The sequence below is a fragment of the Desmodus rotundus genome, chromosome 10, assembly GCF_022682495.2.
Source record: "Desmodus rotundus isolate HL8 chromosome 10, HLdesRot8A.1, whole genome shotgun sequence".
In the NCBI taxonomy this organism is placed as follows: domain Eukaryota; kingdom Metazoa; phylum Chordata; class Mammalia; order Chiroptera; family Phyllostomidae; genus Desmodus; species Desmodus rotundus.
Window position 1 is genome coordinate 9323395 of NC_071396.1, and position 144179 is coordinate 9467573.

The 144179-nt window shown below is 45.0% G+C and overlaps 1 long non-coding RNA gene across 1 annotated transcript; it reads left to right on the forward strand.

The window, feature by feature from the left end:
• The first annotated feature begins 56736 nt into the window (after positions 1 to 56736).
• Positions 56737 to 111676, forward strand: LOC123478260 (uncharacterized). Its single transcript, XR_006653425.2, has 3 exons — positions 56737 to 56851; positions 111207 to 111334; positions 111599 to 111676. It is a non-coding gene; the product is annotated as an uncharacterized lncRNA (long non-coding RNA).
• Positions 111677 to 144179: the final 32503 nt, after the last annotated feature.

A 144179-nucleotide genomic window follows, 5' to 3' on the forward strand; every position in this document is an offset into this window, starting at 1 on the left:
CCCCTAACCCCCGGTACCTCAGAAAGTGACTGTGTTTGGATATTCGCTCTTTAAAGAGGTGAAATGAGGTCTGGGAGGGGACAGAGGGTGAATGAAGGAGCAGTTTAGATTTCTTTATCTGACTGTCAAAGAATGGCTGTTCCCAGATGTCAGATCTCTCCACAAAGAGAAACATCAGCTCCTTCTCTAACTTCATAAAATGACAGTGGGGTGTGGTACCCAAATGACCATCTTTAGTTTTGTCATTGTGCTTTTTCATTAAAAAAAAAAAAAACCACAAACCCAGCCCTCACTCATTTCCAGAACTTTGTTCTGCCTGGTCAGATTTTTCTCTCCTCTTCCAACTCACTGTGGCTGTTTCTGTATGAAGCCAACATAGCAGGTCAGTTCTGTCAAAGTCTCTTGGGAAAATCAATCGAATACAATGACATTGATTGGTGGCATCCAGGTACAATGGTAGACGCTGTCCCAAAAAGAATCATTTTTTTCTTATTCTCCTTTTTTGGTGGAGTTAAAGGCTTTCGTTCCCCCTGGAATATTATCTTTTAAATATTGTCAAAGCATTATTTATAGGAGCTCTGCAAAATAGCTTTGGATGGTCTTGGTAGGGGAAATGTGGTAGGGAATCAAATTAGATTGGGTCACAAGGGAAAGTGTCTGTAAGAAATATGAATGGGACCCAGGGGAAATGAAAATTGAAGAGAAACCAGACTTGAGCTGCAAATTCTTTCTTTTGCCAAGTTGGACTTGGATTATGTCATCATATGTAATTTCAAGGAATGGGCAAACCAATTTGGGTAAAAGTAAAAGTGATCTGAGTCGTTTTCTAAAACATGAATTGGATGAGAGAGAGAGTTGGATGCAAAATAATTATTCCTGATGTCTTTCCCCCCGTTATTCATTCTCAGACGATTCATTGATTTTCATTCTGAATGAGATGCAGAATGCTGGAATTACATAAAGATAATCATTTCCAGGCATATAACTTCCTCACACCTTCAAATTAATGTTATCATATTGCATTCAACTAAAGGTGAAAATGTCCTTATTAATAGCTGCAAAATACATACCATACGTCTGTGTCTTGTCTTTCCACGTATAATTAAGTGTATGCCACCTTCCTTCTCTGTTTTCTAACTAGCACAATACAGTCCTGGCTACTCTGTGGATGTATCAGTTTGCTGTTGCTGTGTAACAAACCAACTCGAAACTTACTGTCTTAAAACAGTGAGAAGTAATTTAGCTCATGATGCTGTGGACCAGCAGTTTAGGCTGGGCTGCCTTGATAGTACCACTTACCTATGCCAGGCTTGGCTGATCTCAGCCTGGGGGGCGGAGGGGGTCATTCATGCTTCTGCCGTCAACCGTCAAAATGGCCAAGGGCTGCCTGATTGTTAGCAGAGGGTCTCTGATCGCCTTCAGGGGGTCTCTTCACTGCAGGACGACATGGGCTTCTTCCCGTGGCAGATAGGCTCCCAAAGTAACCAGCAGACATGCTTCAACGTGCAAGTGCTTCTTACGACTCTATTTGCATCTCATCGGCTCCGTGTCCCACAGGCCGAAAGAGAAAGCTGTCACATGGCTCAGCCCTGAGCCAGTGTCCGAGGGCACCGCCCAAGGGCACAGACAGAGGAGGAGGGAAAACTGGGGCTGTTTCAGCAGTCAGTCCACAACAGTAGTTGTTTTTACAGTTTCTTTTTGGTCCTGAGAAACTAAGGCCACCTAATTCTTCCTACTTTCATAATTTATTGTGCAGATAAATACAGTAACTCTTGCACTGCCAAGAGGCATATCTGCCATTACTCAAAGGGCATTTCCCTTTCTTCTGAGAGCAAGAAATGACAGCAGACTGGCTGTGGGTTGGATGTGTGGGACCCAACAAAGTCATTTATTGAAGTCTTAACTCCCAGTGAGGCCGGAGGTGGGAAGTGACTAAGATTAGCTAAGGGTGGGGCCTATTTTGCTATGATTAGTGTCCTTATAACAGGGGAAACCAATGTGCTCCTATGCTTCCCTCTCTCTCTGTCTCTCTCTGTCTGCGTGCACTGAGCAAAGTCCACATGAGGACGTAGCAAAAGACAGCCGTCTTTATTCCAGGAGGAGGGCTTTCTCCAGGAACCAGGTTTGCTGGCTCCTTGGTCTCGAAGTCCTAGCCTTCAGCACTGTGAGACAGTAAAAATGGAAGTCTGTTGTTGATGCCGCCAGGCTGAGCAGCTCGAGCTAAGGCAAAGTGATAGAAGAACAAACTTCCTCTCTTTAGACTTTGAACTAAGTAGAACCATTTGAGAGCATTTTAATGTTTTTTGTGATACAGCCAGTCAATCAACCAACCAACCAACCAACGACACTGAAGCCACCTGTACTCTGTTCTATAAAAGTGACAGTTACGTCAAAGTTACACAACGTTATTGTTGTATGTTATGTGTAAAGGTTGTATGTCAAGAAAACCTCAGTGGGGGGGAGTAATATTTAACGTATATCACACACACAACCATTTACCCGTCACCTTACACATATTACAACAGGCCTGAGATAATTATTACTCTTACTGTTTCACCGATGAGGAAACTTAGGTTTAGAAAAGTTAACTATTTGTTCCGAATAACACAGCCAGCACGTGGCAGAGTGGGTGCTGAGACCGTGGCCCGTCTGTCCGTAGCGCCACTCAGAGCTCACCAGTCACTGCTATGCACATTGTCCCCCCGAGAGCTTCCAGCCTGTGCAGGAAATGCCATTTCTACCCGAGGGCTTCCTGCTTCTCTCACCCGAACACCTTCTTTCTCCTTCTCATTGCTGCTTCTGGAGGTGCCCAAATCCTTAACATTGTTTTGTTTTGCCTTCAAGCCCTGTGCCTGTTCTAGCTGACCAAGGGTTTAACAGCGCTGGGTGTCTTTGGCGACGTAGGAAGTTAAGCATTGTTTTTCTGCAGAGGTAAAGTCGATCCTTGTCAACCAATCTAGCAGAAAACGACAGTGAGGCAATGCTGGAGTTTTTCATCAAGCAGGGCCTTTCAAATACGGCATTTCAAGAGCCAGGGCAGTGGGAGGAAGCTTGAATCAGGGTACCTCCGGTAAGCCACGGAGCATTTCTGAGAGGGGTGGGTAGTTATTTGGGGCATCTAAGGTGTAAAGGCGGGGGTGCTATTATCAGTCCCCCAAGATGTTTCAGTGAGGTCCTTCACAGTCTTCTGTAACTGGAACCAGGGTGAGTTCTCTGCTTCCTGGAGTAAAGGGCGAGTGAGAGGAGGAAAATGTGATGATTAAAACAGACACCGAAAACACTTGACACCGTGTGGAGAAGAACCCACAATTATGCAGATGCTCAGGGTCTTTGTCTCCTGGGCACAGGCTTGTTTGAGGAGAGTCTGGACTGAGAGGATGTGGGGAATCTGAAAGGACACATCACTGTTTACTCTTTGGTGGAGGGAGTCCAGAGCAATTACTGAAGCCACCAGGGCAATTAGAGACCCCAAGGGAACTCTGGTAACATTTCTGGCTTTAGTGTACAGTGACTGGAAAGAATGAGTCCACCACTGCGAGTCCAGGAAGTCTCAGGTCCCTTCGCCTTCGGGCACCTCACATCCATCTGTCCACCAAAGGACGGCGTCTCACAGTCCGTGTGTGGCAGTAAGTCTGTGTCACGGTGTGCCCCATCTTCTCACGGGCCCCGGGGCCTGTGTTACGTAGGGAGGACCATTCCTGGGATGGAATACCAACCTGAAAGATAAGGGACAGGAAAAAAAAGAAGAGGTCAACCTGACTTTTGGTGTTGTCAGTCCTTAGTTGTCATGACGGCCTGTGGAAGGGGCAGTCACCGGGTGTCCGGCTTGGTGAGCCCCAGGCCAATGCAGTCAACGGCACTGGGTACAGTCCTGCTACGTCCATTTTCCCTCTCACGGGGCTCAGGGCAGCCGTCCTGTGGGTGTGTGTCCACGTCCCTTTCATCTCTTCCTTCCCAGTCTGTGTCACTCCTATTTCACTGTCTTCTTGCAGGAACCAGAGCTTTCACCACGGTGCTGAGTGGGAGCGGTGAGAGAAGCCTCCCTGGCCTTGGTCCCAGTCTAGTATAGGGTTTTTCGTACGTGCTCTTTCTCAAGTCTAGGGGTCCCTATTACTATTCTGCTAAGATTTCTCAAAAATTACGAAGAGGTGTTAAATTTTGTCAAACACTTTTTCTGGGGCAACCGATATGGTCGTATAATTTTTCTTCTTTAGCCTGTCCCTGCCACCCTTGACCTGTAGTGCAGGTACCTTGTCACGGTGTAGTTTCCTTTTCTCTCTCCTGCCTCGGGCCCTTTCAACACCAGTTTAAATCACTTAATTAATATGCCACAATTGCTTGAGATGTTGTCACTAGTGTTATTTTTTAACGAAGTTACCTTTTAAGTCAGTTAACCATAAGAAATATTAAAGGTTTCATTTTACTTCTTTATTTTTATTTTCTCCTTTTTTAATGCTCTTTCTTTATGTAGATATAAGCTTCTGACTCATAAGTTTCTGACTTATAAGCTTCCATTTATATCATTTTCTTAACCCTACAGAACTTCTTTTAACATTTCTTTGCAGGGTCCATTGGTGGCCTTGAAGTCCCTCAGTTTTTGTTTGTCTAAGAAAGTTGTAATTTTTGCTTCACTTTTGAATGGTCATTTGACTGAATAGAATTCTAGGTTGGCGGTGCCTCCCCCAGCACTTGAATTTTGCGCTCCATTCCCTCTCTCCTTGCATGGCCTCTGATGAGAAGTCCTCTGTAACTCTCATTGCTGTTCCTTTTGCTGTAGGTAAGGTGTTCTTTTCTCTGGCTTATTTAGAGACTTTCTCTTTGTCTCTGGAATCCTGCCCTGCAGTATGATATGCGCGTGTGTAGATTTTCGAGGTATTTTTCTCCTGCTTGTAGTTCTCCGAGACTCCTGGATTGGTGGTTTGGTGGCCTCACTAATTTTGGAAAATTCTCAACCATTATTACCTCAAATATTTTTCTCCTCTGTTTTTTCTTTCTGCCTCTGGTATTCCAATTACACATGGCTAGATCTTTTGAACTCGTCCCACAAATTTTTGATGTTCTGTTCTTTTTTTATTGTCATTCTTTTTCCCTTTCCATGTCAGTTTGGGACATTTCTGTTGCCATATCTTCAACTCACTGATTCTTTTCTCAGCTGTGTTCCGTCTTCTGAAGAGCCTACAAAGGCATTATTTATTTCCATTTCAGTTTCAGTCTTTGGTGTGAAAAAAAATAAAAAACAACAGCCAAATAACCTGGGCTAACATCTCAGGAGTGACCTCCCCCCACCCATAATGAGGTCCAGAATTTCTAACATCGCCTTTGATTCTTAGAATTTCCGTCTCTGCCATGTTTCCCATTTATTTTTGTACATTGTCATTTTCCCCATTAGAATCCTTAGCATAATGTAATCGCAGTTACTTTGACGTCTCTGTCTGGTAATTCCAGAATCTGTGTCTTGTCTGGGTCTGCTCCTCGATACTTGTTTGTCTCTTTGGCCCTGCCTGCTTGGCCATGGCATTGGTTCTCAAAATGAGAGGAGACCAGGCGAACCAAAGGGGAGCGAGGAAGGAAACAGAAGAATTAGGGAGGAAAGGCCTGTAAGATGTTTCTGTGCCTTTTGTTTGTTTTTGTTTTATTCTGCCCACAAAGAAGAGAAAAAAGTAGCTTTGGGAAGCAGTTCTCTCCTCTTTTGAGTCTGTTTAGATGATGTTTCAGGGTTCCCTTGCCAAGAAAATGTGCTGTCTAAACGGTCAAGTCCTTCAGTTGGATATGGATGCCGTCCCTGACCCCCACAGTCACTACAGTACGGTCATCATTGGTGTCAGACTGGGTTTTCCTGGCCTTCCCCCGCCCTGCTTGGGCATTGGGACATTGGGCAAATAACTTGAACTTTCTATGCCTCGATGCTCTCGTTGATAAAACGACCCCCCAAATGGTCTTACACAGATTAGATGAACATGTGTCTATAAAAATAAGACTTATGGACTAAGCACTCCATAAATGTTAACTATGACTGTAACCAGCCCTTCTCTACACACACGAGCCCCGTCTTCATCGGACGAGCACGGTGGCTTTCTCTCTTGGACTCCTGTTCGGCTTTCTGGAACGTAGATATGTAACCGCAGGCTAGGGGCAAGGGGTGGTTTTTGGCCAGCTTCATAACCCACTTTGAACTGCTGGCATCTTAGCTTAAATCCAGCCTCAGACTTTTAAGGGATTTGCTAATTTACTGAGTCCAGCAAATAGCTCCTTGTGCTTGGTGCCTGCAGGGTGTGGTACAAGATGTACCTTTTGGGTTTGGCTCCCCCAAGAAGCCCCTTCCGCTCCCGACTCACCCACCCTCCTCTTACATGAAGTTATAGGCTTTGGCCGTGGCATTTCATGTAATTGTAGCATTTCGTTTTGAACCGCTGCCCAGAGACCTGTGGGCAGTAGGCATGTTTCAGAAATCTAATAAATGAAGGGGAAATAAATGTACAGAGTGAAAAGTCAATGGGCCAGTACTATTCAGAGAAAAGGCCCCAAGTGCCTGCCTGCTCAGTAGTTTTAGACAAGTCAGTAATGTAAACAAGGTGAGTGAAAACATTTTTCTCAGTAAATACGCTAGATTTGTGCTTTCTACCTTCCTCCTGGGTCTTGGCTTCATAAGAGGAGTTTTATAAGCCTCTTCTGGTGAGTAAAGTGCCTTGACCCAAGGCCAAGGTGGGTCAGCTTTTTGTTCCATTCAGCTCTCTGGTGACCAAGGCTACGTGGAGGCTGTGAACTAATTTAATTTTCTTTACTAGCTCCATGGAGAAAAGTAATGTGCAGACCCAGTCCATGCAGATGGGTGGAGGGGCTCTCCATCTGCTTGTTAGCCCCTCTTTCACCTGGTTGACTTTGTCCCTGGATGTGCCTTGGCGGGCTTGGCTTGTGTCCTGCCCCTCCTCCATGTAATTAACTAAGTGGCTCTCAGAGCAGCTAATTACATCGCTACAGTTTCACTCAATTGGCCACTCAAGGGTTACAAAATACCCATGCTTGCGTCCTTCATGCATGTTGCTAATTGATTAAAATAAAACCTTATCTATCTATCTACCTACCTACCTATCTAGTTGTTAAATAGGGAGAATTTCTTCTTAGGAGTTTGGGTTTTTTTGGTGTAACTCTCCTTGAGGAATAACCATGCCTTGTATTCTTAGCATACTCTGCATTTGACAAAGAATATTCACACATACAGTGGTGGAAAGAGCCCGGAATCCACAGTTATAAACCTGGTTCAAATCCCACCTTTGCTAGTTGCTACTTCTGTAATGTGAGGCCAGTCATTTCTCTTTTCTGAGTCTGAGATTTTCCTGCAATGAGCTGAGACCATCATTGTGCAGCATCCTTGCAGGAATGTGTGAGGAATGTTACAAAGTGCCTGTGAAATTACTTGGTGAACACAAAGTGGTGCATACATCTTAGTTGTGGTTAATCTTTTCAGCCGTCTCATGAGGTCGCTGAGGCAAATATTTTTATTTCCATTAAAAAAGGAGAAAACTGAGCATAGCAAGCACTGGCTGGGCCCTGCCTGTGTGCCTTTTTTTCATGTGGAAAGTTGCCTGTAGATGGTTTTCCTCCTCTTGGTCGGCTTCATGGGCCTTCCTGTGTGAGGCCGTCCTTTGAACTTGGGGCCGGCCAGAAGTGCTGGAGAGCTGACACTTCAGGAGTGACCCCCCCAATGAATGAGGGACAGGAGTAGGTGGCTAAATACCCCAGCTTCCTCCCCTCTCGGTCAGACATTCTGAGTTGAGTTTTACTTAGTGTTTCAGAAGGTTCTGGGAGTGGGGTGGGTGGGAAGGTGGACCAAGTTCCAGTTGCCCAGAGCACTGGACAGCTCACTAACAACCCCTGCCCTGTTTGTCCCTGTTTGTCACTTGTAGTGCTTCCTGAGACCACCCTACTGCCACCACCCCCTCCAGTAAGCCACCTGCATCACTGTCTCAGGTCTGATTTTGGGAGAATCCAAATAGGAGAATGAGACTCTTGGGGGGGGGTGGTTAGAGATTTATGTGTGGTCACATAGCCCTTGAGGGCCAGAGGGGCTTACAAGCCCTCTCTCCAAAATAAACTCCTGCTGCGTTATGGGGTTACACATGAAGGACCCCCCCCCACAATGCTACAATACTTTATTCAATTTTTATGGACAACATAGTGATTAATGAGAAAAAGAACCTCAACCATTTTCTCTTTTATCCTTACATTTATTAAGGATATTTTGAAAAGACGGGCAGAAGTACAAATATTTGGGTGCATAGATGAATGTTGAACGGCCCATAAAAATGAGTTCTAAGAGGCAGGACTGGAGAATGTATTAAATTTTTTAAAGAAACCTGAAACCATAAATTTAAAAACAATCATTTATAGTGAGAACAATAATAAAAGAATGGCATTTCTGCTTTGGGAAGATGGCCTGAAGTTAATCAAAGAAGGGAAGGGAAAACCATTTGAATTTTTGTTTCTGTTTTTGTTTTATTTTTCAAGGAGAACAGTCTTCAAATGATGAAATTTGGCGCTTGCTTGCTTAAGATGAAATTGACACTTATATTTGGGGAAGAGCAACTAAGAGCTCATGTAGCCACTCACAATGCAGTCCTATCTCAGGCCTAGGTGCCGTTCAAGTTCAAGTGCTGCAAACCTAGAAGATATGGTACCAGAATCATTTCCGTAATTGTCATTTTACTGTGAAGACTCAGAGAAGTGCCAGCAGTTCTGACACATGAATCTATAATACAGACACTATGAACCAATACACCTGAATTTTGTTCTGGATGAAAACATTCTAAAAGGGCTCATTAGGAGACAGTAATTGAATATGTAGAAAAAGGAACTGGTCATTGCTAGTCACCAGGACAGGTGTGCCAAGACGGGTTATTATGATTAACCTTATTTTCAATCTGAGACCGCAGTCTCCGGTGTGGGTCCGGGAGTGCTGTGGACTGAGTATTGTTGCACGCGAGAGCGTACGTGGACTTGCAGCTTTGCGTTGACCTAAATGAAGAGATATTCCCTCACTGGCATCCTCACTTGTGGACTTGACTCTCATCATACATGGTGTCAGGCTTCTTCTTCAAAGCAGGTCTGCTCGTTTTGCTGCCCTTTGGTTGTGGAATTGTGAAGTTAGGGTGTCGGGCCGGGTTCATGTACTGCCTCCAAGACTTTCTGAGTCAGTTATGAACTGAAACTCTTAATTTCTTCAGCTACAAAATGAGGAAAGAAAAGTAATTTCCTGGTATTCTTTTGATGGCCACATGAAACGAGTTATGCCAAAGAGTTTTTATTGATCGTGAAGCCTTAAGGCAATGATGGTGATTACTGCACCTCAGCAAAGCGGTGCCTCATTTTCAATCATTAGGAGAAAATCTAAGTCCAGAATACGTCTCTGCTTCCTTGTCTGTGTCAGACTGAAAATTCAAATAAATAAAAACTCAACCCATTTTTAGATTCGGTCCAAAATTGTTTGACCCGGTGGTTTTACGGAAAGGCCGCCTGTACGAGGAAGCTGATCATCGCCCACGGTCAGCTTTTATTGGCGGTCAGCCACGCCCACCTGGTGTTGTATTGTCTGCAGCTACATTGTCGGAGTCAAGGACTCGTGACAGAGACCCTACGGCCTACGAAGCCAAGAATATTTACTATCTGGCCCTTCATAAAAAAAGTTAGCCGATTCCTGGCCTACACTAAAAAATGTGCGATATGGCCCTATAGGGCCCTACTTAGGGAGGGTGTGTCTAAGCAAGGATGGGGAAATGCTGGAGTTTACAAATCGCAGTAATCACAACGGGAGCCCTGATATTATAGACAGCACACACATTTCGTCTGATAAAGTCACAGGAGGGTTATGGATTTTTGTAAGCTTGTAGGCAGAGAGCTTAACGCAAAGAATCACGACTCTGGAGTGTGGGCTTGGAAACGTCCTTAAGGGTCGGAATTCAAGGTGTTGGTCTGAAGAACCATTTGGGGAGAGAGACTCCAAAGAGAAACTGTGCTTTGGGGGCTGCCTGGCTAAGATTTCCCTTTTCAACTTTGATGGAAGTTCTGGACCAGTGTTCTCCCCAATCTAATCATTTGTGAGAGCTTCAGAAATTCTCCCTGCAGCTTCCAGAAACCATAAGCCTTGTGCTGCTTAAAACAACTGCAATAATCGTTGCTTTGTACCAACAGCCTGGCGTACTGAACTTTGTGTAGCCGTTTGGCTTAGCCACATTTGAGACAGGCAGCTGCCTTTACTAAAATAGGGACCGAGCTGATCCTTTGCCCCCAATGCACACTGAACCCAAACCCTTTTTAAGAAGTTAAAGAAGAATTCAGTGCATTTCCAAGTGCATTGTCAAGCAAGCAGAATAGTCTTGATTTCTGCTTCATTGGTCAAGGCTGAATGAAAACATTAAGAAATGTATTTCCTTAAATTTTCGAACTGGCTAAAGATGGCGGTGGTCTGGGTAATGCTGGGAGCTAAGGCTGTATTACATTTTTAGTGGTGGGTTCTGCTTATAAGTGAGAGGCAGTAGAGTGCTAAATTATGATAACAAAGGCTCTAACTTTGAATTGACTACAGATTTTGGGGGGTAGGTAAGTCTTTGATTATTTTTTTTGTGCAGTTTTGTGCTGGTGAAAATAAATTATGCGTAGGGTTGTCCATCCACACCAGTTCTGTGAGTGGAGAAGGCACTGACTAGTAATGGGGGGGAAAAGGCAGCTTTTGGAGTTTCTAGAAAGTAACATTGACCTAGATCTAGAGAAATAGGTGCTAACTTAAGTTTGGATAATATGAAACTAAACCACAGAATTTGAGAGTTTGAAGCATTTGAAATGGTTTATGCCAACCATTTCCAATGTGAACCCCATTCTGTAGGTGAAAAAACTGAGGATGATGAGGTGGCTTTGCCGTAGTCCTGCCTCTGGTCTCTGGGAGAGCACAGATTGGAACCTGACCCTGAAATTGAGTGCCGTTTCCTCTGCACAGAATTCCTGAGCTAACTAGAGGAGGTGTGCCTGGGAAGGAGTTCGGTCCAAGCTGAGAGAACCGGCTTGCATTCACGGTGCAGGGCCAGGGCTGAGGAAGACTGCAGCTGAGCACTCGGGCTAAGGGCAGTCTGATACACATCAGAGAGGGAAATGATTGCTGTGTCAGCAACAGTGTGGACAACTTTATGCCAGTGACTGATTGGGAATAGAATTTGTCACTTCAATTAGCAAATTCTTAACAGGCTAAGGGTGAAAACGAATGCTAATAAACATGTCTGACATCCTAGAACCTGTCAAAACCCTGTCAGGAACGCGGCCAGTGGAGCTCCTGAGAGGGAGGGGGGATGGCCGGGGGAGGTTGTTAAAGGACATGGATTTTTTAGGGGTTGATTTTTAAATAGTTCAAACATACATCATATATTTGGAAGCTGAATGTTTCAAAACAATCTGTATGTTAAAAGGAAAAACATTGTATGTCAAAATTTGTGGTTGCAGTTAAGCAAAAAAATAATAACTTAAAAAATAACATGAAACTATAATGATTAAAAGGAAATGAGCTAAGTTTTCAGTTGATGAAGTTGGAAAAGTGGCAGTGAGAAAACGTAAAGAAACAAGAAAGAGGGAAATGATAAAGACAAAAGTAGGAATCAAGAACAGAGGCACAGGAGTGAAGAAGAACATTGTTTTGATATCATGTTTACAAAGTTTTTATGTAACATAGGTCACAGAAATTTTCTCGCATGTTTTCTTCTAGCAGTTTTATAGTTTAAGTTCTTACATCTAGGACTATGTGTGATCCACGTGAGTTAATGTTCCTGTATGGTGTGAAGTGAGGGCTAAGTTATTTTTCTTACATGTGAATATTCAGTTATACCAGTTATGATATCCTTACCCCAGTGAATTACCTTGGTACCTTTATTGAAAATCAATTGACTAAAAATTAAAAGTTTGTTTCTGTGTCGTCTTTTTATGACATACTGTCTGGATTACTGTGGCTTTATTGTCTTCTGAGTTATGATTGATATAGCAAAAGACAGGGGTGGTGGGTAAAGGAAGTCAGAAGTAAGGGAATGGAAGGGGTGGCTGGGTCTTGCCTTCTCTCTTTCTCTCCCTGAATCCAAATAATCCAGTGACAAAAGGCCAGGTCTTGGATTGGCTCAGGATCTGTTCTGGATTCCAGATAAACTGCTGTGGTCTTAGCTTTGGTGGCGTAAGTGAAGACGAGAGATGAGGGCGGGGCTTCAGGTATGGGAGCAGGTCGCTTTCCCACGTTGGAAAGGATCAGAGGATCCTATCCCCATGGAAACACCCCAGGGGAGTGATGGAGAGCACTGGCTGTGATAGATGTAGTATTTACCATCGCATTTCACCAAGTAACAAGTAGCACCACGCCAGTAAGACCCGAGTATCGAAGCTTATCTCTGACATGGTCCACAAAACTGGAGGAAGCAGTCTCTTCCACTGACACAGGCTGTGCCATGTCACTGATCACCGGGGGAGCAGCTATGAAGGTTTGAACGGGGGCCCTGTAATTCTGGTCCCAATATTCAGAGAGTCAGGAGAGGCGGTCCTTTGTCTCTTCTTTGCGTGTACTTTATTCTCTCGGTGGTTACAGAAGGCCACCGGTGAGTGACACTGACCTGCGTACACAGGGTTCCTCTGGACAAGGTCCTCTCTGCCAGGACTTTGTCTCTCCAAGGACAGTGCTGCTTTATCTGCCACAAGAAGGCAGCTCTACGTGTCTCTCCTTTTAGGTTTCCCTCAATTTTCAAATGAGTATAATTTTTAAACCTGCATTCCAAAAAAAAGGCTTTTTTCAGGAATGCTTTTGCACTTAACACCTCTCTGAACCCTGTGGCTACGTACCCTCCTCTGGAAGGTCTGTTCGGAGGTGGCTGAGCAGGCTGCCAGATTCAGCCCCACGAACCCTATCATTTCTGCATCTTAATGCGTTTTTTACCCCTGGGAGCTGAAATTAAATGTTCAGAGGCATTGGGACTAGACTTGAGGGCTTAGTCAAATCTTAGTCACCTCTCCACACACAGACATAATCTCTAACTCGGGGGTGGGGGCGGTGTGGGGGTGGTATTTGTTAGGACCCAGGGAATCAACTGAAGGTGGGGGGCGTGGGGGGACTCTAATCACAGCTTTCCAAGTTAGAGTTAGATTCACTTCACTGTTTTGAGAACACGAGGTTGCTGTCGTGTTGGCTAGCAAAGGCTGTTGTTTGGAGGGGTCCCCACAGGCACTTTCCCATAGGGAAGGCTCTTCTTGCAGAACTGTCTCAAAGCCTTTTTGAGGTTAATCGTCAAGTTCAAACATACGATGATATTCAGTTTCCATCATGATCACAGCCTGTGCATATGTGGGTCCACTCTCTTAAAGCATTGATTTAAGATTTGAAAATGTATGTAGTTTAATTGACATCTGCTTAGTACCTCCATTCCACTCTGGGAAGTACTTCTCTCCACTTGTACCTGGATCTGGTGGTCAGGAGCAGTGTTTATTACAGCCATCGCCACCCAGCACCCCTGGACCCAGCCACAGCAGTGAGTAACGATCCAGACTGAGCCCATTATGGATGAGACTGTGACTCGAGCAGAGAGCTAGGTTACTTCCATTGGGGAAAAAAGTATGCTGCATTTTGATGGGTTCTTAGGATATGGCCATATACTGATCTTTTTGGTGACAAGGGACATGTGCTTTGCTAGAACAAGCAAGAGCTGTGAATGACAAGATCCCAGTGGTAGTCCTGCCCCAGCGTCACCCTGCTACTCACCACAAGACTTCCTGTGATTCTGTTTCCTTAGCCATTCAAAAAAGGATGATGGCACCTGTCCTGGATGTCCCCAGCCTCTCAGGACAGTAAACAGCCAACAAACACGAAGTGACTTTAAAAGTCATCAGGTACTAGATTGGGAAGTGGGCTGCTTGCTGTTGAGGAAAGACAATGGCCTTTGGCTTAGGTAGATCTGGGTTCCAGTCCCACCTGGAAGGAGCGGGGTCAAATTGCTTACCCTCTTTGAGTTTTAGTTTCCTCATTTCCACGTGGACAGAAGAGCATCTGTCTCAGGGCTGTAGGTGGCGTCAACAAGTGTAAATGGAGTTTGACCTCTGTGAGTCCTCTCTTCCTTCGTGGGACAGGGGCAGTTAGGAACACTGCTCTTCTGCTACTGGCCTAGGAATCCAGCTTTGCTCCCGTAGGGAGGAGGAAGAAAGGGGTGAGGGACTGGCAGCCTGTCCTCCTCCATGTTCCCGTGTACCCTCAATTTTAGGGTCTCCTGTCTGCTTCGGCCCTCTTGCTGCTGACACTGTGGTTTCTCCATGTCGTTGGACTTCAGAGTTGCTTACGTGAAATTTTCATGGATCATTTTAGGAGTCTTCCACCTGACTATTTTTATATCTCCCTGCGTCCATTTAGCTCTTCATTTCACCTGTTTCGTTCTCATGTCTACATCATTTATCTTCTTAGCAGGCGTCTCGTTTGGGTAGAGATTTTGACAAATGTCTTATCTGTTGCATCCATCTTGGATTTCCCAGCTTCACCTTCTGAAGACTCTTCAGGTTCTAGACATGGTTTTGTTTGGTTTTGCTTTGCTTTGCTTTCTATTTCCTTTACTCCATCACTCCCTTTTTCCCTCTGGCCTTGCACCAAAGTTTTCCCTCACCTCTGGGTTAAACACTGTCACTGTCAGTTGTCCCATGCGGTTTCCAGAATGCACTCTGGCGTCTTCCCAGGAAGTCTTTGCTCTCATTGGCTCCCCAGCACCAACAGCCCACGAGCCCAGTGCCCTTCTCATTCCTGCAAGGCACCTCCGTCTCACAACCATTGCAGGGGCACTTCTTTCTCTCCTGGGACCACGGGTTGAGAGCACCAGGAAGGTGTCTTAGGGAGCAGTGCCGAAGGGAGAGAACTGCCTGCCACAAAAAGAGCAGGACGTCACAGTCCTATGGGATAACATGTATGAAGCACCTTAAAGTGGCTGCCACATGGTACGTGTTTAATAATTAGTGCCATTCGGTACGGGCTGCTTGTGGAATGGTATTCGGGGAGGTTGGGTTGGGAATATCTCGCAGCATTTGGAGACTGTGAAACTTAACACTATGCTGATCTAGTCACGTGACAGTTCAAGCTCAAATGTAGGAACAGAGAAAGAAATTGGACTTTGCTGTTGGAAGTAGAAAAAGGAATGTTTGGCCCAGTATGATTATTGATCACTTGGGGGCAGAACCACCACCTCACCTTTTGGAAGGCTCGGTAAAAGTTTCATGCCTGTTTGTAATCCCTCCTTTTTCCTTATTACTTCTAACTGAAAGTATGTACAAATGTTCTATTTTTTGAAAAAAGTTTACCGATCAGCCTGAACTTGATCTAAAAGTGTTAGAAATAAAAGTAATTTCCTCTGCTGTATTTACATGGTATTTATTTGTTTCCTGTTTCCCTGTTTAAATTTATGCTGTTGTTATTGAGCTTTGTATGGTCAGATTTGCATTCCTAATGTCTGTGCCTTCTCAGAGACTATGGGTTTCTGGAAATCAGGGGCCGTGTGTGGATCTTTGCATTCCCCCCAGAGCTAATATAGCATCTCTTACACTGCAGGCACTCTTTAATGTCGAATAAATTAAAAATAAATTTTCCGTGCCAAGATTAAGGACCGAATGCCAACTAATGTTCAATGTAAGGGAATAGTTCAGAATTTTACAGAAACGTTTTTCACAAAAGCTCCTGCCGAAGTGCTAGCGCCAGTTTTATGGATTTGAGAGAGCAGATTAATAAATAGTCAGGAATGTTATGAGCCAGTCGTTAACCATTTGGAAATTGACATTGGCTTTGCTGGGACTCTTCACACCATGGAAATCAGCAGAGGCTACCTACCAATCAGGGTTGTTTGTTTCTTTGGAGAGTCAGTGTTCCAGCCCTCCACCGACAATAACGGCAGAAGTGAGCCTGGGCCCCGGGTAAAAATGACAGACCTTGAGGAAATGGCTGAGTATTGGCTGTAGCCAAGCTATTCCCAAACAGCCAAGCTTTGCAATGGAAAGCCTAACAGAAGTGCAATTCATGAATTGTCGGTGGGGCAGTTAGATGCTGTTCTAAGTACTGGGGGCGATGGCATGGGGGGCAGTGTGTGCACAGCGCCTGCATGAAGAAAGGTGCAGATCCTGCTCAAAACCAAAACCAAAACCAAAACCAGGCCCCCGCTGAAGAAAGCAAGACAGACGGCTTCGCACAGGCCGTTTCGCCAAATGGCAAGGCTAGTGCACGGTATTTGTGGGCATTAAGATCTGCATTGTGATCTATTCTATTGGCTCCAAATACTTAAAACGATTTTCTTTCCCTGGCATGGACATTATGAAGTCTATGGCAGTATTAAGGAGCATTAAAAGATACGATGTTAGAAGAAAGGGTTAGAAGGTATATTCGAAGTTATGCAAAGCATGCTCAGTGCACATCAGAATAAAATGGGGAAATTCGAGACCACTTCTCACTTTCTAATTTCTAGCACAGTTAATGATGCAACATGCAAATGCTTCCTCAGTGGCCCCTATCTGCAGAGCCCGTTTAAACATCTTTCTAGTTATTGTCCCTGCTCACTCATGAACATTTCCACAGACCTTTGTGTTCATAACATCCCCCGAACGACGGAGAAGGAGATACCAGTCAGGTCCATATAGATGGTGAGGCAGTTCTAAAAGAACGGTTAGAAAGCGAGTTCAAGATGGTTTTGAAAAGGAGTCAAAGTATCTTTCACAAGGTATCAGAGTTGCATATAATCTGAATATAGCAGTATAGTGTTGGGCTTAATTTTATTTAAAACCATCTTTAAGATGTTGAGACTATGAAATAAGTCACAGAAGAGAGCTTAAAGCTATTTTATTATGTATAAATATGGTATTTTTGGCTAAAAGGCTTCTGGCACCCCACAGCTGGTTTGGGAGGTCCACTGAAGAATTCTGGGAAGGCTGGAGTGGCCCAGTCGATGCAAAGGTTTCAGGAATATGCAGCTTGGAGCTCGTGTATGAAACTTGTCTTGGCTGTTGAGAAGCACCAGGCCAGGACGCTCAGTCACTCAGTGGGGTGCTCTTGAGAGATCTCTTTCCGGCTCCCCACAAGTGCTCCCTGCTTTTCAGCAGTCTACCACGTGCATAAAATTAACAACATGCTACAGTGGCTTCTTATCTCACAAATGGAATCCCTTAGAGAGATATTCCTCCCCACACTTCCACAGCCTTCTGGTGAGAATTGCTACTGGTCTGCACTTACTTGAACCGAAGGTGTGACTTTAAGGCACGAACAAACACGCCAGCACTGTATTAGCTGTCTTTACTCACGTATGGACAGTGCTTGAGTTTCTTGTGGGCTGCATCTGGCCTCAGAAACTGATCTCATGCAATGCTAAATCTCCCCCAAAGCATCTTTGGGAAGGTGGAACATGTTCTGAACAGCTATCTCCGCTGAAGTTTTCAGCTGAGCTTTTGGTTTTCGCCTGGTTGTTTTAGTGAAGTATAGTTCCCTCCGCAATCACCTCCTTGGGAGGCTATTTGGAGCAAACTTCTGCCAATGGAGCATCAGCTCTTTCTTACCAATTTGATGTTTTCAGTAAGGAGACATAGAGACACTCAAAGGAAAAGCTGAGGCTGCTTGAAGACTAACTTGTCTGTAGAAGTAAGAATGACGATGGTAGTGATGGAGGTGGCGGTGATGATAAACATTTATTAAATGCTAATGACACTATAGCAAATCATTTAATCCTCACAAAATCCTAAGAGATAGGTACTATTTTTATGTCCATTTTGCAAAATGAAAGCAGCATGTCCAAGGTCATAGAGCTAGTAATGGGGGTGTGCTGGATTTTAATCCTAGCAGTCTGAGTCCAGAACCTTCCTCTTACCATTTTACTTAAATACCCCAAATGGTCCTGTGCTGTGATGCACCAGGAATGACAGGCACAGCCTCTGGGGCAACGTATCTGTGTTCTCCAAAACACAGACCTCACCCCAACGCTAATTTCCTCTTTTTCCTTGGTTTCTGATCTTACCCAGTTTCATACAGGCGAGTTCAGTCACACAAAGATCTTTTATTTGCTTGACTTTTGCAATAAGCTTAGGGCTTCCACACTCAGCATATAAAAATACAGGGTGGCCACCTAAATTTGAATTTCAGATAAATGACTCATATTTTCCTAAAGTGCATTCCAAATATTGCATGGTACATACGTACATGAAAAATTATTTGTTGTTCATCTGAAACTGCAGTTCAGGTGGACCTCCTGTATTTTATCTGGCAACCCTAAGGTAGCTGAGCTTCAAACCTGAATGCCAACACCATAAAAATCGTTCAATCCTTTCATAGAGATGGTAGGAAAAAAAAACCCCAACACCTCACCTTAGGTTGGTCAGGTTGGGGATGAAATGCTGCTGAAGTTTGTCTTGGGACCGAGTTAAACAGATCAGGGTAGGGTGGGGTTTGGGTGTTTCTGTCAAACACAGCCCTACTCGCTGGTGCTCTCCAGGTTGTGTGGAGAGTTTGGGGCACAGCGTATTGTACTTTGATAGCTGCACAGCCCGAGGAACCTGTCACTTAGATTAAAATGAAGTCCCTAAATGTTGTTTTAATGATGTGAGCCCTGCATTGCAAATGGCCCTCTTTGCCGTGGCCTCTAAAATCAAGTAATGGACCCTGACGCCGTTCAGCTGGGGACACATAACTCACGTCATGGGCCATTATCTCTTGGTGGACTTGAGCACAGTGGGAGCCATTGTCCACATGCTTACTGGGGGGGGGGGGGGCTGGACCTGCAAGGGGGCCTCACCTGTGACTGAAGGGCCCAGCCCCACTTCTCCTTGCATGCCCTGCCCTTAGCCCCGTGCCCGGTACTTTTCTGTCGACTCTGCGCTGCATGCGGGGCCCCAGGGGGCAGTGACTTAGGGCCTGTGCCTGTTCTCATGGAGTCACAGTCGGGAGAAAGTGTTCAGTGTAGAAGTAAAAGCACACTCAGTACAGAGATCCAAGGGTTTCTCGGCTATAGTGCAACAGATGAAGAAACTGAGGCCCAAGAATGGAACCACATTGGCAAACAGAAGACGGGGACTTGGAGACCAGCGTTCCCATTTTTAGTCCCTGAGCAAGTCACTGAACTTCCCTTCGCCTCAGTTTGCTCATCTGTAAAATGGAGATAATATTGAGGCCTAGGCTTTGAGGTGGAAATGAGGTAATTGTCTAGAGGCTGGAGAGCGCTTTGGGACTGAGAGGGATAATGTTCAAAAACACAGATAATGCTCAGCTGAGTGCCTGAGGCTATAGAGATAGCTTTGTGCAGTGGTTAAGGGCAGGGCCTGCTGGAGCCAGCTGCCTGGGCTCCTGTTCAGGTTCTTCTGTTTACTGACCCTGTGACCTTTTGCCAAGATTTAACCTTCCTGTGCCCTGGTTTCCTCATCTGTAAGACCATCAGGGTCCCTACCTCAGATGATTACTGTGAGCACTAATCATGTTAAAACATGCAAACATCAAAAGCAGTCAGTAGTGTTATTTGTAACCAGCATCTGTTGCAACATCTGGGTGTGGAGGGGTAAAAATGGCCCATCTCATAGGCATCCTTGCATTTCAACACAGAGAGACTCATTTTAAGAATAGAGCAAAAAGATGTAAATCCCGCTGTCTGTTTCTTAAGTAATTATCAGGTCAAGCGATGTTTCTATGATCATGAACTTCGATCAGAGACTTCAGGGGAGCCCGCAAATAAAAATATCAGCAATGGCGAATGGAGAGAAATGGAAAACTGATTTATGCATTCCTAGTCAATAAAGTAAGCAGGCAGTAGCCGGATCGTAAATACCCCTGCGAAGGGAGATTTACAAGGCATAATACTGGAAGACAGATTTATCCCAGTTGAAAGTGCATTGCCGCTGAAGCAAGTTCAGTGGAATTTATAAGATGAGGCCCTTGACTAAGAAGAGCTCGGAGGCCTTGGGGAGTCGGACTCATGAGTTTGGCTCAGCACAAGCTGGATTTGCATCTTCAGGAAGGCCAGGCAAAGCATTTTCTGAGAATATTGCAGGGAAAGGAAAAAAAACAACCTGAGGCGGGGGCATCAGCTTTGTTTGAAACTTCCTCTCACTCAGGACTGTTGGGTTTATAAATCAAAGTTATGTGTCCAGTGAGGAAATGGGAAGTAAAACTGTTTCCAAAAGAAAAAAAAGAAAAGAAAAGAAAGCAAGTGATTCGTTTTGGCCTAAATAATTGAAAACGCAGAAAGTCCAAGCATTCCTGGCTGCTTGGCTGTGAGCGTACCTGTTGTTTTGCTGTCGTGAAGCAGGTCCCAGGATGGGGACCAGGGAGATGAGCCATTTGTCTCCGTAAATCTCTAAACTATTTGGTGAAATCAGTTGGAGCCCAATCCTTGGCTTCTTACAGGATTTCAGACTTCCTCTTCATACAGGGCAGGATCCAAATAAAGCATCATGGTTGTGTTTATTTTGTGCCAAAGAAAGAAAAAGAAAGAAGGGAAGGAAGGAAGGGAAGGTGGGAAAGGAGGAAGTGAACAGAGGGAGGGAGGAAGGGAAGAAAGAAACAACTAAGAAGAAAACGGGGCCAAGAGGTAACTTTTCCAGAGATACAAAGTCCGACTTCGAAGTCTCACACCAGGAATGCCTGTTGGGCATGTGGTTGACTTCGAGTCACTTCTGGGCACAGAACCCTACGTGACTGAGACTTAACAAAATGCAGAGCCTGCACTTGTTTATGGCCTTCCGTGGTGCCACCGACCAGGTTAAGTCTTGCACGTTTCCTTGATGTCTAAGGAGAACATCAGCAAGGGCCCAGGGAGTGGGGCTTTATAATTCCGCAGGCTTTTCCTTCTAGGAAGGCCAAGAACACTTAAAAAGATCCATTCGTGCTATAAAACACAGTAGCGAGAGTCCAATGACATAAGAGAAGGCAGCACAGTGGGTGAAGGAGGCAAAGGAGGGGGACTTTATTTCCATTTTCTTGTTATTTGGCTGGGGGAATAGAGGGAGGCTTCTTGGGGGAAGTGGCTTTGAACTGAGCCCTAAAATATGCTACAGAGACAACAGAATCCGTCAGCAGAGGGGCTTATGGGATGACGAGGGGTGGAGAGGGGTGACCTGGGACTCTTTAGTCATGAAGAGTATTTACAAAAAGAAGGATGGTAGTTCTGATAAGTTAGACAAGGGTGGAGTTCTAAATATTTGTTCACTTCTAATATGGAGATGAAAAGTCCTTTGTCCCTCTCACAGCACTTGATGTACTATTACTCTAGAGAGTGGAGCATCCATTCTCTGCCCCAAAGATGTAATTGTTTCCAAATTTATACACATTAGGCTCAGGATGGAAAGGAAATAGAGACATTGTGCGGTGTCACCCATTATTCCATGGACAAAATGACTGAGTCACAGAGAGATGAAGTGGCCCATTAAAAGGTCACAAAGCTAGTTACCATCAGGATTGGAGCTAGAACCTTAGTCTTCCAATTCCAAAGTCACAGGCATTTGGAGGGTAGAACTTTCCTACCAGGACACTACCCTCCAGTGGAAGGTAGTGGTCACTTGGTCAGTGAGTGGAAGGAGCTCTTCGTACGCTTATGGAGCAAATAAGGAAACTGCAAAGTAGCTACAAGACCAAGGCCCAGCCACGCCTCTGCAGAGCTCAGCAAAAACTGAGAAGGGAATTAAAATATTCAGACTTCCACATACGTGGTTAATCTTTGCAAAAATGGTCTTACTAATGAGTGAAAGAGAAATGTTATTTTCTATAAGTAGAAAGAGAAAAGCTTTTTGTTGTTGTTGTTAAGTGTTAACACCAGGGGAACATCATGGGAACAGGGTGGTGATAAAGTGTAGTTAGTTGATAAGTTTTGTTTCTTATCAACCAAACCTAGCCGATACACAGAATCTTCTTTTCCAGTCAACCAAGAGGCCATGAGACGCAGTCTTGCTTAAGAACTGATTTCTGATTGGATAAATTTAGATGTGTGCCTGCAGTCTGGGAGAGGATGGGTACCCAGACTGGGAGCTCCCAGGGGTCAAGGCTTATTCTTCTCCGTGTCCCAACAGCGAGTAGTATGTCCCACTGGGGCAGGCAATGGCAGCTCTTCAATGGGCGGACATACTCCTGGAGGGTCTGTGTCAGGCTGCAGATGCGTGTTCTTTCACAGCTCGCCCGAGGACATGAGGGCGGCAACCGAATCCCAACCCGAGGGTTGCTAAGGTATGTGATGTGATGTCCCGAAACAGGCCTTGGGGTGGACCAGTCCCCCAGCTGGTTCGAGGACCCCACTGCCGTATAGGTTAGATGGCATTCCTTTTTTAAGAACCGGTTTAATCAAATGCAACTTCCCCTTTCCCAGTCAGGGAAGAAACAAGTTGGAGCTTTGGCTTTCTACTTTGTCAGCCAGTAAATTACAGCAGCAAAGGTCTCGTGTAGGCCAGGGGTTTTCCACATGGAGAGAGGGGGATCCTGGGGGGGCCAGGCCTAGCAGATTAGATATGTGACTCATGGTGTGGGTAGAATTACATGCGAACTTGAAAAGGTCAAGCAGAGAAAAGCTCTTTTCCATGAAAATAAGTTGAAATTTTAAAAGCTCTTCTCCATGCAACTGGAAATTCAAATGCTGCTCCAGAATTATTAATCAGCAGACATTTAATTTGTAGAAGTGAGACATAAGGGATGACTAAAGAAACCGGAAATGGGGCCTGTTTTAAAAGCGCAGACAATTAGAGAATGAAGCGGAAGCGGCCTAAGAGATCTGATTTTCACGTAGCTCAGGGGTTTTTGTTCAAGGAACTATTATTTCTCTCTCTAGACTAATATTCTATGTAGTTTATGTTGGCAGAATGCAATAATTAGCATATATATTTTGTGTTTCTAACTACACTTCCGTTCTGAACTTGAAACATTGGTTTGTGTAATTACATGATGGCTAAAGGCATGAGATAATCATCCGACTTGACTGTGAGGTGTGAATTAGAAGAAGTATGAAATTCAGGCATACTTGAAAATGTTGTGAATTTGCATAAAAACATACAAAGACGAACCTGTGTTAAAGGAGAATTCTTAGTTAAAATAAAAGAGATGGCTCAGTGGCCTGAGGCCCCTCCCAGTGCAGTGAGTCCAATCACTTGGAATACAGTTCACACCTTCTCTAGTGGCTCTTTGCTTTTCTTAGTCAGCGTGTTGGATGCGCGTTTCACTGGGACAGAGGGCACCTTTCCTCTGCTCTGTTCCCTCCACCTGCAGGGCTACCTCCTCACGAGAGCACGCTCCAAGCCTTCTGGTGCGGCAGGTAAGGTTCTGCACACAGTGGGTGGGAGTGAGGATGAACGCAGCAAAGGCGACGGACTCTCGACTTGGACCCGAAGACATGCTAAACACGCTGGAACTTACCTAGGAGGTCTGGAATGCTCTCCACCAGGTCTCGAATTTGACCCCTGTCCATGAGGGAATGGAACACAGCCCGTGTCTAAGAAATCTGGAACGAGAGGATGAAAGAATAAATAAAGGGGCTACCGACTGTCTTCAGCTTAGAACTGGAGGGCGGGGGCTCTGGGCCCTTCTGGACAGATACGGGTTTGAAATGTTTCATGTTTTTCCAAAGAAGCCCAAGTAGGTTCTGAAGCTGTATGAGATGGGAGGGTGGCAGGCAGGATGCAAGCAATGGTCGCATTGCTGGGAAGCTATTCATTGTAGAATCTGCTTTTGTCTTATTTCCTTCCCTCGCCTTAGAGGAAAGAGATGATGAAGACGTCTGGGGGCGTGGTACAGTGATCTCTTCATTTGAGTCGCAGGGTATTAGTACTGGAAGGCGGCGGGGCTGCGGAAACGAGACCAGAGAGACTGCACTCAGAAAGTCGGAACGAGGGCACCGAAACTTGGATTTCCTCAGGCCGGAGTTGTTCGCGTACATTTATTTATTATTTATTTGTCACATTGTTCTGAGGACTCTTTGCTTGCCCTCAATCTTTATTCTGGTTTCATTCAATCTAAGCGTTCTTGGTTTTTTCCCTCCTAAACCACAGGGTGTTTGAGTACTCACTGTTTTTTGTTTGTTTGTTTGTTTGTTTGCTTTGGTGATTTTGTTTTGTCCTGCCCTAGCTCTTCTGGGAGATAAACTCACTCAATTAATCTTCCATTTAGATCCTGAACAGCCAGCACTCTTAGCTTAGATGTGGCTCATCAGGGGTCACTCTGTCCCACGTTTTCCCAGAGCGAAGAGGCACTCTGTGAGGTGGCCCAGCGGTAGTGGGGAAGAGGTGCGCAGGGGACTCCCAGGGCTGTGATGTATGATGATATTTCTGAAGAAGTCAAAACCATTAGGAGACCGGGTTTTGATGAATTGCAGGAAATGGTGGATTTGCAACCACTCCAGATTCCCAGAGACTGATTGTCATCGGTGATGACAAGAATTTTAACTAGCATGTTTTGGAAGGCCAAGGCCAGGACTCAGCCAGAAGCCTTGTGCTTCGGTCTCCTGTTGTACAGCCTTGCCCCCGGGGAGAGCGCTTGAAGTAGTTTTTAACTTACCTGAGACTTGTTTCTAAATTGTCTGCTGAGGCCAAAGGTTAATAGGAAAGAAAAAAAAAGCCCACTGAGAAATACTCTGCCATGAAGATGGAAAATACTCACACCACCCATCTTCTCAGGGGGCACTTTCTCCGAGGAAACAAACCCTCGTTATAGAATCATGAACTTGGACACAAGGCTGCCCGTGGAAGGACCAGCATTTCTTCCTGTCTGTCCATGGGCCTCTGCCCTTCCATCACCACTACTGCCGGTCAAGAAACAGCAGGGACACAACCGGCCACTTTTAATCTCTTGGTGGGAACCCAGCCAATGCCAAGGTGACCTTTACACAAGATGATATTCACAACTGAGCTGGCGGAGAACATAATCCCACTGTAGTTGGTGAAGACTTCACTCCATAAGGACGGCCAAGGGTAGAGCTACCCACTCAAAGGAACAATGGTGAACAGAAAGTCAGGGAGGAGTCTGGCACCCAGTGGTTTCTCCTTCTTCTGACCCTTTGAAAGTGACCCAATCCCTGAAACTCTCATTATATCATTTGGAGGGTGTTCGTGATCTCTGCCGTCTCCTTGGTGAGTTCTTCACCATCTGCCTCTCTGTCAAGCGTGGTCTTGGGGACATAGTCTATACGCCACACACATGTTGTAAGTTGATCTTCTTTTGGGTGGTAAACCCAACGATGGGATTTTGTAGGACAAAAACAGGTCTTCCCCTTTGAACACAGTTATTAAATGATTCAAAGCCCGAGATATTTTTATAAAAGCCTGTAGAGTTTTAATAAGGCCAGCTATTTAGGAAGTGGTGACAATGTGCAATCTGCAAAAAGGGGAAGCTTCAGAGGTGCTGTGGTAATAATGCAGTTACTTAAAGAACATTTAAACTACAAATATCTCTGTGGTTTTTTATTTGGTTCCACGCTACAGTCACTCTGAGAAATTTCTCAAACCTTGGCTAATCACTTTAAAATGTAAGGTTTAGCAAATGATTACACTTCCCCAAACGCTCTGGTCCTTTCAACCCCTCCCCGCCACCCCCCTTTTTTGTATTTGATAAAAGTAATTTGATGCCAAGAACAACTATGGAAGAAAATTGAATTTTAGCCAACAGATGGGAAAATAATAATTGTAGCTCTGAAGCTGCAGTGAATTCCATCTGCTGATACAGAAAATAACTAACACATAGTGAAGGGGGTGTCACTCCTTTTGAAGGCTGGACATGGCATCCATTGGAGTTGTGAGATGTGCTTAGTTGATGTGGCTGGAAAACAGAACTCACTTAGAGAGACTAAGACCCTCGTGTTCCAGGGTGTGCTGAGTCACGTTAGAAGAAAAAGCTGGCAGTGTGTGTCCGTTTGTACGCTTTAAGCTGATTTGGAATGACGTTCACCTTCCTCAGCACCTCTTCATTTGGACGATCGTTGACCTAAAGTGGAAACCTTTGGTGCAACCCGGTGACTGGTGGTGTAGTGACAGCATAGGGATCCTGCTGACTTTCTCAGGGCACCCGAGTTTGGCCCATGACCAGGAGAGACAGTGATGTCAACGACAAGGGCAGCATGACTATGACTTTCTAAAGAGGAGTGACCCAATGGTTTGCTTGGTCTCATCTTGGCCAAGGTCAGCAGAAGGCTGTTAGTTAGCTGTTTCATGAGTGTTGATCTTGTTTGACCAACTGGATTATGAGTTTCTGGAAGGTAGGGGCCTTTTACTTTAAAAATTTATGGTACTTCTTAAAAAAAAATATTTCTCTGTACCTGAAAGGTAATTAAGATATACTTGATGAATTAATGAAAGACATCTTCAGCTTAGAGACTCTCTTAACTGGTATATTGGCACAAGCTCACTTTCCAAGGTGTCCAGGTTTAGGTTCATTCATTATATCCTTGGATCTTCTTTCCATAATATTGTCTTCTCAAACGTACCCCACGGTAAGTGTCTACCACCCGCTGTAGGAGATTGACACTCCCGTGTTTAGTGTAGTGGGCCAGTGGCCACTAAATGAGACTATCAAAACCAAAATCTTCACCCTTCACATTGTCCAGAACCCTGAGTTGAATAGTCTATGGTACTACTTGTGCTGGCGCGTGGCTATATACAGAGTGAATACAGCTCTTTTAAACTCACTTGGACAATCATTATAGTTGACATACTTAAAGTACCTGCTCTGTGCAGTGGTCCAAACCTGGCATACAACATCATTTTTCTTTCTTGTAACACTCTTTAGGGAAGGTGTTCATGTCTGTGTTTTACAATGGAGGAAATTGAGTCTCAGAAAGACTAGGTTAGTAATCAAAGGGGATTGTAGCTAGAAAGTAGATACATCAGGATTTGAACTCAGGTTTCTCTGGTTCCAAAACCTATGTTCCTGCCCCTAAACAGACTGCTTTCCTAAAATAAACAACACTCAGTTTATTATAGGCATATTAGTGTATATCTATTGCTTAAAGAGGTGGGAGTTTTAAAGAATTATTCTGGTTGTTGGTATATGCAACTATTATAATTCTTTTAGTGGACTTAGGGTTTTCAATTTTATAAACAACTATGTCTTTTTCCATCTCATTTTATCTTCTTCTATACCCAATAGCCTATGGGTATATAAGGCTTAAGTAACTTGGATTCCAGACATATATGGTAAAAATGAGGTCATGGAAGGGCAAGTAACTTGCCCAAAGTCATCCTGCGGGAAAGTGGCAGACTTAGTAATGTCTTTCGGGTCTTCTTCCCCTTCACCATTTCATAAACAGCTCCCTGTGTAAGACCCTTGGCCCGTGGGCCTGAAGACTGATACGGGCCCACTGTGAGCCCTCAGCAGCCAGCACATAAAAAAGTCATGGGGAAGCCGTGGAGGTGATCCCAGGCCCCTACCTCCCCTTCCTACACTCTGTTTATGACTTTAATGCAGCTCTCAGGGTTTTCCCTCCTCGGTGAGACAATTCATAGCATCGTTCTGCAGGGATATGAAAACACTGTTGTTTGTGGGGGTGTAGTTCAAACGGCCTCAGCATCTCTCTGTGCACTGTTGTTGGGATGACATCTTGGAGGCAGGGGGAGGCTTCTAGGCACCTTGGAGTGGAAACAGGTTCCCTGACTGTTTTCCCAGTTGTGTCTTAGCTGATGATTTGCCTCCCTAGCTGCCAGGGTGAACGAGCTATGCCCTCCCCACCCACATTTCCACTACAGCTTTGAGTGGCGTCTGGAGAGGCCGAGCGGACTGCTGATGTCTCCTTAGCAGTGGGTGGCAGGAACTCCGGAGTTTAATCCCAGACCTGTTCCTAATTTCCTGGATGGCTTTTGGTCCATCCATTAATCTCTCTCTATCATCGTTTCCTTCTCTGGAGGAGATAGCAAGAATAATGGGATGGTTTGTACATTAACACATTTACGACCCTGGTGCGCTCTGTAAAAGAATGGTTTTCTGGAAATGCTCAGTGGTAGCAACTAAATCAAGAGAAAACCAGTTGCTTTTGCTCTAATACAACAGGTTGACAGGACGGATCTTTTTTGTGGCTGCCATATTTAGAGACGGGTAAAGAGCTGAGGGTTTACTCTCTGAAAAGCACTGTATTTTCAAATGCTCAGTCCTGGGTCACCTAATGATAATCGCAAAGGTACCTTCAAGTGAGGATGCGTGCATGAAGGGATGTTACTCAGATCAGGACCAATAAAATTAAAATCTCATATTTTTCTCAAGAGGAGCATTTTCATTATTCATAGGGAATGTGAGGCTGGGACTGGTCTCATTAGGACTTTGGCTGGAAGTACTTAATTTTTTTTATCTCTATAACAGAACACTTCGGTTATGATTTTACAAATATTTTACTGCCTCAGCATGACTTACGTGAGAGCAGGGAGGACAAAACACCCTCCAAGATGTCATTCCGGATAGACTGCGGTGCATATTCTCTAAGAAATATCCTTGCCTATTTTGTTTCTCTAAGTGCTGCAGCCTGCTAGGAAGAGATGGGAAGGCTCCAAGGAGAACTCAGGTCACGTGCACAATGACCTCGTGCAAGACAGAATTAAAATGCGGCTGAGTTATAAAACCGCAGTCCAGTCCGGCCTCGTTTTTAAGACGTAATTCTACAGTGTGCATGCACTGGCTTGTTCTCACTCCGGCATTTTCTTTATTCAGGGATGATTGTTTTTGACATTAGCACGGGGAAAAAAAAACAAATAATCAAAAATAGTTCATTTTTTAAAGGAACCAGACAAGTCCAGCGGTTTGTCCTTGTAAGGTAAAGTAGAGTGTCTGCCTTTTAAATGAATTACTAGTCAGCTGGATCTACTGGGTCCTGTGATTATGAGAGAAAATATGATCTAGGATAAAGCTAGGGAAAGTCTTGAGCAGATAGGTTGCCTTTAAAAGGGCATTTTGCAGAGCGCCCCCAGCATGCTTTCAAAAATCTCCCATAATGGAAAGTGATAGGGAGAGTTTTGATGAAAAAACCTAGACATCGCATGACGGGTGATACATGGTGTGTGAAATGTAGCAAATGCAAGAGCCCTTTGGGGGTTTATTTTTGTTTAGTTTTCTTTTTCTATTGACTTAAAAAATGTATTAAAAGCAACTTCAGTTTGCATTGTGGAGTGAAAATGATAAACACCATTCAGACAACTGAACAAGATATATAAAGATCTGTTTTAAAATTTAAACTTGTGAATTTTAACTTGTGAATACTGTATTTTTCGGACTATATCATGCACCGGACCATAAGACACACCCAGGTTTTAAAGGAGGAAAATAGGAAAAAAATGTTGAAGCAAAAAATGTGGTCCTGCTCCTGCCTCCTGTGACCCTGCTCTACCGCCCAGGTAAGATACATTCGGGCTATAAGATGCACCCCCCTTTTCCTCCCAGATTGGGGGGGGGCGTCTTATAGTCCGAAAAATACAGCATATCATTTCTACAAAGACATCAACATGCCATTTACCTGGGCTTGTGCACAATTAAAAGACGCATGCTGGTAACAGTGATTGAAAGCATATTATTAGCATACCCAGTGACTTATGGCTTAGGTACTTCACATCTGTTTTCAAAGGTAAATGACCCAGAATGCCTATTTCAGTTTTAATATTCAGTAAATATATGGAAGTTGGATTTTACATTTATTTCCCAACTTGAATAGTTAATTCTTTTACACTGTTTATTAAAACGCGCATTTGAAAAACACAAAATACATGATAAACACTTCATTTAATAAATATTAAATTGTTTCATCATTTGTTTGAAATAAGTCAGTTCAAGTTACTGTTTTCTAAGCCGTTTATCTATACATCATTCGCAATCAGTACAGCCGAGAGCCCCAGGTATAGCACCAACGTGAGCTTCTGTGCGGCGCACCACGAAGCTCTCTGCCGAGACTCCGCATGCTGCGGGAGACATGCAGTGTAGGACCATTTAAATAGATTTTCCGTGTAACTTCCAAATAGAAAATGCCCTCTTATAAACTATTTCTGGTTATTGTGGTCTAGGTTGTTCAGATCTATCTTCTTGTCAAAAACAGTAAAAAGTGATGGCTAAAATATTTTCATTGAAAAGTCAACTTAAAATCTTTGAAGTACTTGAAAAAAAAAAAGAGAGAGAAAATTCCAGGTTAATTTAGAGATGAAAGCCAGTATCTAGAACAGTAGGTAGAATATTGGCACACTCAGGCTGCGTAGGCCCTTAAAGTATTGGCCAACACAGCACACTTGGATTTTGGGTCAGTGGCCAACTGGAGTGAGAGAGACAGAAGTAAAGGCCCAAGGTGTGCTGAGCACTCGGAGGTTTATAAGGTACCCTCACTGATTAAGTGGGAATGCCAAGAGCTCCGTATTATACTTAGAGTTGAAGCAGAACTAAGCCCACACTCTTCCCTTTAATGTTAGGGAGTGTAGAAAAGCCTTCCTTGGTGCAGAGCATAGCAGAAGAAGAGAAGGAAAAGGAAGAAAATAATTAAAGCTGATCTCCGAGATGAGTGTAGGTTGGTACAGATTTATACCCCGGACACATATAACCTGGGTGAACCCTAGAACCTCAAGCCTTGGTCCAAGGTGGTCCTTGTCTGGAGGTGTTCCAGATGTCTCACAGAAGTAAATACGAAGCCTCTGTGGTGGAAGGAACTACTCATCCAGGGTGGCAGGTTATTTTTTCAAGGGCAATGATCAGCATGCACTCAAAGATAAGTAGGCACCCAAGGGAACAAGGCAACGAGTAAAGAGCTTGTTGCACAAATGCAGGCACTAGAGATATCAGCCAGCACAGATATCAGATTTTGGAATTACCAGACATAGATTCTAAAACAACTATGTTTAAAAAGCTTAAATGCTAAACAAGAAGCTAGAAACTATCTACAGGAAATAGGAAACCATAAAAAGTGACAGAGAAAGATTTAGGGGTTCAGGGTATCACAATGTAACTGAAACCCGCTAAAAGGTCAAAATGACATTGCTGCTTGTGCCTGGAGCCTCTTCCCTGATGTTGACCAGCAGTGTGGTTCTCAGCGTGGTCAGTGTCCTTGTAAACCACGAGGGATCGTGCCATAGAGTACCATGGCCTTGATCTGGTCTGCAACACAGTCGTCTCAGCTGGTCAGTGAGAATAATGGTTCTCCACCCTTCCTCACATGATACAGACCTCCCAACAACCGAAACCAAACTGAGCGCAGTTCAGTGGTTTCTGGCTCATAGTAAGTGGTTATACAAATAACTACTGTTTTATGTTTCACCCCAAAGGGTATTGTGTTTTATATTTATAGACAGAAGAGTCTCTTGAACAGATGAGACAGTCTTATAAAGTAGTCTTTTTACAAATGTTCCCTAAAATCACAAAGAAAACTAAGTTCTGCATTTGTCATTGAACAGTTCATCTTCTTTGAGTACTGTCTTTAGATTTTTTTGAACATTGACATCAGAGTGTGTTTTCTGAGTATGTGTGTGTGTATAGATGCATGTAGGTGGCATACCTTGTGTGTCTCTGTGTGTGGGGGGGGGTTACATAGGAGCAGCATATGACTGTGTGTATGTATATGAGCATGCATGTGAGTGGGTTGTGTGTGTGCATGGCATGTGTGTACGTGTGTGCCTATGATCTCTGCATTTCTGAAATGACACTCAGCACTTTGGGTCATAAATCAGGAGTTCCTTTTTTCTTAGTTTTAGACTTACTGCTGACAGCCACTTGGAACCAAGTTCCCCCTAACACCCACACACAATGGAAAAATGGAGACTTGGACAGTTGAGAGCAGTTCCTTCAGGCTTGTGAGACATTTGCTCCAACGTGGTGAAAAATTTGCTTGATGCAGAGAGGCGCCAAAGGCTGGGGCAGTGAAAGTGCTGTTTACATGGCTCCTTGATACTGTGATCTCTTGACCCCAGGAATTACTGCAGCCTGAATAGTACACAGAGCTCAACAACAGACCTTGGTGCTTCTGGAAGAGCTTAAGGCATCAAACCATGTGTGGACAAGTGAGGTGTGTAGGGGGAGGTGTGCACGTGTGTACATGTGTATGCACTGTGGTGTTTTGTGTGTGACGTGTGTGTGTGGATGGGGATGGGATAGCATATATTCTTCGGGCTGCACTAGGAAGCAATATCTTTAAAGTCTCTGAAATGCCCAGATCCCTCATCCTGCCATCATTTCCTTCACTGTTAAATGCACTTCTGTCCACATGACCAATAAAGCAGAAGTTGCTATCCTTCCTTCCACTGTAAAATTGTTATTGAAAAAATAATCTTGTGAGGGAAACAGGAAGCGCTGGGAAAAGAGTCAGTGATTTTTTAACAGCTAGAATTGTTTTAATTATTTTTAAAAACGCAGTTCAGACACCCTTCCACAAGGGGCACAAAAAGCAGCTTTGGGGCAGTGCGTGTATCTTCTCTGCGCAGCTCTGCAGGGGGGGTTGAGCCAGTCGTCAGCACACCTCGGCGGCCCAGTAGCTATTGTTTGAGTGAAGGAGTGAAGACTTCGGAGCAAAGTGATAACGAGCATGGAGCTGATCTCAGATGAGTTACTAGAACTCCCTGTGCCAGATTCTCACCTGCGACATGGGACTAAGACAACATCTACCTATTGGTGTCGTGAAGATTAAGAGTTGGGACAGTTAAAATCCTTAGCACAGCCTCTGGCACATAGCTCATGCGAAGTAAATCTAAATCTTACTATGGTCACAGTAACTGCTTCTGTTCTATCTAAGGAGGAGACTGAAGTCTCAGGAATATTTGGATGTTCAGGCTGCACCTCTCATCATGCCTCTAAGACGCGACCATGTTGACTGGGGCCTCATCCACTCTCCTTGTGCCAGTTCGTTCTGGGGACAACGGCTGCTGATAGGAGCGTGGAAATTGTGCCCGAGACTGTGACGGCTTGCCTGTCGTCAGACCCCACCGTCTGCAGAGAGGGTTCCCTGGGAAGCCCACCTCTGGTTGTCTTCCCAATGGCCCTCAATTGCAGGAAACGCTGTGATGAGCCCCCTACAATCTGGGAGGAAAATGGTTTTCATCTGGAAGGAGTGTGTGGGAACCAGAGCAAATGAATCCTGTGGCGTCAGGTCCTCTGATGGAGGAATGACTGTTCATCTCTCTCCCTAGCTGGGCTTTGTGGGGCTGAGACTCGCAGGCACTGGGCAAATGGGACAGAGGGGCTGTCAGCCCAGAGCTCTGGGGGAAGGGCGGGCAGCTCAGGGCCGAGGAACCCTGCCCTGCCCTCGCGTTGCATGGGCCTCCAGTGGCCCGCAAGCAGCGGACAGACGGCTCAATCATTTCCTCAGGGCCAGCGGACTCCCACACCAGCTGGCTTTGACATTAGTGCTCGGGCCCTGACTGACAGGGGACTTGTCCTTGGCTGCCCCCGGAGGCCCGTGAGAGTCTATTCTAAGTCCTCCTTGAATCTGTTGATTTACTGCCCCTGTCGGCTGGTTGTTGATCCATCTCTCCTCCCCGCGTGCTCACAGGGCACCCCAGAAACCATCGCCTAGTAATATATTTGGTTTATGATTTCCCCGGGAGCTCAGGAAGGAAAACAACCTCGGCAGTGCACCTGTCGGACATTCAAGTGCAAGGCCTTTCAGCCGGCACAGCGGCGGCAGGGAAAGACAGACGGTGCAGGTCCCAGGCCCACACGGAGCTCGCATTCCTCCGTCAGGATCCCAGCAGCAGCAGAATTAGGTCCCTTGGAAATGTATTTATTTTATTTATAACTCCATTTGGGCCCTTGGTGCCTATCAGTCTGATTTTGGCCAATGCACCGCTGCAGAGTCTCATTCCAAATGACAACTCTCATGGGGGCAGGGATGGCCTAGAAGCAGCCCGTGGGCACTGCAGCCGGGCAGGGCCTGTTCCACCACTATGGAGGGGGAAGGCCCAGGACAACCTGTTCATCACCGACTTGGGCCACAGGTGCAGAACATTTGGGCTATGTGGTCGGGCAGCTCAGAATGAATCTGCTCATGGAATTTTTTATCTTCTATCTGTCGTGGACTGTTTAGTGAGTGCACAATAGTCACACAGAGGACACAAAGCTGACTGATGTCTGACTCCCTGGTTCCCTGCACTTTAAGTATTCCAAAATCTCTCTCTCATTCTCTCTCTCTCTCCCCCCACCAAACTTAAAGGGACAATGAAAAAATTAGGGGCACAGAGAAAGGGAGCTGTAATAAACGTGCACGATGTTCAGGTACAGGTGCACACAGGATGCAGGGGAGTGAGTATAGAGGGTGGGTTCCGGACTTAACTCACACACCAGTGGTTCGCAAAGTGTGGTCCCTGGGCCGACAACATTAGCATCACCTTGAAGGAAACACATTAGAGATTCAAATTCCTGCCTCCCCCATGGATCTACTGGAACAAAAGCTCCGGAGGGGAGGCCTGGTGATGTATTTTGTCAAGCCCCCCAGGTGATGCTGACATGCATCCAAGCTGAAGGACCCCTGCCCCGCACCAATGTTTTCATAGCTATCTGTGGATTTTGACTGTGATGGTGGACCTTAGCCAGGGAGACGCGTCATGCTTAGGGCAGAGGGCACTTTCAGCACAGGAATGGCAGTGGTGCCACAGTGCCACGTATCTTCAAACGGATTAAAATAACCGAGACACAAACTTCGTAAAATTACTGCGGCTGCTTCGATGTGGGCAAACGAAGGGTGTTGTTTTCTCCACTGATGGAAACCAACATCAGCCACACAGCTCTCATTCTACAACTCAGGGAGCTCCGAGAGGCTCTTTTTGAGGTCTAGCCCATCGGAGGTGCCCCTCAAATGAATCAATAAAGTCCAGTGACAGTCTGGTAACAAGGCATTCTTCTAACGAGGCTGCTCCCCCTTGCCCCTGCGCAGGGATGCAGAAGGCAGCGTGGGACAGGGCGTTTTAGCCCAAGTCCGCGTGTGGTCATGACCGCTGCCGGCTACGTTCCAAGCCGCTGTTGCAGTTTTATACCCCCATGTAAAGGTGGCTGTGGGAGCTTCTCCGAACAAAATAAAACTGCTGTGGTCTCCTGACAGGCCTTTTCACAGCAGAGAGGCTGCGGAGGTGGGCACAAAGGGATTCTAACCACGTTTGTCTGTAGAAGATCTTACTGCATAGGGGAAGTTCCCTGGCCTTAGGACTCCGCCATCGACTGGCTTTGTTATTTTGGGTGATTTTATCCGCTGGGTCTGTGTTTCCTCCTCTGTGAAATGGGGGGGGGGCGGGGTTAGACCGGAGAGTCTGTATGATTCTTTGACAGTCTGTGGTTACCTGATTCATCCTCAGAAGACTGCCAGCAACTACAAGCATGTTCTTGGGAGGCTCTGGTCACCTTTGCCAGAATTTAATGTTGGTTCCACAACGTTTCGTGCTCGAAATCCAGGCTTAGTCCTTTAATTCTCCATCTGCAGGTCACCCACCCATGCCTCACAGACATCTTGTAAAAGTCAGCTAGAAAAACCAGAGGCCCTATTAAGGACATCAGCCCGAACACCGAAAAAGGAAAGATCTATGGGAGAGAAGAAGAAAAGAAGAAAAAGAGGAAGGACGGAAAGAAAATAAAACAAAAGAGAGTTATTGAGAGAGGGAAGGAAGGAGGGAAGGGAAGAAAGAGAGAAAGAAAGAAAAATAGAAACAAGCCCTGCATTTCAGGATTAGTAGGATGTGCAGCTGGACACTTTTTTGATCTTTTATTGGGCTCAGAAGAAACCTCATTAAATATTGTTTCATTTTGAGCTGGCCTGTGATTACTGCCTCCAGAGAAGTGGGTGGATATTAGGGTATATATGTCAGATCTGTTGATCTAATGTTGTTACATTGTGTTAGGGTTTTTTTGGGGGGGGGTTGCCATAACAAAGTACCACAAACTGAGTGCCTTATACAACAGAAATCCATCATCTCAGAGTTCTGGAGGCCAAGTGTGAGATCAAGGAGCCAGCAGGCTTATTTCCTTCCGAGGGCTGTGAATCTGTTAAATTCCGCTCTCCGAGCTTCTGGTGTTTGCTAACACTCTTTGGTGTCCCTTTGCTTGTAGATGCGTCGCTCCAAACCCTAAAATCACATTCCTGCAGCATTTCCTCGTGTGTGTATCTGTCTCTGCGTCTAAATTTTCCCTTGTTCCAGGGATACCAGTCATATTGGATTAGGGCCCAACCTAACAGCCTAATTTTAACTTGATCATCTCTGTAAAGACGTCTCCAAATAAGGTCACATTCTGAGGTACTGAGGGTTAGGACATTAACACAGTTTACCCCCGAACACGACCTTTCCATGGCATCCTGGGTAAAATGTAGGGGACGAGTGGTTTGCCTCAGATCCATCTTGAGTTGTTATTGAGAAGCAGTTTTATGTCATTCGGGTTTAAGATGGGCTGAACTGATGAAGTGGGTTGTATTTTTCCAAGATGGCTGTTAAAACATCTCCCTTCCCAGATGTTCTTCTGCAATATGGCTCTGCCATTCTCCATGCAGAGGTGGAATCCAGTTCCTTTTCTCATCAATCATGACTGTCCTTAGTGGCTCAGCAGAATGCAGCGTAAATACTGTTCTGGAGCTTCTGGTGTGAGATCCCACAAGAAGTCTTGACGCTTCTGTGCAGATCTCTCGGTGGCTTGATTTCCTCTTCCTGTGAAGAAACCCAGGGATCCCGTGGGGAGGCTCATGGGGGGTGGGGTAGGTAACCAAAACCCCTTAGCCGAGTCCCAGGTGACAACGAGTATCAGCTGCCACTCATTTGGGGGAGCCCTTTTGTTTGCTCAGCCCGGTTGAGCGTTCAGGCTGCAGCTCCAGCTGATGCCTGATTCAGCCAACTCCCAGGAAGGGTGCGGAGGGACCATGGGGCAGAGCCCCAGTCCAACCACAGAACCTCTGGGGGACAGCATTCCATTTTTGCTTTGAGCCATGAAGTTTTGGGGTGGTTGGTTACACAGCAATCAACATACAGTTGGCCACGTCCTTGAAGAAATAGGGGTTTCTGTGTGTTCCTAAACTCTCTCCTGGACACTTCATCACTCACCTTGTGCCTCCGTTTTACAAAGCATTTCAACATTCCTGCATCTTCGAAGACAAATTAGGAGACAGTCATTTGCATTTCCATAAACTTCTTCATTTTACCAAGTGATTCACTACCGGCTTTCAAAGCAGGCATTCTCCGTGTATATATAGCGTGAATGAATGAAAGCTGACTTAGTAAAAATGCACATAGCTCACTAAATGGCCGTGTGTGTTTTGATAGGATTAACAGGTTACTATTTTATGTGAAAGTTTACTGATTCATTGATAATGGGTGATAGTAGAATTCCTGAGAGCCTTGGATTCAAGATTTGAAATTCAGCCCAGGAAGTACCTCCAAACTTCTTAAAACCAAGAATCTAAAGTTTCTCCTTATATTTTAGAAAATTTTAGCACCTGGTTTATAAAAAAAAATAATAGAGTCAAGTACTTTAAAAATACCAATATTTAACTATTTTTACAAAGATAGATGAATTAATACACACATGCGCCTATAAAATATTTTTGTGTGTTCTCAAGAAGTAAACAAGGAGAGAGAGAATAAAGGGAAAGTGGGGAGGAAGGGGTTCTGATGTACCTTTGAGACGCATCACGGCTGAGGCATTTGGGATGGAGCGCGTCATACTGAACACTCTAAAAGCCACTTTGAAGGCTGGGCTTCGGCCATTGCATGCATTTACAGGGGGCATCCTGATGTGGTATATTTCCAAGTTCCTGCGCTGCATGGTGGGAGGAATATTAGGTAATTTATACTTTAGATATAGGACATCAATCTTGGCTTAACAGCAAGTTTAGAGAAATAGCCACTTAAAAAAAATAAAGAGCAGTTTAATTTATAATTTTCTTTGCAGGAGCATTAAGAAAGTGATATGCAATCATCAAATTAGGTGTCTAGAAAGGGTCATTAATATAACATGGTCCATCTCCTGGACAGAGTTATTCAGTGGGTTATCACGTAGTCTCTTTAGCCTGAGGAGTTATTAATAAAACTCATCATGGGATGTCTTCATAGTCTTGTGAGAGAAGAGGAGAAAGAATGAGGGGAGGAGGGAGGATGAAGAGAAAAAAAAGCATAGAGAGAGGGGTGGACAGAGGTCTGCTATCCCAATGGCCAGCAATTTTATAAACAGGAAAACCCAGAACTGACATAAAAAGCTGAGCTGAGTCTGGCAAGGGACATGGACCTAGAACAAGGCCTGGGAATGCTGAATCAAGGCTCAGACTCTGCTTTAACTGAAGCCAGTTTTCTACCCCTCAGTCATGCCCAGTACTCAGCAGTGACCCTCCAAGTGTGAAAGATTATGTGGGCTGTGCCCGTGCTGCTTTCAAATCTTGTGTGAAATATCCCCATGGCCCAGAGTCATTCAGGCCAAATAGAGAAGAGGACTTTTGGAAAAGTAGTTCTGGCTTAAGGATGGCACAGTGCAAACGCACAGTGCACAGCTTGTCTGCGGGAGCAGCTTTCTGTGGGAGCTCTCTCAGAACTGAGTTGCTCAGTCCCAGAGTGTGTGTGGACGCAGTGTGGCTACATAGCGTCATATTGCCCACCAGAAAGTCTGTACCGGGCTGTGTTCCCAGCTGTGGGCGTGAGAGTTCCTATCTCTTAGCACTCAACTTGTCAATCTAAAATACTGCTGCTCGCCCGGGTGCTTTAACATCACTGCCTATTTCTGCTGACCATTAGAATTTCACCTGCCCTTTGCCGTGTTCCTGCTGAAACGTCTACCCTCGCGTCCTGATTTTCAGAAGTCTTTTTGGTATTAACCACACATTGCTTTAGGTGTTGAAAATGTATTTTCCAAATGCCATCGTCTGTTAAATTTGTCAGTGGTATCTTTTGTTAAGCGGAAATTCTGGATTTTGTTTAATCAAATACACCAGCTTTCCACATTATAATTTCTGCTTTCAGGTTACTCGCATTTCCTTTGGCATCCAAATCTATGTCTTAGTCTTCCTTTTGGTACTGTTAATTTGGAGGGATTTCAGGGAAAATTCCCAGAAAAGATTAGATGAACATGAAAGATAAACACCATTTATCTATAAAATTTTTAAAAATTAATAAAATATTTAGGACTATGAGAAAAACAAGTGGAGTTCCCATTATCTATGGGAACAAAGTCAAAGTAATTCTTAGGGGAAAATGTACACTGTGAAATGTACTTACAAAGGAAAAAATAGTACACGAATAGGCTTTTTAGCTTATTAAGTTAGAAAAAGCAAACAAGCAAACAACAAAATAAACACAAACACAAAGTGATTCCGAATAAGGAAATAGTGAAGCCAAGAGCAGAAATTAAAGAAAAGAGTCAAAATAGAGTTGATCATAACCCTGAAGTTAGATCTCTGCGAACACAGCCTGTGGCAAGTATGATAAAGGGAAAAAGAAAAGTTATGAACTACATCAAGAAGTAAATTTATACATATACATAAATATAAATAAATATATATTTTTATATATGCCTGTATTCCAAAGAAATAACAATTTAAGGGTTTATTAAGAATAAAATAAATGGCCCCAGTAAATATAATACCTAGATTCATTGGTCAGACTTTTAGGAAAATACTCATCATTGTAATTGTCCCAAGGAGAATTAAAAAAAAAAAGTAACAATAATGACCTTAAAAAGAATTGAAACAGTAAAGACCTACTCACCAATTTTTAAATACCACTGGGCCAAGATAATTGTATGTTTTACTAAGAATCTAAAGGCCAGCTAAATCTCATCGTGCAACTAAATCTTTCTAGAGAATAAAAAAGGAAGTTACCCAATTATTTCAAAGAAACCAATATGACCGTGATCCAAAGGTAGCAAAAGGGAAAACAGAAGTGTGGATCAGTCTCCGTTGTAAGTGCAGTTGTAAAAATCCTGAGTGAGGTTATTAGGAAGATAGAATCTAACAGTGTTTCAGTAGCATATTACAACCATGTTAGGTTTATCCCAGGAATGCTGGGATTGTTTCATATTTTCTGTGTGTGTCCATGCAATTCATTCACTATGAATCACTATGCAAACACTATGCATTTACACCACTACATGTAACAAAGCACTTGATACATGAATATTCATGATAAAAAATGTTATCATTATATTTTGGAACAAAAGACAACTTTCTTAGTCCAGAAAGGGTTTCTACTAGAAGCTTACAGCAAACATCATGTATCGGGGAGCCATTAGAAGTCCAATAAAGCCCAGCGGAGACATGAGGGTCCCTGCCCTTAGAATTCAGCGTGGGACTGGAGGGCCTAGCCACATTCTAGAAGGCAACGAAATGGAATGAGATGTAAATATTTGAGAAAAAGGACAACACTTTCTTTTTATACCAAAGTGGATGCTGTGGCAGGCCACCCAGACCTTCCCTTTTCACGGCTCTCGCAGCTGCTATGAGGGTTGATGGACAACACCGAGCCCCTGTGGTGGGACCCTTTGGCTGAAGAGAGTGACCTTTCTCAAGGTCACGCTCTGTCTCTGGGTGTGGCGCCTGTGCAGAGGTGGAGCAGGTGAGGATGGAAAGGCTTCCTCCTCTCGCCTCTGCTCGGCCACTCCTCGGAACCATTCGTCCTCTGCCCAGTCTTACTACCTTCCCGCCCCAACAGGGGTTCATCTGAAAAGGTCTTCCCAGTAAACTTCCCTAGGGAGCTCGACGTGAAACCCATACCAAGGATGTCAGGGCCCAATAATATAACCCCTCCCAAATCAACCACCAAAATATTAAGAATAATGAAAAGGTCTATCAAAATGACCAGTAGACCAATACAAGATCAATGTCAAAACTCGGTAGCTTTCCTTCCATCAGCAAAAACAATGAGAAAATAACCAATGAAAATTTTCACAGCAGCAGCAAAACTATAAAGCAATTACAGATAAAATTAACAAAATCACACAGGCTTTTTAAAAAATGGTATAAATATTTCCAAGACACTGGAGGTTACCAGGAGAAGTAGAGAGAAAGGTTGTAGAAGCCCCCTGTTCTGTTATGATTAAGACTGAGAATGAGTCAGTCGAAGATAAAAAAAACTTCTTTTTAAAAATATATTAAGTATATCTATACACACTATATGTTTGATTCTTTGACATTTATTTAAATATTTTGGTACCCATGTTTTTTTAGAGTATTTTTTGTACCTAATTTTTGGTAGGTTTTTTTTTTCCCCTTATAATGTGGTTGTATAATTTTACTACCAGTATAATGCTAGCTTCACAAAATGTGTTGGCCAATGTTCTCTGCTATACTGCTTTTTCAAGGATTTTGAGTAGAGTTGGGATTGTTTTGTTCTCAAGTATTTGGTGATAAAAAGTTTCTTAAGGCCTGGAATAATTAAAAGAAAAAAAGATAAATGTAAGCTAAAATATTTTTGTGAACTTTCAACCTATACATTTACATTTATTCCCCAATGTTTTTCTGTAGAGCGCAGCTTTCTGTCTTATCTTTTGCGAGGTCTCTGATTGGAGATCCTCACTGACTGTTTTGCATAAGCCATCCCGTAAATGTAGCATTTCAGACATCCAGTTTCATTTCCTTTGAAGGGAAAGTACTAGTGAAAAGTATTGATGAAGCAATGTTTAACCAATTCCTCGCTTCCATGTAATTTTAGCATCCCCCCTTCACAGAGTCTCTCCAAAGCATCCGTTTAGGATTGGTGGGAACAACAGTACTATCTTTTCGCATGCCTTTCGTTTCTGTAACATTTAATTAAATTGCACATTAATATCAACCAGTGCAGATGTCATGAAAGGGTGTGTGAGCTTTCAACTCAGCTGATGAGAACAGGAATATGTGGGTGTTCTGGAAATGTTCTTGCTGGGTGAATTCAGCATGAGGGAGTGTCAATGAGCATATTTCCAGTAATTTGGTTATGGGGAGTTTGACTCAATATTGTAAAGATGTCAATTCTTCCAAAATTAGCTTATAATTCATGTGATTGCCCGAGTTTTCATGGACCATCATAAACGGATTCTCAAATTCATAGGTAGGCATTTTTCTAAAGATGAGATTGATAGCAAAGGAAGAGAATGGGCCCTACCGGTTATCAAAACATACTATGAGTTTATAGCATTGTTATGGGTCAGTATAAGAGAAATAGAGCAGAATAAAATGTAAAGAAACTGGAATAAAGGAACAAATTCATGCATGTGTAGGGATTAGGAATAAAAAGCGGCATTTGAAAGCCAGGGGAATGGTATTGAGACAGTGGACTCTCCACACAGGAAAAAAATTTCCAACCTCCTCATATTTTATGCAAAAGAAAAACAAAAAAAATCCCATCTAAAAGAATTAAAGACCTACATCTTTACATATATGTTATAAAACCTCAGGAAAGAAAGAAAAAAAAAGGAAATATTGAAAAAATTGATCATATTAAAAAAAGAGAAAGAAAACTTCTATATAACAAAGATATATAAACAAAGACAAAATATAAACACCAGACTGGAGGAAATTTTTGCAATACATTTCGCAGACAAAATATTTGCCACTTAATTAGATAAAGAATATCCATAAACCGATACAAAAAGAATAGATATTTCAACATAAAAATGGGCAAAATAAATAAACAGGCAATAAATACACAAAAGAGGAAATACAAATGGCCGATAAAGTATGAAAAGATGCTCATTTTGAGAACTGATTAGAAAAATGTGAAATAAAGCAATGAATGAGATGCCATTCTCATTCTTCAAATAGGCAAAAAAAAAAATGAGCAAAGGTGTAAGTAGAATGTGAAGAATGACAGGCGGTGGGAAGATTGTGGAGAACAGGTGCTCTGATTTGCTGCTGATGGGAGCTGAGTGGGCACGGTGGAGGGCAACTTCGAAGCAGCGTTCCCTACAGTTTAAAATAGACTTCATAAGGTGTATGCAGATCAAAGCACTGCATCGTACACCCGAAACTAACATAATGTACATTTACTATACTTTAATAAGTAAAGAAAAAGAACCTCTGCAAATTAAAGAAATACACACACCCGCTAATTCCCCTTGTTTACCTCTAGCACTTGCACATGTGTGTAATGAGACAGGCATGAGAACGTTCTTTGAAATAAGTGCATTACACAACCCATAAGGAGTGGAATCTCAACCTTCTTTGCCTTCCTAAAACATAACGTTCTGTAACAGGTAAAAGGAATAGGCTAGGTCAGTATGTACCCAAGTATGAACAGTATAAAGAGGCGCGCGCCACTCCGAAAGGACTGCGGAATTTTCTGCTGGGTGCAGGCAGAAGTCTGGTAAATCCATGCTGAATGGGTATGAAGGGAGAGCCACATCCAATAGGACTGGTGCCGTATAAGAAGGCATCCAAGGTTGCCCTCTCTCCACCCCCGACCCACACACAGGGGAAAGGCAATTCACTGTTATTCCGGTGGATTTCAGTTCTGGCTTCAAATCAGAACCAAGGGGAGGGAGGCTGTAAACAGTCCCGTCCCATTTGAGGGATCTGACTTCATTAGTTTGGAGTGGGGCCTGGGCCGGGGTGGGGTTTTGAGCTTGAGTGTGCCCCTTAGATTGAGAACCACGGTTGAGTCTGGAACCCCAGACTCAACAGAATTAGGGGTTCTCCTGGGTTTTCCCGGGCTCATCCCAGGGCCTGGTGTTCCGGAGCCACTTAATATAAGTTGATCGTGTAAATTAACTCCTTTATTTTGGCTCGGGTTCTGTGTTTCTAAGATACGTCTACATAGTCAGGGTGGGCAGCACATTTTCTTAAAAAGGAAGGCGGTGCTAGAAGTGACACATTTATGAGGTGACAGAGTCAAGGGTGAGAGTGTCAGGGGACCCTGAATTAGGAAGTAAGCCGACTCTAGCAATAGCTTACAGCTCAGAGTGGGTGGTAGAGGGGCCTCATTTGGCGTGTCAGGCCTTTTAAAGTTACTGCAAGAAAGAAGCTTTGCCCGGATTATGTTCCAAGCAACCCCCTTCCAGCAGTGAGCAGATCGGAGTGAAACAGTTTATTGTTTAGTCCATTTATGAATTTTAAAATGCTGGATGTAGCTGTAAGTCGGATGCCAAACTGACGGAAATCCAGGCATCTTAGCAAAGAGGATGATTGGGCAACCTCTGCTGATGTCAGAAGAATTTTGTTTTAAATAATAAAATTTCCAATGCTGAGAAGATGAGGACAGCCTCTGAGAAAGGCCTTAATAATGAAGAAAGAAAGAAAGACCGGCCCAGCGAGTCCCATGGAACCAGGAGGGGCATGCCGTTACGTGAAAAGTAGGCTGTAGTCGAGGCCGCCCTGAGCCGAACGACTTCTGGAAAGATCCAGGAAGGCAGGCCCAGCCGAGTGCCCCGTGGCCGGAGGCAGTCGTGCGCTCAAGCGGGAGCAAGGCGGCTCGTGAGGGCCTGTGGTTCCCTTTGAGGAGCTCTGTGAAGCAGTTGTTCAACACAGCCCTTTTTGACATTTAAATTGTAAAAGCGTGCACTGGAATAAATTACATGTAGAACAAACTAATAAGTACTCAAAACTCTTTACTTCCTAATTACTTTACCACAGTTCGCCACTAGGTTACGTGCTGCAGGTCAGGTCTGTCTGTTACACCTTTATGGCGAAAATCCTGGAAAGCGGTGTGCTACGGGGTATTCCTCCTTCCACGTCCGGGGGCACCCTCGTGGCAGCTGGACCATTTACACCACGGAAATAGATGAAAGATGCAAAGGAGGGTTTGAGTCATTGTCTTCTTGACCAAGCCTCAGGAAAGTGATGGAGGAAATGCTAATGATTCATATCAAGTCAATCTTAATTACCTTCACTTGAAAAGTGGATGGTGTCTTTAGCTGTCACATTATGAATAGCACAAAAACTGATGCAATAATAATTTCAGGATTCAAAAATTACAACCCAAATTATTATCCCAAGAAGTCACTGAAATAATTGACAAATGAGTTTCTGATATGTCCTAATTGGTTCACCTTCCTTTTATTCTCATTAGTAACTTGTTAATGATATAAAGAAAACCATCAACCAACATTTATGTGAAAAGTACGCTGTTTGGTCAAATGAAGCCATTTATCTTTCTGGGAATAAATTTTTCACAGGAATAAATTTGTCTCATTTGAACACAAACATTTTTTGAAGTTAATGTATGTTCTAAAATTATAAAACAATGTGGGATGAATAAGAAGATTAAGAAAAAATAGAATGAGGTTAATAAAACAGAAATGTGTGAGAAAATGTGTGTGAAATAATGCTATATTTTTACAGTTATTAGAAAAATATATAATTCTCTTTGGTTGATTCTTTTATTATACAATTAATTACCATCTAATGTATTTACTGTGTATGTTGTGATATTTGTATATCAGATCTTATTAAAGGAGGCAGAGTTTTAAGAAGGAGCTTTCTACTTAAAGGAATTTATAGTTCACAAGTTATTTAAAATAGCACATACGTGTCCAAACAACAACAAAACCACCTCTAAGCAAGGGAGACCGGTGAGTCTTGGATAATTATTTTCAATACTGGGCTGTTCGGGATAACAGTGGAATAAAGAAATTAATAATATCGAATTAGATGTAGACTCTTGTGATATATTTGAAAGCTGAAAAAAGTATAGGAAATAAAGAAATGCTTATTTAAAAAAGAACCCAATATTTTAAAAGGAATTTAAGTGCCTGAGAAAAAAAGAGTTGCTTTCCGACTGTCGGTAATCTTTTCGGCAGACGTGGGAAGGGGAAGCCTTTATCCCTTTGTATTTTTAGTTCCGAACAAAGGCCGACTGTGCAGGCATGGGGAGAACATTAACCCGCATTTGCCCTCGAACGTAATCTGCGATCACGTCGTGCCAGCGATACCGGTGAATACCAACAACAATTAATTATCGGAGGTTTCTCAAACATCTGGACGCTTGGCACCCAGAGCCAAAACATCTGGACGCTGGCCTGAATCCTCCACTTGTTTTCCAAGTTTGACGTTGGGTCAGCATAATAATAACTAGGGTGCTTGAGCCAGGCTAAATATTTTACCTGCACTGGCTTGTTGAATCCTCCCGGCAATTGAATGAGTCCTGAATTAAGGATACATTTGTCTTCCAGATGAGGGTTCGGAGCCTCCGACGGGGAACCCCGCCTGCCTGAGGATAAACTCGGGGCTGTTAACTCTATTCTGTTTCGCCAAAACAACTACACAGGGTCAGAGCCACAAACGGTATATATCCAATTTGTGGCTCTGCTATTTAAGGAAAGGGAGCCGGTGTGATATCTACGTTAAAACTATTACTCAGAAATATCACCGCTGTTAGCCAATTTGGGACTTTTGAGGAGAATTGTCCGTCTCTTGAATTACTCTGATTGGCAACGCAGACATGTTCAAATCCACCTGGTAATTATATATTCCATGTCGTAAACTTCGGGGAAGAACAAAAAAACTAAAAATACTTGCATCTCCTTTGTCAGGTTAAAGTATTCAGAAAGTGGGGGGAAAAGGACACAAAAACTCGTCGAATAAGAATCAGAATTAATGCCTGGGCTAGAGATGAATATTCCAGGCCCTTTTCCTAGTTTGTTACAGTTTTAACCTTGAGCAAGTTACTTAATCTCTTCAGCCTCAGTTTCCTCATTTTAACAACACAAGTAAGTAACAAACCCCACTTCATCTTACTTTGCCTGGCGAAGGGATACAGTAACGCCTGTGCAGTGCTTAAGCGCGTGGCTCAGAGCGTGGTCTCCATCCATTAGTGACTGTTATTATCATAAATATATAACTGTAGCTAGTACGGGACAAAACTGAATTCAGGGCTACACCTGACACTTGCCCTTGCCAATAGGAAACCCCTGGAAAGTAGAGAAACCTCATTCAACTCTCACTCTCCTTGTTTAGTATCTTCCCATTCAAAGAAAGCAAGCTTCACTTCCCCTGTTACTACTGCCCCCTGCTGGCTGGGGAGAGAAAGAGACAATGTTGGAGATGAAACTGAATTTGCCTTCCTGCCTGTTCCTTTCACTTCTCTCTACCAGGTCTTCAAATTTCTTTAAATACTAACACTGGATAACTCTAGCCTCCTATAAAAGTGAGAGCATGAATAGAATCATGGCCTCCTTAGTACTGTAAAAGTTTATGTTTGGGTAGACTTGATGTTTAAAACAACAACAAGAACCTCTTTGATGAAATTGCTCTGGTTAAATAATGTGGTGGCCCGTGACACAGTGGAGGGCGGGGGAAGGGAGGGCAGTGTGTTTTTCGATTCTTCGGCACAGACAGCTGGTCTCCGCATCTTCAGCACTCAGAGCTTTCTGAGGAGCATTATATAATCTCCGTGCAGTTACCAAATGAAATAAGAAATTCCTCATTTGGCAGATGGAGCTCGCAGATCGAGTTCATAAACTTTAGTACTTCTCCCAAGTCCAAAATCAGAGACGACCTGCTCCAAGTCAGTTTCCCATTTGCACTTAATTAGAGAGTGTGTTTTGGAGGTCAGCGAAAACCAGTGGAGTACGTTTTCATAATAACTTTCCTCACAATAAAATTATTTGGGAGGCAGCTATCCAACTTCTTCTGGAATGAGGGCAAGAAGAATGGGGACACGGAGTGAGGTTATTGGATCCCTTATCTGGAACTGCCCAAAAACTTGTCCGAGGTCCAAAGAACACACAGTACCTTCTGGATCAGGGGAGAGAGGCCAATGTTTCTTATATTCCCAACAATGTCCAGAACTGCACAGCTTCACACAATTTTAAGGATTCCAAATACTGGAGAACAAAAGCTTTCTCTGAGCTGGCATCGTTCCACGCTTATAGAAGCAGAGAGAATAGTTCTTCTGGTTACGGAAAAGGTGACGTGTGGATTAGAGAAAGTGGCTGGTAGTTAGGACAGGCAGCCAGATTGACACTTAGCAGCTGAACGGTCTTGTGCACTTGGGTTTCTCAAGGATAACACCATGAGCCCCTCAAATATTATCCTTTGCTTTATCAATGCATGGTACCATTGTAGCTACAGGAGGCTGTGCTATGCTTGCGTGAGCCTGGCCCTGAGCCATTCTAGGGAATGAGAGGGTGGATTCTAAGTCACAAACTCGGAGTAGAAAATCAAATCAGAGAGGGTAAATTTCCTTACGAGATTAGGAAACCAACTTGTGAGAGGCTAGTACATTCTTTGTAGTTGTTTATTTTTCGTTCTTTATAAAGAGCAGTATATTGGCTACTTCCAAATTCTATTTGGGCTTTATAATCCCCATTAACCAAGGAGGAGGGTGCCAAGACCCACAGTCTCTGAACTGTGGTTGATAAGCTTTTATTGTAATATGGAGCCTTTGGCTGCGAAACATTGAAAAGATCTTCAACCTCCTAAATGGAACCTGGCTAACATTTTCATTTTATTCTTACACACACACACACACACACACACACACACACGTGTGCACACGTGACTTGGGGTAGGATTACTTACAGTTACACTATATAGGTCCAGTGATAAATTGTTCTGAGTTGAAGTCTTGAGGCTTGAAAACCAAATTTCCCTCAAAGGCAGTTCATATGTCAAGTTGCTCCAATCACCAAATGACTGAAGTATAACCATGACCAATGTAGCATGACCAGTGCCTCAGGATGAATGCGCTATGTCTCTTTGGTCTCTTAATTTGATAGTGATGATGACAGGGCATTTGTCATACTTTGTTTCTAATATTTGGCAGATCATCCAGATTATGACCGTCACAAGTTACCTGTCTATAAATCACTCTACATTCAGTCCAGCTGGTGTTTGTTTTTCTGTGTTAATAGAAGTGACTTGATTTTACATATTAATTCTACGAAGTGTTGGTTTTCAGGCTGAGTCATATTCGGGGTGGTAGGCAGCCTCTAAGATGACCACCAATGATCTCCTCCTTCTAGTATGGACGCCTTGGCACAACTCTCTCCCAGTTCAGAATGGGTTGAACTTACTGACTCACTTCTAGTGAACAGAATGGGGCAGAAGCTTTAGGATGACCCTACCAAGATTAGGTTATAAAAAGACTGCGGCTTGCATTTTGGGTGCCCTCTCTTGTGCTCTCTTCATTGGAACCCTCACGTTGGGGGAACTGTGCTGCCATTTTGTGTTCAGCCCTATGGAGAGACCCATGTGGTGAAGGACTGAAGGATCTGGTCAACCGCCAGTGAGCACCTGTACCTGCCAACCTTTCAGGTGACAGCAGCCCTGGCTGATGCCTTCGGGGCAGTTTTGTGAGAGACCCCGAACCAGAATGCACCCAGCTAAGCCATGCCCAGATTCCCGCCCCACAGAAATGGTGAGATGGTAAACACTTATTATTCAAAAACTGCTAAGTGGGGGTGATTTGTTACATGGCAATTGATAACTAATACATATTTCTACCTCTACTCATGGTTAAATACCACAGAATAACTATTGTGAAGCATAGTCAGTGTTCAACTACTGACCACAATAATCAATATTCTTTGGCAGGTGTTATAAGCCAGGCCTCTGTTCAACAGAGGAGAGGCGAGGGCCCCTCTGGTTCTAGAGGTGTGAGGACAGTGCCCTGTTGTACACAAGAAGGGGTCATCCTCAAAATCACGCAGAGAGAGGGAAGCTGACTGACTAATAAATGTCGGGAAAACTGTATCTGAAGTGTTTTTTAAAATTGAGGTATGATGACAGTTTCAGAATTATATTTTTCTGAGAACTTAAAAAATGGTGTTTCGATAAATTTAAGTCAGATTGTCTTTCTGCAGTCACTTTACTGTATACAGACTCGGTGGGAAGGGAAGTGAGACTTGTGATTTTATCTGTCCGTTCCTCCAAGTGACACGAAAGCATCAAAGTACTAATAGCTTAGCCTCAGATAGTTTCTTGTAAAATAAGACAACGCAGGGAGTTCTGTCCAGGGCAGTATTTTTTTTTTCTTTAGAAAATTTAACAATAAAAGTCTCAGGGTCAGAAGGACGCAGTGGATCGGAGCTGGGAGCCCACAGAGATTGTCGCAGACGCTTTAAAACAATATTGTTTGTCCTCCCCTTCATTTCCTCGGAGGTGCACAATACTTTTTCCTCCCCGCCCTGCAGATCTCTTTCTAAATTTGTTCTGGACTTTTGGGGGCCTTCTATATTAAGACTGGAGGAAACTGGAATGGTTACTTGTTCTTTCTTCTGAGCACTGTTCCTGGACGTGATAAACAGTGAATGAGGGGTCACAGGGGCCTCCCAGGGGGCTCTGGACCTGTGTCTCCCAGACCCCTTTCCCTCATGTTCACTGCCTTCTTTCCTGCTTTCTCTTCTCCCTCCATCTTCACATTCTCTTTGATGTCCTCAACACTCGTTGACTCCCCGTCCCCCTATCCACAATTTGCCAAAAAGCAAACTGGGGTGAAAAGAAGGAAGGGAAAACAGCCCAAACCAACCAACCAACCAAACAAAAACAGCAGAAGACCTTGCAGAAGTTTCTCACCTGCTCTGCAAGACCGAGGCTACTTAGTCAAGCAAGCGCAGCGTGGCGAATTCTTCTAGGTAATTAGTTTCTTGGAAATTTGCTGGGTTGTAGAATCTTTTCCCCTTGAATACTCGGAATGTCTGAAATACCAGACAAGCATTCTTCCCACAAAGTTATGTTAAGAGGCTTAATTAACAGAAAATACTGCGTGTCACACACAGCAAAATTTAAATGAGATCCATATACCTATCTGGCCAGCCAGGTTTCTGAGACCACTCGGGGTGGGTGCCGCAGCCTGTGCCTCTGTGCTGAGCGAGAAAACGAAAGGCATGTCTGGCGCTCCCGTTTCCGTTGAGAGCCCGTTGCTCCTGGCATCCTTCCCTGTGGTTACTTTTGGTGAATCTATAGGACAAGCCACCATTGTGGATTGCTTCTTTGGCTTTTCTGCCATCTGCGGCACTTTCATATTCTTTTCTGGATTTTTCCAAGGGTTGAGGAGAATAAAGCCACTTTATTTGCCGGGGGCTGTGATTTTTTCTTCTTCGTATCTTCTTGCCTTCTCCCATGTCCGAGTCACTTCCGGTGCCCAGTGTGTTCCCCAGAGGCCTTTGCTCTTGAACGGAGGGTTCTGGTTGTCTGCAGTGCAGCCGGGAACTAGGGTTTTGCTGTCAGCTGAAATGAAAGCGTCCCCAGTGTAACTAGGACTTCATCTCTCCTAATACCATGCCCTATTACTGTGCCAGTGTAACACAGAACCTTGCCTTTTTCCAAGATTTTGCAAAATTTAAGATCACAGTTTCTGGGTGTAGGAGGGTAGAGTGTGCACCCTGACAAGAAAATGGGTGGATGGAGCGGTTCATTATTGTCATTTTCCCGAGCCAAGATCTCCCTTCCTGCCTCCCAGGACATGCCTTTGCCACACGCATGTGCAGTCCTTCAAGATCTCTCTGTGGACACGGTAGCAGGATGGCTCCTGGCTGCGGAGTATTTGCATGCTTGAATCATCAGAAATATGTCACTCCATTACCTTCTGGAATACAGACGCATGCCACCTCCTAGCACGCTTTCTGATTGCCTGATGGATAGCGTGCTCCTAAACGAAATATTATTAACAGATGGCTTATAAAAATCATCTTTGCCATTCTGGGATGGAAAACAACTGTTATTTTAAAAACAGGGCCAAAGTTGAAACTTCTATTGAATATATATAAAAGATATCGAATATATGTACAACAAGCATATATACATATATACTCAAGACAATCTATGTGAGTTATCAAATATGAAATGATTTGGGTGCAGCTTTATTCTAATGAGTTCTGTGATGTTGGCTAAGTCCCTTATACTCCCTAGGCATCAATGTCTACATCTGTAAAATGTGAGGAACTGGGAAATAATTCTGCTGCATCTGTAGAACTCCTCATTCATTGTTTCTGTGACTCTCATTTTGGTTGGGACAGGGATGGAATGGGCGATCAAAATCCACAGATGACCCCCAAATCTCAAGCCAGCTGACAGACTCCACCTTAATGCACTTTAACTAGAATGACTCAGAGTGAACCAAACAGACTACATGAACTCATTTGTTTCACTTACTGCTCTAACTGACCTCATAGAGTTTTTATGAGCAATGAAATGACAGGAAGGGAGGAGAAAGAAGGAAGAGGAGGAGGAGGAGAGTCAGAGACTGTCGGCCATTCACAAGCTAGATGAATAAGCTGCCCTGCATCCCCAGAGACTGTGTCCAGCTTCATCTCCAGCATCCTCACTGGCCATGCTGGACTTCCTCTGCAGAGTGGTGTTTGACCTGCGGGCTGGGAAAGCCCAGCGCACTGATGTGCTGTGCTCTGTATGGATACAGTGGCTCAGATCACCTGTAGGGTCAGCCCCTTTCGTAGTACGTCTGGCCATGGCCATGACTTGAATGAAGCCAGCTTCCTCTGGTAGGAATTCACGTGAGCATTTGTGCAAAGCCTGGGTGACAGCGTGCCAGGGGGAAGTGTCACATCGGAGGCCACAGAGCAGGGTTCATTTACTTGCATGTTATTTGACAAATTATTCTAATATCAGCACCTTCAAACAGAAAATGTTTCCAGAGGGCTTGTCATCATGTGCGCGCTTTCACGTTCCCCTTCACGTGGCTCATTGACTGAGAGATGATGGAGTGTCATCACTGCCGTTAGTGGAAACAGTCCTGAGATCATAGGCCTCGTGTGGTCTGTCACCTGGGGAGGTGAGGCGGGCTTGCAGAGCTTGGTGACAGCTCAGAGTCACACCGCCAAATCTGCCATGTTCACCTTCTGACCCATGAGGGCCTTGAAGCCAAAGAAAAGTCTCTTTAAAGCCCCAACTTGTTTTTTTTTTCGGGTTCCCTTGGTTTGCAGGTCATCACTTCTTGCCCACATGATCTTTAAAAAGTCACCGTGCCCCCATGACATCAGCTCCTAGTCTGCAAAATTGAACAGTAATTCTGGCCCTGCCTGATTCACAAGTTCATGAAAAAGGTCAAAAAGGATGATTCAACATGTGATGGGCTTTGGAAAAAGTAAAACTCGTCGTCCAAACACAAAGCAGTGGGTTGTGGTGATGCCAGCATTTTGATAGGAAACCCTCTGGTTCAATGACTTGCAGAGGATGAAATGCATGTTTTTCTGCTTGGGAGCTTTTAAGTTTCCTTCCCCGCAAACTGTAAAAACTCATATATGTTGTCCAGCATCTCTATGTCCCAGCATTTCAATAAGCTGGCATCCCAGCAGTGGTTAAAATAAGGCAAACAGACAGTGGCCTAGGGGTGTGTGTGTGTGTGTGTGTGTGTGTATTTAAGAAAGTGCATGTACCTTTGACCTCCTACATATGTTCATACAATTAAAAAAGGAATAATGACTCATTAGCCAAACAAGGCCTAGAAAAAAAATCCTCATTTAATACAATCACAGTGACTTCCTCACTGTTTCCACTTCATTGCTGCTTATGTGAGTAAAAACAACATGCTAAATGGAGACTTCCAGAACCCCGTGGGACCAATTACTGCCACGTGACTTCCTCCCTGCCTTCCATGAACATAACTATATTATAATGGCCTGTGATATTAATATCAGCTTTGGAAAAGCCAGGCAGCGGCTCCAGAGAGAAGGAGGCGGCCTGAGCAGGAACTGTGGAATGCACAGCATTTGACTCACTGGAGGCGGCATCATTTTATAAGCTACATCTCGTAGTTAAATAGTGTGGGGCACTAAATGGGCTTGCGGGTTAATTAAGGTTAAAAGGCCACCAGAGTAGTCTATCTCTGATCTCAGACTCCCAGAACATGTGGTTATTGGCGGAAATGTTGGAAATTAAAGTTCTCAGAAATAAAACCATTTCCAAAGCATGCTCCCCCTCCCCACCCCCGAGTTTCCCCAGACTTCTGCCCACCACAGAGGCAGGATGTATTAGGACAGCTCTGTTTGTGTTGGAGTGCCGACCTGGGATGAGGTCGGCTGGGTACACCTCCCAAGTGTGTAGAGTAGTTCAGTGGGGATTTTTAGTGATACCAGAAGGCTGGGCAGAGCCAAAGGGAGCATGAACCACGACATCAGTGGCCTTGCTCTTAGCCTCCTTTGAATGCAGTTGTAGGGCTCCCAGGTCCATGCCCCACCCAGGTCCCATCCCAGACCCCTGCAGGGTCTTGGGGAGATTCAGTGTTCTCTCTGTGGCTAGTCAAATTCTCCTCTGTAGCATATGGCAATGGGCCAGTAGCTTTTCTTGGTTGAAAATTGCTAGAGTGCATTAATCCACTCAAGGGTGGTCCCAAAGCACAATGGAGAATAAAAATTCTCCAGGGATCAGATGTTTCGTGGTGCCTCTAATTATCCAGGAGAGATGGCCTAAGGAAACAATCTAGGTCCAATTCCTGGACAGTAGCTAATGGTTTGGTCAGATAATCATCAGAGGCCTAGAAGGAAAAATATTGGAGAATTGGTGATGGGGAAGTTAAGGGAAAAGCTGGATAAAACTTCTTAGAATGAACCCCAAATGTTAAACTATTTGTGTCCAAGCTGCGTGCTTGCCCAAAGACCCCCACCGCAGAGAGATTTTCAATAATTAGGAGAACAAAGTGACTTTCACTGAAGGTGTCCCTGACAGTCTTGCTCAGCTCCTTGATCAATGGGCTCATACACAGGACAGCCGTGCTGGCAGGGATACTTAATGGCATGAACCTAATCGCAAGGACCCCTCCCCTTAGGGGGACCTGGCTCTTCCTCTGCTGAGTCCTCCCCTGGCCAGGAGTAGCAACCAGACCTGAGCTCCATGATGCCTCTGGACCCAGGAGGGCCAGTCACCCACCTGGTAGAAACTGATTTTATTGGATCCGCCCTCCATGGAAGGGGTGGAAATTACCCACTGAAATAGTAACTTATTTTATGTTGAGGTTTGTTTTCACTGTCCCACTCTGCTAACACGTTCGTCAGTGGAACTTACTTGAATTCTTAAGTATCACAATTCTTTTTAAAATCATCATTGTGATTTTCTTGATGGTTATTTTCCAAATCTCTTTAAGGACTCCTAATATATGGTAATGCCATTCAAATAAACTTTTAAAATAATTCAAACTGACCTATAGTAAAAATTAAAATTATAAATAGATTGCTTATGACTAAGAAAGTGGATTTACGAAGAAAGAAATAGTGGGCCGATGATGGCAGAATTCATTGATCTGACTGTGTGGCCCATTATGCATAATCAAGTGACCTTACAGAAAGATGAAGGGATCTATTGAAAACTCAGACACAGTACTAACTGGCTACCCCTTGGTAGACAATATCTTGCAAATTTGGAATGCTCTCCCTCAGGATGAAGCACTCACTTTGAGTTAATGGTGAATAAATGACACTCTTCCTGTTCTAGAACACACAGATTTAGGGGCATTGAGGAAGAAATATGAGGAACTACTCACAATTTCATCTAATGACCCACTTTCAAAATGTTGCATTCTGTCCCTGGGCTCCGCTGGTTTACTACCCAACGGAGGCTGGCTTCTACCAAGGGATATTACACTAATTCTATGAAGTTGCGGGTGAAACAGCCACTTAGCCATTGAGGGATTCTCATGCCACTGGAGAATTATGAAAAGAGGAAGTTGAATTTTTCTGGGTTGATTGATTCTGACTTTTAAAAAGAAGGAGAAGGAGGACCACAGAGGCAACTCAAGAACACTTCTTGCACTATTATTTTGAGTGGTAAAGATGAGTAGAAGACTATGGGAAGCTTACACAAGCAGAAACAAGGGCTCAGTTTTCTGAAGAGTGAAGATTTAGGTATAGGTTGCCCTACTGTGTGCGAGCCAAGGCAGAGAGAACATGAAATGGCAGTGAGGGGAAATCTGTAAGTACTAGCTACCATCTGTGTACAGAAATGCCTATTAGAATGTGTTGTTGGTAGTTACAATTCCTGTTTAATCTTCCGTTTTCAAAATTCAGGATGGGATTGGATTGTAACAAGAAGAATGGGCAATGGTCAGAGAACTGGAACTGAAACTGGAAGGAGTAAATAATAAAACTGTATTTTCTCTGTTTGGGGCGAGGGCGGGTGTGTTTTTGGTTGCATGAGATGGGCTACGTACGTACATTATATAGAAATGTCTTTGGAAGCATACGTTTGGGAGGAAGTGTTTATGAGGATGTAAGGCAGTCAAAGGAATAGATTGTAATAGGCTTGACTATCCAGAATCTCAACATTCTCTTTATTAGGGAGAGACCCCCCAAATGCTAGGACACCAGCACCCCACTTTCCACTAGGAAAACAAAGGAGGCAGACTTCCCTCATGTTTAGGTTCGCACCCAGAACTTTGAAACCTGAGGGACTGGTGCACAGACCAAGCGCAGATAAGAAGCTTTTTATAATGGCAGGGCCATCAGAGCTGACGGCCCTGCGGTGGGGTCAGCTAGTGTCTGGGGTGGTAATGAAAGCGGTGGTAATGAAAGCATCCACACGTCATGAGCTGGTGACATTTCAGCCCGATTATTTCAGCACTGTGATCTCAGCCATGCGTTTGGCTGCCCAGCCTTCCCTTGATTTCCATCCATTTTCTGAGTCAGGTTCCCCAGCCTTCATGTTGATTTGGGAGCACTCCAAGAGCCTTCCCACGAACTTCCTGCTCAGAATGGCCAGGAGTAATTCCCATTATTCATGCATTGGTGTGTCATGGCTCGAGGTGCCATTCATTCTACCTGGACAACCTCACTGCGGCCCTTTCCTGTGAAATTGGCAAGCTTTGGGATTGGTCCCTGTCTTAGTACAAGACTCTTTTCACCAAAGGCCTGTCTCCTCTGGCTTTCTGGGTAGCGGCTGTCTACTGCGCTTCATCTTTCAGTATGAAAGAGCCTTTCCCTCTGAGAGCATGGCTTTTGTTTTTTTTAAGGAATGGTGTAGAAGACAATATGAGGAAATCATCCCTATGAAGCAAGCAAAACTGTCCTTGAAGTTAATTCCAGCTCTTCTGTGGGGATTGATTAGATGAACTCCGACCACCTCCAATCAAGGTGAGTTTCTTTTCCACCTGGCTAAAGGTATGCTAATTTGCTTTCCCTTTGATAATGTCAAGTCACTTTCTGAATATAGCAATAACTCCAATATGTTCTAACCTTCTTCCCGGATGACCCCTTAGGACACTAAACATTATTTCATTCCTTAGTCTGATACATTAAACTCTCCCTCCATAAAAACAAATCTGGGGACCTGAGCCATAGATACATAATTTTAGATGGACAGAGACTCACTCGGTAGTATAATTTAGCTTAGATCTCTTGACTTGAAAGGGCCTATTAAGAATATAGTAAACACAAAATGTTTTTAATGACAAGAAAATGACAGTTCATCATTTAAAGTTTCCCTTTGGCAAATATTTGTGGAGCAGGTCTAGGAATTACCCTAGTCACTGGAGATTTATATGTGAACAAAATAAAGTGTCTCACACTTATTTGGGGGGGTTACAGATGGTAAACATACGATAAAGGAATCTATTTCAAAGGCAAGTACTATCGAGAGACACGGCGCAGGGTGCGCCGGGAGTAAGCTTACCCATTCAGGGCCTGTGCAAAGGCCCGTGTGCCTACAGAGTGGGTAACGGGACACACTAGGTGTCATGGGGAACCAGCACATGGAGGACCTTAAGGTCATTGTAAGGATCCAGGCTTGGGGACGAAAGACATTTGAAGGTTTGCACCAAGGAATGACATTATCTGACTTACATCCTTTCACAAGGCCAAGTACGGTTTTTAAAAATGTAGGTAAAATTTACATGCAGCAAAATCACACATGTTCAGTGTTCTCTCAGTTGAGTCTGTCAAATGCATACCTTCTATGTAAATAGTTACATTTGTCCCATAATTTCATTGAAATAGAATCATATGGTGTTCCTCCCACGTGTCTGGCTTCTTCCAGACAGCACAGTGTTTGGGGAAGTCGTTCATGTTGTTGCACGAATCAGTTGCTTGTTCTTCTTATTGTTGATGAGCAGTATCCCATTATATGACTGTGCCACAGTTATTTGCCCATTGTCCTGTTGGTAGCTGTGCGGATGATTTTCTTCGTTTTGTTTCTTCGTTCATTTTCACCACTACTAGCAAAGCTGCTATGGACCTTCTTGCCATGTCGTTTTTTGGACATACGCTTTAATTTTTTTTTTTTTTTTGTAAATACTTCAAGTGTAGTTTGACGTGATAAATGTACTTTAACCTTATAAGAAGTTATCTAATAGTTTTTCAAAGGGACTGTGTGATTGTATGCTCCAATCAGCAATGTAAGAGAGCCTGATTGTTCTACACGCTCTGGAAAATTTGGTGGTGTCGGCTTTTTAACTTCTCCCTTATATTTTACTTCTATTCATGGTGTAAACTTCACCTTACAAAGCTATTCATTTACCTTTAAATGGCCAATTTCTTTTAAGGATGTTATTTCAAACATGGTGTTTTATAATAAACCACTTATTTATTATTTCTGGTGCTCTCTATTTCTTCATGTGTATACTAGTTTCTATTTGATATCATTTGTCTTCAGCCTTTGGGTTTTGTTACAATAGATTCTCTCAAGTTTTGCTTATGTGAGGATGCCATTGTTTTTCCTTCCTTTTGAAGGATATTTTCATTGGTTATAGAATTCTGTGTTGATAGTGGTTTTTTCCTGTTTATTTTAAAGGTGGCATCCCATCATTTTCTGGCTGCCGTGGTTTCTAATGGGAAATCAGCTGTCATTTGTATCATTGTTCCTCTCTATATAACATGTTTTCCCTTTGTCTGTTTCAGTGTTTTTCCCTTTGTCTTTGATTTCAAGCAGTTAGACTCCCATGTGCCGAGATGTGGTTTTCTTTGAACTTAGTTTTGGGGTTTGCTAAGCTTCTTAATCAGTAAGTTGATATTTTTTAACAAATATGAAAATTTTTCATTTGTTTTCACTCTGGTCTCCAAATACATGCATCTTAGATAGTTTTAAATGTCTCATAAGTACTTCAGACTCTTTATTTTTCTTTGTTACTTCTCTATTCTTGTGTTATTTCCAGTCTGCTATTTTCCTGCCATTTCTTGCATCCATTGAATTTTTATTTAAATTTTTATTCCAGTTTAATTATTTTTATTTGATTCTTCATTTTATAGTTACATTTATTTGTAGATATTCCCTATATTTTCACTCATTAAGGGCATATTTTCCTTTAATACTTTGAACATATTTTTCTTTATTTCCTCAACAACATTTATGATCATAGTTTTTAACGTCTTTGTTTGGATATCCAATATCTGAGCCATTACAGGGTGGGTATCTGTTCTTTGCTTTTTTGTTGTTGTTGTTGATTGCAGGTCACATTTTCCCTTTTTATTTACACATCTTTGCATTTCTGATTGGGTGCTCACCTTACTGAAGGCTATGTTGCAGAGTTTCTGAAGGGCGTTGAGTTTTGTTCTAGTAGGCAGTTCAGTGAAACCTGCTTACATTGAACTTGTAAAGGCTTGGATTATGCTTCATTATTGCAGGTCCATGGAGAGCCCAAAGTGTCTCCCAACTCCCCCTAATGTGGGACTGGGGTGGGAGAAGCAATTTTTAAACTCTGTCTCCCTCGAGGCTTTTTTCAGGGATTAGTTTAAAGCACTTTTAGGGCAGCTACAGGGTAGGGATTTTTTCTAGAGTGTCGTTTTTACTCCTACACCTGGCCTTTCCGACATCTCGGCCAGCTGCCTGGAGACTTAGGGAGGCATTAACAAAGTTTCTCTACTCTGGCCATGGCAGAACTACAGCATCCCCCAGGTACTGCTCATTCCTCTACTACTTTCGTTTTCCTCTCTCTGAAACCCATAGCAGGCACGCTCCTGACAGCCTCAAGCAGTCTCGCACTTCAGCCCAGCCTGCAACCAAGGACTCGCAGGTTCCCTTGCTTGGGCTTTTGGACATTTCCTTCCTCTCTAATTACTCATCCTACAGATTGTAGCAAGATCTAGAGCTTGGGGGCTGCTCAGGTGGGCAGGAAATAGAAGGAGTTCTAAGTACCTGAAGATGGCCAGGGAGCGCTATTGGGCTGGGCCCTGTCCCATTCCTTCTGGCAACTGGACAGTAGATGCATGAGTGTCTCCTAATTTAAGGTGACAGAGCTATCCTGAGTCAGCCCCTTGTGCCTCTAAGTTTTCACACATAATCTCTGTTGATACCCATCTCCCTGGCCCTCTGCGCAGGAGGCTATTTATTTCCAGACTAGAGCCCTTGGCGGTGCTGGCAGAAAAATGAAACGCACACTGAAAATCAGACATGCCTGGGCTGGGGACCCTCTGGAGGGTCTCCCCCGCACTCCTCTCAGGGTCCCATTAGGTAAGTTGCTGGAGGGAGGAGGCTGCTTCTTGTCTGTGCTTCCTCCTTTCTTCCCCCGAAGTACTCAGTGCCCACTCCTGAGAAACAGAATGCACCCAAGCAGTCCTAAGGGGTGGGGAGCTGCCAGCCCTTCCTGCCCTCTGCTCCCACATGCCCCCCACTACCCCAACACAGTGTAGCTGGGTTGCAGCCGCATTTGGAGCAACCTATGGGGAACTCCTCGGCGGGGCAGCTTTGATGATTTCTTCAGACACATGGAGCAGACTGACAAATTGACTTTCAAGTGAAAGGTCAGTGTCGAGACCAAGGGGTACAGCATCTGGATTCACAATTAAAACGCCTGCGGAGCACAGTGTGCAGCTCCGGCGTCTCCCGGTGTAGGAGGCGCTGTCAGAGGGACTCATTTGGCAGCTGTGTCGTCTGACTCCGGATTGGGATTGGAGAAAATAAAAATTCCTTGTGGTCGTCTGTGCATGGATATGTGCGCACCGCACCGCGATGGTGTGTGGGTGTTTCGAGAGCAATCCTGCTCCTTGGCAAAAGCAAGCACAGCTTTTTGCTAACTCAGGTCTGCCCTCAATTTGACCTCCACGGTCTGTCCAGGGTGAGCGGATCCTCAGGAGGGCTGGCTGGCTCATCCCTGCGCCCGCCTTATTAAGCTATGAATGAAAGAATGGGGAGGACGGCGTTGGAAACCAAGTATAGTCACTGATGTCCTCTCTGACCTTGGGCCCGTTGCCTTTCACAGTGCATAACGGCTGGGCCCAGACACCTGCAGAACATGGAACTGCCCCTCCAGTTTAAAAGAAAGCCAGGCCCCATCCATGCCTTTGCTCTACGTTCCTGGTAGTAGGAATAGTTCTGTTTCCAGAGTCCAAAGTGGTTCCATACCCGAAGACAGGGTGAAAGGAAACAGGATATTCCTGAAGTGCCTGCAGGCCCAGGACCTCAGAAAGTGCTATGTGTTGGGGCCCAGGGCGCCCAGCGCTTAGCTTTCTCAGGATGCTTTCTCTGCCTGGCACTTGCTTTTGAGAGCCTACTGACATAACGAAGCAGGTAGATGATAAACCCCTGTAATAACACCATTCATTACGGCCTGTTTACTTTCCTCCCCTTTGCAGCCGCCAGCCCTGCAGGAGGTCCCTAAAACCCTCTGTTGAGTGATGGGATGCAAACCTCCCTCCATAGCCAGGCTCTGCTGCTCTGCCTACCCCCAGCGAGCGGCCCAGCAGGCAGTTCCACTTTGGGGAGCACTTGGGAAGGGATATTTATAGCTCACCCGGTCCCCTTCCTCCTCCTCCCAGGAAGCAGTCAAGATAATGGAACTAAGCTAGCTGTAGAAAGTGTCAGAGAAGGTTTCTACATGAGAGAGAGAGAGACAGACAGACAGACAGAAGCTGAGCATGGAGTTTGGAGGGTCTTGATTTGAAAGGGCCTGTGTTTTCCATTTGAGGAAACTGAAGAGAGTTTGAGCCCCTGGCTGAACCCTGTCCGAGAGACAAAGCGCCCTTTGCTTAACGATGCAGGCTCTGGAGCTCTCCCGCCAGCAGGCCAGTCCTGCTTCTGTGACTTACCAGCTGTGTGATGTTGGGGGTATGATTTCACTTCTCTGTGTCTCAGTTTCCTTTTCTGCAAAATGAGGGTAATAATCAGACCTTCCTCATGGAGTCGTTCCAGAGATCAGGTTCGTTATGGCAGAAGAAGCACGAGGACAGCCTCTAGGGCGTAGTGAGCGCTGCACGAGTCTGGGCAAATACCATTGATTGTCCGTGGGTTAATCGTGGTCCGCATGTCCCCTGTTCACTGCCCCCTCCCTGCGCTGCCTCAGGAGGCGAACACGTTCTTGTTTCGGCCTTACCTCCCCTGACAGATGAGAAACTGTAGAAACAGTCTCCTTTTATTAGCCTTTGAGGTCCGCGTTACCTAGAATTTTCTATTTCTCCTATGCACCCTTCACACTCACGCTGAGATGAAAGAGTCATTGTATTTATAGACAGCAAAGACGTACTGGGCACCTGCTACACACCAGAAGCTAAGTGCTGGGAACAGAAGGGTGAACAGGACTCAGTTCTTGCTGGCGTGGAGTTTATAACGTCGTTTCATCTCTTTCGTTAGGGTCTAAGCTTTTGGTAGACAGAGTGTGTGTCTGATTTATCTTACATCCACAGAAGTATTTGGCACAAAATTTCAGTTAGTACTCAAATGCTTGTTGCTGGAAGAGTTGGAGCACATATTCAAGTAATGTCAGACACCGTGTAGACTGTTTCACATTCATTATCCCACTGATCCTGTAATAAGAGTTCTATGACTTCGGTATTTTACGGAGGCGGAAACCAATTTTAGGGACTTGCCTAAGTTCACTCAGGTAGTTAATGAGCACAAGGACTCAGCCCAGGCTGTCTTGAGTCTAAATTTATGCTTTTTGACTTTGGAAATGAAGTTGAAATAAATGAGCTTTATTAAATTATGATAAAGGGTGAGTAGATGGAATCTCAAAGTTAATAAACTACTGACAGTTATATACATCTTCACTACTCTCTAGCTTTTTTGTTTGACCCTTTTTGTACTCTCCCCCGTCCCCCCCAAAAATGAAAGCCTGCACTAGGACAAGGGCATTGCCTGCAAGGTAGTCCCGCTTCTCTGGCACCCATGTTTGGAGGTAAATTTATGCTCCCTTGCATCCTGCTGGGGAGGAAGCAGCAATCCAAATGCTGGGCGGTTGCCACAGCGCTGGGAAAGAAACATCGGTCATTCCACTTGCCACCCTGCTTGAAACATGGGGGCCTATTTTTAGACCGAGGCAGAGCAAGGAAATTATTAAACAGTAGCTTGCTCAGTGACTAAGTTATAGGTCTCCATTCTGTGAAGACAACTGGATCTTAAAATATTTATTTTACGTGTTTGACTATCAATGGATTTATTTTGGCCCCAGCCGATAGGGTTTCGAGTATACAGAACTTGTCTTAATGTCTTCAGTTTACTGAGAAATTTTTATTTCTGACTCTAAGTCAGTTGGTGTTCTTTGTAAGACAGTTGGTGTTCAGGACACATGTAAGAATTATTTAAAATATAAAAAACGGAAAGTATGGCCTCTGTGTCTCTACCTCCGGGTCGCAGCAAAGGGGTGTGGCTCAGTGAGCCATTAGGGAGTCTTTGTTGTAGGAGTGACTGTTGGCAAATTACTAACATTAGTTTTTATTCCTGGTTTGTGGAATTCACCTTATTACCTTAGATTCACTCACTTCCATATATAAAAGTAAAAATAATAATAAAATATCCTTGCCATAACAAAGAAGCAAAGGGTACTCATAATTGACAACAGGTTTATCAGTAGAAGAATTTTAATTAATTCTGTCAATAAGTATTTATTCAGCACCTATCTGGCTTATAATTGAATTGAAATAGAGACATTGCCTCTACCTATAGGAAGGCCACGCATTAATTCTCAATTGTGAATACTCTGTGTTAAAATTCATATATATGTGTATGCCAGTCTGCATAGGTGGTATTTTGAGCTGACCATATCAAGAATATGATGGAGAAGTTCAGTTTCTGGACATATTTTAGATTAAGTTACATTAAAATCCTCTTCTAGAAACACTTAGAAATATAGATTAAAATATAATAAACATTGTATTCAACGTATAGTCAAGTTTGCAAGAAGGAAAGAAAATTTTCCGGGAAGAAAATGGTAACAATGAACAAAGGGATGGCAAACACATGAGCCTTTGCCCAGCTGCCTTGGCTGCGGGGAGGAGTTCGAGCTCTAAGACCGGAGGGCCTGGGTTTCAAAGCTCATGAAGGAATAGACACATAGCAACAGAAACAACAGCCCCCAAATGTCTCCCTCGAAAAACATAGAGACTTGTGCGCATGTGGGGTTGTGGTTCGATGTTTCGATCACCCTTGTAGTTCGGGGACTGCAGATGATGACATCAATGGAAAACAGGCCCTGGGCTGATGACGTATCCAGAGTGACTGGCAGATGGTGAAATGCCCCTTTGGGGGGACATGCCCTCAATCTAGGCTACGGAAGAGTCCACAGTAATTCCTTGAAGATCAGCTCATAATCCCGAATTACAAAGGACAAGTCCACCAGAAGCAAAAGTCCCATCAAAAACAATAAAGGGATTTAGTCTACCAAAATACTCAAATAACAAAACTATCTTTTAGAGATAATGAAATAAGTATGTCTTAGCTGATGGAAGACATTAAAAAGCCAGGATTAAAAATATGAACATATAAAGCATTATCAAAATGGACAGACTCTGAAGAGAACCAAATAGAACCTCTAGAAATTAGAACAACAGTCGTTTAAAGAATGCCCAGGAGCAAGATGAAAGAGCAGATTAGTTACAAGTGATGAGAGAATGAGCATGCTGAAAGACAGATGTGAAGAAATTACCCAGAGGCAGCACAGTGAGATTCAAAAACGGAAATGGGAAAAGAAAACCAATGTGGATAAATACAGAGGAAGCGACTTGGAGGGTGAGATGAAAAATTTCAACATCACGTAAGAGAGGCAATGCTTTTAAGGCGAGATTGTCCCATAGTTAGCAAAAGACATACATATTCCTAACAAGATATATAAAAGTAAATCTCACTTAAATATGTCATGGTTCAACTTCAGAAAAGATCTAAAAGTGAGCTGCAAAAAAAGAGAGAGTTTATCAAAAGTGGGACAATTATACTAACAGATAACTTTTCACCAGCATCAATAGATGCCACAGAGAGATAGGATCACATCTTCCAAAAATCAGGGTAAAAGCCTATGAATTTAGAATTGTACATCCTTCTAATTTTTATTCAGTTGCAGTGAGAGTAAAATAAAGGCATTTTAGATGTTGGTGTTGGTGGCACACGAAGAATGTGTGTGTAGAAGAGATTATTTTCATAATGTTAGAGATGACAGTGGGATTAGAGATTTTATAAATGGAATCATATCCCAGATTGCCGTGGATCCCAGACAACATGTCTCTAGTAAAATCTGTACCCAGATCGCTGATAAATAAGAGCATCATGCCGTGTTTTATTAGTAGCTGAAACTTAGTGCTAAACTCCACAGCAGAATTCTAATCAGAAAATTAGACCATGGGGGGAGTCTCTTTTTTTATTTTGTGCTAGATAGTCCAAAATAATCTCTAACCAAAGAAGTTTAACCTGTTCAATTTATCTTACGTTCCTTTTAATGCCCACCCCTGAATCTCTTATCTTGAGTGTGTGTGCATACACGTGCAAAAGGCGAGCTATAATAAACACAAGCAGATCCATATAGACAGACGTGGAGACGGCATTCCTGTGCCATTGCCTGGTTCGGAGCCCACCTCAGTTACTCATACAATATAAGAGAGTGGAGCGCCCCCTCCATTATGTTCTGCAAAACTGCCCTGAGGAGGAAGGATCTTGTGGAGTCGTGAGATCGATGGCTGGATGACTTTTTTTTTTTTTTTTTTTTTTGATTTGAGAAGTTTTCCTAGGCTTTAAACTACAACATGGATTTTACCAACTGTGCCTATCACCATGTCTAACACAGAGAAAGTGCTCAGTAAACACTTGTTGAGTTAACGAGTGAAAGAAAATGAATGGAAGAGAGAAGCAGTTGAGAGTTAGATCATTACAGTTACTTGGGGGAAACTTCTTACATCTTGGGAGGGCTTTGTAAAGAATCTCCATGTTTCCTACTCTGGGGCAGACAGCTTACTGCTGAGGGTTTTTTTTTTTTTTTTTCTTTTTTTTTTTGCTAAGCTGTATTTTTCCACAGCTGGGCTTTGAGTGAGACATCTAAAAATGTGTACTGTTGCTCAGAGACACAGGCTGAGTAAATATAAGGGGCTGTTGCTATGCGATGGTGGAGTATGCAGAGGCCACAGAAGCTGCAGAGGCAAATAGATTATTGAAAGGCTTCAGGCCTCACCACGGAGGCCTTGAACTCTGTGTGAGCGTTGTAGCCAAAGTAGTTTCCAAAGGGTGGGGTTCAGTGACTCTTTCACCTCGGTATTAAAGAGCATCAACTCCTACAGTTTACAGCTGCCGCCGCCACTGGGTACACTTCAAGGAAGAGTGACTCATTTTAGAATTCCTGCTGGCGGAGACTCATGTTAATGGAAGCCGTAGTTGGATGGAATTTAGCTGATTTTTAAATATCACCAAGCCCTTTGATAGGCATAAAAGGCAACTATCAGAAGGACCAATGTTAATAAGCCAGCTAAATTTCCATTATCCACACTAATGTTGTACATTTCCCCAAAGTACTGTATGCTTGACATTGGAAGACATGGCGTGATGTTGTCTTTGTTCTGCGGCAACAAATTTATCTACCCGATCATGTTAGGCTGAACTCTGTTATTGAAATAATTTTTGCATTGTCTCAATATGCGAAGGAAAGGCAAGGAGGCCCCGCAGACATGTATTGGCAATGATAAAATCAACAGAGAATAATCATTTGTACATAGCTTTAAAATTTTTGAAGTACTTTAAAATGTATCTCATTTCATTATTGTAAGTCACACTGAGCAGGCATGAAATGTCTAATCATGTAGCTGGAGAGGTTTTACTTTACCTAATCCCTATTAGCCTCCTAGCAACTCCTAAATAAGTAGCTTTTCTAAGAGAAGACAACATGTTTGCTGTGCAGTCACAACTTCAGGACAAAAGCCCCTAGCCTTTGCCTTCCAACTAGAGGAACCCTGTATCCACGTGCTAACTAATAGCATTCAAGGTCCCAATTCTTCACCTCCTCCCACCCACACCCATTGTCACGTGACTTTGCAGCGCCCCTCATCAGGAGGTAAGGTCCCTGTTCCCACTCCTTGATCCAGAGTGTGTCCACATGACTTGCTTCGGTAGTTCTGAGGCAAGCAGGACTTGAACCATGCCTGCAGGTTGCTGATCATGCTTTTGCTTGTTTGGTGTCCTAAGAAAACATCTAGACTAACCTGCTGTAGGGGGAGGCACAAAGACCAGAGCCAGGTCCCCTGGCCCTAGGAAGGAATGTCAAGATGTCAGGAATGCGAAAAGGAAGGAGGAAGGAAGAGAGGAAAGGCGGGAGGGAGGGAGGAAGCAGGGGAGGAAGAACGAAAAGCTTCTGTTACTGAGAACTAAGCACTTTAGGAGAAAATATCCTTCCCAACATCTTTTGTCTGTATAGGCATGTTTGTATGTAAAATGTAAATCAGAAGTTCTGGTTTGTTTATTTGGAAGTATGACATAAGTATCTTTCCTAACCGTGAAGTATAGATCAACTCATATTTTTAATAGCTGCAAAATAGTCTAATGTAATCGTGACCATAATTTATTCAGCCAGTTCCTTATTGTGCTAAGTTGCGAAATGGCCACAATTTCCTACTTCTCCCTATATCCCTGCTCCTTTGCAATAGGATTTCGCTGCTCCTGCCCTGCAGAAGTGGAGTTTATCTCTCCACCCTTTAATCTGGGCTGGCCTGTGACTTTCTCTGGCTGAGAGGATGGTATAGAAATAATATTGTGCAAGGTCTGGTGCAAGGCCTCAAGAGACGTGAATGCTTCTGTTTGTTTTCTGGGAACCCTGCCGCACTGCCATGTGAACCAGCCCAGAGGACAGCCAACGGCAGACACACGAGTGAGGTCAGCTGACGCCAGAAGAGCCGCCTCGCTGAGCCCTGCCCAAACTGCCAACCCATAACTCATTAGCTTAATAATACCGTTGTTTGGGGTGTTTTTATAGCAAATTGAAAATTGATGTGTACCTATTGATGAACTTTTCGATTATTTCTAATTTTTCTTCATTATACACAGAGCTTTGATGAACATTTATGTAGATCTTCACATATCTGTCCAAATATTTCCTTAGTATAATTGCCTAGGGGTGAGACCAGACCAGTGGATCAGGGAGAATGTTCATCCTCAGTTAGAACCTATGTAGCTAAATTGCTCCCCGGACAGCAGAATTAATTTATATTTTAGTTAATCAGGGGTACCCATCCTGGTTGGGTTGGAGGCAGGGACTATTTTAGCTAGGGTGGTCAGGGAAGGCTTTTCTGCAGAGGGGACACTTGAGCCAGAGACCTGAGGAATAAGGCAATGATCCACAAGGGACAAAAAAAGTGGTCCAGGCAAGAAAAAGAGCAAATACAAAGAGACTAAGACTGGAGGCTACGTGAGGTGTTGGCTCTTGGGGCTGCAGCTGAGAAAACAGGCCCACAGGTTAGGTGGCCGATAGGTGGGGGCCAGGTCATGTAGAGCCCAGGAGGCTGCGACCAAGTTTGACGGTGCCTCTGGAAGGTTCTGAGCGGGGGAGTGGTGCTGTGACCGTTCACTTTGGCGGCGGCAGCATCTTCCTCGTTAATACGTATTTCATGTTTGCAGATGTTGTTGTAAGCATGTTCTTTGTGTTAATGCACTTAGTCCTTTGGGGCAAGAATTGGATAAGTATTGCTATGATCGCAGCTTTACAGATGACATAACTGAAGCCCAGCAGGACTAGGTGAGTTGCTCAAGTTCACACAGTGTGTTGGAGGCAGAGCTAGAATTCAAACCCAAGCAGTCAGGCTCCAGCTCCTAGAATTCTGTGATACATGATTTTAAATGATGCCTCTTGTAAGAAGCATCGGCTGTAGAGAGCAGGCGGGGAAGCCGGCCCTTCGGAGTCTATATTAGAGGAGCCTCAAGGGCAGAAGGGCTGGACCTGTTGGCAGCTGTGGAAGGGCCGTGAGAAGTGGCACTCAAGAGGATTTGCTGGAGATTCTTAAAGATCCTTTAGTTATTTTAAAGAATCCTAGATGATCTGATTGCAAAAGACAGGGATGTCTCTCTGGTGTTTCATGTACATTTATTTAATACTGCAGTTTAATCTTTTTCTTTAATTATACTGGCTATTAGTATTTCTTCTATTATTTGCTTGTACATAGTCTTCTTTGAGGGTACATATTCTTCATGCACTTTTTTATTGGGGGTTGTCCTTTATTGATTTCTGAGAATTCTCTGTATATTAAATACATGGATTTATTTATATACATATAAACGCTAATTTATATGTATATTATAAATTATATACACATTTATAATTATATGCATGTTATATACACATTATATACATGTTATATACATAATATACATAAATTATATACATATAGTTGCTAATATAAATAATAGAACTATAATATTATGTATTTTCTACTTTGTTGTCTCTAATATTTCAACTTCATTGATTTTTTTCTGTACCATGATATTTGATACTATTTTTGTGCAGAAGAAGTACGGTATATTTTATGGTTTCTGAATTTTCTGTTACGCCTGAAATACTTCTCGCCATCACAAAATTATAAAAGTTTCGCCCATATTTTCCTGGTGCTTATATGTTTGTTCTCATTTTTAACTTTAATACTTGATTCATTAAAATTTTATATTAGAATCAGAAGCGAGTTGGGATGCAGCTGAGTTTATTTAATAAATTACTGACAGATTTTTCCGACATTATTTGAAGTACACACAATATGTTCTGCACTAATTTGAAATCCCACCTTTGATATACAGTAAAACTACAGGTATTTTTGGTACTATTTTTATACTCAGTTCCATTCCCACCATAAATGAGACTGTTTTAGTGATAGTCATTTTATAGTTAGTTTTCATCTCTGTTAGGGTAAGTACTCCCTCCCCCAATTATTCTTCCTTTTCAGAATTTTCCTAATTATTTCTGCTTGTTCATTCCTTCAGCTAAGTTTTAGAATCATTTTTTTTCAAGTTTAAAGGATTTTGTTGAGATTTTGACTGGGATTGCAGAAGTTTATAAATTTTTTGTAGATCAATTTAGGGAGAATTGACATCTTTAAAAATTGAAGTTGTAACTGAAAGTTACGGTTATCTACTACTAATACATTATTGATTATTATTATAACTACTAATATGTTGCATTTGGGGGAAATTCCTTACTAACATCTTCTCTCCTCTTCACCCCTCTCTGCTCCACCCCCCACACGCGAGGAAATTGCAGAGCACTTTAAAAGGGGATTTTCACTATTTACTCTTGAACTTGAGCTTCCTTCTTTTATTTGCCCTGCCTTACCTGCTCCCAGAGCTGGGGAGCTATTATTAATTAGCTCTAAATCTTAATTCCCAGAAGGGGACTGTGGGTGAAACACCAGATTGGCCTCGACGCCTGGAACTTTCCAAGCCTCGGTGTGACTCGTCTGTGAGCCAGCCACTGGACTTTCTTTTTTCCCCTCCCTGATCTGAAACTCGCTTCGTGTTAGCACACATTTGTTTTACAACGCCATGTTCAAGTTTATGGCTTTCTTGCTTGAGCCGCTTGTTCCAATTGCATCTACCATTTCATCAAACACGGTAAAGAAACCACGAGGAGGAGTAGATGCTCCTTGTGAGCTGCTGAAGCAGACACCGCCGGAGTGCTGCAAACTGGTTTTCCTTTTTAGCCCTTTGGAGTCGTAATATGTTTCTGAGGCCAAATTCTTCGGGGAAACATTAGGACTATTTAAGGTCTCCAGATTTTATGCCTCGGTACAAAAGGCCTACGGGTGAGGATTTTAAATGGATGAAGTGGAGAAATTTGCACTTCCTTAAGCAAACATATAGCATTTCCTTCCATGTGTCAGAAATGAAAACAAAAAATACAAACTAATTTGTCATGAAATTTTCCCTTTTAGAATTCCCTCTTTGGTGCTTTTTCAACCTAACAAGTCATATTTTCTCTTCTTCCGTGTCAGGTTTATAGCTTTGCTGGTCACAGTTTCAATAACCATGATGGACGATCTTCTGTTCTATATATCATGTACAAGTATTCCGCTTAAAAGTATCTTTGTGTTCACAGCTTGCTCTCTGTCACCTCCCCGACTCCTCCTCCCACCGCATACGCACATGGCGTTATATTATACGCGCGGAGAGCTTTGGGGAAAGCTCATATTTAGGAACATTAAGTGAGCAGAGGATGGCTGCTTATTTGGGCTGAGCCTGACCTCACTGTGAAATGAGGCACATTGTCATATTTACGACTCAGGGTAAGTCAATAATATATTGGCGTTCACATGTGGGAACACGTTTACTCCCCGACATGTGCAGTAAGCTTGGCCTCTACTTTGTTTCTCTCACAAGTGGTGGTTTTCACCTAAGTATGTTTTTTTCTTTTCTTTTATTCTTCCTTCTTTCTTTACTCTTGCTTCCTTCCTCCCTCCCTTCTTTTTCCTTCCTCTTTTCATGCTTTCTCCCCCTCCTTTTTCCCCCCTTTTTGAGCCTCCAATAAACTTGGCGGTTTTATCGAAATGGAGGATAGCATAAAAAAGTCTTCTCTTCAGTTACTAAAAAATCATTATTCTCCTCACCGTCTTATTTCACCCTCTGTTTGCTCGATCCAAGCTCTCTCTCTCTCTCTCTCTCTCTCTCTCTCTCTCTCACACACACACACACACACACACACACACACACACACAGAAAGAAAAAGTGACGTGGCTGGGTAAATGCTCTTCAGGACTCTTGCCTGGAAATCTGATCCTACTGGGTCCCTTGGAATCTGAGACACTATCTTTTGTTTTTCTTGCTGCACTGCACGTCTGTAAATTACAGCAGGAGAAGGGAAGGTGATGTGGTTTCTGATTTACGGTAGAAAATATTGAGGAGGAAAAAAAAATATCAGAGTGGTCATTGATAATCAAAAGCCATAGAAAAACCTCACTGTGAAAGTCTTTACTATTTCTGAGTTTGGTCAGCTGTACCTTCCTATCCCCCCAAATGCAAGGCCCCTGTTATTCCGAAGTCTATTTTTGTAACAACTCCATTTTGCAAGTAGGATTTCGGTTGGGAGGGCATGTTAGAAAGGCTCCATTCCTTTCCCTTTCCCCAGTGTATCCTGAAAATCAGGTTCCTCTCCCTCGTTTTTCTGGTCTGTGCAGATTCGTGGGAGTGATGGGCAATGCCCGTCCCGTCTTCCTCTTCCTCCTTTCGTTTGGGTTGCAGTTTAGACTCCACAGGCTGCCTTGTGGCTCCCCACCCCTGTCTCCCAGCAACCATGACGTGCAGATGGTCAGTGGACTCGGATCGAGAGAAAGAGTCCTGCTCTGGGAAAGGCCTCAGAGATGCTGGGCTGGTCCTCGCCAGCCGCTGTCATTCTTGATTGTCCTCACCAAGCCGATAGCCGTTGGAAGGCGCTGGAACAGCCAGCCATCCAGACTCGGAGCAGATGCAGTGTTAGAGCTAAACGTCACTGGTGCAGTCAGCCACCACATGAAACCCGCAGTTCCTTAGAAGAGAACAGCATGTCTCTGTTCTCTTCTAAGTAACTGGTCGGGACGAATGTGCCACTTTTTACCCCTTTGATCGGGAGGATGGATTTATTGAAGCACAGAATTGGGCACTGGGAGACTGGTTGGAAAAATCACTTGCGTTGTTGCCTTTCTGGTGCCTTGATGATGCCATTTACTTCTCCCAGACTCGGTTTCCCACTCTGTGACTTAGAGGAGTTGGTTCTGTCCGAGGTCCCTTTCTGTAGTAACACGTGATGATGCTCCGTTTGTTTTCATTGCTGTCATTGTCTGTTAAGAAGGGAATTGGGTAGGGTTTTCTTACTGCTGTGCCTTCAGTGTTTCCTCTGACTGGGGCGAAGCGCAGGACTGTTTTCTCTCCGTCTACACGGGGAGCATAACACTCAGGAGCGACCTGCTTCCCCCGAATGTTGACAAGACCAGGGACTGGGGGCGGAGGCTGTCTCCACACAGCATAAAGCAAAGCCGGATTTGGCAGCTCGCCAGCTCATTTGATTCCAGTTAAACAGGGGCGTTTTTTTTCTATTTTATTTTTGGCTTGATGCTAGTCATAGAGGTTTTAGGAAAGTGGATATTGGTGCAGTTACTGCTCCTTCTACAGACAACTTGTACCGTAGTTGAAGAAGCAGGCGTTATTCTCAAGAATTCCAGTTGTGTGACTAATTTCTCCTCTAAAAAATGTTGCATGTGGGTAAAGCTGTCAGAGCATGAAGTATATATTTATGAGGGCTTCTGTTAACTTGCTGGAAATGAGTAATCAGGCTGCGAAAGTTGGGCTCAAGCTTAGTTCAGGGGCTTAATTACTCTGATGCTCCCACATTACAATTCACACTCCCTGGCTGCAGCATCTGGATCTCTACTTTGGTCAGTCAGCAGAAGGGAGAGCCAGCCAGAACTCTCAACTCCAGCCACTTCTCCAAACAGACACATTTTTGAAAGAACGAATCTGGAAGCTGAGGGTCAGAAAATGTATTCACTTCAAATTACTCATGTGAGCTGCCCTTTGGAAAGCATGCTTCCCCAGGGGTACCCACACTCTAGCTTGATAACCACTGTCTTACGCTCCCCTGCGCCCTCGCCACTTCGTTTAATACACACGGGTATTTACGGTGACACAGTTGGAAATTCCTTACTTTCATTCCTCCCTATTGCTTATGAACTGGTTAGTTCCGCGGGTTACTGATCGCATAGCTCTGTGTGCCAGACACCTGATTCATTCATTATTTTCATTCATTAATACAGGATAAGCACCTACCATTTGCCAGTCGCCGAGGCTGAGCTGAAGATAAAAACCACAGAAAATAGGGAGCTGATGTTTTGTAGGAATAAGAAGGCCCATACACAGATAACTACAGTACCAGTGCGACAGTACGAGGTTATGAATGTGGGGAGGTCAGAGGAGAGAACAGCTCACTGTGGCCGAAAGAATCGGGTCCGAGAACGCAGACAGAAGGAAAGTCACCGCGGCTTCCGGACACGTAACTCCAAAGACCCGTTGGCATAATCTCGCTGTTGGAAAAACAGCACTTTTTAAAAAGTTTGTAATTCACATGCTCATGCTTACATTCTTGAGTGCAAGGATTTGAAAGCTGTAAAATGAATTAACCTGTTTCCTACCTATGGGGTGGATGGAATCGTCCTTAATTTCATTTTCTGTTAAGAATAGGCATATAGCATTATAATCTGTCAGTTTTATATTTATTGGGGGAATGTGTGCAGATCAATCTCTCCTCACTGACTTGAGAACACATTTACTTTTATTTCATGAACTCTACTTCAACCAAAAAAAGATCTCTGACGCTGACTCAGCGCACCAAGCTACATTTTATACCTGCCAGGGTGCACATAGATTTTTACAAGGTGAACAGTGGTTGTATTTAAGACCTGAGGCAGTGCTCGTGGCGTTTTCTGGCAGTGTCCTTTGCAAACCGAGTCCATCAATGTTATTAGTATTCAACGGTTCTAATGGGAGTTGACAGATAGTTGAATGAGATAGCTTTTTCTCTGTACTTGGCAAAGACAGAGGGAAGAAAAAGCCCCTATTACACAACGAGAAATACATTAATGCTCAATCCCATTCATCTCAATTTTGCGCAAATATAATTTAAGACCTTTTACTACTGTTGGTGAAATTACAGTGTGCTGCAGGGAAGTTGGGAAAATTTTATGGGCCTAATAAAATTGTCATTGTAATACCATTATAGGGTGCTGGGACAATACAGATATCTGTAATGCTCCAACTGCCGTGCCACACTCCGAAGGAGAGAGTCAGTTTGATGGGAGACAAACGCTGAACAGAGCTGCAACCCGGGTTTGGTTGATAATGAAAAACTCCCTCTTAGTGTTCGTCTTCAAATGAAACTGAATGGGTGATTAGACCTTTTTAACTGGTTGGTTTTATAATGGAGCTGATAAACCTTATCAAGCACAGTCTATAAAATAGGTTGTTGTTGAAATAATCATGGATTATCTTCAAAAGAATTTCAAAAGAATTTCCAGTTGTGTATCTCGCTTTCAGCAGACAGCCCCCAATCTCTTGAAGGTCTTTAGTCAGGCTAAAAGCTTTGAAAGGTATCTGATAAGAAATTCAGCCACTTTGAAGCACAATAAAGAGCCCTCCTTGCTATCCACACCTCAGGGGGAGTCACTTGAAAGAGAACACTGCAAAGCCACGCACATGGAAATCTCGAGGAATCAAAACAGAGCTTGCAGGATGCGCCCCAAACAGAGGTGTGGCTTTTTCCATGTGGCTTCATCCTTTGCCTCCCCTGGATTCGTGGCTGAGACCCACTAACAGGCCCCAATGGACCAAACATGCAGTTTCTCCAAGGCAGACAGTAAGAGATAGAAAACATGGTCTCTTCCTTCCTTGGATCCAGCTGTGGCCCACGGAAATTCCATAGCTGTCTCACTCCAGCTGGGATTGAGGCAACACAGAGAGGAGATCCATGCGAGGACAGACCCTGCAGACCTGACAGAGCCCCGATGCCTTCCACCTGGAACATACCCTCCACCTGGAACCTGCCTTCCCTCTTTCACACGGCATACACATCACATCAGTCAGTGCCTGGGCCGGACTCAACCTGATTTCCCTAATGCATAGTGGCTTCTCACATCATGGTTTTCTGGTCAGACCTTCGATCATGACTTACAAATTCAGTCCAAAGTTATTTGCAGCCCCAGAAGTCGTTCATTCTTGCAAGGGTTATGGAGCTGACAGGTAAATAACGGCATGAGTGAGCATTTATGTAGAGCGGTCTTTTTATCTCAATGAACGTTTCCTTTTGAAATGCCTGTGTTACCCGGCTGATTGTCTATACAAACACTCATAAAATTAAATTATAATTAGATTATTTTAGCTAAAATATATTGACGTTTAGGTAGTGTCTTACACAATTATCTCTTTTTTTAAATGTTATTTTTCCACTAGATTTTTAATAATGTTATATTTTTAAAAGATTTTATTTATTTATTTTTAGAGAGGTGGGAAGGGAAGGAGAAAGAGAGGGAGAGAAATATCAGTGTGTGGTTGCCTCTCGTGCACCTCCTACTGGGGACCTGGCCTGCAACCCAGGCATGTGCTCTGACTGGAAATCGAACTGATGACCCTTCGGTTCGCAGGCCGGCACTCAATCCACTGAGCCACACCAGCCAGGGCAGGACAATTATCTCATTTAATTCTCACTGCAATCCTGTGAGGTAAGAGCTATCTTGGCCCTCATCTTGCAGTTTAGTCCCTTGGCCTACGGAGTCCTTACGAGCATGAAGCATTTCCGGGACGTCCGGTGTCGCACTCCCACACTCAGGTTCAGAGCTTTCTTCATGCGGGGCTCTGAAGCAGGGCCGCCTGTTAGACTGGCTGCGGTCCCTAAAAGCCTTGCTCTTTAAAGAGGCCTAAGAGGGCCCACTTTCGCTCTCCAGGGAGTCATAAGCCTGTGTCTCTTCAGCTGGACCCTTTACTGTGAGGCTGCCGAGACCAGAGCACCTGGGCAGGCACCCTGAGAGGGAACACACCCTTTGTCTTGTGCCTCAGCAGTTGTGAATTTAGGGTTCATTTCAACATTCCCTTCAATCTGGAAAAGCATAATTTCATTTCAAGGAAAAAGAAAACAATCGCTTCAATAAAAATCTTTATGAACAAGGTTCAGAGGGCTTCTTGGACAACAAACGAGTCTTAGAAAACAGCATCGTGGTGAGTTAAGTGTAAATGGCTCAGAAACACGCAGATTAAATTTCCCTGGAAACACTCAAGGGCCTCCAAAATTAATGGGGGAAAATACTTGGACAATGTATATTTCAGACATTATGCTATTTTTTTCACTCTGCTGATTTTATTTTTTTTTCTGCAAAACACTTCCTAGGGTGACTTCATCTCTTGTGGTCAGGATGCTGTCAGGCCCAGCTGTCATTAATCCTGGTGCATTCTGGGTGGTCCGACCTGGGTATCAGCTGTGTTCCCTCTTTTACAGAGTTGGCTTTTTCTCTCGACTATTTGTCTTTCAATATAAGAAATATATAAAAATAAAAACACAATTTAAAGTTGGTGCCAAGCTTTTGGGCCTTGTGAAAGTTCACCATTGTAACATGTGAACATAAATATATGAGGTTCTTGTATGTTGAAAGCTGATAAATCTTCTGTGTTTTAACTCAGAAAATACCACTGTGGATATGGATGTGGTCGAGATGTCCATAAATCAAGATTTGAAGATTCTTCAGAGAGACTTTTTAAAGGCCCCTCCCCCATTCTCAAGCCTCAGACACATCTCAATCTAAAACGTGACAGAAGCATCGTTGTACATCCATTCCTTGACTGGTGCCTTAGATACACTTTCTTCAACAGGCTTAAGAAAAATACTCCTGTGTTTTCTCCTCTGCAGAAGTTGCCATAAAACTAAGCAAATTCCATTTTATAGGAATTTCAGTTTATTTCGTTTTTTTTCCCTGTCCTTGAAGGAGGCAAATTCTGGAACAATGGATTGATATCCAAGACTGTTGTTCTTGCCCAGACCTTGCCCGACTTCAGCCAGTGAAGCTTGTCAGAAATTCCTCTCTTTCCGAAGATAACGATGCTGAGGATGCTTATTTTGCAATTCTTCCTGCCATATCTCCAGGCAGTATATTCTCCAGGGTTACTAAAGTGCCTTAAATCCTCTCTGTCTCAGGGCATGATGTGATAGGGAAAAGCAATTTACATTATTTAATAAGTGCAAACATAGTGTGAAAAACCGTGTCTCCTAGAGCTTTGAGTTCAGCTGGGTTATAGAATTCATGCACATGGTTGGGGTTCAGTGAATTGTCTCTCCAAAGGCAACTGTGAAGTTGGACAAAATTACTAAAAACAACCATTTCTGGAACTCACCCCCAAGCATGCTCCAATCAGCAAGTCCTTCCTGCTGGGAGCGCCGCCGAACTTCTAGAACAGCGAGAGTCAGTGACGTTCTCCCCCCGTGCTGCACCCCCTCCGCTCCTCACAGCGCCCCGCCCAGTCTGCCTGGAGGATCCGGCAGAGCCAGGCCGGCCAAGAAGACACCAGCTTCACTGCCACCACTGAGGAGCCATCATTTGATTTGGAGAGGTGGGCGAAGACTCTGCTAAGCATAGTGGAAGTGATGTTGGCAGCGAGAGGCCTCTGTCTCTACTAGCCTTCAGTTGCTGTCACGGTTATAGGAAGCTGTAAGCAAGACACTGTGTGGTACAAATAAGGAGTGAGGAGTGTGGCTATATTAAAGTTTTTCTATTTTACAAGAATTTCAGTGCATTGTGATAAATTAAGATGCATATAGTAATATCTTTAAAATAGTAACTCATGAAATAAAACTGGCAAAAAAGCAACAGAGGAAAGACAATTCTATACTACAAAATATTTTTACCACTAAAGATGGCATTCAAAGAGGAACAGAGGACCAAAACTACAGGGAACGGAAAACAAATAGCAAAATGAAACGTGCGAAGGCGATGATGTCAATAACAGTATTAAATGTGAAAGGTCTAAATGCCCTGACGAAAGGAAGAGTTTGGTCATCATGGATCAAAAAGCAAAATCCAGTTATATGCTTACTACAAGGAATACACTACCGATTCAAAAACAGAAATAAGTTAAAGATGGAAAATATATACCAAGCAAATAGTAGCCCTAAAAAAGCTGGCGTGATCGTATTAACATCAGACAAAATTGAGTGTAAGATAAGATATATGATAACAAAGGGAGACACTTCATAATGGTAAAAATGCCAATCATTCAGAAATATGAAACAATTATGTACACACCTAGCAACAGAGCCTCAAAATAAATGAGGAGAAAACAGCCAGAAATGAAAGAATTGATAATGTAGTAGTAGTTGGAGATTTAAGTACCTAACCCTTAAAAACTGAAGGAACTGTCAGACAATAAATCAGCAAACATAGAAGACTCGTACTACACTTTCAACCAATACAACTTCTGTTTAAAAAAAAAAAACGCTCTATCCTGTGTATGGCAAAATATGTCTTTGAAGCAGATGGTATGAATGCAGAAAATCTCAGAGAATCTGCAAACATACTAAAATTAACATCCAAGTTACGTGTGCACAGAAATCCATGTGCGGTGAGAAGTGGTCCTGACATATTGTGACTGTGGAGCCAAGTGGATTTGCTGACGGTGTGGGGAGCGAGGAGTGTCAAGGGCGACCCCAGGTCTCTGGTGGGAGGAAATGGACGAGGCTCTGAGACAGATAACTTCAGGAGGGGAACGCCTTAGTCAAAGACTGCAGGCAGGGTCGTACAGAATCGATTGGTATGGTCCTGATCAAACAGAAGAGCAGCCCTGGCAGGGTGGCTCAGCTGGTTAGACCAGCGTCCCCAATACGCCAGGGGTGTGGGGTCGATATTCACTCACAGGGGGGTCCAACCTTTTGGCGTCTCTGGGCCTCACCGGAAGATGAAGAGTTGTCTTGGGCCACACATTAAACACACAAACACTAAAGAAAACTGATGAGCAAGAGAAAAGGTTTTAAGTAAATTTACAATTTGGTGTGGGGCTGCACTCATAGCCGTCCTGGGCCCCACATGGCCTGTGGGCCGTGGGTTGGACACTTCTGATAGGGTACATACAAAAATCAACCAGTAAACGCATAGATAAGTGGAACAACAAGTTGATGCGTCTCTTTCTCCCTCTCCCTCCTCCTCCTTCCTTCTCACCCTCTCTCCTTCCAGCTCATTCTCTTAGGAAAAAAAAAAAGAACAGTGGAATGGGATAACAGAGTCTGTGCAATATTTAACTCAGATATGAAGGCTGGTGACTCGGCCAGTGTTACTCTTTGCTACCGACACCACAGTTACAAAGGATTTCCACACTCCTACTCTCAGGAAACAAGGAAGGGTACCCTCGAATTCCTGACGTCTTAAACATGGCAGCTGCCATCTTTATCCCGGGGCCTCAAGGACCTGCTCCACCAGATGGCAGCACTGAGGTCCAGAGGCCTTGGGCCGGAGCCTCCTTCCTTAATGAATATAAATGAGGAGCTTCTGGCCCCTTTTCAGACAAGTCAGACTTGTAGTCTCCCTCCTATCTCCCCTCCCCCCAACGAGGGCAACCCCTTCCATAACTGGCCTTCTAGACTATAATAGAAGCTTTTAAGGGTATAATCTCTTGTCACATTACTCAGCAGTCTCATCGGGGCCCAGGAAACCATTTCCTGGAGGCCTCATTTTTATTTGTGTTCATTAGCTCCACTAATACATTCTCTTGGAAACCACAGTTTAATAAATTTCGCAGCCCATGACCAGAGGACTTAATGAATATTAGTCACTCGAAGCCATTTTTGTTTATTCAGCTTCTCTCTCCTCTCCTCCCTTCCCGTACCCCAGACCCCATTCTGGGGAATGATGATACACAGCGAGCCGGCTGGCTGCAGCCGACTGAAAACAAGGAGTAAAAGGATCTTTCTGAGCTCACACCTGTTTTAAGATTTGTTATCCTTAAAACGAAAAGCTGTAGGGATTCACTCGGCTCCTTCCTTGTAGCTCCCAGTGGACGTTGCTATTAAACCGCAGGGAGGAGCCCAGACTTCGGAGCACTTAAAACTCCTTCTGTCAAATCCATCCCATTCTTCCGGCCTCCGTCCCCCCACCCAGCCACCATCCCCAGGGCCTGGCGCACATTACAAGCCATTCACTTCATCTCAATGGGCACACACAGACTTTTTCACCATTTCGCCGTGTCTACATTTGCAGGCACATCCTGTGGCCTGCCTGCAACAGCCTTAATTTCAATTTACTGTCTCCCCAAGGATCTTGCCATTCTCCCGAAAGTGAAAAACTCGGTGGTCGTTTCTCCTCCCCGACCTCTCGCCCCAGCCTCTCTCTGCCCTCCTCCTCTTTCAAGGAAAAAGCTGTACTGGGGAGGGGGGAAACTTGTTGCTCAAGATGAATAGGAGGAAGTTCTGATGCTTCTAACAGTTGCCTGTGATCTTTTATTTTCCAAAGGTAACGAGCGCGTTGCACCAGAGTGTCACGTTTGGAGAGTGTTGGAAATCCTCACAAAGCCAGTCAGGGCCGTCTCACGTCCCCCTCGGGATGCGGCTTTACGAGTGACGGTCAGCTTGTAGTCCCAAAATCTTACATTGTCATTTCTGTTTTGCCGGGACTACCTATACTTAACTGTTTATTGTGCAACGTTCCAAGGCTGTTCGAAAGTAGAGTTGATAGTATAATAGACCTCCGTGTGTCTTTTTTTAAATGTTCAGGTGCCGTTTATATTCAGTGTTACTCTGTATTTGTTTCCTGTGCGGTGAGACACTCGAGCACCCTCTGGTGTTTCCCGTACCTGTTCCATGTACCTAACCTTTAACTTTCACAATAGTCAACATTTGACCGATTTCACATTATTTTATCCTCCTCTGCCTCATGCACATCTTCTTTACTTGGAGATTTAGAAAACAAGTGGGTTTTCTATCTTTTTTTTCCCTGTAAACAGTTCTGCATACATTACTACATGACAAGAGCTTTCTATTTTTAGCACAATCGCCGTGTCCCTGTCACACCTGACAACGAGAATGTTAAGTCCTTAAAATGATCTAATATCCAGGACATATTTATTTTTCCTGGATTTCCTCTCTATGTCTTTTTGTAGTTCAGAATCCAGGCAAGGTCCCCTAGTGGCATTATTGTTTTGTCCTTAAGTCCCGTTCTCTCTACAACAGTTCCCCCTCTTTTCCAACTTGATGCCATAGATTCACTGGTGAATCTGGAGCAATGTCCTGCACTGCAGATGTGACCGATTGCTTTCTTAGAGTGTCATCGAACTTGTTTTTCCACTGTTACGGCCATTTCTGGAAGAGAAAATTTGGGCTGAGTGCTTCATTCTTAAAGTGAGCAAGAAACAGACTTAGGTAGCTAAATGGATTAGACTATTAGGAACGGTAATCATCCCGCTTTGCCACCTGGAGCTGGAGTTACTGTTTATTCACTCATAGTATATTAAATTGCTCTTACCCTGTACCAGGTACAGTGCTGGGCCTTGGGAATGCAGAATGACGAAGGGGAGTGAACGCACAGGAAACATTGATGAAAACGTAGATCGTATCCTCATGAAATTTAGGGGTCGTAGGTTTTAAAGCATCATGTAAAAAGACACCTGTGCCGGGTCCCCATAGCACCCGTGTCGAGCCCGTCCAGCTATAAAGCCCTCTCGAACTTACTGAGTAACACTGAGGATGAAGTGACAGGAGCTATAGAGGGGAACTATGCCCGGAATCAGCAATGGAGACATCCGGCCCAAGCCTCCTGGGCCTTTGGATCCCAATCCTTGGGTCTCAAACTCCATTACAGGTGGTAGATCCTGCTAAAAAGACTTAGGCAACTTCTGAACCAGATTATTACTAGGGTATCAACGTGCATTGGCCTAAAGAACCAAAGAAGTCCCCTAAGAGTCCCTTGATTTTGACGCGCACCTCCGAGAGACTACCAGTGAGTCGAAATAAGAATTACACTATAGTGTAGTGTGTGCAGACCCTGCACCCAGGGTCGCCCAAAGGAAAACTTACCTTTTCTTGTCTCCCAGAGTGTGATAAACTCGGATGTTTCAGAATCTCTTTGCCTTTATGTTTATGCCATTGTATCTTTTAAAAATGCTGGTTGCAACTCGGTAAATGAGTTCAATGACCCACCCATGAGTCAGGACCCACTGATTGAATTGCTGAGTTTGGGAGTGACTTGGCTTTTGGATAAGATGGAGCCGTGGACCGTCTGCTTTGGCTGTGTGGTTGAGGCACGATTTCTCAAGAAGATTAGATTGTGTCTTTGAAGTGACATTGGAGGAAGGAACCGAGGTGGAGGTAAAGATCATGAAGACCCTCCTCCTAGTTATTTTTTTCTGGGAGGAGGATTTGGCAAGCGAGATGGAAGGAGACACTTGGGACAAAACAAGAGCCTCAGGAGTGTCATATGCCTTATTTAGAAAGACGAGAAGTAAAATTTGTTAAGTGGCTCTGACACTCTGGCTGTTTTTCCATTTTGTCTCATGTGATTGTCACAACAACATGATGGAGTAGCCTCTACCATCCACAAGGCCCATGTGAGACAACTTGGGCCTCACAAGGTCAGGTGGAGCTGACAGTTAGGAAGAGGCACAGCCTACAAACCAGCTAGCAGAGGCCACATCTCCTGGTGAGCGGGAACCACAGAAGTTGGTGCCAGTCCTCACTTCGAATCCTTATTGTGTCCCTTATAGACTCTCAACTGGTAAGGGAGGAATGAATAAGACTAAATGTGCAAACACTTGGTATCTAGTAGGCAAAGGTTATATATACATATATAAGGTACATACATATGTAAGATGTGTGTGTGTGTGTGTGTGTGTATATAACTCTTTCTAAGAATTATAAAGAAAATCATAAACTCAAAGAAGTATTTTAAATAAGATAAAGCCTGGAAAATGAGGAACATTGTTGTTTAGTGACATCCTTCAGATGAAAAGTGTAAAGAAGTTTATGATGAAACATTTTTATTTGGAGTTCATTTTTCTCTTTATCCTCTTCCTTCCTTCCTCTCCCCATGCCTCCTTCTATTTTTCCTCCTCCTGCTTCTTTTTCTTTCCTTCTCCTGGTCTGCCTCCTCCTGGTGGGACATTTGTGGAGTCGCCTGCAGGAAGCCACGAGCAGCACAGCTGCAATCTCTCCTTTTGGAAATGATGATTGGAGAAGCTTTACTGGCACTCTCTCTTCCTCTCCAATAAGTAACATCCGAATCTCTGGACGGTCTTCCCCTTGGTGTCCAGGAACCTTTTTGACAGAGGGTAAGATATTCAGAGTGACCAGTTCTGAACCCGTTATCTCAGTCCTCACACAGGTGAATCTATGTCAAAATTATTGGCTAATTGAAAACTCAGTCATGTTTATTTTTGAAGTTAATAAAACCTCCCTGAGGGGAACCAGATGCCCAGGTGTCTTCATCCTTTCGTAGTTGACCATTTACCTTCCTCTGAAGATGCATATCTTCTATAATAGCAAACAGAGCCTTTCATCTTGGGCTGGTTACTCTGCGTTTCACCTTATAGCAAGTCACTGACTTGCTGAAATGCTGGGAATCTCAATAATGCGTCATAGGTCTTATTAGCAATGCAAAGATCTATTCCTGGGTGGAAATATCACCTGCTGTTAAGATGAACAAGTGTCTGTCACTCAGGAATACACTGCAGGAGTCAGCTACCTCCTATCCCATTACGAAAGCGTTCCTTCAGCGTGAGATGCAGGTGACCTGTGAATTTATTTTCCTTTGTGGTTTCTTAACACGAGTTGGATGCAGGCAGGCTTGGAAATGGGTTATGCTGAAAGGGTGATCTTATAAGCCTTTTATAATTTGCAACTAAAAAAGGCATCGTCCAATAAAGACTGCTAAAAGTCCGGGCTGGGTTCCCCCAAATCACCCGTGAAAGCCTACTGAAAGCAAAGACAAAATTTCGTGACTGAAATCCACCAATGTACGCAAACAGCCCACCGCCCCAGCTTGGAGTCCGTGAGGACTCCGAGGTCAGAGTTATTATTGAGATAGTGAAGAGGAGGTTGGGGATGGGTGGAGCAAAGGTGGAGAGAATAAAGTGGGAGTGCCGTGGCTCCTGTGGTGTTCACTGGGGTCATCGGTCCATCAGAGGTGGTCTGTAGTCTAGGACCTTGGACTTCCCCTTCTCCAGCTCTCCAGCTCAGTTGCCTCCATGAAGGTCTCAGATGTTTGTCGTTGAAAAACATCCTTGAAAAAATTGAGAATTTATGGCCACATCTAGAGCCTCCAAGAAATGGATCTTTCTCTGGGATGTGAAGGATGCACAACACAAGTTTCTTGACATCACATACAGACTGGTTTTTAAAGTCCGTGGCCTCAGAGTTGTAGTTGCAGAGCAGTCGGGCCGTGTGGTTTGCTGGCATTTGTTTGACTGTAACCAAATCTCAGGTCTTCATGAGAATTCTCGAGAATCAGAATTACGGCTTTCCAGAGCTGAACCGCGAACACCAGCCTGGAACATAACTCCCTCATGCTGCACCGACCCGGGGGAGGACAGTCTGAACCCCAGCTCTGTCTGGCAGGGGGTGGGGGGGGGCAGGAGGGTGTGGTTTGCACATCAGCTCGAAGACACTCACTCACAGATGCAGCCTGTTCCAGGCTGTGGCAGTGTTTTTCCAAAGCTGGGCCGCCCATCAGGGCCGCTGAGGGGAGGTTGGGTGACTGTGGATGTATGTCTGAACCTCTTCAGCACTGTCCTAGAACAGGGTACATGCCTCCTCTATTACCCATCAAGATATTTACCTAGAAATAAGTGTGTAACGTGTTATAGGCTGTTGCCAGGTGTGTCAGGCATACCGTCTCTGCTTTGAGGAATGTATAGTCTAGCTGTGCGGATGCATGGACCAATAATTACCATGCGATGGGATACATGCTATAGTAGGAATTTGTCCCAGAGGAGGGAGGAGTTAATTTGACTTGGAGTAAGTTCAGGAAGATGTCAGAGGATGTGCCACCGGACTTGTACCTTGAGAAGGATGTAGCATTGCTGTAGATGATGGAGGAAGTGGGGGACATACTGGCCAGAGAGCACCGTATGAGCAAGTATTGGAGGTAGGAAAGTACGGAGCCTGCTTGGGAAAGAAGGAGGATCCCTGGTGTGGCAGAAATTGAATGATAACGAGGCTGGAAATACTTGTCAACTGATTGGTTGGAATGGTCTTTTCAAGCATTAACCATGCATGACCCTATGGTTTTTCACTCATCTGCGTCTGAATATTTAAAAGTGAATCCTGTGCTTGCCTGTTCCTTTCCTCCTGTAACATGACCTGTGAACCAGCCACCTTGGGCTCAAGTACAAATTTATGAATCAGCAGAAGACACGCTCATTCACCAGCTTCCCAGAGTCCACCCGCTGCTTCCTTTTTCCATTCAGTGCTAGCACGCTACCCAATAATTCAATATGCATGCACGCCCCACCTTCTCACAGCAGGTTTCTGAAGGGCCTAATCCTCTATTTCACGCTTACGGGAGAGTCAGCAGTTGCTCCACAGCCAAGTTCTAATGGTGGGGACCACCTCACTCTTGCTGAGACTAGTTTAGGGGCTCCTTAAAGTGGCGGTGTGGTCCCAGAGCCTGGAGCAGGGGTACAGCGTCGTCAGGATGCGACTGCAGGGCACCCTTTTACCCGACAGTCATCCATCTCCCAAGCTGGTGCCCGCTTCACCAGTCTAACCCAGACGAAAGGGCTCCAGCAGACGGGCCCGGGCCACTCGTGTGTGCTTGCCGAGGCGCGGGCGACCTCTCCGTTCATCAGCAAAGGTTCTAGGAGGCCAAGTGTTCTTGGCTGGCAGATAAGAGAGCTGAGGAGACAAAGGTCCTCTCCGTCTCCAGGCTTTTTCCCATTTCTAGGAGTGTGTTTAGTTGACTTGCCTTTGCCGGTCTTGACGCCTGGCAGCAGAGGGGAGAGTGGAAGAAGGAAAGGCAAGGAGCCCGAGGAATGAAGATGTGTAATTGCAAAGAAAAACCCCGCTGGGTGTGAGAAGTCTCCGAATTGCCTCTCTACGCGGATTATACATTATGCTGGAAGGGTTAAGTCTGAGGAGGCTCAGATTTGTCATTGTTCCCGATTTTATGTAGTGAAGCTATTGCCTCCTGGGAGGAGAGACATTTATGACAGAAGCAGAAGGTGTAAATAAAGGTCACGTGCGACTTAAATCTCAACTGCCTCCTGCTTCCCCCGCCTCCACCTCTGTCCCTGTCTCTAAGTGCATCCCCAGAACATGGGAAACACGCACATCACCACCAGCAGCAGCCACAAAGGGCCTTTCTGGCCTGGGAGTTCCACGCCGGCAGGCCTGACTCCTGTCAGTTACCCCAGATGCTAAACTAATTGGTTTGATGCTCAGATGAAAGAGTCCAAGTCTCGAAGGCAGGAAAAGCCCCCTTCTGTGACCAAAGCCATTAAACCTCAATTAGGACATAGACAAGGAAGGTGTGGATGAGTCTGGGGTAATTACCAGGCTTTGTCTGACAGCTCAGTTCCTGGAGGCTGGCCCAGAGCAGGTGACTGGGAAATCCGATCCCCAGACAGCTGCAGACGGCGCAGGCCGGGTGCACCCCGCCAGCCAGACCTCCCCGCTGGCGGCCCTCTGCCGTGTGTGGCCCCTCACCACAGATCGCTGCCTGGCAAGCTGGCCCCACCTGTTTCAGAAGTGGCCAAGCGCACAGAGAGCCACCCAGGGGCAAAGATCCACAGGCTGTAGCCCAGGAGACAACTCTTGGGTGGGGCCAGGGGTGCTCCTTATTAGGCTTTGAGACCATCTCTAGAAAACCCCTTCTATCCCCTCTTCAGTGGAGTTAGAAACTAACCAGAGGTCCCATGGTCCCGTTCGAGGCATTTCAGGATTGCTGATGTTTTGTTAAGGATTTTCGAATCTATGTTCATCAGGGATATTGGCTTGTGTTTTTCCTTTCTGGAGGCATCATTGTCCAATTTTGGTATCCAGGTAATGCCAGCCTCATAAAATGAGTTGAGAAGCTTTCCCTCTTCTCTTCTTCTCTTTTTTGGAAGAGTTTGAGAATGGTCGGTAGTAATTCCTTGAATGTTTTGCAGAATTCACCAGTGAAAATGCCTGGTCCTGGACTTTGTTTGTTGAGAGGTTTCTGATGACTGATTCAATCTCCTTACTAGTAATCAGTCTGTTCAGATTTTCTGTGTCTTCATGATTCATTCTTGAAAGTTGGCATGTTTCTACAAATGTATTCATTCTTGCCAGGCTGTCAAATCTGTTGGTGTATAGTTGTTCATAGTAGTCTTGTATGACCTTTTGTATTTCTGTGGTATCATTTACGTCTCTCCCTTCATTTCTGATTTTACTTATTTGAGTTCTCTTTCTCCTTGTGTATTCCTACTAATGGAGAGGTGTCATTTTCCTGGCCCATCCTCTCTACCTGTGCTCTGCATCTTGCCCTGGGGATAAAAATCCTTCCATATTTTTCTTTTTCCATCTTCAACTACTCCTAGTCAATTGATTGTTGCCCTTAGCCTGTAAGTAAACTCAAATTTTTCTAAACATAAAACAAAATTCCTCTTTGATCCCGCATCTACCGCTAGTCACTGCCCTGTTTTATTTTCCTTTTGGAGGCAAAATTTTTTAACAAAGCCATTTGACATTCACCATCTCCATTTCCTTACCAACAATGGCCTCGTCTCATAAACATCCATTTTCACACCTTCCTTGAAACCGAAATGTCGAGTTGCCAAAAGGTCTTTTGGTTTCCAAAATTCATGGTGCCCTTTATTCTTTAACTTACTTGACCTTCGTGTGCATTTGACTCTTTTGGCCACTTCCTTATTTTTAAAGAATATTTATTAGTTTCTGTATTACCTGTATTGTTCTAGAAACGGTCGAAAGTGTCCTGTTAAAGTACAAAGAATTGGGAAAGATGAAATAAAATTGTAAACTATTTTAGAGGTTTATCTAAGCATTTAATACATGTACTTAGCAAACGGTAAAGATAATTCATATTATTATTTTGTCAGATAACATTTGAGGTCCTTAGAAACTCCACTCAGTCCCTTCAAATTTATATGCATGTTTTGGTCCTTTATTTCACTGTGATTTTTTGAAAGACATATACATAGATAATAGTGTTGTTTTTCAAAAACTAATCATTTATGTTCACCCATGTAATTTTCTATTTCTTTGTACATCGCCTCTTCTGTACCCATGCTTCCCCTCTGGAGCCACTTCCTCCCTCTTTATACAGCACTTCCTTTACAAGTTGCTGAAGTAGAGTCCCGTTGGTGGCAAATTCTTATTTTGCTTATCTGAAAAACTTGTGTTTTGTCCTCATTGTGAAAGAAAATAAACTATCCTAGATTGATTGTCTTGTTTTCTCAACACATTGAGTATGTCATTTTATTGTCTATTTTTGCTGAAAAATCAGATTTTTACTGGTCTTACTCTTACGCTTTCCTTATGGGTGTTCTTTTCGGATTTTCTCCCTGTCTTTGGCATATTGGATATCGTTACTATGTTTTGAAATAGACCCTGCTTAAAATTTGTAGGTTGCCTGAAATGAAAGATTGGTTTCTTTGATCAATTCTGTAAAATTTTATCCATAATATCTTTAAATATTGCCTCTCTCTCAGTCTCTTACTTGTCTTCTTCCGTAATTTTGATTAGTAACATTTTGGACATTTTACTTTATTTTTAATACTCTCTTTTATTTCTTTTATGTATTAAACATATGTTTTGTTGTTGTCCTTTGCTTGATAATTCTAGAAGCTATAGTCTTTGTTGACATGACTAAGACCTCTGCCATTTCTGTTGATTATTGTTTCCGTGTAACATTTGTGTTTTAGTATTTGTGTTTTAATTTGTGTTTTAGTATTTTTATTTTTTTAATCTATGATTTTATATTCAAACCATGTAAAGTCTGGTTTGTGGTTCCCAATTTTTAAGGAAAACTTCTTTTCACAGGGTGAAAAACTTTCCCCCCACTTCTTACTCAAGAGAAGCAAGTCAAAGTAGGCAAGATTCTTGGTTCCTCTCTGCTGCATTTATTTATTTATTTTCCCCCTTTCTATCAGAATCCTCTCATGTCTACCACACATCCTATTAGACTCTTTACCTCCTTGTCTCCTCCTTTGTGTATCCTGCATGGTTATCACAGCGAAAGCTCAAGTTCTCTGGGGTTCAATCGTTACTTCTCTGAGAACTTGGGCCTCTCTGAATCCATGCTTTTATTATGATTTTCGCTTCTGAGGATTCCTTATTTACCCACCTACCAGCTCAACAACTCATTTGAAAATATGTTTCCATTTTATCCACCACTTGCTTTGAGAAGAAGGACTGTTCAGGATAATTTGTCAGTCAAATTGCTGGAAAGGCAAGACTCAGCTGATGCCCCGATATACTTTTCCTCCCTTGGCTTGAGATCTCACAGTCTTTTTCTCCCACTCTAGCCACCTTTCTTAGCCTTCTTCATTGCATCCTCTTTTTTCTGCTCATCCCCCATAGGTCAGTGTCCCTCAGAGTTCTAATCCTCACCTTCTCCTAGTCAGGTTGGCAAATTCAACTTGCTCATGCCTTCTGCTTCCAACTCTACCCTGGTGCCTCCCCAGCGAAGCAGTGTCTGGAGCTCCAGACCATTGTATGGAAAGGCTTGCTCTATTCAGCTATACCCATGACTTCACAAGCGCAATGTGTCCCAAGTTGACTTAATCACCCTCCCCCACCTTCTTCTTCTATTTTTTGTTTGGGGAAAACGACACCAACATTCATCCTGGTAACCAACATACAAATGTGGGAAACACTGCAGACCCCCCCTCTCCCACATCCTCCCCGTGCAGCTGAGCACTGCGTCTGTTGACACTACCACTACAGAGCTCTCAAGTGTCCCCCCTCTCCATCACAACTCCCACTACCTGATTAATTAAAAGCTTCATCATTTCTCTGCTGGATTGATGTAAAAGCCTCCTAAATGTCTGCCATCCATCCACAGTCCTCACCGGAGTCAAAGTAATCTCTTTGAGACACATATGTGATCATCCCGTAACCTGCCCCTACCTCAAATTCATCAATGACTCTCTATGAGGCTCAAGATAAAATTCACATTCCAAGTTCGTCTCTTCTATTCCCACTTAACCCAGACGGGAGACATCTTGAAATATTTGCAATTCCCCAAGCATGGCAGGCTTTCTGCAGCTCTGTGACTTTGCACACAATGTTTCTTTTGCTTGCTTAGGATTTTCTTCCTCTTCTTCTTTATCTGGCTTACATGTTCTTATTTAATAGACACACCGTATGTTAATACTTCCCCAGAAATCCTCCAAGTCTTCCACCTACCCTACTCTGGTGAATGTTCCGCCTCTGCGCCCTTGATTCACTCATTCAAGACATGTGCACTGGGTCTGTATTCTCTCTCTCTGGCATTATTGCACTGTCCTGGGCATTATTAGGAAAGTAATAAAAAATAAGAAACAACCCTTTTTACATTGTAGTCTAATAAATGCAAAACTATCAGAGAGCACAGGGAAGGGCCACCTGAACCAGCCTTGAATGAACAGAGAGGGCTTTCTGAGCAGGTTTGTATATAAATTCACATAATCGCTTGCTGTTTTAGTCCCCTACCCCTGATGTGATCTGCACTGAGCAATCAATCATTTGTGTATGAAATAAATAAACATATGGTTGCTTATGAAAATTTTTAATAAATTCCCGTAGTTTAAGTCAGCCTCTGCCTGTCACTGACACACTAGATATCGTAAAGCTCTGAGTAATGGTGTCCTGTGTCCCAGTAGGGCTTTTCCAACCCTGGGAAAATCCTAGTATCCGACCCAACAGAACTGGCAAAGGCCAGACCTAAGGAAAGCGATAAACATGTATTGAACTATGTTTTTTAGATTTTTAAAATACATTAATTCTTGTTTCATTCCAAAAAGCCACTGTAGAAGTGTATGAAAATATACATTGTTCAGTGAGATAAAACATATTATCAGAGGAATGAGGGGAAAGGGGAAATAAAAGGAATATCATAAATCTGGAATAAGATTAGCACATGAAAGTACTTGAGAAAAGCAACAAATTTGACTCTAAACTTCTTAACAGCCAAAACAAAGGAGGATCACGATTAGTCACAGTTCTCCACAAGAAAAATAAAACAAACCACTTGTTCAGAAGGAGCACAGTTTCGTTGAAAACTGATTCCCAAGGAATTTCTCCCCTGGATGCAGACGGCCGTGTGACGGGGTGGACAAGGTCCTAACTCCGTCCCTCAAGAGCTCCAGTCCCAGATGCGATGAGTCTGTCTCGTCCTTTCTTGTGGGTAGTTGGCACAATGCCAAAGAACAAGTCAGTGAAAACTGTTCTGAGAGGAGTGAATTTCCGCGAAGCCGATGGAAAATTCCGAGACTTTAGAATCAAACAGCTGAGGATCGAGTCCTGGTCCATTTAAACACTAACCATGTGGACACAATACTATGATTTCCTCTTCGTTAGTTTGATCATTTGTGAAAACTGATGATAATACTCGCCGTTTGGTCCTATAGGTCATTTGAAATTCAGAATATTTAATAACAATAATCAGCATCCACTCGACTCTTCCCCTGTGCCAGGCACTGTTCTAAACACTTTCTTTTGATTATATGACTTAATTCTCCAAACTAGTCTGTTATGCGGATACTGTTATTCCCGCTTGCAAACTCGTGCTTTAAAACTAAGACCAGAGAGGTCAGGTAATTTGTCCAAAACCACAGCACTAGGAAGAAGGGAGCAGAGACATTAGACCACACAGCTCCTGCTCTTGAAGCATCTGTTCTGTAATATCGTACAGCTCTTAGGTGTCTCTTGATAGAAAATCATTTCTCACAACCAGAGTTTCGATAGCACTGTCTTGTGACAACCCAGAAACCAGAGTTCCCCCCTGGCAGCTGAGGTGAGATCCCTTTGCTTTGCCAAAGGTAGTTTGGTCAGGTTCCTCCAAAGAAAACCAAGGAATGTGACCAGACAGACAGAATAAATGGCAGGTTCCCCCAAAGAGCTCCGAGACCAGAAAAGTTAATCCTCCGGTTCTGCTTACTGTCTGTGGCCAAGACGGCCCCTTGCTGTCCAGGCACCTCGTTTATTCAGTTGACAGACAGCTGCTGGCTCATCGGCCTGCTGCGTCGCCCCTCCGGCTGGTTCCTGCAGCGCGGCGGATCTGGCAGGAAGCCTGCGGCAGAGCTCGCCTGGCATGACTTCAGCTGAAGCTCTCTAAAAATAGAAGGCTCGAGTTCTGCAGAGCTGAGGTGAACATCCAACCAGTAGATGCCCGAAGATAAGTCTGCCCTCTCCAGGGTGGCTCGTGTGTCCTGGTAAACGAGGGTTGGAACGACAGGGGGCAAACCTGAGGGCACTAGAGTCTGACGGAACGGCACAGGACTGCCCCTGGCTATGAATTGGAGCCACAAGGGCCTGAAACTACTATCACAGGCCCTGCAGTCTCCGTGTGTGGCCTGGGTAAGCCATTACGAGAAGTCTCCTTCTCAGGTGTAAGAACTCCATGCCCCAGCACAGGAGGCACCCCTTCCTATAATCCATGCGTTTGTCTCATCCAGACTTTTTTATTTTTTCCTGGAATTCTCCTCCAAGCTCCACAACCTGATCAAGGGTTACAAAGGATCCCATATCCCCCATGACAGTAGAGAAAAGTGGCAGTTGTCAGAGAGGGGCAGGGTGCACCTGTGTTAAGATCGGCTCGTCCGATCCACATCCTGGCTCCGTCCCTTCTGCAAAGATGTAACCTAGGGCAGCGAGGTATGTAATCTTCACTAGTGTCGTTATCACCCAGAGACTTAGCCTTGTTATCTGTAAAACTGGGGTAGCAAAAGCGCCAGCTGCCTGGCGTGGTATTGGGACTAAAGGGAGATAACCCAAATAAAGCACTTAGCCCAGGCTCCAGAGAAAATGCTCAATAAAAGTTATTTTCATCACGATGATTAGTATCCCATGTCACCTGGGGAGGGCCTGGCATACCCACACTGGAGGGACAAAAGTGGAACTTTTTGAATGAACTTTAGAAATCCAAAAAGATGCAGAGTGTAACACAAGGAAACCCAATTGTATTCAGGAGTGAAATAGTCAATGAAACACTCCACTCCACGGAGAGGCTTTTTCATTTTGGTAATTGGGGATTTCCTGCTCATTCATGCCCTTAAAGGGAATTCACGCACCTATTAGCATATGCACCCATTCACACAAAAGCTGAAGTCTTCCTCCCTTTGGACAGATTGGTGAAACAGGTGGAGAAAATCCACAGCAAGTATCAATGCTGATCACCTTGGTCATCAACCTGAATGGACAGTAAAAAGATTATTTGAGAACAGTCTACAGTATATAGAAATGCGCAATAAGAAATATAACTGGCTTTGGAAGAAATACATCCACTGTGGTCTTGGAATGCACCCCCTGTGGGTAAAGGGAGAATACTGTATAGTGTATTAAAACTAGCTATTGAGAAAAAAGATAGCCAAATGTCATATTCACTTAGAAATCAATAAAACACTCTTCCAATTAAAACAAGGGTTTAAGAAGAAATCATGTTAGAATTATAGACCATTTAGAAATTTGTGAAAAAGAAATCACCACATTAAGATGTAATAGTACTCAAATATAAATCAGTACTCAAGTGACTATGTATTAAGTGTTACTTCTTAGAAATCAAGAAAGAGTGAAAATAAAATTAATTAAGCAATTAAAATATAAAAACTAATAAGCCTATAAAAAGTAAATGAAGGGAGTTAATAAAATAAAGCAGAAATTAATGGAATATAAAACTATAAAATTAATAAAAATAACACAACCTTCAAGTAAGTAAAAAGTTTTTTTCTTTAAAAAGGTTAATAAAGTAGATAACTATTTAAATATTTAAAGTTAAAATACAACTCACATTATAGATCAACAAAGGGAAAACAAGCAGACAAAAACTTTTTTAAATTAGAGAATATACTTATTTTACATCATCAAATTTGGAATACAGATGAAATTGATAACTTTCTAGAAAGACATAGAGTAATAAAACAGATGTATAAAACCTAAAAAAAACAATAATCATAAAATAAGTTGAAGTAATTCTTAAAGACCTGCCCATCTTTATAGAAAAGTTTGAAGTGATTTTCCTGGTGGGTTCCATCAACCTTAAAGAAACCTATCATTTGTCTGTTACTTATACTCTTTCAGAGCATAGAAAATATGAACATTTTCCAACTCATTTTTCAAGACCAGCATAATTCTGACATTATAACTGAACAGAAGAGTATCAAAAAGCTATGGATAAATCTCACTCATAGCCACAGATGTAAAAATCATAAATACAGGCAAGTAAAACACAGCAGCTTATAAAAAGAATTGTTAGTTTTTTGGGGGTTTTTTTTGCAAGAGTACCTCAACAGAGGAAATCTATTCATGCGATATTGTACATAAGAGATATAACTATAGGACTGTCATAATGGACACCCCAATGCCTACTACGGATAGAAAGAAACCAACCTCAGGTTGATAAACGACATTTACCAGGAAACTACATCAAAAGTCAGACCACACAGGGAAACTTCAGAAGCTTTCTCATCCACAGTGAGAACAGGGTCGTGCACGGGAGGCCCCCAAAACAACGTTGTGAGGAGACGACTTCCTGACCAGGGAAAGAAAAAGCACGGAGTCAGCCGGTATTTCCACCGAGCACCCTTACTCCGCGCACCGTTCCCAAGTGAGGCTTGTGCATACTTTTTAACCCAAGTAATCACCTGTTTTTTGTGACTTTGTTAAAAATGCTGCCTTCTAAGGAAGGAAAGCTATTTTTAGGCAATGCTTTTGTTTTGCATAATTATAATTTGCTAGACACATTCCTGCGGAGCATAGCTCATAGGTCAGACGCGATCTGAGTGAATACATTAAGAGTTGGCTTTACGTGCCTGTCTGTCTTACTGCAGGAAAACACTCCGATGTTTCTGTGGGCTCTTAGGCTCCGTGGAAGCCATGCCCTGGACAGCGACCCCAGGGCCCCGAGTCTAATGTACTCATCGTACTGGGGGTCAACACACTGTGGTGGAAAATTCAAAAGGAGTCCAAGTCTCTAAGAGGAAGTTTTGGGAACCAGCACAGGCTTAAAGACATTGAAGAATGTTTTGACCTATAACCGAAGCAGTATTAAATGACTCCCACATAACTGAGTCACAGCATCATCTGAGGCTCCAGTCCCTCCATAGACTTCTCACTTCTGAAGCCCGAGGCTCGCTGAACTTGGGGGGAGTGGTCACCGCAGAACTCTCTGTAACTGCTGCTCTGAGTGCGCTGGCCCCCAACAGGTGGCTCTGTTTATCCCCAAACGTGTTTAGGTCAGCTGTGACTGTTCTGGAAAGTGGGTAATTTAATTCAGTGGTAGGTAGACCAGTTACAGAATTACCGCTTCTATGAAAACTAGGTTGGAACTGTGGAAAGAATGAAGGCCGGTGGCCACCCTGTTCCTTGCACTTTCTGGGTCTTAGTGTCGGGTCAGCTTTGGACCTTACAAACAGCTTCTCCCCAGTCTGTCGTGATGTCGGATTACTCTATCCATGTTATTCTTCACTGAGCGAAAATCAATGTATGCCTTCCAATGTGGGCTTTCCACGAGTCTTTCCTACCCCTCGGTCACAGAGATAGACTTTTATGCAGGACCGGCTACATAAATGGCCATCCCAGTGGAAAATGAAAGTTTGGGACCCTTTGTTTAAAAATCGTGGAGAATTTCCAGCTGGCAAGAGCAGAGCATTCCGCCCAGACTGGGTGTCGCCCCTTCAGGTCTTGTGCCCACAAAGCCAGCTGTGTTCCTCTATCAGCTGTGATTTTCATTGTTTTACTTCATGTTTGAGGTTTTGGTCTTCCTCGAGTTCACGTGTGCAGCATGTTAAATTGGGGGTTAATATTTTTCCCTCACATGATGAACCACTTTCCCCAAGCCATCCACCCCGCCTAGTCTTTCCTAATTGTTTCATAAGTGCCCACCTTGTCTCATATTATGGGGTACGTGGACCTCTCTCTGCGCTTTCTGTTGAGTTCCATTGCTCTGTGGTTTGTTTGTCTTGGTTTGGTTTTGGTTTTCATTACTTTGGCCAATTTTCACTTTTGTCTAACTTGCTTTTGCTATGCACGGACCTTTGTTCTTCATATACTGTTTTAGAATAAGTTTATTAAGTACCTTTTCAAAACTCAACCAAGGAGTATAATGAGGACTGTGTTAAATTTGTGGGTTAGTTGGGGGGAGAATCACTACCCTTATAGTTGTTTATTCACCCAAGAAATTAAACTGACAGATTTTCTTTTAGAATGTTTATTGTGGTGTTGAAATATTCCCTAGAGGCCTTGTCTGTTGGATTAAGCTAAATCTTGGGAATGTTGCTAGCTTTTGTAAATAATATCTTTTTTATAAAATATAACTATTTTACATCTTTAATTGATTATTGATAATTTGGAGAAATTATATTCATTAAAAAAAATCCTACACCCCAGATTCCTTGATTCCTTCTAAGAGTTAGGCTGTGCTCTTTTTCCCCATGCAAATGATCACATCATCTGCAAATAAAGAGAGCCATATACTCACAGGGCCCAGCACAAAGTGTAAAAAAACCCAAACACAACGGAGAAAGAACTCGTGAGCACAGACCACGGTGTGATGATCGCTGGGGAGGGGCGGGGTGGCAGGGCATGAGGGAGGGTCTGGGGGCATGAATGCTGATGAAGAAAAAGAAGAACAAATCTTGTGAAGCCCATATGCTTGAGAATATTTTTAGTAAATCCTCATATTTAAGGGACAATATCCCTAAATAAAAATGTACGAATCTTGTTATTTGAATTTGAAAAAACTTTTACTTCTTATATCCAAGTTGCTGCCAAATAAGATGGAATAAGTTTGATTCTTTCTCCCGTATGAGTTTTTTTTTTCTTATTTTTGGAAGCATTTTGAATAATTTCTTTATCTTTGACATTCTTAGATTTCATTAGAATGCATGTAGGCATGTTATGAGTCTTTTAAATCTAAATTATATCATATATTGTTAATAATGAAAAGTTTATCAAGATTGTTGTCATGTTTCTCCCGTCTATTCATTTTTTGAATTTTGGCACCTTCATCATCTGCACACTGATACTCCTGCTTATATATATCCTCCATGTCTTTTAGCTTTTTAAAATATATTTTGTATAAAAGAAAGAACTTTTTTTTCTTATTGCCCTCTAGTTGCCCAAATGTCTGATTAATCCCAGAGTTTATCAATTCTATTATTTTTAAAATTTTTATTTATTTACTTTTGAGAGAGGAAGGGGTGGGAAGGAAAGAGAGAGAGAGAGAGAGAGAAGTGGAAAGAGAGAGAGAAACATCAATTTGCTGTTCCACTTATTGGTTCTTTTATGTGCCCTGACCAGGGATCAAACCCTCAACCTTGGTGTGTTGGGACAGTGCTTTAACCAACTGAGCTACCTGGCCAGGGCCTTTATCAATTCTACTATTGATTCCATCTATTGGATTCCTTATTTCAGCTATTATATTTTTTTAAATAGCATTTCTGTTTAGTTCTTGCTATTATCTCTTGTTCCTGATTTATAGTATTAATGTCTTTATCTCTTGGAGTATTTTACGCTGTGTTTGTTTTACATAATCGGTGTGTTCATCCCAATCCTGCTTCAGGAGTTACGTGTTCTTTGGTTGGTTGTTTTTATTTTAGAGTGGGCACGTTCCTTAGGTACGTAAACATATCAGACTACAAACTCATCTTTTCCAGGGTTTGTCACCTTCCCAGGCAGGTGGCATTTTTCAGAGACAGGTTAAGGTTAAGTCTCCTCCTTCCTGTGAATTAAAAGAAAGGGGAGATAGTGAGATCCAGTTGGAGAGCCCTTGGCACTGGGAAAATGTTATCAACCTCCTTCGTTTGCTTCCATGTTAACAAGCACATCCTCTCTTCCTGGATGCGCCTTTGGTCCCGTGTCACGTGACTTTGTAACTGATGGAGGTGGGGCAGGTGTCAGATGGGGAGGAGGTGTAGGAGTGAGTGCTCCAGGCTGAACAGTCAGGCAGCTCCTGTTTCCCATCAGCTAGCCACCCAGGGGGTTTCTGGATACCCTCTAGTACTGGGACAAGTGGCCGGGGCTGGTGTTGCTCATTTTTATGGCCACAGGGCATCCGTTTACTGTCCCAGGCAAGAGGAGAACTTCAAACCGCTCTGCAAATTAGCCTCTCACAGCTGGCCACCTTCTCTCCCAGCCCTCGTTCTCTGTACGTATGGGGATCATTGTCACCTGAAGTCAGCGGACCAGCACATTTGCCATCAGGGCTAATACAGACCTGACTGGCTTCTGATGACTTTTTTTTTTAAATATATTTATTGATTATGCTATTATAGTTGTCTCATTTCCCCCCCTCACTCCACTCCATCCTGCCCACCCCCTCCCTCCCACATTCCCCCCCTATAGTTCATGTCCATGGGTCATACTTATAAGTTCTTTGGCTTCTACATTTCCTACACTATTCTTACCCTCCCCCTGTCTATTTTCCACCCATCATCCATGCTCCAAAGCGGGGAAAGAAGTCTCTGCAAAGGGACGAGGACACACAAGGGAGAAGCCAGCCAGTTAAAACCCAGACAGGAGGAGGGATTGGGACGTGTCATGTGGCCAGGAGTGGAGTGTAACTTAAATTCTCCCTTAGGCCTGCCTTACCCTAAAAGACGTACCTGGGTGTGCGACCAGCTGATGTGGCAGGTGGGCGAGGCCTTTCCAATTTATGAGGTGCTTCATACAAGCATCTTTTTTAATCCTTACACTGGTCCTTCGCCGTAAGCCAAGCTGGCAGGAGTCCCATTTTACAGATGAGTACATCAAGGCTTGGTACCTTCCCCTCACCACATTGTTGGCACGGGGCAGAAGCAGTTCATAAACACAGGCATCCCTGCAGCCCCACAGATAACCACGCACTCTCTCTGGGAGAGAACATGACCTCCCTTATCAGCAAGCAAATAAACACGAAATTGGGAAAGGCTTGCTGACTCATTTAGACAGAATGGAGTACCCAGAGTGTAGAATTACCCTGTAAAAAATATGTGCCTGGATTGGGGCCAGCTGGAGATTTAGCCTCGGGCCTATAGAGAGGTGTAGGGACCTCAATGGGAGGCAGAGGCAGGGAAGAGAAGAGAGAGAGAGCGCCGCAGGGAAAGGGTGATCTCAGCAAAGGCTATTTTAGGAGTCCCCTTTCCTGTGAGTTGTCTTCCTTCCACAAGATTATAGAAGCTAAACCCCAGGCCGCAGAGTTTTAAACAGGAAAACAAGCCCTCGGTTTGTTTTCTGACCTAGTCCTCTTCCCCATAACTCAATTTGTCCAACACGCGGGGCACTAAAGTTACATTCCTTGGAGCACAACCCTAAAATATTTCTGGTCTTTCCCATGTGGTTTGTTTACTGGGTCACGGTTGGTTTAATCTTATCAGTTCTGCTGAGCAAGATGCTCGGAGCAATCTTCGCGAAGTCTGTCTCTCGGCAGGCAATTCCGTACTCCCTGCTACCTCATTAATGTCAGAAATCCCGAGGTGAGGTGTTTGCCAAACTGTGGCTCTCAGGAGAGAGAGAGACAGAGAGAGAGAGAGAGAGCGCCATTTCCTGTAGATACGCACATATACCACATCCTTTTCTCTCTCTAATCTCTTCAATGTAAGGAGGAAAGATGCTCTCCTAATAGAATTCAGCCCAAAACATAAATCATAGTCCTGAGGAGAATGGCAAAAAAGAAACACAGAGAAGAAAGAAACAAAACTATTGGACATCATGGTTAAAAATGACTCTAAAGACAGGTCTGTGGACGGAGGATTGACCCCTCCCTCTGGTTGCTTGGGATTGAGGGTCTGTCTCGCTGTGGGGTGGAGAGGGCGAGGCCTGTGTTGGCCCGTGTGGGGTGTGGATGTGAGAGACAGAGCGTGGGGAGAGGAAGGGGAGAAAGAAATGCGTGTGGATTTCTGTCTTCAGCGATGTTGTTTTGGATGGTGAAGCCACTGAACGCCGAAAGGATGACTGTGTCGTGGGAAGGGGTGTCAAGGTAATGGAGCGCCACGATTGCCACCCCTCCTGTACCCACAGCTGCACCCGGCGCGGAGAATGAGCGATGCCTAGTACTCTGAGACCCCAGCGTGGGCGCAGCTCTGGGTGAATCCCGGGCAGAGCCGAGCAGGCTGGTCTTGTGATAATAGCGACACCCAACCATCACACAGCTCTCGTGATGTATCAGCCGCCAACTTAAAATCTAAGTACGTTACATATTTTAACTCTTTAAGTAACAATTCTTACGGTGAGCACTATCATCGCTCCATTTTGCAGGTGAGAAAACTGAGGTGCAGAGAAGTTGTGTAATTTGCCCAAAGGGACTGGGATTAAAACTCAGGCCACCGGGCTCTTGACCTTGGGGCCCTAACACTACATTTTATTACTTTTCTGGGCTGAGCAAGAATGTTTACTCTTGTGTTAGCTGCAAGAGTGGAAAGTAAATAATAGACTCAAGGTGAATTGACGAAGCAGGTAAATAAATTAACTTATAACCGTAGTTTTAGAGGCATGGAAATGTATGTTTTAAAGTAATATTTAATGGCATAGGGAAGTCTTCATGAGAGAGCATCGAAAGAAAAAGCACCATGCAAACTAGCCTAGAGGGTGACCCTCCCTTGTTTAACGACGAAAACTTCTGTACCTCCATCCCTACCATCTCTTTCTGAATAGATAAGCATAGGGAAAAAAAGTAGAAAGAAATGTACCAAAATATCTACAATGGTGACTTCCAGAGGGGGAACTGAATGACAATTTTTGTTTTATTTTTGTTTTCTTCTTCATACTTTGACGGACTTGCCGCTTTTTAAAAAACAATGCGCACACCATGTATTTATAACAGAGAAAAAATTCGCTGTGTAGGGAAATGATGGGATGGGTCTGGTTTCTTCTTTGCCGATAAGTGCACCCCATTCTGAGACCACCGTTCCCAGTACTGGCTGTTCTTCCTGGTGGGGTGGGGGGTTCTCTTGCACCCCCAACCCTTCCCTCCCTCCCCCCCCCCGCCCCCGCCCCCGCTCCTGTTCCAGGGTCGCGCTGTAAAACAAGCCTCTGTCCCGAGTAAGGAACTCTGGGAGGGTGTAGACCTCTTTGCCCAGAGCTTCCTCACTCTGCAGCGATGACGCTTTGAAGTTTTGGTTTGGCTGTCACATTTCTGCTCTGAGGACAGAGGTGTTCTCACCTGGGGGCTGGATTAAGATGGCATAATGAATTAATTAAAGGGTTTGACATAAATGGTAACAGGTAGAGAATATTTTTACATGTGAGCCAGGAAAAAAGGGAATGTGAGGTCTTTCAGTACAGACAGGTCTACCCACACTTGTTCCTTTATAAAGAGTTGACGGATAGGGAGGAAATGCGTCTTTGGGTCTTTTGCATACCGATTATCATACAGCCGGCTAAGTAAGAGAATATCCACCCCCTACCCCTCACCTTCTGTGGAATGTTACTTTTATAAAGACTGACAAAAGATCTGTTTCCTCTCCTTGCTGTTTGTGGAGTTTTCTTTTTAGGGTTGTGTAACCTGAATCCTTCCTTCTGTGATTTAAATGTTTTTCTCTCTTTCTTATATTCAGCCGAAGTATCCCCGGAGGGCAGCTGGCCTTTGCCTCTTTGGGGTGAACTAAGACATTAATTAATGGATCTGTTCCGTGATTCTTTTAATGAGAAATTCAAATACATAAACCGTTAGCACCAACTAGGCCCCAGACGGGTTCTAGAATTCCCCAGCCCCCCACAAGGTACTCCGATGATTGTCGGGGTGACTGCCACCATACTCCAGAGGACAAAACGGAGGTCCAGGCGGGGAAGGGGGAGGGGCGGAGCTTGGCTAGGGACAGACCGCTGGTCTGGCTGTGAGCTCCCAGCCATCCAGTTCCCAAGGACTCAGGGCCAGCGCGCAGAACAGTTTTCCATTCAATGGCAGGACCCAAAGGTCCCACACAGCCCCCCATGACCGATGTCAACCCTGGCCAGATGTAGGGCCGGCACAGCCCGTGAGCCAAAGTCCTCAGTGCCTCTTGGGCCCCAAGGCATAAATCATCGATTTTCTATGAATTGGGGATTACGGCTAAGTCGTGTGCTTTCTATTAATAGATCTTCATAAATGCTACAGGTGCAGCTGGGGCCCGTCTTTGAAGTGCCGCTGAAGTGTCCCCTTTCCGAATCCGCTTGATCCAACCCTCGTAAAACACCCCAGGGATTATTGATTGAGAGGGCCTCGGGGACCCCTAAAGGCACTGCAGCTCAGACTCTGGCCGGTGTGCCCCCAAGGTGCGGCTGCAGGCCCAGGAATGCATGCCAGGTGTGGCGGTCCTGCTGCGCCAGCCTGCGGGGTGGCGGGGCCAGCTCCTCCCAGGCAGCAACAGGGGCGGAGCCCCAGGGAGGAGAACCCGGGACCACGGTGCCCACAGGCCTCCAGTTTCCACCTCATCATTGCAGCCCTAGAGCAGTGTGTATTTTCCCTCTTAGGAAATGTCCTGCTTGAAACAACATTCTTTGGAGCTATACATTGAGGCAAATTTTCTGACTCTGATGAATTGATTCATGTGAATTAAATAATTTGTTTTGGTCATCTTAACTGATTTCATCCAATTAAAATTCATTTGTGTAGATTAATTAATTTCTTCATTACATTTCCATCCTGGTCTTCGGGGACCCACCCCCCTTCAGGCACTGTCCCTCCGACCCGCCGGTGCTGTCTCTCAGTCCGGCCATGCGGGGCCACACCTGGTACCGTGTTCATGAAGTCTCCACACCTGGAATGTCTTTGCCTCTCTGTTTTATGAAGTCCTTCCAAGGAGTCCAGGTTCAGCCCATGTCACCTTCCCTGGAGCCCTCCCGACTTCTTGGGCAGCTTTCCCCTTCCCGCTTTCATCATGCGCTCTTTGTTCACGCCCGGTTTCAGCATAGTTTTGATTGGAGACTATTTGATCAGCACCATTCACTTACTCGGCACAAGCTCATCTCCTGGGTCCCAGTCACTGGGCTCGGCTACACAGCACTGAGTCAGCCAGGCTGTCTGACTTAGGGGGAGTCACAGGGTCGTGGAAGAAAGACTTGAAAATACCTGGGCGAGTGGAACATGCTAAGTCTTAGAATGGAAAGCGCCCTGGGGTCTTCAGGAAGGAGCCTCCAGGCCTCTCTGGGTTGTGAACACTTGAGAGCTATTGGTGGGAACACCCAGAGTGTGCCGGACTCTCACCCTGCGCGCCATCAACCACCGTGGAATTATTGGTGCCACTGAAAGATGCCTGATCTGGACCGTCGCCCAGGTTGTGGCTGTCAGAAGACGCGTCCCGAAGGCAGATCCCTTGAGCATGCTGTCCTCCTTTCTCCTCAACAAAGTGGGTGTAATAATACCGACCTTCTGGGGGTGTTTTCAGAAGCAGATGAGGGAAGGGGAGCCTGTTGAACACTCGGAGGAGGTAAGCGAAGGTAATACCTTATTGCGGATGCTGGTGTCTTCACGGCGCAGGGCATTCCCTCTACAGAGAGCAGCGCTGTGCACGGAACCCCACGGGCTTCACTACAAGATTTGGGAAGCGGAAACCGTGACAGGTGTTGGGTCGGCGAAGACAGACAGGCAGTCCTGGGCTTCCATGTCTCCTGAACGCCGGTCTGTGTGCTGTGTGTTGCGTGGAACCGTTGGGTTCTGAGGTTTAAGAAGGCTGCAGGCTGTCTTTAAGGTGGAGTTGGCCAATTCTCTTTTACGTAGGATAGACTCAGTGCACACGGAGATCTACACCTCCCAGGAAGAATTTTCCCAGTGGTTTTTCGTGGTCTGATACAAATAACCCCTCCTGGACCCAGACTTAGCCAGACACGTGTGGCTACGATCAGTGGGTTTTGAGAATTGCTGTTGCGTTCAGATTCCTTCTCATGGCCTCGATAACTGTGCTCAGCCACGAACAGTAGCCTGTCAGTGTGAGTTTGAGGGCGGACAGATCCATCACGGGTTTGAGTAGCTTTGCACTGCACCATGGTGCTAAAAATCACAAAATTAATCAACTGGTAGAAAGACACCCTTGGAGGGGAAGGCGTGGAAGATGTGAACAGAACGGAACGCATGTGGACGGGGCTCTATTTATCACTGCCTCTTATAAAACTACGGAAGTGTGTGGGGGAGTGGGGTGCACAGTGGAGGGAGACAAAGGCTTCCGTGAAAGGAGACGATGCTTTGCAACCTTTTGGATTCTCCCTCCTACATGGAGTGGCGTTTCTTCGGCCTGGTAATATGCAATGACAAATAAAGCTCCCTGTGGCCTGTGGGGTGAGAGGGCGGAGATCTTTCTATATGTTCAGGCCCTCCTCACTAGCCCCCAAATATGCGTGCCACACACCGACGAAGGGGAGACGCTGGGCAGCCATGGCTGAGCAGCTGGGAGGGGCGCTGTGGTGTGGAGCCACATGGCGTCTGGAAGCCCCCACTCTTCCACGCCCATGGCGGTACCCAACAGGCGGGTGCAGTCATTGGGAGGTTAGCGTGCCCTCTGGCTTTGGTTAGTGACTCCACTGTAAAACCAGAAAGAAGAACTCAGGCAGATGTACTCAGATTGGTAAGATTGATATTCCTGGAGGCCAGGCTGTTGCCCACCCACAGCGGGGACCCACACTGCTAGTTACCAGCACTTTCTGGAGTGTTCTCTGAGAACAGCAGATCCCTAGGGAATGTCTCAGCAATCCCAATTGTAAATCTTTTTCTGTAGGACAACAGGTGTGAAAGATTGAACTGTGTTTTCCCAGGCAAATAAAAAGAAAATTAAATGTTTGATCTCTTCACGCAGCACTGCGTTTGATGCTTTGATGTTATGCCTTTTCTTGGGAATAAAGAAATAATCAAAAAGAAAAATCCCATCAAAATCCGTAGTGCTCTTCACTAACACGAGCAAGGTTTTTCTCAGGGATGGCCTCTAGGGATCCATTTCCTTTTCCTCGGTTTGCCTTGCCCGGTGAGCAGCTAGAAGTACTCATTTAACTTCCCGATGCCATGGGGCATGCGTGCAGCCTTAGCTAATGCTAATTAAGGGACAGCAGCCTCCTCAGGGGCTGCTCACTGACACGGCCCAGTACCATCCAGGAGCCAGGCAGGGTTCTTCTAAGTTGTTTGCCCCAAGTCACCCACCAGAGGTGGCAAATTCCCAGGGAAAGTATCAAATGAATCTGTTAATGAGCTGAACACTAGGAGGAGGGGGTGGGGGGAGAGGGAGGTGCAGGTCCAGAGACTAGGGGCCCTGAAGGAGATGGGAGGGTGTGTTTATCTGGATCTTAAATGATGGGAGAGGCTCTCATCTTGGTTGAAAGCAGTTTCGAGGCAAATCTTTCCCTATTTAAAGGAATCTCAGTTACAATAAGTGCCTCAGAGTTTACACTAGAAAAAATAACAACAACAAGCAATGTGAGCCTTATATTTTATATTGATGATGGTTAGGACTTGTCCACATTGATATTTTTATGGCCTCTGAGTAAGAATTTATCCCAAATTAAACCCTGAGTTGGGAAAGAAAAAAAAACCCAACCTTGGAGAGCGATGTGCCAAACTATTTTACAAGGGAGGCTAAGTGACACGTCCAAGGTCATACAAATGAATGTAACATCTGGTTAAGAAATGACGTGGGCTGAGCCCATTTCAGCGATGTGGTTTCCAGCATGCAACTCTGTATTTTCTGTTTGTCCAGCTGGGCTTCTCTTGCTCCTCGCCTTGGCCCCCCTCCCCAACCTTGCCGATTTTGAACATATTGCCCGAGCACAAGGCTGCAAACATACCACCCCTGCCCCACTCCTCACCATCGTCCCGTCTTTCGGTTCTGTCCTATTTTCTGAGTTAAGGTAAAACTTACAGTGAAATGAACAGGTTTGAGTGGACGATCCTACCTGTTTTAATCAAGACCTGGACTCAGTGTTTATATCAGTGCAGCCCCACCCCAGTGAGAATGTGGGACACTTCCATCAGCTCCCCGTCGTCCTTCTTCCGGTCCATTTCCCCCCTCCACACGCCGCTGCTGCTGTGACTTTTATCACCACAAATGACTGCTGCCTGGCCTGCAGTGTCACATGAATAAAGAAACAGTGTATGTCTTTTCTGCGTCTGGTGTCTTTTGCTCAATATGTTTTTTTGAAACTCATCCACGATATTTTATATAGATCAATAGTTTAGTGATTCCCAACGTGGACCACTGGGGGTCCCTAAGACCCTTTGTAAGGGGTCCATGAGGTCAGTAGTATCTTATAATTATACAAAAGTGCTATTAACCTTTTACATTCTTACTCTCTCGTGAGAGTGCAGCATAATCTCTCTATATGCATGTACATATGTACATGTGTATATATGTGTATATATATGTATATGTGTACATGTAATCTCTCTACACACACACATATAGATACCCTAGTTGTCCCATTTCTGCGGAGGACTCCAATACAGGGACCACACAAATGAATAGAAATCCTTTCCATACTATAAAGTCTCTCCCCTCCTTCACTGGGAGCAGGCACAGGCTGCCTGGCAAGGTCGGCCATGGCCATGGGCTCACTCATTCCCCCACAGACTAAAAGGTTTCAGTTAAAGTGGATAAAAAATGTGGCTCAATGTTTGCTTGCCTTTCGAAGGAGTTACACAGCACGACCTAAAAACAACAGTACGAATGATAATTAAAAATCGATTCTTGTTTTGCTTTGAAAGTATATTCCAGTAAGAGCTCCTGGTAAACAATTCACCTCCAAACACCACAACCCAGCATTATTCCTGGCCAGAGTCTTCAACACTGTCTTGCTATATTGTACATCCAGGTATGCTGCCCGTGCTCCCAGAATTGAGGAAATAAGTAGTATTACCCTTTGGGGGTCCATTTCAACAAAATGTTTCCAAATCATTTCCTTTAGAAGAGGGCTGCATGTGACAAGGGACAGCAGGTTCCTTTCACTCCAGCTGCTTCCCCTCACCCACATGAAGGGTGACATCTCCAGGCCTGCTGCCGAGGGTCTTTGCACTCTCCAGTCTCTTTGCTCTTGTCACTGAAGGCCACCTTGACATTGACCCTCATTTCTCTGTCATCCGCAGGTGCTGTCTTAATGTGCAGACTTTTCCACTAGATCTCAGAGTCTCCCCTTTTTGCTGAGGGAGCACCAGGAGAAAGGGCAAGTGTGGAGACTCTGAGGCATGTCTTACCCAGCCCAGGCTCGGGCTCAGTCCCCCCTCTCCTCTTAGTCCCAGCAGAACGCCCATGGAAGGGCTTGTTCAGCCAGCAGAGTGCAGATCCCCGGCTCCAGGCGTACCTTTCTCCCAGAGCCAGGCTTCTCGGAGGACTGTGGCTCCCCATGGCTTCTTAGCTTTCTCTGGTGTATTTTTAAAGGACTAACGGTTGGGTTTTTTCAAAGCCCTCTTCCCATCTGCTGCTAGACAAGGTGTCTGACTAAATTACATTCTGTGACGCATGCTGACTGCAAGCTAATAAAAGAATAGCCAGATAAGTAGTCGTAGGTTTTTAATCAGAAGACGATATTGAACTGGAGATAGTAAAATCCTGGGTAACTACCTGCAGATGCTAAAACTCTATAAAGGGAGAGTGTGGGTCAGCACGGTTTACCTCCCTAATATGTTTGCCTTTGTTTTGCACATAGCTTTATTATTGGACTTAATAAACTATCAGTTTTATTATGTACAGTACATAACTCCTGGAGTTTTACTGTAGTAACTGGAATCCCAGCACAGTTGAGAGGGATAAAACAGATCACTTCATGGGCGGATATTCTGAAATGCAGAGAACTGAAGACAGAGTTGTTGAAGACACTTACTTGCACTAAGCAATCTGACTTTTGGAAAAAATTGATTGCATCACCATTGAAAATAATGTTTCATTTCCCCATTCCTGAAGGTGGTGCCTCACATGATACAGACTTAAATGGACCCTTGAAACATGGAAGCATTTCACCAGAAAACCTGCTATAAATCCACCAGAATCGTTATGAAATGAAACCTCGGGGAAAAGATGGGCTATAAAAAAAAATGACACCCTTGCTCTACCTCAGAGTTCTTGTGGAAACACGGGCTAACAATACCAGGCAGGAGAAAAATATCCCGGGACCTTGATGAATTCTGCAGACTTTCTTACACTCCGTGGTCCAGTTAAGGTTGTGATTTGGGTATTGCGAGTCTGATTTGATTTAGACAAAAGAGACAGTTAGCTGTCATCTTGCTTGGTGTTACTCTCGAGAGTGCTTAGTCGGAACTAGGTTCATTGCAACCTAACTTGACTAAACAATAGCCAGAGAAATGATCAATTTATCACTGGCATGCCTGAAGGAGAGGTTTGCTTTTGGTTTCCCTTGAGACTTGGGTTGGCCAGAGGGAAAGAAAAATAACATGCTTGAAAAACTGAGTCCGTTTGCCGAGAGACACAGGAAGTTATTGACATTGTCCACAGTAACCCAAGGAGCAGAGACTTTACATTAAAATAAATACCACATTTGCTTTTCCTACCTGTTTGCATTTTAGAACCATAGAGCTGATGTCCCCAAATTTCGAAAATAGTTTTTAAACCAATGAGCAAGCTGAAATTTTGGGGATCTCATTTTTAGCTTGATTCTCACACAAACTCTTTGAAGCAAGGATGGTGTCTTCGATTTCCTTTGCTCCCTCTCTCTGTCGCTCAGCAGCCAGAATACGGAGACAGCTCGCTGGCTGTCCTACCGCATTTGGTTCGCCTGGGACTTGAGAGGACGCAACAGGAAATGGGATTTTATTCTTATCAAGAGGGTTGGCTTCCCTAGGGGAGGGGCGGGAGGGTGCAGCGACAGCCTAAACCAGTACTGAGCCTCTGCCTCAGCCGTTGGGTCCCTTGTACTTTGTGTCTCTCTTTTCTGGACGCAGGTTGCGACAGGTTGGAGGTCACCTTAGGAAAGCGATTTCCTATTTTGTAAACAGCTCTTCCCTGCCTTCCTGATTCAGCCGTTCCTTTGACCCTCGGGTTCATGATCTTTTGACCCCAGAGGAAGAAACAAACAGTCACCTTGACTACATCCACAGGCCTGGAACAGGATATTTTTCTTGTTTCTTCCTGTAAGAAGTTGTGGCTCTCCATGACCTGGGGAGCTTGATGGGGAGGAGGGTGGAGGGTGGAGTTTGTCCCCAGTAGACACCAGAAGAATCAGTGACCGCCTGCCGCACACACCTGAGACCTGGATTCATTCCCTTGAACAATTTAAGGACCGTTAGCAGTGGATGGGATGAGCATCAGGGCAGGAGAGGGAAAGTGAAGCTTCGGGCAAATCGTCCTGTTTGCTTTTGTGAGGTGACGGGTCCTGGGTTGTTGACCCGGGTCCAGGTGATGCAAGTGCCGTGTTCCCAGCACCTGGACCTGCACACACATCTGCGAACACGTCTTGTGGTAAAGCTAGGTTGTCAGGAGAGAACACAGACGCATCCCGATGTGGAAAGACGAATGTCCAGGTGTCGCCCTGCCCCTCCTCTCCGTGGCGTGGATGTGGACCGCCCATCGTTAGCAGGACAGCCCCTTTCAGGGGTTTCTCCTTCACTGAAGGGTCCTTCACACGCTCTACAGCCTATTTGTATTATTCTTTCCGACTGGTGACAAAGAGCACAGGGTGGCGATTTTGCTGACCCAGATTTTGCGGGCCTTAAAATCATTTTCTCCAGTGATCGGGCAGGAATTGGGCAATGTGTTAACGTGCATCTGGGAAGAATGCGGAGAATGCTGAGCTCTTGTGAGAACGGCGATGGGGAGCATTTAGGAGAAGATGTTACCTTTGCACAAGATGGAAAGACTGAATGTGCCTGCTGGGGAAGGCAAAATATGATGAGGGATTAAGTATTGGGAGAGAGTGAACACGAGTAGCTCCTGTTATGTTCAAAGGACTGAAGTAGGAGGCAGCCACTAAAATTGGAGGGAGCTAATAACAATCAGTGTACTTTACAATAATTACTTTTAAATATTATCTTACAGGTTTATTCTTTTTCAGCGGAGCAAGCACGATTAACTTTTAAAATTAATTATACTTCAAAGGGACACAGGCTAAAAGACAAAATAAGTTGGATGTAATTGGTATTACTGTTTTACGAAGTATTTTCTAAAAGTATTAGTCTGGTATTATTAACACAAAGCAAGAAAAGCAGTTTCCATGATCCTACAAATTTAGAAAACTCCGCATATGCATCCGACTCTTGGGTGGTTCTAATACACATTACAGAGTTAAAGGCTCTGAGTTATCTCATGGAAAAGAAAGTCATTGAATTTTGGTGAACCCTACGTTTTCTGCACCCATTTAATGAAAGAATGAATGCCTTTCGCCCAAACTCTGACTAACATCCTACAGAATGTTAACCTTACCTTGAAGAAAGGCTAACCTGCATTTATTAGTGAAGAGTGGATTTCTCATGGGTACCAGGGGAAATCAAGGCTTCGGTGTGTTATATTTGGTGCGTGACATTAAACTGTAGGGCTGTATCCAGAAGGTTACTTACTGGGTTTGTTCCCTCGTGTGTCTCTAAGATCAGATGCACTGGAGTCCGACTTTGTGGAGAAAAATCATTCATTTTATGAGAACGAGTTAATATTTTTGAGATGTGCTGTGTTCCTAAGACCCTTTTAAGACTTTCACACATATGTAAAATATGACTATGATCTTTTATATGATGAAATGTGATTTTGTTGAGTCCTCACCACAAAACCTAGGAGGAGCGCACTATTATAATCTCCATTTTACAGGTGAGGACGTTGTCGTAGCCGGGACTTGAACTCAGGCTTTCTGGCTCCAGCCTCGAGACCCACAACCAGCACGCTGCCCGCCATCCCCCTTTGAGTGGCTCCACCGCACCTGGAGAAGAGTGAGACAGGTAAGTGCCTGTGACCACAGACACTGGGGGTCATGGGCATGTGGTGATTCAGTTGGCGTCTCTATAAAATCTAGGAGGAAACAGCGAGGCATTCGTCTGTTAAGAAACAGCTAAAGACCAATGGATTTACCATGGCCTGGATGATTTTAAACCTAAGAAAGGGAGAGCAGGTTAGAGAAAACCAGGCTGCAGGCATAACGGGAGGGATTTCTGGTGGCTCGAGACACCATCACTTGTTCCATGTGTAATCTTGCTACCTCCAAGGTTATGGCTGCGGTCCCAGCCCTATCACATCTCATTGTGTCTCAGCACAGCCAGACCCTCCTGGATGCTGTCTGCCACTCTTGCCTCTCTGTCATCTGTGCCTACACCGTGGCCAGCGTAAAACTATACAGACAAGGTGAGAACTGTGGGATTCTCCCGTTCAGGGTCCTGCCGTGGCCCCATCTCAGAGTAAGGAAATCCAAAGTTCTGAAAATGCCCCAGAAAGCCCTTCTCCCTGCTCCCTGTCCTCTCTCACCCCCAGCGCTCGCCTTGATTGCTCCGCTCCGACCACGCCGGTCCCTTTGCTGTGCCTCGAACGTGCAGGTGGTTCTCTTGGCTACAGCGCCCTTCCTTTGTATAGTCAAATGGCTTCATCCCTCCTTCAGTGGGGTCTCCATTCCAGTGTTTCTTCTGGGGGTGTTCCTCATAGGAATGGATAAGATAGCACCCCCCCCTCTACTCTTTCCTCAGTCTCCTTTGTTTTTTCTTGCCTCACTAATCGTCGATAGCACTGCGATCATTTGGCATCGTACTCATGTGGTTATTGACGGTCTGTTATGGGGGTTCTACGCTCCGTGAGTGACAGGGACTTTATCTGTGTCATTTCAAGTTGTAGTCTGGCCATGGAGATCTGGGCACCTAATGGATTTCACAAGAAATGTTTGTCGCGCATCTGCTCAGCAGGTCCTAACCCAGGAGGATTGTGGCCAGCAGAAGCACAGCTGGGGAAGCAGGTGATCCTGTGGCTTGCCCAGGTTGTGCAGGGCTGGTGGTGAGGGGTGGACAAGGGGGTCTGACTCCTCGTCCAGTGCTCCTTTTATTCCTTCACACTACCTCCCCATGACCACAGCTCCTGGATAAATTCGTATCAGAAAAGCTAGTATTTGAGGTATAAAAGTCTATGAGGTTTTCCCCAGGAAATGCTCTGGGGTCCAAAGGGAAGCCGGTCCGATACACTGACTCTACTAGAAATCCCGCTCTGCCCAGCCCCGACCCCTCCTTCTGAAATATGGCCATAAAGTAATGGATCTGTAAACTGCTCTGGGCAATTACGGCGCTCCCGGAGTGAGTGCGGGCTGTCGTTAGCCACGCTTATGGACACCAGCTTGTCGCGGCTGGCTTTCAGCCAGGCCGGGAAACTGCCTTCCATTGAGAGGACACAGGTTCAAGGGGATAATTAGGCTGAGTTCTGTGCAGGTTTGTTGATATAAATGTGCTACAGATTAGCCTTTTCCCCTCTCCTTGCTGAGTAACGATCAGAACAAACAGGTGGTAAGCTAATGGGGGGACGTGAAATTAATACTTTGTTTCCTGGTCCCGCCTTTGTTGTTTTTGTAGAGAGGATTTCTTCAGAATCTTCAAACACATTGCAAGCACCTTCTCCCTCCCAGTCTTGTTTAGTTTAGTCTAAAACCTTTGGCCCAAAGGGAGCTGAGCCATGCAGGTTTTCAAAAGGATCCCCCTCCTTTTGTGGGAAATGATCTAGCAACAAACATCTGGGAAAGGGAACAGTTAAAAACGATCTGAAGTAAAACACAAGCCTTTCCCACTAGCTATGAGACTCGGACCACAGCTCCATCTCGGTCTTCAAATGTCAGCCCAGCCTCAGTCCAAGCAGTGCATCCGGGCTTGGGAAATTCTCCAGGCAGTGACCGTGCAGCCACTCGTGCCTCTGTAATGACAGAACTTCGGGCACGGCGAGTGATGGTTTTCATAAGGGTTATTTGTCTTACAGGTACTGATGACCCCGGAGTTGGCCTCTAGGTATCAGTTGTCAGGCTACAAACACGAAGCAACAAACAACCTGGTCCCGTTCTCTATTATGGCCAAACCAATGTCCTTTCCTCATTTTGGACGCAGTAAAACATTGCAGAATTATTATGGAAGGATCTGGAGACTCAGGGTTTCTTCCTCTATGGAAGATCCTCAGCAATAAAAGCTTGTCTTACGTGTGTGTAAGCAACCAAGCAAATGCCTGACCTCCCTGCAAAAACTAACAAACAAAAACCCGTATATTCAAAATGGTAGAAAACTCTGTGGCGTGTGGCTCGTTCTTACTCCACCTTTTCCCCCGCATAGCACGGCAGTCAGGAGAAAGTCACCCAGAGTCCCAGTTCCTCCTTCAGGGCGGCAGGAAGGGAATGGGACTCTTTAACAGTGCTCTTGCTTGTGTAGAAGCTGCCCAAGGGACTGGGCTCTGTCGGCCTGACTCGGAGTGCCGATGGGGACAGTGGCGCAGTCACATTACATGTCACACTGGGGGCTGCTGAAAGCCGTGGTGGGCGCTGTGGCACAGGAGTTCTGTAGGGGGCTGCAGATCTGTGGGTGCCTGGGAGCAAGAGATTACAGGCAGAGAAATATAATGGGGTATCCAAGGCCCCGGGCATAAGCAGGGGTGAGCCTTATGGGGAAATCAAGACATTTAAAAGCAACCGTGTGTACAGGGGGGTGGGGGGGGGGCTGGTAAAGAAAAGCACATGCACGTGGCCCAGGGAAGACATGTCCCCAGAAAGCCTAAGAAGACTTGCATGCATCACCCCAGGTATTCTTCTGCCCACAGGCGGTCTACCAAGACGGGGAGTTGCGACTGGTTTTTCCAATGCCCAAGTTTCAACACAACATCACAAGACACATAAAGAAACAAGACTGTCTTAAATAGGCTCGGCGAGCTAAAGGAAAATATGGACTAGATGACTAGGAGACACCATTAAAATGGCACATGAACAAAATGATGTTATTAACAAAGAGAGAGAAATTATACAAAATAACCAATCGAAATTCTGGAGCTGAAAACTGTAATTACGGAATTGAAAATTTTCACTGGAGTGGTTCAGCATGAGGAAGAAAGAATAAATGAACACGAAGGCAGGTGGTTTGAAATTACTGAGTCTGAAGAACAGAAAGAAAATAAAAGGAAAAATGGGGGAGAAAAGCGAAGAGAGCCTGAGGGACTTCTGGGACAGCATCAAATGGACCTGTATGCCGGTTGGGAGAGTCCCAGATGGAGAAGGGAAGGAGAAGGAACAGAGAGTTTATTTGAAGAGATGAGGGCCCCAAACTCCCCCAAATTGAGGAAGGGTATGAATAATACAAGAAGTTCAACAAATTCCAAGTAGGTCAAGTCCAGAGCGATCCGCACAGACCTGGGACGATCAGACTGTCGAAAGTCAAAGTCAGAAAGGGAGCCTGGAAAGCAGTCAGAGAAGACGGCCGACGAGGGGCCTCTGAGGCTCTTCGGCAGACTCCTCAGCAGACGCCTTGCCGCCGGTAAGGCACCGGGATGACGTGTTTAAAGTGCTGGAAGAACAAACAAATAATTCTATTGTCTGGCAAAACCGTCCTTCAGAGACGAAGGAGAAATTAAGATATTCCCATATTAAAAGAAAAAAAAAAGTGGGGGAGTTTGTTACCATTAAACCTGCCTTACAGGAAATGTCAAAGGGAGTCCAAGTTGGAACAAAAAGATGTTAGACAGTAACTCAAAGCCGTACAACACACAGCTTTCTGGCAAAGATGAACATATAGGCAAATATAAAACCCTGTATTGTTATAATTTTGGTTGTAATTCCACTTTCTATTGTTTTATAGGACTTAGAAGACAAAAGCATACAGTAATTGTAGAACTACGTTAACACGTATACACTTGCAACATCACATGTGAAATGTATGACCCACGCTACATCATGGATAAATCTTGTAGACTTCATGCCAAGTGAAATCAGCAAGTCACAAAAAGACACAGAACTTGTAGCTCCACTTGCAGGCGGTACCTCGAGTAGTCGAACTCTAGGGACAGAAAGCAGACGCGTGGCCAGGGGCTGGGGGCTGGGGGCTGGGGGCTGGGGGCGGGGCTTGTTCTCGGTGAGTACAGAGTTTTAGTTTGGGAAGACGAAAAATCCTGGAGATGAATTGCACCACAATCTGAACTCTACACTTCAAAAAGGTAATGATGATGACTTGTATGTGGATTTTGTCACAATTAAAAATATAAAAATATGGGCTTTGGGACTAGACAGCCACGATTTTGAGGTTCGAGCCTCTTTGCGTGGTAGCTGAGTGGCTTCAAACAAGTGGCCTGCACGCTCTCCCCCTTAGTTTCCTCTGACGACGTGCAAACGAGCCTGGATGGCCGTGGCGGAGATGGAACAGCACATGCGTGTGAAGCGCCTGGCACACAGTTAAAGAAAAGTAATAACAAAAAGTAATAAAGTAAAAAAAAAAAAGACAGCAAGCTCCCTGATGGCAGTGCTCAAGTGCGATACTATTTCCAAAGGCTCAGATAATTGCCGTTTCATTTTAAGAGTTAGTTTTTGCAAATGTTTCTATGAACACAGATTTGGGAACACAGCAAAGCCGCCTCGAAGCCTCACAGGGCAGTGGGTGAAGACAAGAATTGTTTTTTCACTTGCGTTACTGTTACTCCCAAAACTAAATTCTTAAAAGCTTTACAGGAGTGAGGAGGCAGAGGGGGGAGGGAGGGAAGAACTAAAAGAGATATACGAGCGTGGGTATTTTCCCGTTCTGTAAACATACTCTCACAGGACGCCTCACCGGCGGCTTTCTGAAAACCCGCGTTTTGTCCTTTCCCATCACTTCTGTCCTAAGGGACAGCGTCTCCCCCCCCCCCCCCCCCCCCCCCCCCCGCCACACACACACACTGTTTCATGCAGATCCAGCATCCATAAAGAAAAGATCCAAGACACCCTCTGTTTGCTCATTCGGCCTTCTCTGCCAGCTCGAGGGGAGAGTCTGAGCGAGGAGACAGGGACACAGCTTTGGTTCTTTCCTGCAACGCACAGGCTGTCTTATCGGAATCCCGCCCAGGGAACCTCAGCCTTGGCTTCAGCCAGCTTTTCGGTGACTAGTTTAGATTTCAAAACCCTTGTTTATATGGATTTATTTGGAAAAATAAAGCCTTAAAATAGAAGCCCAGGCTTATCATGGGAAGGCCTTTTCCTACCAATTTATAAGCAACAAACTATTTGGTTTATTTTTTCCTTCTCTTTGAGATAGAGTTGATGCTGAGAGGAAGTTGATGTCAAGGATTTGGACAAACAGCTAAGATTCGAGGACTAGCTTTCCTGGGGTGGGGGAGGGTTTCTTTAATACTTGGTCAGACTTGGGCACTACAGGTTTGTGGCAATTATTTAAAAAATGAAAGAGAGAGAGAAGAAAAGAAAGAAGGTTGGGAGGGAGGGAGGAAGGAAGGAAGGCGAGAAGGCAGGAATTTTTATCCCATTGGAAAACATCTTTTTAACTGACCAAGGGGGCGCATGGGCTCAGTCAGGAGCCCCCTACCTCTGTAACTGGGGTCTCCAGTGCTTGCACCCCGGGCAGCTACTCAGGCAGCCTGCAGAGCAGCCTTCCCAGGGGAAAAGGCATGACTCCTGAGCCCAAGCAGGGAAGCAGGTGACTGAATGGGGAATAGTTCCTGAATACAAACACTTTTGTTTTTGCTTTTCTTCCCAGAAGCAGCTCACGCCTGGGGAAATAGGCCTGTCTTAGGACTGTCCCCATCTGGTGCCGGGGACATGATGGACCTGTGACCTGCGCAGCAGAGAACTTTGGTGGGAAACAGTGGGTTCGGGAGCGCAGGGAGGGCTCTGCGGATTCCCACTGACCTCGCCCTTGTCTTCCCAGCAGTGCGGTTGGGCCGAGTGCAGAAAGCTTTGAAGGAGAGCTCAGGTTCGGGGGGCTGGTGTGGGGCAGAGAGAAGGGGACCGAAACCTCACTCTGGTGGGCAGCCAGCCCTGCTGCTTGAAGGCTGCAGAACTGGAAACTCCTTCCTGAGAGCCTGAGAGCGTGTGAGAGAGAGAGAGAGATTACATCAGAGGATCAAAGCCAGCACATTTTTGTGGTGGGATGGAGATTACAGCAGAGAGTGAAGCGATGTTAAAAGCCTCCCCACGTTGTAATGGGCGGCAGCCCCTCCCTGTTCTGGCCGTGGGGACTGTTCTCTGACCAGCTCTACCCTGGGAGGATAAATCAGTTTGGCCCGTGGCCTAAGGGTTAGGGCTTTGAAAAACAGCCACAATGCAAAAACAACAAGTTGTAAACCCCGGAGGCCGTGGGGCTCCCAGAGGACTCCCTAGTGCTGTGCTCTGTCTCCAGTGTCTTCTCTGGGAGGCCTGGACGGGTCTCGGTGAGGCCTCAGGCTCAGGGAACAGCCCCCCTTGTTGCCCAAACCCATCTTGGTTGTTTGGGGTGCGCTGGACAGAGAAGCAAACATTGTTCCTTCATGGGCTGAGACAGGGCGGGCAAGGCAGAAATAATTGTCCTATCGTGCGCACAGTGTGAATTCTGGGTCATTTCATGAATCGTTTTCTCTAGAAGAGCTGAAGAAGCAACCAAGAGAGCAAATTGGAAACTGTTTCGGGCTGGGGATGAGTGACATCAGTGAACAAGGCCACCGCCCCCAAGTCACCATGGGGACAAATCGCTCCGTTCTTTTGATATTTCTTCCTTCTCCTAAACACGTGAGCGTTTGTTCCAGATCCAGAATTATTAGTTCTTTCTGTTCTCATCAACTCATTTTGACTCTGTTCCCCGCGTGGCACTCCATTGTTTTTCTGATGTCAAGATCCAGGAAAAGGCTAAGATACTCCTGACATGTCAGCGCTGGAGAACTGGGGACCAATATGGGAATGACAGCTGTACACCCCACCCCCATCCCCTTCGATTCTTTCATTGGTTCTATCTCTTAGGGGCTCTTCGACATGTAAAATGAGTTCAAAACTTGCTTCATGTTCTGCAAAAATATATTTCTTAACTTTTCTTCCTATTCAAAATCAAGATTGCTTCTCATAGCTACCACAGGCCCTGTATGCCACACAGCAGCTATTTCTGGAGGCATCCTTTAGTCCCCAAGAGATGCAGAGTTACTTTGTTAGTCTCTGCCACGGAGTAGTAACCTAGTAACGTGCCTGCTATCAACCACTCAGAAGTCCTTAAAGACAATGAACTAGACGCATATTCTGTGAGCTTCTTGGCTGACAGTTGTCATTGGTAAAAACTGTCCTTTGTATTTGTGATTACGCTTCTCTTCAGCCGGGACCTTCTCACTTTCTCCAGAGACTGTTTAGTCTTTCCTAGAACTCTGGGTTACATTGGAAAGAAGCACCAGGCTTTGCATTAATACCAAGGCTCTAAAACCACAGTGGATAATGACTCAACCAGCTGCCTTTCGTGATCTTTAAGAGTGACCTCCTTTTAGGAATAACTGCCACCTAATACCTCCCTCTCAAATACTAGGTCAACAGAGAGTCATTTGACTGATTTTTCCATCAACAAGCTGGGGAATTGGGAGTCGGCACCAACGCTTACATACATCTCTTTCTCCAGCCCCCACCCCCCCCCCCCGCCCCCGTGCCTGTGTCTTCATGTTTCTCCGATGAATACTAGTTGCCTCCGGCCACAGTGTGATGACGGTACTATTCCAATCCTGCCCTACCAGGAGAATGCACTGTCCCCCTGCCCCCCCCCCCCCCAACATATACACACAAAACCTGCGCTGACAGCATCTTTGTTACAAATACGGGCTCTGGCTATTTAAATAGTATTTGTGCTTAGCTTCCATCTTCATTCATGACTCCTTTGCCCAATTATGAAATGCCTCCAGTTTCAGTCAGCACCAAAGCGCCCATCCTCTGAGGAGGAGTGTGAGTGAGGCCAAAGCTGATTCCTTGGGTAACACACTTTCTGGGGTCAAGGCTTGGGGCCGGATACTGGTGGTTTGACACTTGAAATGAGAGCCACAGGAGAGTGAGCCCATTGCTCGGAGGAAGTGAGCCCATTGCTCGGAGGAAGTAACCCCAAGCGGGGAGAGGGTCCTTGGGAAGAGGTGACAAACTCAAAGTGAAGTGTGTGGTTCCAGACTGTTTCTGCCCTTTGGTCCTTTGGCCAGCGTCCCTCCCAGGGTGTCAGACTCCGACACTAGGCGCGGGCCAGCCTCTTTCCTTGGGGTTGATGGCTGGCTGTCACCTTGTCGTCATGGAGATCAGGGCCGCGGTACCCATGCCACAGCTGCAGCCTGGGCTGCCTCACTGTGAAATGTTTGGCTGTTTATATGCTATACACGATCAACCACAAATCATTAGCGGATGTGTTTATAGGTATAATTGTCCAGTAGGTATTAGCATAGCCGCTGCAGTTGGAAATTTGTGCATCCAAATTTGGTCTCTATTTTGTTCGTTGTGCAGCCGGAGGAGGGCTGCCTAAATGAGCCTCATGTCTCTGGTCTGGAAGATGCTGACCATTGACTCTACTTTATGGGGTCAGTGGGAAGATTCCGAGGTGATGTACGTAGAGTGACAGCTGTGGGGTTTTACATACGTGAAACACTCAAAATAATGTTTTTTATTATTAATCATGGTGATAGTTTATGCTACGTCCAAGGATTAAATCGACAGACAGACGCACACGGGATGAGAAGGTAGTGTCTGAGAGTGAGGACGTAAAACACATACTAACAGCGATAACAAGTTCAGAGTCGCCTCAGGGTCCCTTGCAGCCCCATGGGCGTGTTTCTACCCAAGTCATTAGAATTCTGTACTTCTTGTTCCAGGGTCTGAAAACCTGGGGACCATTTGGCCTTTTGAGTAGATGCAATAAGTTTTTCTTAGTGACAAATACCACAATCAGCCCTCTCCTTTACTGTGAGACAAATACATGTTTCCAGGCTTAATGAAAACATTACCAGTTACGCAGAATAGTTTTCTGGAGACGACGGTCTAGGGAAAGGACGTAAGCAAAAGTCCACAGTGAAACAGTGGGGGGTTATTTAACCACCTAAGGATTCGTGGAGACGGTTGTCACCATGGAGAAAGCAGAATCTTTCATTTTGTGCTGAGGGTCCCTCCCTGCCTCATGATACCACTTTGGAACTTTGAACTGAGGAAACAATAGAAGGAAAACATTGCTTTTATATATTTTTTCTGAGTATAGAGGTAAAAGACCCAATTCTTGGGGGGTTGGGGGAAGACAGGGGAATTTGCACCCATGCACACATTCCCAATGGGGCAATAATTCTCCTCGGTGATTTAGGGCTGCTTACAAAGACCATTTACGATGAAACCCCTCCCCCTTTCCTTTGCTACGCTCTCACTTTCCAAAGTCCATATGCTGTAACTGATATGAGGCGCCAGCTGCTTTGCTGCACATGTGAATTTAATAGAGGCAAATTTAGATGGAATCGTGCAGTCGTGCCAGTGTATTTTCATCAGTGGCAACATCGCAACGGTTTTCCAAGTTGGTGGTGGAGTGAGGCTTCTTGGGATGAATGATGGATGGTGCTGGCTGCAGCCGGGCACCAGGGGCACAGGTGCTGTTTGGGAGCCGGCTCCTCTGAACCAGCTCTGTTCTGAGTTTTTAGGACCATTTAGGACTAGTCGTCGTCCTGAGCAGCCTTCCGAGTAAAGGAGCTCAGCCAGGACGTGGGCGTTATCTTCAAGGGCATTGGCCAATCCCAAGGTGGAAAGACAAGAGGAGCGCTGAAACACGCCCATCCTATTCAAAGTGTCATCATCTTATTCTGAATTACATCACCCTTGGTGGGAAGTCTCTGAACACTTGTTGACTCTCTTCTGTCCTTGTCTGTCACTTGCATTCTTGGTTGAATCTCAAATCTTTCTGTTTTTGAAATTACAAAACTTCTAGTGGATTCCAGGATTCCTTCCATGTCTTCAGTAAAACATAGCGTCACGGTCAGGATAACCTCTTATTCTTTCTTAGGTTGGACATGGTATTATTCCTCAGCTCTTTCTCCTCCTTATTGCCAGATTCTGGCTAATCTTTGCCGATGTTTATTAACTTCTTATTGCAAAATGTTAACTAGTAACTCAGGTCTCTTATGTTTTGAAAACCACATATCAAATTTCACTGGTGATTCTCTGACCCCAAAGTCCAATAGATTCTTCAGAATCAGAGGTGAGTCAATGTCTAATTTCCAAAATAGAATCTCAGGTGTGTGCGACCACTTTTCGCTCCAATGTGTAACTGTTAGTGGGACCATGTGGCTCCTTTGTTTCTTGCTGACCCTCAGAGGTGGCTGGGCCTGATCCCCCTGGGCTGTTGTGTGAGCTGAAACAGGACCAGCCCTCTGTGATCAGGGGGCTTTGGGACAGGCTGCAGAGGGCAAGTGCCAGAACTGCCGTGGGGCTTAGAAAGTTAAGGTGAGAGTGGACTCAAGGGGGTTCTGGGTTCTGGAGGATCTCGGGGGCGATTCCGGCTTGCCCAGGAAGGTTCTCAAGTGGTTCAGTTAGAAACAAAATGCATCCCACCCCCACCATTTCAGGATTCCTGTGTATTCACCTTAGAATCCCCCAACCGAGGAATTGAACGGAATACACCTGCCCTTGTTGTCCATCCAGTTCTGAGCCCAGAATGAGGGAGTTTGGAAGCTAGTTTCAGAGGTTTTGAAATTCAGGGTGGGATTCCTCATGCCCGGGTGTGCCCAGATGAAAAGAACATGAAAGTGGAGTTAGTAGAGATGACGAAGAGAGAATGGATATATCGTGGCGTGAGATGCCATTGTAAGATGTGGTTGGTACTTTCCTAAGTGTGCTAGGTAAAAAGGAAAAGGAAATAACACTTCTTATTAGTACTGCTGCTATGTCCAGCTTGTTACTACATCCTGCCAACTGTGAGGAGCATTTGGACGGGTATGCTGGTCCGTGCTCATCTTGTTTGGAGGCTCATTAGATCCAGGAACACATGGTGTTAATTACATACAAATGAGTTGGCTGCAAGGCAGAATGGTAATGCTTGTTTCCCGCCGCTGCCAGAGAATTGCTGGCAGAGTTCAGGTTCTGCTTTTCCTGACCTGCAAAATGGTGATAATGGGCATGTCCTCAGAGGAGAGAAATGGCATCTCAAAAGGCAACTGTGGCATTTTGGAAAGAACGTGGGCTTTGGCATTTAGAAGATCTTGGCTAGGGTCAGATGCATGGCATTTACCATATTTTTCAGACTATAAAACACCCCCCCATTTCCCTCCTAAATTTGGGGGGGAAGGTGCATCTTATAGTCTGCATGTAGCTTACTTGGTTCACTGGGGGGGGTGGGGGCGGTGGTGGAGTGGGGTCACAGGAGGCAGGAGCAGGGTCACCACTGCGAAAAGCCCGTGGCAGCAGGAGTGGGGTGATGCTGCGGGCCCTGGACTGGGAGGAGGGGGTGCCCCAGCAGCATGGAGCAAGGGAGGCAGGAGCGGAGTCCCTGCTGTGTCATACTATAGTGCTAGGGAAGAGGGTACATGTTGTGCAGGCACGTTAGGAGAAGAAAGCCTGCGGCGCCCACATGTGCCTCCATCACGTGACTGGTGTGTCCCCCATCAACATTAGCATAAGCAAATTCCACTGCAGGGTCACCTGTCAGTGTGGCTCTGCAGCTGTTGCAAAACTACAACTTCCATCGTGCTTGGACAGGCTGGGATGATGGGAGCTGTAATGTGGCAACAGCTGCAGAGCCACACAGGTGGTGCAGAACCGCTGTCCCCGTACAAGAGTGTTGCACAACCTGTGGCCCTCCAGGAGCTGACCCCCCCATAACAGTGTCAGGAGCAGACCCCCCCATAACAGTGTCAGCAGCAGATCCCCCTACAACAGTATCAGCAGCAGATCCCCCCATAACAGTGTCAGCAGCAGACCCCCCATAACAGTGTCAGCGGCAGATCCCCCCATAACAGTGTCAGCAGCAGATCCCCCATAACAGTGTCAGCAGCAGATCCCCCCATAACAGCGTCAGCAGCAGACCCCCCATAACAGCATCAGCAGCAGATCCCCCATAACAGTGTCAGCAGCAGACCCCCCATAACAGTGTCAGCGGCAGATCCCCCCATAACAGTGTCAGCAGCAGATCCCCCATATCAGTGTCAGCAGCAGATCCCCCCATAACAGCGTCAGCAGCAGACCCCCCATAACAGCATCAGCAGCAGATCCCCCATAACAGCGTCAGCAGCAGACCCCCCATAACAGCGTCAGCAGCAGACCCCCCATAACAGTGTCAGCAGCAGATCCCCCCATATCAGTGTCAGCAGCAGATCCCCCCATATCAGTGTCAGCAGCAGATCCCCCCATATCAGTGTCAGCAGCAGATCCCCCCACAACAGTATCAGCAGCAGATCCCCCCATATCAGTGTCAGCAGCAGATCCCCCCATATCAGTGTCAGCAGCAGATCCCCCCATATCAGTGTCAGCAGCAGATCCCCCCATATCAGTGTCAGCAGCAGATCCCCCCATAACAGTGTCAGCAGCAGACCCCCCATAACAGCGTCAGCAGCAGATCCCCCCATAACAGTGTCAGCAGCAGATCCCCCCATAACAGCGTCAGCAGCAGATCCCCCATAACAGCGTCATCCACCGATGTTCTCAGCTACAGAGCCCCCATAACTGTGAAGGACACAGTGCTGACAGTTCTGTCATTACTGCGTTTTGTTGTAGAAAGATACGATAGCGTGCTGTAGTCTCCTGCTGAATCTACCGTAATTGTGGGAAGATGTCAAAGCGGAAAAGGAGTTCTGCTTTAAAGGATGTTATTAAATATTTTACCACATTTTTTGCTTCAAAATTTTGTTTCCTATTTTCCTCCTCTAACACCTAGGTGCGTCTTCCGGTCCGGTGCGTCTTATAGTCAGAAAAACAGGGTACTCACTGCACACTCTTGTCCCAGTCACTCAGCCTCCCTAAGCCTCCATTCCCCAGCTCTAGCCTGAAGATAGTAATGCCTGCCTCAGAGGACTGATGTGTTATGAGATGACATCAAATACATAAAAGTGCTTTGCAAATTTAACAAACACTTCAGCTTGAGTCGATTTGGGGGCCAGGAACTCTGCTAGGGGTTGAGGGTAAGTTGGCAAAGACCACACTTGATGCCCTCTGTGCACCAATGATAGGAAGACAGAGATGTAAATGAATGATCGCAATGATTCTAACCCCAAAGGTAGTACATTTAATGGTGGTAAAGCAGAAAGCAGAGTGGGGTTACAAAGAGAGCAAAATGCAGCAGCTTGGAAACAAAAGATGAGTTGAAGATGGCCCGGCAGACATATCTGGGGGGGTTGGATGATGGGAATGTCAAGGGGAAGAAATACCACATGCATTAATTACTATTATTGTCCAATGTTACTTGTTACCCAGATTTTACTCACACAATCTGACGTGGACTGTTGACCATTTTAATGAACAGAGATAAAATAGAGAGAATTTTACCATGTTCCTTTGAAACTTTTAACATAAATGATATTTTAAAAGTAAAAATATAATGTTACACACATTAAAACTTCTATTTCTCAGAGGCTTTGGGAGCTGGGCTGGAATAATGGCGAAGCAGTGTGAGTTTATCTCGTAAACGACGTGGACGCAAAGGCGAGTGCAGGCATCGGGTGACGTTAGCCCCGATCAGCTTTATTTGCAGGTGTCTGACACCTGTCTAGATACCCGCTCGCTCACCCTGGCAGTAACAACTAGGCATTCGGGAGTAGCCATCTGAGCTGTACAGACATCACACCCATTTAGGATATTGTCCTGGGAGCCCTTTTCCCGATCCCTGCCCCGCCCACAAGGGCCTGGCGAACCCAGAATCCTCTGCAAGGGTTTGCCTCTCTTGCTCTGTCCCACCTGCCTGTGCGGTTTGCGGTAACACAGCGCACCCCGGCTTCCACGGCACAGGATGGGAATCCAGATTTCTCCGTCCAGTTGGCTGTGTCAGGATGTGAGCAAACTTCCATCGAATCCAGCTTCAGCTCAGAACATAGGTTTCAAAGGCTCCGTTTAGAATCTGGCCCATGGAGAGACAGTAGAACCGCCTCCTACAGCCGAGCTGGAAAGCCCAGTGTCTGTTTGCAGGGGTGTCTGTGGTCACCTCAGCCCCCACCCTGCCATAGTCTCCCTAACCCAGAGGGCAGGATGGAGCCTGACTCCAGGATTTGAGTGACATGGAAATTCACTAAATGATGATGGCCGATTAAATGAAATCCACTCTCCCCCATTCCCTGTTGCAGATCACATCAGGGAAGTTAGGGCTTTATAAAATCTATTGTTTCCCAAGAAGAGGCTTTGGATTTGACAGAAAGGTCCCTAATGTGATTCTGCAGTGAGTATTGTCTAACTCGCCTCGTTCTTCCTAATCAACAACTAGTCATCATTGATGTTAAGGAATTTGTAGCTTTCAAAAGGGCCACACTGGCTTGCTGATTAACAAGTTGATAGAGGAGAAAAGCAAGCATTTTCTTACAGTTTGTTCATGGAATCAATAAGCATTATGGAGTGACCCGATACACCCATGCCTCTGCGTGACAGTCTGCGAAGAGCTGGACGCACAAAGTGTGTGACAAGCGATCTTTTCTTGCCGTGTATCAAATGGTTCAGTAATAGAGTTAAGTGTGGTGTCAGGCCCGAGATGGGACATTGGGTGGGAGCTGCGGATACCGCCGGGAAGGGAGCTGATTTTAGAAGACAGTGTGCTGAGGAAGGTCAGTTCTGTGAACCAGCAGGATGCTTTGAGGGCGTGACAGCTGACTGTCCCAGGCACCAGTAGTAAAAACGTTACCCAACTATTAAATGCAAGTCCAGGAGGACTTACAATTGGATTGCACCGTCCCAGTTTACAGATGGAATCAACACCCCCTGGCCAAGGGCTGTTGAACACGCAGACACACACACACACAGAAAACTTTCTCGAAGGAACACGAGGAACTCATTTTGTTTTGTGAGAATAAAGGAGTAAATTTCCCAGATTCAGTGCATTTAGGGCAGAGACTTGTCAAAGGAGGCGTGTAGTCTCCAGGCATCCTGGGGTTCAGAAGTGAACCCTGGACCACATTTCTGTGAGCCTCATTCTAGCTGACTTCCTACTTTTAGGGAGAAAAACAAACAGGTAAAAATTAGCAAAAGAATACACCTTTGCTTCCCCCTCCTTTACCAGAAGATAGGTCAAAAGGAGCAATGAAGATTTAAACCGATGGTCTTCAAAAAGATGTGTCTTCCTTTTTTTATGGAACCTTATGGAACCTTTTCAATGATCTGTGAACTCATACCTATTGTTTTAGACGCAGAAAGTAGTTACCTTATAATGATAAAATCGGGCTCTACCTATGACAAAATTCTGGAAGTGACTGCTTCCACTTTGCCCGGGTACTGCTCTGCAGAGGTTGGGACTGGCCGCCGAAGATGCGCGGGCAGAAAGAAACCGGGAAGGTTTACTTAGAGTGATCTAAGGCCGCAGGGCAGGAGGGAAAATGTTTGCCGCATCGTCAACAAGAAGGCAGAGCACAAGGTGAGGATGGAGAGGGGAACGCGCGTGACTTCATTTATTTATACAGCGCTTGCTGATGCTTTTTCCTATCTCTGTTCCTTTGCCAAGACTGTCTCTCTAGAATGTGGGAGAGAGATGCAAGCCAGAGCACCAAATCCCCAATCACATGTCCGCCCACAGAGACTCCCAGGAAAAAGTCCTTTCTGTGGGAATCAGTTCCAATGTGACATGTCGATCCCAGTGCCTGCCGAGCACCGTGGGCTCCCCGTTGCAGGCCCCGGCGGGCGTTACCCAGTTGAATGAGATCTCTGCACTTCTGAAGGGGCTTGGGGTGGTGGTTGTGGTGGAGTGAGACCGATCACGAAAAAGGTGATTTTAGAGAGTGGTGCGTCCTGTGAGGGAAACAAACCACAGGACACAACAGAGATGTTAAACGCACAAGGCGGGGCAGAAGGGATATTTAATTTAAGCTGAGACCTGACTACTGAGACAAAGCCAGCCCTGCAAAGAGCAGAGGAGGAGAGCCTTCCAGGCACAGGAAACAGGAAGTGCAAAGACCCCGCGGTGGGAAGGGACTTGGCTAATCAAAAAACAACAGAAGAATTCTTGCGGCTGATGTCCAGTTAGTAAGGCAAGGCACCGTCCAAGATGTGGTTGGAGAGGTAGGCAGAGCGCAAGGTGAGGGGTAAGTGTAGCTATTTTGGGGTTTTGAAGTTTATAAACTTGGGGGAGCAGTTCTAGGAGAAAGCAGAACTACAAATATGAAGTTAAGTACAAAAGTGGGTATTTATTTATTTCCAGCTTTACTGAGATCTAATTAACACGGGCCACTGTACAAGTTCAAGGTGTAAAATACGATGATCTGGTACACATATCCATTGTAAAATGATTACCGTGATGAGCCTAGTCAACACACCCATCACCTCACATAATTATAGATGTTTTTCGTGGTGAGAATATTTAAGACTTACTCTGTTAGCAACTTTCAAGTATATAACAGAGTATTGTTAACTGTAGTCATCATGCTAACAAGCATTGAACCCCTAGAACTTATTCATCTTATACCTAGAAGTTAATACCCTTTGACTGACATCTCCCCATTCCCCCAACCCCCAGCCCCTGGCATCCACCTTTCTACTCTGTGTCTATGAGTTTGAGGGGTTTTCTTTAGGTCCTGCATGTAAATGAAACCATGCAGTATTTGTCTTCCTCTATCCGACTGACTTACAGGAATGCCCTCAAAGTTCACCCAAGTTGTCATAAAACGACAGGATTTCCTTCTTTTAATGGCTGGATGATATTCCATTGTGTATGTGCACTAGAACTGTACCCATTCACCCATCGACGGGCACACTTAGGTTGCTTCCATTATTCTATTGTGATTAGTGCTCCAATAGACATGGGAGTGTAGCTGGTTCTTTGAGGTCATGATTTCATTTCTTTTGGATCTAGTCCCAGAAGTGGGGTTACTAGATGACAAGCTAGTTCTATTTTTAACTTGCCGAGGCACTTCTATACGGTTTTCCATAGGGCCCGCACCGATTTGCATTCCCACCAACAGCGCACCATGCTCTACTTTTCTCCACAGCCTCAGCCACACTTGTTCCCTCTTGTCTTTTTGACGATAGCCATTCTGACAGGCGTGAGGTGATACCGCATCGTGGTTTCGATTTGTGTTTCCCTGACGGTGAGTGATGTCAAGCATCTTTCCATGGGCCTGTTGGCCATCGTGATGTCATTTTGGGAAGTTAGATGTGAATGCTGGGGTGACTTCTTCTGAGTGCAGACATCTGACAGAAACCAGGAGATACCAGACCAAAGCCTGGGGTGAGGGGGGTGTCAGTACCAGAGCTGGGTTTGTTATTAACATGGGTGGCAATAGAGCCAGGGGACCGCAGGAGATAACCTAGGGGGAGAGAGAGAGAGTGGAGCTAAAGAAGAAAATGACCACGAATGAGCCCTGGAGCATCCAACTTCAAGAGTTTGCACGGAAAGAAAGGGCCAGCAAAGGAATCTGAGAAGGACTCTTCACTAAAGGCTGGAGGGGACCAACAAAGGGAGGAAAACTTTGTTTTGAAACTTCCTGTAAATCCCAGCACTTACTCTCAACTCTTGAATGCAAATATATGTATTTATTTTGAGGACCACAAAGGAGTGGGGGGAGGGACTGGAACAAACCTCCAGAGACTTATTTAAGTCTCTCAAGTTGCTGTGAATGACAAATTGGGGTTAAAACACCATATTTGAATGTTTTAAGTGCAAATGAGCAGAAACACATGGATTATATTTCCTTCCAATTGCATATGAGTTTAACAATTAAGCACAAAAGGGTGCTTGGAGCCAAAGGCTTACTGAGGCTTTATAAAATCCAAACTGTAAGGTCAGCGGTTAGAGAGTCAGCAAGGGAAGCTAATAGCGCAGGTTGCCGTGAGAAATCGAATCTGGATTGTATTCTCCACTCCCACCCCCACCCCACCCTTCTGGGTCTCTCTCTGTCTCTATCCCTCTCTGTGCTGTTTTTGTCTGTCTCCCCCGGCCTTCCTCCCCCACCCGTCTCTGGGTCCCCACTCCCATCTGGGTGCTCACAGACATCTTGAAAGCACATTTCCCAGCTGCCCTGAAGCAACGGTCAGAGTTCTCTGCGTTTGTAGAATTCCACCAGCTATTTCCAATTGGAGATGAGGCGAAATCAGTAGCAGGTGTTGCGGCTCTTCGGGAAGAGTGTTGTTTATTGTGCTTATTCTCTAAAGAAATATTAGGACTCATGCTACGGTGGAGAATATATTGCTTCATATAATTCTGCATTATTTCTTCCTCCAGACTGTCTACTCTTGCCTTGACCCTCAACTTGCTCTTTGCTAGACAAGCTGGACACAAAAGAATTAGAAGCCGTTTTCCTTTTGTTGCTAAACGTGGCTGGATAATGTGTTCATAACTTAAAGACTGGCTGATGACAGACGTTATGTAACGGTTGTGGGGCTGAGCGTGGGCTGGGCCAGGGTGTCTCCCTTGTTTTCGGGGCTTTGGAAGAAGCAATAGTAGGGGCTGGGATGAGAGGGTGGGCCAGAGCCAAAATGAAGTGGGTTTATTTTTGATTACTATCTTTGTTTGAAAGTGGAAGGCTTTTACGGTAAGAAGAAATACTATAATCTTTCTAGTATTTCAGAGAAATACTGTAGGCCATTAGGGAAATTCACACAGGCTAGGAAGTTTGAGCAGAGGGAAGTGAGAAAGGCCAACACTGACCGTGACCTTGCTGGGAGTCTGAGGGTGGGGGGCGGCCATGGCGTTCTTGAGTCCATGGTTCTTAGTATGGCACCAGGATGGTGAGTGATTTTGTCTGTTAAAAAGTATCCACTTGAAGGAATTTCTGTAGTTCTATGCAGTTGGGTAGCTACACTACAATCAATATATACAACAGTTCTTTTATATCAAAAAATGCCCTCCTGCCCCATCCAGTACCCCTGACTTCCAGGCCCAGCAGCCAAAGACCTGCCCTTATCACTGGGGTTGGCCTGTTTTTAGAATTACACATAAATGGAAGCACAGAGGAGTTATTATTATTATTACTACTATTATTGGGCTCCTTCACTTAACCATATGATTTTGAGATTCTCCGTGTCGCAGCGTGGACCAATACCTTGTTCCTTTCTATTGCCGGGTTGTGTTCCAGGGGATGAGTATATGTCCTATCATCAGATGGTGGATAGTTGGGTTGTTTTCCCTTGGGGCTACTATGGAGAATACTGTTATAAAAATGCTTTTAGAAGTCCTTGAGTAGACATGCGTTTTTATTTCCCTTCCGTGAAGACCAAGGAGGGGTCAGCATGAGTTTGACTTTGTAAGGTACTGTCAAACCGGTTTACAGAACGGCAGCGTCTCACCGCATTCCACCGGAGTTCCGTTCGCGCCACACCCTCACCAACGCTTGGGACTTCCAGGCGTATAACTGAGCCGTTCAATACCTGCATAGTGGTAGCTCGCTGCAGTAGTTTTTCTCTTTTGTTGTTGTGGTAAAATGTACATACCATAAAGCTTACCTTTGAAAGCAGTTTTAAGCATGCCGTTGAGAGGCACTAGGTACATTCAGTGCTGCTCACCCATCAGCACGGTCCAGGTCCGGAACTTTTTTTTATCATTCCAAGGAGGAACTCTGTCCCCCATCAGAAATATCCCCTCATGCCTTCCTCCCCAAGCCCTGGTAATCTCCGTTCTACCTTCTCACGTGAGCGAATCACACAACCACACAGTGACAGTCCCTTTTGTGTCGGGCTTCTTCCATAAAGACAGTGTTGTCACGGCTCACCCATGTCGTCACAGTTCACCCATGTTATCACGGTTTACCCATGTCATGGTTCGTCCATGTTGGCATGGTTCATCCATGTTGCAGCATGTATCAGAATTTTTATTTTTTTAAGGCCCAATCATATTTTATTTACACACACACACACACACACGTCCAGACCTTGCTACCTATTCATCCCCATTCCTTGATGAACATCTGGGTTGTCTGACTTGCATGAACCGTGTTGCTGTGAACATTGGCGTGTAGGTACCAGAGCCCTGTTTTCGATGTTCCGATGCTACACGTGGAACTGGTATTCTGTTTAACTTTTGGAGGGCCCTCCAGGCTGTTCCTAGTGGCTGCTCTGTCCCACCAGCAATGCAAGAGGGTTCCAGTTTCTCTACATCGCCACTATTTTCCTTTCTTTCCTTTTTGATAATAGCCATCCTCATTGATATGAGCAATATCTTACTGTGTTTAATTTGCATTTCCCTAATGACTAGTGATGTTCCTTCTCTTTTCACGTCCTTATTGATCGTTGATGTACCTTCCTTGGAAAAATACCTACTCGAGTCCCCTGCCCATTTTTCAGTTTGGCGTGCAGATCCGGCCTCTTCGGTGGGCCATAGTTCCAATGGCGAATTCACTTCGGAAGCTCTGCCTGGTGCCTTGAACCGTCTCCAAGGGTTATAGTTGCATTTAGTGGGGAAACAGCGGAGAGAAACAAGTCTATGCCATCTTGCTTGGACCAGAAGTTCCTAATTTATGTTGTAAACATAAGGGCTAAAAATAAATGGGTTATTTGTTAAATGAACTTTCTTCAGGAAGTGAGTGCTTGGTAGGAGCATGTAAATTTCCTAGTTCTATATTGAGAATTGCTCATAATGAATGACCTGAGGTTCTGGTTATTGAAAAACATACCACTTCCCCCCCCCCCAAAAAAAAAATCTGCTTTAATGCAGGCATTGATCTGCAGCGGGAACAGAACTGACACATAGTAGGTCTCAATAAATAATTGTTAAATGGAAGAAATAGTGGCTGAAAATGAAAGAACCTCTCCTCCAACTCCATGAGATAATTCAGAAGGTCGAGTAAGGCCTGGATGTTGTGGAATGAATATCACAGACATTTTGCTGGATTTGCCTAAGGACTAATTTCCCTGATCCTGGGCATGGAAGGAGTCCCTATGTATCTATAAATAATACCACAGAAGAAAACCTGAATGTGACTTTGTCGTTGTACCCAGGACTGGAAAGTTCTTGAAAAGGGAATGAGAAAAGATTGATCCAGAGTTCACGCGGAAGATGGGCTTTGGTGGACTGGTCCAAGTCCGGGACTTGGGTCAAACCACAGTGTTAATTACCTGTCACTTCAGGAGGACGCAGCTGTTAAGGCTCCTTCAGGAACTGCAGCTCCTGAAGCTCTGGAAACGCAGAAGAGCAAAGGTAGTAGGTGCTTTTTTCCGACAGCAGAAGGCAGTGTTCAGACTGATCTCCGCTTCCTAGGAGAGGGCCCTGGAGGAAGATGACACTGTGTGTACGCCAAAAACCAAGCTCGCTGGCTCCTCTCAGGGCACCCGATGACTCCCTTCCCCTCCAAGGGCCAGAGCTCTGGGGACATCGCCGAGTCCTCATAAGGCACTGTCTTCCCTCGTCACAGCCCGACCTGCATTCCACCACCCGACACACGGATGAGTCACAGCCCTCCCCTGAGTGGACACCACTGCCAATCACCCTGTGACTCTCCTACCCCCAGGAGACAGTCCGGTCACCAGGGCACCTCCCGTGGACCTGGCCCTGATGCCCGACAGCAGACCCCAGCCGGAGGCTCTGTCTCCCCGCATTCCACAGCTGATGGGCTCCAGGACGAGGAGTTAGAGGGACCGGCCCAGGCCTCGGTCTGCAGACTTCAAACACTCCCAGCAGATGAGGCCTGGTGTTGGTTAAGGGCCATTTGCAATTGCAGCTCTGGATTTCAGCTGCACTTTTTATGTTTCGCATTACCAAATTTCCCGCCCCCCCGCCAGGCCCGGGAGATGGATTGTGCAGGCTGCGGTGCCTCCCTGGGAGGTGGGGGCCGGCCTTCACCTTGCACGTGGCCGGTTCTTGCATGTGAGGAGACCACATGTGACTCCTCCACGGTTAGATGTTGGGCTGCTTTATCTGTCGCGGCACTGGGCAGGCCTCAGCTGTGAGCATCTGGCACCCTGCCCCCTTCTGACCAAGAGCACTTTGGGGGACTCTCCAGTCTCTACCTTGGGGAGAGAGGAATTTGTTGGGCAAAGCTGGGGTTGCACTTAGGCACCTGTCCTGGGGGCAGGGCTGACCAGAAACATCTCTCGGTGGGCAGCTGCATTTCAGAGATGGAATGCCACGTCGTGGGTTCTTCGGCCCCTTACAGTCAGGAAAAGGTGGACAGGTGCTTGCGGGCCTCCCCCAAGGAGGTGGCCAGACTGAGTCTGAGGGCGAGCTGCCCAGCCAGCACGCCTGTGGGTGGGAGGAAGCATGAGGTCTCTCCATAGGCTCCTCCCGAGCTGCCTGCATCATTTTCTAAAACTTTGGCATTGAGAATTTTTCTTGAACCACAAGGCCCCCAAGGAGAGAGATAATTTTGAGAATTAATTCTTATAAAAGATACCTTCAGGTTCTAAGGGACTGTGGGGAGAGGAGGGAAAGGAGAAGGAGGAGATAGCTGCAGCATAAATGTGGTTCATTTTGTTAAAAACAAACAATATTACTCAAAGATGTACTTGTCCATTCTGAAATTTTTGTTTTACAAAGTCATGCTGTACAAACACACGGAGTCAAGTGGAAAACTCACCTTGGGTCCGTGATAAAATAGGGTCCTTCAGATTTTTAGACTCGACCTCAGGCTGCCGTGAGCTTTGTCCACCACAGAGTAGTCACCGTGCTCAGCGAGAGGGTGCATCAGGGGCATCGAGGGTCCACCTTGGGGATGACCAGCTCACAGGTGGGGTCCCCTGTGAGGTGATGGGGGACTGGAGGGAGGAAGGGGGACTCACGGCAGAGGGGACTCTGGCCCTCATACAGCATTAGGTAATTCGTGACGGTAAGCTCACTAAAAGCTCGTCATGTAGAGACTGGGCGTGCAGAAACCCGGCTGAGGCGGCTGTCCATGAGTGGTCCCGAGTGTGTTCTTCGGCTGTACCGACATCAGGACGCATCAGACCAATCTTCCACTAAGCCTGCTGTTTCAGAGGGGTGTGGGGCGTGAAGGACGCACAGGCGCGACTGCAGCGTCCCATACAGGACAGGTCACGGAGCTTTAGCCTCACCGCATCTCCCTTAACCTCAAGGGCAGGCAGGCCAGGAAACCATTTTAGAGATGAGGAAACTGAGGGTAAGGGGCTAAGAGACTTGTCCAAAGTGACGTGGGACAGAGCAGACTCCGCTACGTGGCCTCCCGTGCAAGTGTCCAGGAATGCACTTCTGCCACGTGAGGATTACTACATCTTTCACCTACTGACCATGGAACTAGAGATCGGTACCGAGAATGCAGGGAAGAGTGTAGAAATGCTGGCATCTGCGTACCTGGCATCCTGCAGTACCAGATGCCTGCGGATCTGGTCACAGCTGTGGCCGAAAGGAAGTTTACCTTTCAAAGCTGGGTTTGCCTCTCCATCTAAGGTCTAAGGAAGATCCAAAATCTTCAAAGGATCCTCTTTGTCACCAAAATTCCGCTAACTTTTCTATTTGACTCCATAACATATCCTAAATATTTTTAATATAGAAATTTCAACATGGAGAAAAAATGGAATAATATTAATTTTTTAAAAAATCAATCTCTCTCTCTAGGAGCCTCTGTATGTGAGATAAGCAGCCATGGACATTTGGAGAGACTAAAGGGAGAACAGCATAGTGACCTCTTACCCTCGAAACTTCTGGAAAGTTTGCGTAGGAACCCTGTGTGCTTCTAGGGACAGCTGTGGTGGAGAGAAGCAGATGCGTTTACGTGCTGCGCACAGTCCAGGCCTAGACTGCTCCTCCTCCCCCACTCCTCTGTGGTGATAGTCACGGCCAGGGTGCCCATCGCTGCAGAGCCCCAGTCTCAGCATCCGCTCATTTGGGCCACCAAACTGAGGTCCTACTACCAACCCACGTGACAACTGTGCAGGGAGTAGAATCGAGGACCCAGGTGCCACGTCCCAGCAGAACATACTTCTGAATTCAACTCTGCTGGTTTCTGACCCCATCCTGCCGTTACGTGGTTTTTATGGCCCGCTGAGATTTAACGCAAAGTCCGCAGACACACCACCTTTACCTAAGAAATAGTCTGGCCTCCAAAGCAACTTCTGAGGCTCAGCCTCCACACGAAGAAGTGTTTCTTCGTTAGAAACAACCTGACAACTGGCAGGGTCCTTGGTTTGAACGCAGGTACTATGCGCGTTGCAGACAGTGGGCTGCCTTGTCTCTCTGCCTCTCACTTAGATCCAGGTCCATCTGTTGCTCTGTGCTTTTCTAAATGGAGGCTGTGTGATAGGTTTCTCATGAGGCTGCTTTGAACCAGTGACGCTTTCTCCGGCTCACTGGCATCTTTTTTTTTTCCACTTAACATGCACTTACTTGAAAAACAAACCTGGAGATGTTTGCCATGAGGCTCGCTGCCTATAAAACCATTGGTATGCAGAGCCCTCTCGGGGGTCCTCTGCAGGTGCCAAAGGCTCGGCAGCTGTGGCAGTCACAGCAAATTTAGGGAACAGAGTGGACTTCAGATTGAGATGACCGATGAGATCCACTTTACAACTCAAGCCAAAGCTTACGTTAAAAATGAAAAGGTCTTTATAGATGGGTTTTATTTCCCTCCTGAGTCTTCTAAACCAGGAAGAAGGCTTGCAGCAGCCCCGCATTGGGTGTTTCGTGCATGGCCTGGCTCCCTGAAAAGCCAGAGGCCTGACACATTGTGCCCGTTGGGTTCGGAATGGGAAAGGCAGAGTGTTGCTAGGGGTGCTGCGCTGCGGGTCTCAGGCCTGCCGAAGAAGCTGGATGGCTTTTCCAAGTGAGTGTTGGCAGTCATGGATGTCACCTGCATTTCCAAGCTTCTCTGTGGCTTATATTCTCCTAAGGTGACAGGTGTGACAAATGTCACAGTTAATAAGGTAACATGGGTCTGACTGTTGTTCAAAGTAGATTAAATAAGCATAGCAGCAAAGAGTTCCCTTGCAGTGTAGACCATTTCAACTCTTAAACCAGCAGAGAAAGATGCTGCAGCAAAGTTGAAGGTGTGGTCCCATTGCAAGCGGGAGCCCTGCTTTGTCGCAGTGATGAGGGGCTTCTCCACTTCAGCAGCCTGGCGGGGGGGGGGGGTGGTCACACTGTTCCATAGTTGGAGGGCCTCTCGGTGTCCACGTACTCTTTCCCGACGGTCCAGTCACCACTATGGTGAAAATAAGCATGACAAGCAGTCTGCAAGCATGTTGTTCTGAGAGGGAGAAGCAAAGAACTTGCATCCTTCACTTCCAATACTTTAATCCTTTAAACTCCTTTTAAATCCTTTTTTGAAAATAAATAACCTTACTGAGAAATAAGCCCATTCACTCATCATATGGCCCAAGAAACAAGCTCATCTTTAATGTTCTAATATTGTCGTTCCAAAATTCTTTACAGCGTTTTATAAACCACCACCCGGCCGTGCGGAGCATGTGGCGCTGGTGCTCCCGGAGTGTGTGATGGATTCGGAACATCCTGTCTACAGCAGCCTTGCTGGCAGAGGTCAAAGAGGGGAGCATGCTCTTTTCAACGGCGTGTCTCTCTATGCAAGGTCTTTGAAGATTTGCATGTTTAGCAGCAGTAAAACAGAGAGAAACGAAATGCTAAAAAAAAAGAAAAGAAAAGAAAAAAGAGCTCGATGGCTAAACTCCCAGGAACAAGCGAGTCTGGAGCTCGAGCGTAAATTTCCTCCGAGGACTTTGAAGTTAGTTTCAATCTGTGAAATTCTAGTAACGGTCTAAATTTGCTCCTCCACATCTGGCGGGGATAATTGCAACAATAAATGGTATGGGGATGTCCATTTGTTCATGTACCAGTCGTTAAGTCGAGACGGGCTTGTGGAGAGCCTCCTGGGCCTGAGAAAACGGTCTTAGCACTTGCAGGAGTAGAGACGCAAGGCTGTCCTTGCCCTGGAAGATCTCACTCCGCACTTGGGAGGGGAGGATCCACACGTACTGATAGTACAATAACGTGAGTTACACTGGGACAAACAACAGAAGCTGTATCCAATCCGGGGTGAAAAGATGAGCGATGGCCCCTTTGGGGGACTGATCTAATGGAAGGATTCATAATGGGGTTTGCATTGCAGCTGAAGAATATGTTGGGGTTCTGTGTCTGAAAAAGTCAGGAGGTGTGGGGGGGGTGCTCAAAGTGAAGGTACGATGCGAATAAAAAGCATGAAGGTGGGAACGATGCTGGGCAGGTGTGGAAACAGGAAGAAGTTGAATTTGACTGAGTTATAGGGTATCTGTAGGAGAGTCATCAGTGATGAGAGCCGTGATTTGATGCCAGTATTATGGAAGGTGCTAGATGGCAGGTGGACGTATTCAGGTGGATTTAATTCCTCAGCCAGAATGTGGGCCAGTCCTTTGTAAGACTGTAAGGACGGGTGGAAGAGAGTGCAATCCCACCTCCAAAAGAACTTAACTCCAGAGACAGCTTCTCCCCTTCCGTGGGCCTGGATCACGCTGCCGACTCAATGGGGACGCTCATCCACGCCCCCCTTATCTGGAAGCTTCATTTATGCAGAATGAGTAATATTCTAGCTCTTTCTCCTGAAGAAGCCCATGTCCCTTCTTCCGCCCACCGCATTCCACCTTCACGAGTCATTGTCTGGTCGTGGTGCAGCTTCTAATGACACTCTACCTCTCCAGGACCCCCGTCTCCGGGCCAAGGCATGAGCGCTCACAAGAGGGCCGTGCCCACGGTTACAGAGCTAGGAGGTGGTAGACAGAGACTCTCCCATTGGAAAACTAGGGTGCCCTTGGATTACCCAAGAAATTGACATCCCCACTTGTCCCATCAGCTGTTTTCTTGGACTCATTACTTCATTGATTACTTTAGCACATATTTACAAAGCACTCAGGTTCCACTACTGCGTCAAGTGCTGAGGCTATAATAATGAACTTGATTGCCTTCATTTCCTCTCACATGGGTGGTACAGGCCCTTTGCAAAGGCAGACAGGAAAGGCAGGGTACTCCCTGCCAATGTCCCGCTGCCAGAGCCCCAGTGCACCCTCCAGGGCATGCACCATAGACCGGCCTCTCTGTTTCTCTCCTTTCCCAGACGACCACTCACTGGGATGCCCTCCCTGGAGTCTGCCTAGTATTGGACTCTGTCCTGTACAGTTAGATACTCTGGACCTTTCCAAATGTTATCAATTAATTAATCTGAAACACGAATACTGATATTAACGGAATGCGAGATTCAGTATGAGTGCTTCTCTGGCCATTTCAGGCTGACTAAAGTGGAAATTTAAAGATGGTAACGTGAGAACTTAGTGCTGTTTAGGTGAGTTCAAGAGGGCGGAGTCAAGTTCAAGTGGGCAGAGTCAAGCCCCGCCCACGGTGTTTTTGCAGATTTAGAGAGAAGCCAACTGAGAGTGAAACTTGGGAGCCAGGTAGATTTAACTGAGGCCAGAGTGAGTCCCCTGAAGAAGAGCTGGAGGTCCTGTGGTTACCCCCCGGGAAAATGAAAGATAAACAGAGTTACTAAACGGTCATTTATTTATGAAAAAGGGGTAAGCCCTGACTTTCATACCGATGTGTGAAAATGAAAATGAGTCAAAGGTCTTGTTTCCTCATTAACTAATGGGGGGATGAGTAAGGTATTAAAAACTAGTTCGAAGAAAAATGTAAAGAGCAGACATATATGTGTGTGCCAGCTGGGAGGCCGAATTTGTGTAACAGATACAAAATCGGCTTATGACACAGGTACAAGTTGGTATCAATTTCACCCTCACAGGACAAAACTTGAATTTCTATGAATAAGAATAATTTACATGAATACCAGTTTTCTAAAACTTACAGAATGGTAGGGGGAACAAAGGGGGAAATTTTGGGACAACTATAATAGCATAAACAGTACAATAATAAAAAAAAAAAACAAGAAGAAGAAAACTAGCTCCAAGGCCATGAAAAATGCAGACCTCATGGAATCAGAAACCTGGAAGGGCGCACTAGACAAGGGCTAGTTTTCCCTTGAAAAGTGGCTCAGTAATCTTTTCGGTCCCTTGAAAAGCCCATCACAATTTTTCCTGACAAATTCTCACTGTCTTCTCTGTTAAGAAAATGGTTCAGTGGCTCAGTTTCGACATTTGGACATGTGGTCCTTCTCTGTGTTGGGCGACCCATGCACAACTAATAAGGAGCATCAGCCATGCCCCTGGGAAAATACATTCAAGGCTGCAAATGAATGGAAGCAAACAAGTTCAACTGCAGTGGAACCTCTGCGCCCTGGCGTTGAGCCGAATCAGGGGACATGTGGGGCTTCTTGTAAGACCCCAGAGGAGCCCGGAATAGGCCTCCTATTAACATGGACATGCCTCGTTCATTAATGATGGAACTGACGAGAGGACTTGAACCGTAATGGCACTAGAACTGATGGACAGGACTGGAAGGAGTTGTCCCCGAAAGCAGAACAAACAAAACGAAGGAGGAAGCAGTGTCATCTCCATACTGCGCTTCGCCTTGTGGGGGGAGTTTGGGGAGAGAGAATTGTGCGTTGCGATACTGAGAGCAATTTGTTCACATGTGGCGAATGGGAACAGAGTCAAGGGGACTGCATTGGCACACAGGGATAATTGACCATGGGCACATGTGACAAACAGATTTCTGAGTCTGACATATAATAAGCTAAATATGGAACCTATTATTACATAATTATGTTATTATTATACAACAGAACCAGCACAAGGCTGCTACGGTTCACTGATGAGGGTTTTGCATGTAAATAATAATAAACACCTACATCCCTACAGCACTTGGTTTGCGGATCTTCTCATTCCTAACCCCTAGATGTATGTGCTGTTATTTCCGTCCTTCAGCGGAAGAACTGAAGTTCCAGGCAGCGATTACCTGGCCCCCCTCTGTACCACAAACCAGTCTCTATATCGTGCTGCCCTGACCAGAACCAGCATAGATCTCTGTGTGGATCCAGAGGTCAGGCAAGGAGGCCAAAACCCAGGAAAGCAAGGCCCGCCCACCACGTCCCGAAGACCTATGAACATGTCCCCAGGAGACCGGAAAGCTGGGGAAGACAGCACGTATCTTGTGGCTGAAATGGGAAATAACAAGTAACAGCCCCAGGATGCCCTGATGGGAGATGCACAATGAGAAAATAATAACAAACTCATTGGGAGCATTGGCTGTGCAGACTTCCTCTTGTATTCTTTTCACCGAGCCTCTGCGATAGCTTCTGTCATTATCTTTGTTTTTCAGATGGGGAAACTGAGGCACAGAGATGTTAGCAGAGTTTCCAAGGTCTGAGCCTTGTAAATGGCAGAGCTGGGACTGGAACCCGGGTCTTTCGGACTCTAAATCTGCCACCCTTCGCCACTCTGCCCTACACACAGATCGCCGGAAAGGTGACTGTGGTTGATTAGGGCTTTTTCAGGTTTGCAAGATGTGTCTGAGGGAGTGTGAGAGACACTTCTTTGGGAATAAAGTCAATAATTAGGTCCACAACTTGTCTGAAATATTAGTAGTTTGCCGTAGTTTAAAGATTTAAAACAAATGGAACCTTAAAAGAATCCTCGATCTTAAAAGAGTGACTGAGACATGTTGTTTTAAAACGACAGTAGCTGTCACGGCAGGTTGAGGTTACAGCTGGGGGAAGAACGGTGAGATTGAGTAGGAAGTCTGTATTGTACAAAGTTTTGAAATAGGGTGTTATTTCAGTTAATAGCCAGTCGGTAGGTGACACATAAATACTAATATGGATGCTATGCAGTCAAAGAAAGAAAATGAAATCTTTACTATCCATAATCAGCTATGTTGTGTGAAAGTTATGAAAGCCAATGGGAGGAATGCTTGATTTCGGAAGCAGTCTATTTTAACAGAGCAACTGCGTTTAGGTGGATTTTCAGTCCCACATAAAGGAAATCCAAGCATTTCCCAAGTGCCATCTTCGAACGTGACCTTGGCCTTTGATTACTATTCATTCTGAGCCAGTGCCATCGGAATTGGGGCGATACTACCATTTTCTCACAAATTGCCTCAGATGAAAATCTAATACAGTTAAAAAGAATAAAGTCCAGAAAAACCACGTTGTCACAGATCCCAGGCTATCAGAGATGACTTTCATTTTCTTTGAGTTCTTTTGTTTAATCCACGTCCCAGCCATCTGTCTGGGATTTCGAACCTGTCTCATCTCTGCACCTCCCCTGTCAACGCTGACTTCCTTTTCAGCTCCTCCCCTCGGGTGGGTCCTGCTTCCTACCATGGGGGCGACGAGGGCTCTCACACGTGACCTCCGGCTAGCACTGTGGGGCGAGTTCTCTGCAGAACCCCATCCCCCACAGCATGTTATTAAACAAAACACAACATCGTCAGAGGGAAACTTGCACCTGCTTTACTTTATTGAAGCCCAGTGGTGTTATTGAGGATAATGACAACTTTATTGACCAAGAGCGCTCACTAGAGCAACTAAAGAGGCTGTCCTACCGAGAACTCCTGTGTCCACCTTCACAGGCAAAGGGGGGCTTGTGGGGGGGGGTGTGTGGCAATTTTTGAATAACCCTTTTGTCCTTCCCTTCAGTCATCAAAATTTTGGAAATATTGAGGTCTGCCCTTTTAGAGCCTAGCTCTGAAATGGGGACCTTCAAAGCACTGTATTAAAAAATAATATTGACAGGACCTGTTTTCATATTTTTACAAGACCAAAAGTTAAAATACTAGTTTGTCATTTGATCCAAGGCCTGTGGCTACCCCGGTGACGACAGACTCTAGTCCCCAATCAAACATGTCTCCTTCACTCTCCTGGTGAAGGGCTGACCTTCCGTGGTGGCCCTTTGTCAGGGCCGTTACCTCCTGGCCAGTCTTGGCTGGGAACTTTGTTTCTCTTGAGACCGTGCCTCTTCCTAGAGGCGGAGGGGCTGGCCAGGAGATCTTGAATTCTCCCTCCCCTCCTCTGGTGTGATTCTCTGCCTCTCTTCAGCCTCGGCTGGGCCTTGCCTTTTTCCTGCTTCCCCTCGTGAGTGATTAAGGTTCTGGCATTTTGCCTTCCGAATTTTTGGAGAGCTTGTCATGGCTCAACGTAGCGGTAACGATTTCATTTCATTTTCAAAATTATTTATGAGGACAATGGAATGGTTTTAATTTGACTCATCCACAGCCTTATGATTTTCCAGTAGATTTTTTTTTTTTTTTACCCCCTCATTGCCTTGTTGAGCAAAATCCCTGATTTGCCCTTGGCTAATGCAAAGAACAAGCAACAGAGATATTTTCAGGTGTTCTTAATCTCAAAGTTGGTGATAAATTATGTAGTTATTAAATATACTTGTCTTGCTGCCAAGGGCAAAAGAAATAAAGACGTTTGCTTCAACAGAGGTGACCGTATTTCTAGCCTTTTCTAAATCTCGCCTGGATCTGCGGGGCATTAGCACATTAAAGAAAACCTGCCGCAGCGACTAAAGGCCTCCAGCCCCAAGATCGTCCTCATTCTACTTTAATCACAGCGGCTCCGTGGGGCCGGGGCTCAGAGGAGCAGCGCATTTAGGAGAGGATTTATAGATGGAAAACAACTGAAGACAAGTAGATGGAATGAGTCAAACCATCCCGAGGTGACATAACAAAGTATCTGGGGGAAAATCGCTATAATCCGGGGACTTATTTTGAGTGGTTGTATTGGCGAGTGGTTGTGTATTGTTGCTTTCTGTTTGGTTTCTTTTGGGGCCCATACATCCTTCCAGGGGTCCATCCTCTTCTTATTGCAGACCCCCCCCCAGTAGACTGGCCCTGCCCTCTCTCCCAGTCTCCCGATTGCTGTTTAGCCAGCTCCCTCCCCCATCCTCCTGCTTCACTCCAAAGTCTTGAGATGTAACTTCCGTGACAGGTGGTTTAAGCCTGGGCCTGGAGAAAAATGACAAACTAGGGGACACTTCCTTCAGAGCTGTCCAGTTTCCTTCCTAAGTCTCCCGTGCTAGAAATGACAGCCTTGCGGGCACTGTCCTGCAGGCTGGTGGCAGTATAGGTTTGCACAATCTCCCTGGAAGGTATTTCCACAGTATGCATCAACAGGCTTATTGCATTCATCCATTTGACCCCAGAATTCTAACTTTGGGAATTTATCCTAAGGAAAGCACCTGAAATAGAGCAAATTGTATACATCAACATGTTCACTTCTTCATTGTTTATATTAGTACAAAACTGAAAGTAATGTGAGAGCCCAGCACGGAGGGAATTACCTGTATGTTGTCACAGACCCACATTATGGAATATTACGCACCCTGTAAGTGTTCTTTAACAAGGAGAAAGTGTGACTTACGAGGTTACAGAATATGTGAAATGTGCAGTGTGAGCTCAGTGCATATTCAAATTTGTAAAGGGAGGAAATGCACAGCGAGGGAATAAAGACGTATTCTGGGTGATGGAACTGAGCACATTTATTTTCTTTGTATTGTTCTGCATTTTCCCAAGTCAGTGTCACAAGCATATATAACTTTGCAAGCAGAAAAAGAAACTGTTGGTTTTCACTACTCCAGCCTAAGAAAGAGCAGATAGAAGAGCCACAGGGGCACCCCCAGAGACCCTCCCAGGAAGAGAAGGGAGGAGGAAACTCTCCTTCCCTGCGCAGATCTTGGAGGGTCCCTCAGAGCCCACACCCTCAGCCTGGACCTGTGGGCCCTGTGCTCTGTGGGAAGGAGACCTACTGAGACCCCGAGACTTGCCAAGTTTAGGAACGGTCCCACCTGGAGGAGGGGCTTAAGCAGACTTGGAGGAGAGAAAGGGTCCCCACGAGCATGACTTTTGGGGTTGCCTTGGGTGTCAACACGCTGCTCGACGTGGAAAGATAAGAGCATTTGAGCGCTCTGCTGCACCTCAG